The 144,179-nt window shown below is 45.1% G+C and overlaps 2 protein-coding genes across 4 annotated transcripts; one reads left to right on the plus strand and one right to left on the minus strand.

The window, feature by feature from the left end:
• Window positions 1-11,564: 11,564 nt before the first annotated feature.
• Window positions 11,565-13,728, plus strand: PSMG4 (proteasome assembly chaperone 4). Its single transcript, XM_054381973.1, has 4 exons — window positions 11,565-11,641; window positions 11,909-12,260; window positions 12,368-12,443; window positions 13,481-13,728. Exons 1-4 carry the CDS (start codon window positions 11,565-11,567, stop codon window positions 13,600-13,602), a joined length of 627 nt encoding a protein of 208 aa, XP_054237948.1. The 3' UTR covers window positions 13,603-13,728.
• Window positions 13,729-19,887: 6,159 nt separating this feature from the next.
• SLC22A23 (solute carrier family 22 member 23) lies at window positions 19,888-113,915 on the minus strand. Of its 3 annotated transcripts, none has more exons than XM_054381705.1 (11): window positions 113,376-113,915; window positions 94,962-95,065; window positions 88,265-88,419; window positions 46,229-46,397; window positions 45,594-45,721; window positions 31,101-31,203; window positions 29,143-29,375; window positions 27,031-27,063; window positions 25,608-25,614; window positions 24,991-25,131; window positions 19,888-20,246 (listed from the first exon to the last, which is right to left on the minus strand). In XM_054381705.1, exons 1-11 carry the CDS (start codon window positions 113,913-113,915, stop codon window positions 19,889-19,891), a joined length of 1,971 nt encoding a protein of 656 aa, XP_054237680.1. In that variant the 3' UTR covers window position 19,888. The 3 variants fall into 3 exon arrangements, with proteins under 3 accessions (XP_054237680.1, XP_054237678.1, XP_054237679.1); XM_054381703.1 differs by lacking the exon at window positions 25,608-25,614 and adding an exon at window positions 38,072-38,161 and having other exon boundaries at window positions 24,991-25,114; XM_054381704.1 differs by lacking the exon at window positions 25,608-25,614 and having other exon boundaries at window positions 24,991-25,114.
• Between the last annotated feature and the right edge of the window lie 30,264 nt (window positions 113,916-144,179).

Here is a 144,179-nt window from a genome sequence, read left to right on the forward strand (position 1 = left end):
CTCCAGAGTTGGGGTGTCTACCACACCCCTGGACAACCTGTTCCAGTGTCTCACCACCCTCATTGTGAAGAACTTCCTTCTGATGTCCAGCCCAAATCTCCCTTGCCCCAGTTTCAAACCATTGCCCCTTATCCTATCACCATAAGCCCTTGGAAACAGTCCCTCCCCAGCTCTCCTGTAGGTCCCCTTGAAACACTGAAATGTGGTTATAAGGAATTTGCACTTCCATGCAATTTAGCAAATCCAGCCCTAGCAGCAGGTGTAACACATGCACTCCTCCCATGGCTCACCAACACGTTGTATGGGACATGTCCTCATCTGTTCCTCCTCCCATAAGGATATGAACAACTTGAAGATCTTGAACTCATACCTGAACATCCAAAAGTGGTACCAAAGCTTCCCATATCTTAATGATTGGGATGCTGTATTATACCAAAATGAGAAGAAGTTTGGACTCTCGAAACCCCAGGGTGGTGGTTGAATCCCCACCCCTGGAGGTGTTGAAAAGACACAGAGATGTGATTCTAAGAGGTGTGGTTTAGCACCCAACTTGGTAAACTTAGATAATGGTTGGACTTGATGATCTTAAAGGCCTTTTCCAACTGAAGCAATTCTAGATTCTATTCTAACTTGCAGTCCTACACCACAGCCCAGTCTAGACAGCAGATGACCTGCATTTAGGGCATCATTAGGTCATGTAGGGCAAACCTCCTCTGCATATATAATTATAACGTGGAGGAGGGGCAGGCTGGGAGGACCCTGGGTACATTGGAGAGGCATTCAGCATGGTGCTTATGGAGAAGGAACATTTTGTATCACTTCAAATACATTTTTTGTTTGGGATCATGCATTTTTGTTTTTATTATAGGCTACACCAGTAGCTGGACCCACCAGTGGCTAGCTGGTGGGAAAGGACAAGAGACAGGACAAAGCTGGTAGCACCCACAGCTGTGTGCTGAGCATGACTTTTGCTACTCTTGCCCCTAACAAAAGCACAGGCTCTAAGATGGCCTGGCTGCACAACCTTGGTCCAGGCTCTCAAAAGAGTTGTGGAGCTATGGGCAAGTCAGTAGTGCAGCACCATGACTGAGGAGAAAATGTGTAGATGCAGGTAGAGGTAGGATGATAGGAATACAATCATCAGTAGGTCAAGGACTGAGGAGAATTGGCACCAGCAGGGAAAGCTGTGAGCTCCTCACTACAAGGAGGACATTGAGGTGCTGTAGCAGGTCCAGAGAAGGACAACAAAGCTGTTGGAAGGTTTAGAGCACAAGTTTTGTGAGGAGTGGCTGAGGGACCTGGGGTTGTTTCATCTGGAAATAAAGAAGGTAGAGGGGAGAAATTCTTGCTCTCTACAATTCCCTGAAAGGATGTTGTGGCCCCGTGGGGATCATCTCTCCTCCTGGATAACAAGTGATAGGATAAGAGCCCTCAAGTTGTGCCAGGAGAGGTTTAGGTTGGACGTGAGGGTTGTCAGGTCCTGCAACAGGCTGCCCAGGGCAGTGGTAGACTCACTGTTCCTGAAGGTATTTAAAAGCCATGTAGATGAGGGACTAAGGGACATGGTTCAGTGGTGACCTGGCACCTGTTCTCTTCCACCCAATTTAATTCTGTTAAATCCTAAAAGAAGAAAACAGGGGAGTGACAGAAAACTGCAACACAGAGGCCATGGGAGCAGCAAAGGCCAACTCTCCTCCCTTCATCCCTACCTGTCCATCCAGTACACCAGTAGCTGCCTCTGGTGCTGTGACATTTTGGGATGTCCCTGGCCTCGGGAAGGACGAAAATGGGGGCTGCTGGTGCAGCCATCTGGGGCTGCTACACACCCTGCTACACAACCAGATCATGGGATTGTTTTATTCTTTTTTACTGCTTTTCAAGCCACTGTTTCTCTCAAATAAGTAAAAACTCTTTTCAGGTGAGCACCTTCCTACTCAGCTGTAACTCCTCATTAGCCAAGACAAGGACTGATCCCACAAAACAAAAGCTGGAGGAAAGCTGTGGGCCAGAATCCTGCCCAGCATACTCTGAGAAGGAAACTCCCAGTCTCAGACTAAGGACTCAAGCTGTGGCACCTTGTCAGCAAAAGTTAAGCAGGAAGAAGCCCCAGAGCAGGCTCTAAGGGTCACGCCAGCACCTTTCATGTGCATAGTGCCATGTGCTGTGAACTCAGCCCCCACCTCAGCACATGCTGCTGGGTCTCCCAGAGCATCGTGTCTTGTTTAATCCCATTCATACTGAGGCTGATGGGTATGCCCTTGTGTAAGAAGCAAATAATAACTCAAGCATCTAATAACACCTCCAGCTGCATGTGCTAGACGAGAAGACAAACCACAGAAGTGTAAAAAGGCAGATGAAAGATGGTCCCCCTAATTAGAAAATCATTGAATGAGGAGAAGCAAAGAGCAGGCAGGAGGCAAAGGGCAGTTTTCCTGCAATGGGGTGAGAGTGCTGATGAGAAATTGATCCTCTCTCTAATCAATCTGCTTGCCTGGCCACCAAACATGGCAAGGTGCTGTATGGATGCCATCGTTCCTGAACCGACGTCGGGAAGGCATTTTGATTCCTCTGTGCTCAGCTTTCCAAGCATAAATATTAATAAGGTTCCAGCCCCAGTGCTGGTGCTGATGCAGCTGTTTCTACATTCATGTGGAACAAATTCAGTGAATGCAAAAGAGCGAGGCATGAAAGAAAAGAGCCACTTGCTTGTCCCAGTTATTGTTGAAATCTACTCTTGGCCCTTTCTTTCCTAAGCAGGATTTTTTATGTGTGTGAGAGCGTGTGTGTGTGTCTCTGTGTGCCTGGGCTGAACTGAGACCAGGCTAATTTGCATCGTTTGAGGATCTGGTTGCAAATGACAGTGTCAGAGGGTGAAACTACTGTTGGACCCTTGTTTCTAGCTATCACATCAGGATAGCAGCAACATAAAAGCCACATGCTCAGCAAACATTCATTTTTTCTTTCATCCTTGAACATTTTTTCTCTCCACCCTAAAGATTTATCCTTGAAATCCCAACAGCAACATGCTGTCCTGCATCCTTACCAAGCTCAGTTTCTATGAAACCCATTGCTGGGATTTGTTCTGTTAGGGAAGCAGGAGTCTTTGTAAACTGCTTGAACAAAACATTTTTTTTCCCAAGGTCTTCTACCACCATCCTTCTCACTCCTCCCTGCAGTAATATTGCGGCTGGCAGCATTGCTCGCCGTAGCGCAGAGCCTGCTGTCAACTTGTTAACACTTTCTGGTTTCCCCTTGCAAAAGGTGTGGTTGTGCAAAAGAATTTTAAGGATCATATTAAGCTGGTCTCAGATGCCTCTGAAATGCATCTTTCAGAAGCCTGGAAAGAGAATAAATCTAATTCTGAAGACTTAGAAATAAATAAATTGCACCAGATCACTCATATGTGTAATAAATCTCTGGCTTGGCGGAGAAGAAAATTACTGTTTGGAAAGATTTCTTTCTTCTCAGAATCAGTTGTCCTCCCTTGGTGGGCTGGAGGGAGATGGTCTGGGTACCATGAGCTTGCAAAAGAAAAAAAGCAGCATTTGGGGCAGGGGGAAATGAAGGGTTTGGGTGTGCTGTCTGTGCAGCAGCACAGCCTCTCTGCTGATGGCAGAAGACAAAGGCTTTGATCATCTGCTGTATTAAAGCTGTATTATTCCTTGCCAAGCTGGAATCTGTGGCAGAGATGAAAACAGTTTCCAGCCCTTCCTTCCCCTGGTCCTTGAAGGAATTTCTGCCACTGGGATTGCAGCAATGTGGAAAAGGGGACAAAATTGTGATGTGGTGGCACAGAGCTGCTGTGTCAGCACTGCTAGTCACCCAGGGTAAGCAGGGGAAGGAACTGACCCGTGCCTGTGGAGCTGCAGGGGTTTTACAGGCTGAAGGCTCATCTTTGCAGGGGTAGGGATGCAAGTATGTGACCATGCCATCCAGCAGCAAAGCCCAAACTTTTGCATTTTGGACAACTGCTGAGTGAAGTTCGTTGTTACAAGATTTCTCTCTCACCACAAGAAAGACACTGAGGCGCTTGAGCAGGTTCCAGAAAAGGGCAATGAAGCTGGTGAAGGGTCAGCAGAACAGGTCTTGCGAGGAGCAGATCAAGGAACTGGGGTTGTTCAGCCTGGAGAAAAGGAGGCTGAGGCAAGACCTTCTCCCTCTCTACAACTACCTGAAAGTAAGTTGGAGCAATGTGAGGGTTGGTCTCTTCTCCCAAGGAACAAGTGCTAGGACTAGATGAAATAGCCTCAAGTTGCAACAGGGAAGGTTTAGGTTAGATATTAGAAGAAACTTCTTCACTGAAAGGGTTGTCAAGCCCTGGAACAGGCTTCTTAAGGAGGTGGTTGAATCTCCCCTCCCCAGAGGGGTTTTTAAACCGTGTAGATGTGATGGTTTAGCAGCAGACTGAGTAGTATTGGGTTCATGGTTGGACTCTATGATCTTAAATTTTTTTTCCAGCTTAAACAATTCTATGACTTCTCATGTTTTCTGAAAGGAAAGGATATTTTTTAATAAGAAAATGCATTCTCCTCTGAAGAAAGACTGAGAGAACTGGAGCTGTTTATTCTTGAGAAGGCTGAGAGGGGATCTAATTGACATCTATAAATATCTGAGGGACAGATGTCAAGATGAAGGTGCCAGACTCTTTTAGGTGGTACACAGTGACAGAACAAGGAACAACAGGTACAAAGTAGAACACAGGAGGTTCCACCTCAACACAAAGAGACATTTCTTTATGGTAAGGGTGATGCAGCACTGGAACAGGCTGCCTGAAGAGGTTGTGGAGTCTCTTTCTCTGGAGGCTTTCAAAACTAGTCTGAATATATTCCTGTGCATCCTGGCCTGGGTGATCCTGCTTTGGCAGGGGCATTGGACTCAGTGATCTCTGGAAGTTCCTTCCAACCCCTAACATTCTGTGATTCTGTGATTTCTCATGCCTTCTCAGAAAAAGGGATATTTCTGAGCAGGGAAGAATATTTTTCAGTTGCTGTTCAAGGGCAGAACACAGACACTGAAGATGCAGCTGCAGCCTGTTGGGATCCTATCTGTCTTGAAAACACAGCAAAGGAACTCTGACAACATTTTCCTATGTTTTGACAACATAACTGTTCTCTCATGCAAACAGACAACACCCCCATCTTTGGATACTAGTGCAAAGTATAATGTAATTTTTTTAAAACTCCTGAGAATGGAAACAGGTCAATGAAGCCATTATTTGCGAAAGTTATATCCTATGTAACCATCAACAGCTTCAGATATACTGATTAAGAGACAGCTGTAGCTGTTTGACATATTCCTGCTAGGAAGTCCAATATATCCATGATCTAAACAATGCTGTTCAAGAGCTGTACTATAAACTTGGAGAGCCTGGTCTGAACAGCCCTATCCTTAATGGATCAGACAACATTAGCTGCTCTCTAACAATGTACAGGTATTAAGCTACTGCTTGGGATATTCACTCATCCTGCTAAACCACTGTATTTGACAGAGCAGAAAGGAAAAAACAAGAGAAAAGACTGGTTTGAGTGAAGCCACCTGTGAGGGAACACTTGAGGGCTGCTAAAGGACAATGCCAGGCCTTCTATGCTCTGCTTCTTTTTCTGGGAGGAGGAAGCAGAATAATGAAAGCTGATTTTGTCCAGTTAGTTTTGCTTGCAAAATGAAAAATTAAAAAGCCATGGCATTACTTTAAAAAGTAATGAAAGAACATGGCTGCTTGGAGAACCAGACTGAGAGGCAGGCACTTGCTGACATGCTTGAGGAAGGGAGCAGCTGTGTGCAGGCATGTTCTGTGGGCTAAGGGACTCAGTGACAGAGACTTAAGTCCAAGACCCAGTTTAAGAAGGGAGAAATTCATAGAAATTCTGGCATCAGCAAAGGGAATGTGCCCAGAGGGATGAGGAAGAGACCAGAAGTGCAAGTCCCACAACCATGACAACAGCAAATTACATTTAGAAAGAGTAAGTTTCATTCAGCTCCCAAAGCTGCCTGAACGTTGGTCAGTCCTGGATCAAACCTCTATGTGGCTGCCAGCACTGCATTTGGATCAGTGACTTACATGGCTAAGGACACAACTCTTTGGGACCTAAGCAGACAAGTCAGTAGCAGCTCAGCACTCCCTCTGTTTCAAGCACACTTTGTGTATCTCAGTCTTGCATCTGACAAGGTGGCTCAAGGACAGAAGAAAACCAGGAGCCATAAGGTGTGATGTGTTTCATGTGAGATTATAGGCAGTGAACTGAACAACGTAAGGGAAAATATTCAATATAATCACGTTTTTTTTCCCTTTCCATTCTATGTTTAGCCTATCCTGGGGCTGAATTACAGCAGTTACTCTATCACTCAGTGACTCCTACCCAGCTGTATTGGGTTCGGCCAAGCTGGAGTTAATTCTCCAGTGCTGTGTTTTGCAGCAGCAGTTGATAACATAGCAGTGTTTTGGCTACTGTTGAATAAGTACCCAGGCTATGTCTTTTCAATGTTTCCCTGCCCCAAGAGTACATTGAGGGATGGGCAGGATCTTGGGAGGGGACATGGCTGAGCTGGCATACCTGGACTGGCCAAAGAAGTATTCCATGCCATATGACGTCAGCTCAGATATAAGAATGAAGTAAAAGAAGGAAGTGGGGGGATTGGTCCATGGCATCTATCCTCCCAAGCAACTACCAAGCTTAGAGAGCCCTGCTTCCCGAGACCGACCATCGTCCTGCTGATGGGAAGTAGAGACTAACATCTCTCTCTTGCTTCCGCGCGGTCTATTGCTTTTGACTATTATTGTTATTAAATTCGCTTCTATCTTATTATTAGCTTTGGTCAATTTCTTTTTCTTCTTCCTCCCCTCTTCCCCTGTCCATTTAAGAGGGGGAGTGATAGAGCGGCTTTGGTGGCCATCTGGCCTCCAGGCCAGGGCCAAACCACCACACCAGCAGAGAAGGAGGATCAAGAAAAGGACAGAAGACCTATGAGGCATGTTGGTAACAGACTGCCATTATAAAGTGTAAAAAGTTGTACTCAGCCCAGAGAAGGTACCATGATTACAATAAACAGGAAAGCATCCTCAGGAGAAGGATGGTGAGCAAGACCCTCCAGGAACATGGAGACACAGGAAGAGCAAAAAGAAGAGGAACAAAGGCAAGAAAACCCCTCCACCCTCAGCAAACTTCCCCCTTTATACTCACTGCAAATTTACTGGTCTGGAACATACCTGCGGCCAGCTCAGGTCAGCTGCTCTGGCTGAATCCAAGCTGCTAACAGCCTGCAGCCTGTGGCTGACCCAGGATTCTATCACAGGACATCTTCTCAGCCTTTCAAAAGTTCAGTTCCTTCAGGCTTTCAAGCCTTCCACCTCTTCCCTGTCAGGTCACAGGTATGTAGCAGCCCAATTCACCTGAAAGTGTCATTACACCTGCTGGCTTCTACATACGGGAGCTGGTGTTTGAGAGATGCTTTGGGATTCTCCACTGCAAAGTGGTCTATCTGCATGTAAAATGTGATTCCCAGTCAACTCTGTAAACCTCTTCCTGTCCCTGAGGGGAACAATGAGTCACTCTACATTAGTGCCTCCCATTCAACAGCTATGGACCCACAAGTCTCAAATGCTCTGATGGATCTAAGACAAGTTCCTCCTATGACTCATATAATAGGAGAAGGCAAAGGTCACATTAGATAACAGCAGACATTTCGTCGGGGCTCAGAAAGGTCTTTACGAGTTGTGTGTTGTGCAGACTTACTCAGCTGCAAGGAGATAGGCAAGAGACATTGTACTCTCCCAGTCTGCAGAGGGGTGAAATGAAGAGAGTTGTACAAGGCCACTGTGCCGGTGGGGCACAGATCCTAAGAGTCCCAGTTTCTAGTATATCGGCTTTAGTTTTGGGGCCCTCACTACAAGAAGGACATTGAGGTGCTGGAGCAGGTCCAGGGAGGGGCACTGAAGCTGGTGAAGGGTCTGGAGAACAGATCTTGTGAGGAGCAGCTAAGGGAACTGAGGTTATTCAGCCTGGAGAAAATGAGGCTGAGGCAAGACCTTCTCACTCTACAACTACCTGAAAGGAAACTGGAACAATGAGGGGGCTAGTCTCTTCTCCTAAGGAACAAGTGATAGGATAGTGCCTGAGGACTGGAAGAGGCCCAGTGTGACTCTAGTCTTCAAAAAGGGCAAGAAGACCAGTCAGCCTCATCTCCATCCCTGGAAAGGTGATAGAGCAGCTTGTTTTGGAGGCCATCTCTAACCATGTGAAAGAAAAGGCTATCAGCAGTAGCCAGCATGGATTTATTAAGGGGAAATTGTGCTTGACTAATCTGATAGCCTTCTATGAAGGCATGACCAAATGGACAGATGAAGGGAGAGCAGCAGATATCACCTATCCTGACTTCAGCAAGGCTTTCGATACTGTCCCCCATAACATCCTCACAGGTAAACTCAAGAAAAGTAGGTTAGACCACTGGACCATGAGGTGGGTTGGTAACTGAGTTCAGAGAGTTGTGATCAGCAGTGCAGCATCCAGCTGGAGGCCTGTGGCCAGCGTGTTCCCCAGGGATTAGTACTGGGTCCAGTTCAATATCTTTATCAATGACCTGGATGAGGGGATTGAATGTACCACCAGCAAGTTCACTGATGATACAAAACTAGAAGGGGTGGCTGACAGACAGTCAGGCTGTACTGCCATCCAATGAGATCTGGTCAGGCTGGAGAGCTGGATGAAGGTGAACCTCATGGTGTTCAATAAGGATGAGTGCAGGAGGAGGTGTTCTGGGGAGAAATAACACCACCAGCAGCACAGACTAGCGGTTGTCCTGCTGGAAAGCAGCTCCATGGAGAAAGACCTTGGACCCCCAGTGAACAGCAAGTTATCCACGGAACAGCAATGTGCCCTTGTGGCCAAGAAGGCCAACAGCATCCTGGGGTACATCAAGAAATGTGTCCAGCAGGTCTAGAGAGGTTCTTGTCCCTCTCTACTCTGCCCTGGCAAGACCATGCCTGGAATACAGTGTCCAGTTTTGGGCTCCCCAGTTCAAGAGAGACAGAGACCTGCTGGAAAGATCCAACGGAGAGCTACAAGGATGACTGCAGGACTTGAACATCTCTTCTATTAAGAGAGACTGAGAGACCTGGGGCTGTTTAGTCTTGAGAAGGCTGAGAGGGGATCTTATCAGTGTCTATGAATAGCTGAGGGGTGGGAGTCAAGATGAAAGTAATGGTCTCTTTTGGGTGGTGCCTAGTGATAGGACAAAGAACAATGGGTACAAGCTGGAACACAGGAGGAGACACCTCAACATGAGGAGAAACGTCTTTGCAGTGAGGGTGATGGAGCATTGGAACAGGCTGCCTGGAGAGGTTCTCTGGAGGATTTCAAAACCAGTCTGGATGTATTCCTGTGCTGTCTGCCCCAGCTAATCCTGGTTTGGCAAGGATGTTGGACTAGTTGGTCTCTAGAGGTGCCTTCCAACCCCCAACATTCTGTGATTTTGTCCAGAGGATATAGCCTCAAGTTGCACTCTGAAGAGCAGCTCACATGAACTGGTCCCTGCTTCTCTCTGCTAATGAAGTGAGCCTGAGGCAAATCTTCTCCATTACCTCTCCTACACCATCCGCAGGAGTCACTAGGATCTCATCACTACCATCACCACCACCTGTGTGGCTCCCAGCAGATCTTTTATATCCCAAATAAAAAGCCAGGCTTTTTTATTTCTGTAATGCTTCTGCCCTGTGGTAGTTTTCCCTGTTTTAGCTGGTGGCCTTTGCTCCTTGCTGAGGTCTGAGTAGGCAAGCAGAGAGATGACCACATTGCAGAGAGAAGCATTTGGTGCATGCAGACAGCACTTGCTCCCTTCCAAGGGGATTTTTTTCACCTATTTATCTGTCTGATGTCTGTAGTTGTCACAGGCTAAATGTCATTTAGCAACAGGCTGTAGGGATAGAGAGAGACTGTTTTTCAAGCCCCAGCCTCTGCACATACCTTGCAGCAGGTGACGCAGGGACACGTGAGAGATCTGAAGACCAGCACAAGCCTGCTGCAGCCCCAGCAGCGAGGAGGGGAAAGGCATAGCTGGAGTCTGTCATCATCCATACCATAATGCTTTGTGTGAGCAGCAAGTGACAAATGTAGGGCAGAGGACGTGGCCTGCAAACCCCCGCCCCTTCTCTCCAAGCTGATCCTGCACCATGGGATGTTGGGCTATGGCAGCTGAGCTGGGCTGAGCTGCCTCCCAGGATTTAGTACAGACGCGGCAGCACAGGCAGAAATGAGCAGAGCTGAGGAGTGCCTCTTCTGGCAGATGTCAGAGAAACCAGAATGGCTTAGGGAGGAGCAGTGAGGGACAGAAGCTCCCTTTCATCCACCATTTCTTCAAGACAAAAGTGATATTTCAGGATTTGAAAGTGGAAATATTGATTTCCAGACATAGTTATGAAATGGGAGGTGGAGGAAATGCTGATAAAAAAGGCACACCTTGAGTGCTGGGTTCAGTTTTGGAGCCCTCAGTACAAGAAGGCTTTGAGGTGCTAGAGTGGGTGCAGAGAAGGGCAATGACACTGGTAAGACAGGTCTTGAGGGGGGAATTGAGGTTGTTCAGTTTGGAGAAAAGGAGGTTGATGCAAGACATTCATGCTCTCTCTACAACTACCTAAAAAGAAATTGGAGCAAACAGCCTCAAGTTGCATTAGGGAAAGTTTAGCTTGGATATTAGAAGAAATGTCTTCCTTGAAAGGGTTGTCAAACACTGGAACAGGCTCTCCAGGGAGGTGGTTGAATCCCCATCCCTTGAGGTGTTTAAGAGGCATAGACATGGTGCTACAGGAGGACATCGGTTAGCACCAGATTTGGTAGAGTTCAATAATGGTTGGACTTCATGATCCTGAAGGTCTTTTCCAACCAAAATGATTCTATGATTAACCTGTTTGTTCTTGGAGCTGAGACAATCACCCTACCTGCAGTGCGAAGATGGTTCCAACTGTGCAGGGCTCATAACCTCTACTGTGCCATCTGTATTTGCATCAGCAAGAGCCAGTGTAGTTAAGGGAAATCTTTTTCAATAATCTCAGTGTGGTGGGGGTTTGAAGGAACCTCTGGAGATTATTTAGCTTAAAGCAGGGTCACCGAGAGCAGGCTGCCCAGAATCACAATGTCCAGGCAGGTTTACAATCTCTCCGGAAGAGACACCACAACCTCTCTGGGCAGCCTGCTCCAGCTCTCTGACACCCTCACAGCAAAGAAAGTGTGATGGGCACATCCATACCCAATATCTCTCGTGGTCCCGTACTCTCCCGAGCTCAGCCAACCTGAGTCGGTGGCTTTGTAGAACCCCTAACCCCCTCAAGAGCTGAATAAAGCCCAAGCTGCTCTTTCTCTTCTTCCCCCGGAAGGCTTCTCAGCGTCACTCCAAACCCTGAAAACCCCGGGGCTCCCGCCGGGTTGCTCCCGGGAGCCGCTGAGCACCGTTTTTCCGGCGGTGCGTCCGCAGCCAGCGTTTCCCCTGCCATCTAGTGGGGTTTCTGCAGCCCTGCAGCCCTACTAATCTGTGCTGCTGTGGAGCCCACAGCCGGTGTACAGGGCGGGGGAGCGGACATGGACCGGGACGAGTATGCATCGCCCAGGGCTGGGGTGAGCCCCGTGGAGGCGGCGGTGTGCACCGGGAAGAGGCTGTAGGCGGGGAGACCACGGCGGGGGTGTGCACCGGGATTGTGCATGCACGGGGGTGTTGTGCCCCGCGTGGACGCTGTGCACACCGATCGGGGGTAGTGTACCCTTCGGTGGGTGGTGTTATGGACGGGGAGGTCTGTGCGCGGAGGAGGGGTGTCCCGGGAGCGAGCCGTGCGGGGTGCTGGCGGGCGGGGGGGCATTCAGCGGGGGAAGAACCGTTCACGCATAGGCTGAAGGGAACCCACCCTTGGCGACACGCACCCATCCAGCCACCCGAGAACTACCGGACGTGGCGTGACCGGGGCGGGCGCGGCGGGGCGGGGCGGAGCGGAGATCCGCCTCCCCGGGCAGCGGGGAGAGCGGACGGCCCGCTGCGGGCCTTGGTTGCTGCGGGCCTGGCCGCAGCGGGAAGAAAGGCCAATGGAAGAGGCGGCGGCGGGCGATGGGGCAGCGGCGGGGTCGGGGGCAGCGGCGGGCGGCATCGCCCTGCACGACTTCAGCGGGCGGCTGGGCGAGCAGCGGGTGCATTTCCACGCCATGAGGCTGCAGGATTCTCTCTTCCTCTGGGTGGGAGCCGCGCCCGCTCTCGCCAGCCTGGCCGTCGCCATGTGCAGTCCCCGGGTGAGTGTCCCCACAGCATCTCCCAGGATGGAGGGTGGCCGGCGGGGTCCCCCGCTCAGCTCCCCGCCGGGGACTGATCCATGCTTTCCTCTGTGCTCCCTTCGCAGGACAGCATTCCGGTGGCCGCCTCGTTGCTGGGGGACCCGTCCGACACCGCCTCCGCTTGCCTCGCCCGACGCTTGGGTAGGTGCCGGGGTGGTGGCTGTGCGCTCCTGTGGTGTGCGGGGAGCGGAGCCCGTCAGGGCCGTGAGGGGGACAGGTCAGAGAGCCAGAGAATCGTTTTTGTTGGGAGTCCTTTCAGATCGTCAGGTCCATCAAGACCACTAAACCATGTCCCTCAGCACCACAGCATCACAGTTTTTAAAATCTCTTCAGGCATGGGGACTCTCCCACTGCCTTCGGCAGCCTGTTCCAGGGGTTGATAGCCCTTTTGGTAAAGAAATTGTTCACGATGTCCAACCTAAATTATCCCTGGCACAACTTGAAGCCGTTTCCTGTCTTCGTATCTGTTCTATGGGAGAAGAGACTAACCTCTACCTTGCTCCAAGCTCCTGTCAGGTAGCTGTAGAGGGTGAGAAGGTCTCCCTTGAACCTCCTTTTCTCCAGACTAAACTCCATCTCCCTCAGCCACTCCTGACAAGACTTATTCTCCAGACCCTTCATCAACTTTGTTGCCCTTCTCTGGACCCACTGCAGCACCTCAGTGTCTTTCTTATAGTGAGGGACACAAAACTGAACCCAGTATTCAATGTGCAGCCTCATCAGCACCCAGTACAAGGGGACAATCTGTGCTCTGGTCCTGCCACCCACACTATTTCTTGTAGAACATGTAGGCTGGGCCTGGGTAAGACCATTTCTGGTGGTCTTTGGCCTATCCACCCTGCTGTGGGTTTGACTTTGAACTTATTTCAGAAGCATCCAAAATCCACCAAAAGCACTGCAACGCTTTCCAGTGGCTAGTGGGATTTTGCATCAGGCCAAAACTGAGTTGATAGTCACCAGGCTTGTACTGCTTGTTTTGGTGATGTAGAGTTTTGTTCAATATGCCAATGCTCAAGTCCTTGTTCTCCTGTTCCTTTATGGCTGCATCCAGCACAGCAGGAGTGGAGCATGATGTATTGGAAATATGCATGATACAGATTTTTAAAGGCTTGCTTGAACACTATCATCACCTTTATATGAAAGCAAACTAGAGCTGACAACTCTGTTCTGTGTTTTAGCCAGCAAGACCAAAAAACAGATCTTTGTCAGCTACAATCTTCAGAACACTGACAGCAGTTTCACCTTGCTCATAGAAAACAGGATCAAAGAAGAGATGATGGCTTTCCCAGAGAAGTTTTGACTTTGCACTGCTGTGAAACAACCTGAAGTTTTTGTTTTAGAAAAACTGGTTGCAAGTTTCACACTGATGTCAAGTTGGTGTATTTGGGTTGTAATATTTTGACTGAATTTACAATTATTAAATAGAGATGGATGTAAATAGAGCTGGACCTGGAATTGATTATTCCTCCCCTGGCTCCGCCTCTCCAGTTTGCTGCCCTGTGAGTGAGAAGAGCAGAAAATAGGCTGCAATGTGCGAATATTATCGTAAAAGTGCCTGCCTTCCATTCAGTATTGGGATCTGTGGGAAAATCATTCCAAATTCTACCTGTACAATTGATCTGCCATGGACTAGGATTGAATTTAGTATGACAGCTTTTAGTGGTCTGGTAAAAAATCCTCACACTTTGGTGCTGTAAAGCTGTGACATACAACAAATGTTACTTTGCTCTTTTCAGCCTTGCTGGTTGTAGCACTAGAGCTCAACTGGATTTCCTTCCGTCTTTGGGGCGCTGGGAACACCAAAAGGGTTTAACAAAGGGTTATCTGTACATCCCCATGAAGGAAACCCCACACCTTGAATTGTGGAGCAATAGGTAAATCTGCTAGGTCGGTGAAAGAGCATCATATGTGTAAATTCAAAGGATTCATTAGAAAATCAGAGACACCACCACCACAAAGTATCCTGCTGCTCTCTGGATCTGCTTTTAGGTAGAATGGGTTTCTGTTCAAAAGCAGATACACGGGCTCTTGTGTCCAATGAGAATTGTAGCTAAAAGGTAACTACTACAACCCCCAAATCAGCTGTAGAGGCAACAGCATGGTGAGCACTGGCAGATGTCAATATGTGCTGTGGCATACCATGGCAATTTGGAGGAACCTGAGGAGTTGCAGGTTCTCTCTTTTCAACTGCAAGTTGACCCCTGACTCAGCCATAAACTTCTGACACAAAACTCGTGCTCCTGCTCCAAAGAAAATACAGAAGAAACACAATGAACTTACCCTGCTGTGGTGCCAAAATGGGCAACTAAAAACTGTTAACTGAGAGGTTGCTGATGTAGAAGGTACAGCCCCTAGATGAGTCTCATCCAACGGGGTCTGAACACCCAGAAGGCTTCGATGCTGCAGGTCTGAATGTGGGTGTAGAGTGTCCTTCCTTACCTGGTGGGATCAGGTCCTTGGTTGCAGTTCTACCTCTCTACTCTGCCCTGGTGAGACCACACCTGGAATACTGTGTCCAGTTTTGGGCTCTGCAGTTCAGGAGAGACAGAGACTTGCTGGAGAGAATCCAATGGAGAGCCACGAGGATGATTAGGGGACTTGAGCATCTCCCCTATGAAGAGAGACTGAGATCCCTGGGGCTGTTTAGTCTGGAGAAGAGAAGACTGAGAGGGGATCTCATCAATGTCTATAAATATCTGAGGGGTGGGTATCAAGTGGAGGAGGCCAGACTCTTTTTAGTGGTTCACAGTGATAAGACAAGGAACAATAGGTTCAGACTTGAACATTAAAAGATTTCACCTCAACTTGAGAAGAAATTTCTTTACAGTGAGGGTGACAGAGCCCTGGAACAGGCTGCTGAGGGGGGTTGTGGAATTTCCTTCTCTGGAGACTTTCAAAACCCACCTGGATGCATTCCTGTGCAGACTACCCTAAGTGATCCTGCTCTGGCAGGACCCGATGATCTCTTGAGGTCCCTTCCAACCTCTGATATACTGTGATACTGTGATCAGAACAGCAAAAGCAACTGCTGGAGAGTATTTTTAATTTACACCACCCAGGAAACAGTCAACTATTCTGTGATTGACTGTAAAGGATAATTAGTTGCAAATCACTGTGCTGATATAATTTGCCTGATTTACAGTCAGCTCATGCTGTTTGGAAAGGAAGGTAGGACTGTTTGATGAGGCGCCACCAACCCATGACAATTAGTTAGCTGCTGCTGAGCTGTTCCAGAAGTCACTGTAAGGGAGCCAGACCATGGAGAGCAAACTGATGGGACAATGTCATTTTATTCTGTACATATACATACAAAGTTCTTCTCAGTAGGTACAACAGATGTAACATCATGCAGACATTTAGCTTGTAAGACTTGTTTTCAGTACTTGATTTAAGCTTGTGCTATGAGGAAGCACCACCAGACTAATTCATGGTCAGAAACATACAGTAACACGATTCTTTAGAACTTCATCAGAAACTGAAATGGGGAGGGAGGTCTCACCCGCTGGACAGAACACACCGCACTCCTTTCCCGAGACGCTTTACACAACACATTTAAAATGAGGTTTGTCATTTTTCTTAAAAAAAAAAGAAAAAAGGAAAGAAAAAAAGAGCAAAAACCCAACAAAACAGAAGAAAAAAAAAGAGTGAGGGGGAGATCATCCACCCCCCCCCACTTCATAGTGTTGTCTTATGTGCTGGCTATAGGTGCAACTTGACATTCACAGAGTTCAGTTAATGGCACTTGTGCTTCCAATTTGGTGACCTTTACTGTTTAGCTCCAGGAAGTGACAACAGTTGAGTAAAAAAATATTGCCATTAAAAATAAAAAAGAAAGAAAGAAACAAAAGTCTGCTGATGCAAACCTAAAAAGTAAATCACAGAACTGCCTTTTCGGAGTGGCCACACACCACCCGCAAACAGGCTGGCTGTTGTTAGCTATTTGCAGCATCTGGCCACAAAAGTATCACTGAAAAACCTTAAAAAGGGTACAACCCCCCCCCCCCAGATCAAGCATAGTGTCATGTTCACATTTTTGTTTAAACTCACAAAGATGGAAAAAAGCCCTTAAATGGTAAACCCAAACAAAAATGCACTGATGGGCTGAGAGATTACTGAAGGTTCACAAGGCCAAAATAGACAGGACAGTGGCGACTTTGTGGTGGCCAGAAAAAGCCACCCTAGAAAAGCCTTTTTCTGGTACTGGCTGTGGAGGAGATGCAGCAGAGGAGCTGATGTGGAACACACTGGGACTCCAGCAGAGCCCTGTCCTTCCATGGGACTGGGCAGAGCAGAGTAAGTATCTCCTTTGTGCCCTGCTGCATCCATCACCTGGTACCCAGCTCCTCCACACAAGATACACTTATGTCAAAGTTTTCCAACCCTGTGAATGCATGTGGAAAAAAGAATAATGATCACAGAAATGTTCATCTTTCCAGGAAAAGGAGCAAAACTGGAGCTGCCAAGGCAGGAAATTTGTTTGTGGTTTATTGTCATGACAGAGGCAGAGGGCCAGACCAAACTGAGAAGCTGGGGCTCCCCACACTGCAGAAGATCAGTACCGATGGCCTGCTTTCAGCCCCAAAAAGCAGCAAATCAAGTCAATTTCATAAGGATTTTACAAAAAAATAATTGCTGCATGTTCCTGTCACCTTGCTTGTTTACTGTATAAATGTTGGTATGTTTAAAGAGCCATTCTCTTCCCTGGGCCTGTCTGTCATCAGAGAGTAACTACTAGAACAGGAAATGATAAAGCACTGTGGGCAACAGCAGGCAGCACACCAGGACCACCGACCATGCCAGAAGCAGCTTTGTGGATGGTCTACACGAGCTGAACTGCAGCTTGAGCACCCAGATGCAGGGCCCATGAAGGAGGGAACTGCTAGCCCTGCAGCAGGATGGATGGTAGAATGCTGCTCTCTGCCTCTGCACTGCTACCTTTGCCATTTTGACGCCTTTTTTCTCTTTTCTTTGACTTGTTTTGCTTCTTCAGTTTTCTTCTTTTTTTTTTTTTTTTTTTTGTGGTGAGCCCCCTTTCCCCTCACCTCGCTCCCCATTCTCCAGTGTGTGGGGCTTGCAACAAGCATCTTGCATCGAAGGCAAAAGTATTGCACAAATTTGGCACGTGAATACTGCACAAAGGGGTAAGGACTGGGATTTCTCCTGTAGGTGAACACAAACTGCAGAAGTCTCAGCACAGAATGAAAAAAGAGAAGCAGCTGTGCCCACACTCAACAATAACACTGGAGGGTAAGGAAGGTCAGGCTCTCGGTGTCCCAGCAAGTCTAGCAGGGGTGAAAAAAATCCCAGTAGTGTAACTTTGGGGAAAACTACCATCAACTGGTCCAGTGTTTCTTACCAGGCTCCAGAAGAACCCAAATGTCCACATCGGTAGAAAAATTAGCAGCTATAGGACAACATTGTTACTCCGAAGGCAACAATCTCTGCCGCTTCTGCAGGTTTACCTGTCCCCTTGCCCTTGTCAGTGACTGAGGCTGCTACTCTCCAATTTACTGGGGACTTAAGAGAGCAGCCTAATGGAGGATGGAAACTTTTAGGTACAGTAGTTAATCAACAATATACACAGCAAAGGAGGAAAGGGGGAGGGGAGGGAGAGGAGGAAAGTGCAACCGGGTGCTTTCCATGCGTCGGAGCACGAGATGTACACCAAACCAAGTGGCAATCGTATGGACACTCAACACAACATCAACATCCTGCTGCTCTGCTTAGCTCAAGGTCTGTGCTAGTGAGCAATCACAAATGGATGGCCTGCGCAGGAGAAGAGGGGATGGAGAGCAAGGAGGATGACTACAATGCAAGAAGCTCTTTGTTTACAAAGTCCTTGCATTGAATGGGATCCTCACCATATTCACGCAGGGATGTAAGGGCTAGAGAAGTCAGGTGGCCACTATCAAAGTGCCACCTGCACAGTAGGAGACAAATCGGATGTGAACTTTGCTCATCCTAGAGTAGGATTGAGCAAATTTAAGTAAAGTGGTGTTGTGTGGGGTTTTTTGTTTGTTTGTTTTTTTGTTCTGAATGAAAATTCTACAAGAGCAGTTGGGGACTAGGGGGAAATCAGAGTAAGTTCATTGGATAGTGAGTCAGAACAAGAAAACATCTCCCAAGGCAGCCAATAGCAGGCTGTAAATCATTATTCACAGGCTATCAATTCATTCCTTACCAGTGGTCATTTTGTCCACCTACATTGTAGTCAAAGTCAGGCTTGATGGGGCTCTGAGCAACCTGCTCTAATTAAAGATGTCCCTGCTCACTGCAGGGGCATTGGACTAGATGACCTTTAAAGGTCCCTTCCAACCCAATGCATTCTGTTATTCTGTGGTTGAAAATTCAAACCTTGGTTCTAAATCCAGGTAAGGCAATGCCAGCATACTCGTTTCTCAGGAGCAGGAATCCCACCTGTGCTGCCTTTTGGGATAAAAGTACAGGTTGTAGCCCATGCTCCTTACTTTTTGTCCTTGCTGGTCCATGCTCTTCTCCTGGAGCAGTTAGTCTGAGGGTTTGGGCCTCCCAGTAATTAAAGCCATTCTGGGCAACCCAAATCTTTATTTCATTGGTCGGATCATTTACATAATCTACACTTACAAGCAAGAACTGTTTAAAACAGATTAATGGACTCTAAAAATGCAGAAGGCTGGTTCTGACTGAAAAACCAGTGTGTTTGGGCAGGATTTTCTTCACTGCATTCACTGGAAAAAAACCCAACTGATTTAGAAAGTAACTTTTAAGTGCACACGGGCTATAAAAACAAAGAGAAGCTGCCTAAAATGCAGTCAGAGTTTGAGTCACAACAGGTTTTGCTTATTAGTTGTTTGTGTGTTTTGGTTGGGTTTTTTTCTTCTTTTGGGTGTTTGGGTTTTTTTTTTTTGTATACAAACACAGCAGGCAACCTGGGTGCTTGGACTTTCTAGACAGGCAGAAGAATGTCACGTAAGTCTGAAATTCAGTCAATTCAACTTTGCAGTGGATCCCTCTTTTCCTTTAAAGAAACATAAAAACAAAACAGAAAACAACCCCCTCCCCCTCTGGTTTCTCTCTTGGAATGGCTGCACCAATTATAACAAGATGGATTCATTTTTGTTATCTATGACAGGAAAAGGAAATAAAGTGCTTCTTGAGAATAAATCAAAATAAATATACTTACTTAATTGCAGGGAAGAAAAACAAAAGAGTTCTGAAGGGCTACCTCCAGCCAAGTCTTTTCTCAGGTGAGTCTTTTTCCCCATCATTTTTTTTTCCAAGAGTAATCTGCACAACAGTTGAATATGCCAAATGTTGCTTTAGCAGCAGAGTTGAATTCCCCCAAGTCTGTGTCTGCTCTGTCACTGGTTTGTAAATTTTGTGCAAAACACCTTTGCCCAAAAGTGCTGCTCCTCCTGCACAACAGCATCAAACAAAATACGAAAGAAAGAGGAGATGGGGGGAAAAAAACCCCAAACAACACAACAAAACAAACTAAACCCAACCCAGCTGAAAACAAAGCAGAACAAACAAACAAACAAACAAAAAAAAAAAACAAAACCCAACCCCCAAAAATCCTAAGGAGGGAAAAGAAGATATCCACCCGGTTACATGGACTTCATCCCGTTGGCAGTGGTGTTCTCCGAGATGCCGTCACTGACGGCTACCGAGTCGTGGAGGCCGGAGTAGTCCTTGAGTTCAGAGTTTGTCAGGAGCAGGGGCTGCTCGCCCTTCTTGTGCGGCAGGAGGGGCTGCCGGGTGTAATGTTCCCCATCCGGGATGTTCTCGGGGAGGTTCTGGTTCTTGCTCTCCGGCAGCAGCAGGATGCAGATGATGCAGATCAGCGTACAGCAGGCAAAGATGACGTGGTGGAGGAAGTAGCCTTTCTGGTTGTGGAGCTCCATGATGGGGGCAGTCAGGCGTCCAAAGCCCGCACTGGCCAGGACCAGTCCCAGGCCACCTCCCCTGCAAGGACAACAAAGATGAGAGCCTGGCCCTGCAACCAGCTCCTTCCAACACAGCCCAAACAGTACTGCAGCCTTAATGGTTCCCTTGGGTTAACCAACTCCCTGTCTGCCATCACTCCAGCATCCCAGATCTCTCTCTGGATTACTCACACTGCAGTTACTCCAGTCAGGAGTTGCTTTGCTGTTGCAGATCACCATGTGCCTCAGTGTGGGAAAATAGAATCCCAGAATTCCAGCCTGGTAGAATTCTGAAGAATCTCTGGAGAGATTCCAGATCTGCCTGGACATTGTGATCCTGGACAACCTGCTCTAGGTGACCCTGCTTTAGCAGGACAATTGGACTAGGTGATCTCCAAAGGCCCCTTCCAACACCCATCATGCTGGGATTCTGTAATGCCATCTATTTGCAAACTCGCTGCTGATCAGATGGGCTCAGATGCATCACTCCCTGGCCCAAAAGCAGAGAAAAAATTATTAACAATAACCAGACCTTTCAGAAGACAAATGGCATTACATCAACTACTTGGAAAAAAAATACCTCACCAGCTATCGAGTGTACCAGAAATCACAGCACTATAAACTCACAAATATCAAATTCACTCAGCCAACAATAGTATTAAAGCTGATCCTCACCAAATCCTTTCCAAAACCTACTGCTGCTCACTTGACAACTACAGGGCAACAAGCACAGGACTCAGTGAGGGTGGTGAGACACTGGCACACGTTGCCTGGAGAGGTGGTAGAATTCCATCCCTGGAAACATTCCAGGTTGCATTGTTTGGGGTTCTGAGCAACCTGCTGTAGTTGAAGATGTCCCTGCTCACTGCAGGGGGTGAGGGGTTGGACTAGATAACTTTAAAGGGTCCCTTCCAATCCAAGCATGATTCTTGGGGCACTAATTGGATCAAAACTTCACGTATGGACCTTCTGATTCTCCGCCCTCAGCAGAGCATCTTTCACAGCCACCAGCCATTTTCCCAAAGGCTGCTAAAGCCCCTGTAAAACACTGGCCAGCTTCCTGATGGCAATTTGGAAGCCCAGCTGAATGCAGCCATTGTGCTGCTGGCTTCCCCACAGCTTCATTAGTACACTCACACGACTAATCGACACAACCAGCTCAGAACACATAGAAAATCACCCTTCAAGCTGGCTCTGGAGCAACAAAAGCCCAGCTCATTTACATTAGGGTTTGCCATGGCTAAATTGTATCTCAACCCCTGAGAAGGACCTGAGGTGAGTTTTAAAAGCTGCTGGAGAAGGACATCAAGCAAGCTGAAAGGAAATGGGAAAAGGCAGCAACAAAGACGGCTCTGTCAGTACGGGTCAAGTGGCTTCAGATTTGGAGGAGGGGAAAGAAAAAAACCAAAAAGAAGTTTTTCCATATGATGTCAGTAATTAGAGCAGGCATTAATTTATCCAGTGCCATCACCTGGAAGAAGGTGGCTTAAAAATATTTCTGCATCTGTGTCCTAGAAGAGTTTTTTTTAACGTTTGATTCTGCTGCAAACACAGAAATGGAAAAAAAATAATTTAAAAAAAAAGGAAAATTGGAAAGACTGCCAGGGAGCAGAGATGTTAATCCTGCCTTCAGATGGCTATTTGTCTGTCCTGAGCAAATGGGCTGACACAGCATGGCTGAGAGTACAGAAGAAGCAGAAAGCTGCTCAAGCTGGAAAAGACTTCATGAGCAACTACTGAAGCTGCCTGCACAAAGCAGGGCTGATGATGAATTCAGACCTGAACTGGGACATAGACCAAACCTGTCTTTCAAAGGTGGTGGCCAAAGGTGTTCTGGTGTTACCATGATCCTCTCTGATGAGGAAAGGCTGAGAGACCTGGGCCTGTTTAGCCGGGAGAAGAGCAGGCTGAGAGAGGACCTTCTCAATGCTGATCAATAGCTAAAGGGTCGAGGGCAAGAGGTTCCACCTGAACAGGAGGAAAAACTTTTCTGTGAGGGTTCTGGAGCCCTGAAGCAGGCTGCCCAGAGAGGTTGTAGAGTCTCTTTCTCTGCAGAGATTCCCAACCTGCCTGGACATTGCAATCCTGGGCAACCTGCTCTGGGTGACCCTGCTTTAACAGGGGGTTTGGACTAGATTACGTGATCACCAGAGGTTCTTCTAACCCTCACCAGTCTAGGATTCGGTGAAACTGTCCTGGTTTTATCTCAGCCAGCAGCTGAGCTCTAACAGTCCACTCACCATTTCCCAGACTGGGAATCAAACCCATGCCTCCTGTGTAGCAGGCAAGAATTCTACCATTTAACCACTACTGCAATGCTCCAGGTAGGCAAGGAGAAAAAGGACTTGGGAGGCAGAGTTGAGATAAGGGAGAGTTACTGGTACCAGACAATAGAAAGGAAAATACTGGTGTATGTAGCAGTAGAAGAACAAAGCACAAACTGCATGCACAAGCAATCCAAGCCAAAAAGGCAGCACCTCTGCATGGAAGCAAGGAAAAGGCAAGAAAAACCCAGTACAAGAAACCTTAGAAGCTATAGGATAGACTCCAAATCCCATAAATCCCTTTCACTCCCAGCCCACTAAAACCAATACAGAAACACAAGACACCTCTGCCTGAGAGGAACATATGATCCTGAGCTCCACCTCCTAATTACATCCCTGAGGGCATCCTATAGAGAGTTTCGTGGTGGTAGGAGTACAAAGCACTGCTGGGTGTCATCAATCCTACTAATTAACAGGAACTGTGCAGCACATTCAGCTATTGTCAGTCACTTGGTGTCACCCAGGGTCAAGGAATCAGAACTTCAGCTCCTGGTCAGGATTTTGTCCCTTTCCCTGGAGTGACATAAGTGATTCAGGAAAAAGAGCTTGGTGAGTTTATGCTGCGTGCATCTGACCCTGCTCAGAACAACAGAATCACAGAATTGTCAGGGTTGGAAGGGTCCTCAAGGATCACCCAGTTCCAATCCCCCTGCCATGGGCAGGGACACCTCACACTAGATCAGGTTGCTCAGAGCCCCATCCAGCCTGGCCTTAAGAACTTTAAGGGATGGGGGTTCCACCGCCTCCCTGGGCAACCTGCTCCAGTATCTCACCACCCTCACAGTGAAGAACTTCTCCTAACATCCAGTCTGAACCGACCCTCCTCTAGCGTGGATCCATTCTCCTTAATCCTATCACTACCAGACATCCTAAAAAGTCCCTCACCAGCTTTCTTGTAGGCCCCCTTAAGATACTTCTCTCTTCTGGGTGACGTGGCCAATCCCTTATCTATGTGGTTTTCAAACACAGACAAAAGAGAAAATTAAAGAGGCATAAAACCACCAGACTGACTGACATCATGTTGTGTGGGGGGCTGCTCTATAATCTTCTCACTACTGATGCTGCCTTTCCCTGCAGAAATAACATTATCTGTAAAATACATCCACAAAGCCACAGAGCTTGGGAGACAAGGCCATGGATCAAAGGGACTCTAGCTGCTCAGATGGTAGTTTTGCTATGATTCTTCTGCAAAGTTACTGAAAAAGACCTAATTTGGAGGAGGGAAAAAAAAAAAGAAATGAAGTATCCTCTTCCCTCATGCCTCTCTTTCTCTCACCCTTAACGACATCCTGGGAAATTTCAGTGGAGACTGGGTGGTCTCCCCAATTGCTGTGGCACTGTGGAGTGCATAACCCAGCATACAAAAGCACAACCTTTGTGCTGTGGAAGATAACAGAGAATACCTAAAATGGAGTAAATCCTCCTGATTTATACTAAGACATTTTATGAGAAGCTCTCCAATGAAGATCATCTGCCTGAATCCTACTACTGATCAGGATGAAAGTGCTGCTCTTCAGAAAAACACTGAGCCTCTGTTAAGATAGACCTGATGACTTGATCTGCAATAAAGGCAGACTTGCAGAGCACTTATGTGCACCAAAAGCATTTAACACTTGACATTGCAACATGTCCTTTCTACTGAAGCACGCCGGAGCTGGCCTGATTAACCTGCCTGATGATTGCATGCACCTACTTGTCCCCCTGTACTCAGCACTGGTGAAATCACACCTGGAATACTGGGCTCAGTTTTGGACTTCTCACTACAAGATGACCATTGAGGTGCTGATGAAGGGTCTGGAGAACAGTGTTTGTGAGGATTGGCTGAGGAAACTGGGGTTGTTCAGCTGGGAGAAAGGAGACTGAAGGGAGACCCTCTGGCTCTCTGCAATACCCTGAAAGGACGTTGGATTGAGGTGGGGGTCAGCCTCTTCTCCAAAGTAGCAAGTGATAGGACAAGAAGAAACGGCCTCAAGATGCACCAGAGGAGGTTCAGGTTGAACATGAGAAACAATTTCTTCCCCAAAGGGATGTCAAGCCCTGGAACACACTGCTCAGGGCAGAGGTGGAGTCCCCATCACTAGAGGAATTGAAAAGCTGTGTAGTTGTGGTGCTGAGGAACATGGTTTAGTGGTGATCTGGCTGCACTGGGTTAACAGCTGGACCTGATGATCTGTAAGGTCTCTTCCAACCAAAATGATTTTGTGATTTTGTGAATGTATGATTCTGTGATGTGACACAAGGTGGAGCCCTTGGAAACAAAGCCTCTCTATCTCTGGACAGGCATTTACTTAAGGAGACCAACTGCAGAGACATTACAGAGTGACCCAAAAATTGCTGTGAGGTCTCCAAACATGAGGGATTTCCCCTCCCGTGCAAGGCATTAAGTGACACAATCTGTTACCAATTAGATGAGGGTAATTTTGTCCCCATCCTTTGAAGGGGAGAGGTCCAACGTCTCACCTGATCACTGTGGGTGTGATTTCAGCACAGAAGAACACGCTGAGGCTTCCGACGGCATGCGATGAAAACATCCCCACGATGGAAAAGGCGGTAGAGAATTTGTCTTTGACGCTGTCACTCATACCTGCCAAGACAAGGGTGCTCATAAGAAGTGAAAATGAGGCCAAGCCTCCCAAGAAAGAAAACAAGAAAGTAGATTTAGTGTTACTTGCTCTCCCTAGACAAGTACCTGAGTCATTTGCACTACTAATTTAAAGCTGGCATTTATAAAACCTACTCCTCAAGCACCCAGGACAGAAGCATGCATGAACAAAATTATAATATGCCCAAAATGGTAGCTGTCTCAGAATGATTTATGCCCAGGCACCACAAAAAGGTAACCCCCCACCCAAAAAATACACCTTTGGGCAGTCTTCTAGGCACCAGCCACTTCCCTCCCATATCTGACAGACAAGTGAAGGCAGACAGCATTTATTAAGCTGCCCAGCATCTGGCACAGCTTGGTGGTGGTTTAGGCACTGGAGGGGTTCAAGAGCCAAGAGGGGAAAGGAATACAATCATTGCCAACTCCAGGGTGAGCCTCTGCACCAGATCTGTCTGCAAAGTCTGCTGTAAACCCCAGCTCTAGGTAATGTCAAGAACAGTGAAACACTCTCCTAAGTCACCTTGTTTGCTCAATCGTTCCATGACTGGATGGGAGCAAGGTTTCTGGGAGCAAACAGTGCAGGGAGACACCCCGGCAAAGCTAAACAAAATTGTCTTCTGGCCACGATGACAACACACCCCTCACTTGATACCCACTTGCCCATTCTGTGGGCAGGCCCAACAGTTAAACCCAGCACTGGTACCAGGGCACCACTAGACCATGTCCGTCAGCAGCACATCTACAGAGCTTTTAAACCCCTCCAGGGACAGGGACTCCACCACTGCACTGGGCAGCCTGTTTCAAGGCTTGACAACTCTTTAGAGAAGAAGGTGTTCCTCTTGTCCAGCCTAAACCTCTCCTGGCACAACTGTCTCCTCTGGGATGTCTGATCCAGGGTTGTGCAAACCCATGTAATCCATCCTTGCCAGCGAAGAGGCCACATCGTTCACACAAACTGTGAGGGGAACACATCATGACTAATGGGACCAACTGGGCAAAGGGAGTGGAGGTTTGCAACCAATACCTCCCACCTTCCTTCAGCCAAGTCCTAAGACCTGCCTGGAGAAAGGGCTGCTCATTCAGTCCCAAGCAGGTGCACTCTCTGGGTTGGATCCAATGCAAAGTAATGCTAGTTTTTGTTCTCACTGAAGATGAGAGCTCTCAGGAGAGCAAAAGGAATTCAGCAGCTCTTAGGTTACCGCTTCAAAAGTGTGCTACAGGCTGCTTAGGCCAGATGCTGCCAGCAGATAAGGACATGAGCCATGCTTGCAAACTATGGGCTCTGAGCCTCAGCTGCACCACTGACTCTACAGAGTGTTGTGATTGCTTGGCAGAAGAGACCTTGGAAGAGCTGGGCAAGGATAGGTCTGTTAAATCCAAGGCAGAAGGGCTCTCTGCCAGCTTTTGTTCCCCTGCAGCCTGTCACTGCATTGCTGCCACAGAACTTCAGGCTGGGATAAGGTACCCAGGGAAGTATTTGTTAAGGTGCCCAAGTTCCCTCATCAGAAAGGACTTCAACATCTCAGATCTTTCTGGAGAAGACCAAACTGGGAATGTTGCTTCTGAAACGGGGACTTTCTGAAAAATTCTTGTCTCATATCTAAAAATAAACCCTGGGGGACTTCTGTACCCTTCTCCTGATATGCAGGAGTGAGTCAAGACTATGTGGAGGGGATGCTACAGTGAGAGATAGCATCTAACCAAGCAGGTCTGGCTATAAGTGGGGTCCCAAGGCACTGTATAGGACTGAGACTTCACCATGCACCCCTATGCACCAGCAACCCTGCTCTGGGGAGCTTTGGCTCCCAGATCCCCTTGCTCCCAGGGAAGTGCTTCCTGCATGATGCAGACTTGTCCATAAACAGTCATACCTGAGTGTCCATAAACCACCATACCTGAGTCTGGAAGTTGACTGTATTTTCCGATCACTGGATCCCAGACCACAGAAGTTTGGGTAAGATAAAAATCAGAGAGGAAGGGAGAGAAAACAAGAGCATATTGTTACATACATATTTATTTAAAGGAAAAGAAAACAAAACCAGCAAATCCCATGTACCACCCTCACCCCCTCATACAGTTCTCCTTCCCCAGGCCATGACTAGCACATCTTCCCATGGCCACCAGATAGGACACACCATTATTTCCAAAGCCCCTTTCAGCTGGAGGACAGCATGCTAATGAGACAGTGATAACAAATGCAGCAGCACAGTGTTTTTAGGAGCCCCAGAGTTACCACTGGGACTAATACAAAGGCCTCTTTGTTGTTAACAAAGGGGGAGAAGAGAAACTGCCTTCATGCGGAAGCCCTGAGGAAAAGCCCAACAGAGGCTTTAGTTAGAGAGCAGAAGTTCAGCCACCAACAAAGTCTTCCCCAAAAGCCTGGGCTGGGGGTCCACGTGTCATGCCAACCACCAGCTATCATGTGTGCTAACTGTACAGGGATCTAGCAAGGGGAAGGGCAGCTGGGCACAGCTATGCTGGTCACCTCCCAGGTGACATCTCATGGTCCAGAGGAAAGGCCAGAAAGAGCAAGTCTCAAGGTCTGCTGTGGATTTGCTGCTGATGGAGAATCCTTTCACTTTCCTTCTCAAATCCTGGTTTTGTTTGCCAAATATATCCCAATGATGCTAAGCTAAAACACACAGGAGGCTGTAACAGATTTCATGTTGAGCATGATCACTGCTTCTCTCCAAATACTGTCCACCCCTTCTGAAGAAGAAAGGGAGCATGGTTTAAAGATGGAGAAGACAAACTGCTCCAAATTTCAAGACTCTCTTTTCCTCCTCTTCTCATAAAAGGAGTAGTGAAGGCAGAGTGGGAAAGGCTGAGGCGCACACAACGTTGAGAGAAGCCAAGGTGCCAACTCAGCAGCAAGCACCTAGAGCCCATGCCTTTAGGATTTTGGAGTGCCCTCCATATGATGAAAAAGGTTCCCTGTTTCTCTCCTACACTCCTACAAACTGTGTTCACTGGAGGTTAACTTGGTAAACACTTTCAGGAGACATGGTATGTAAATCTGGACAACTCTTGCTGGCTTAGGGCTACCTCCAGCATGTGGAAATGTGGAATCCTTCCAGCCTCAACACAAAAAACTCTCTCATTAAAGCCCTTAATTATTTCTAAACTTAGAAATGGAAAGCGGCAACAAGCAGTGTTCTGGTATACATCTCACAGCCAGTTTGTCCAAGACACATCTCAACCCTTTTCCTCCTTCCTTGGGGTTAGGTTTCTTGAGACAGAGGTCTAATGCTTTGCAACTGTAAGAGCAGCCAACCACACCTCACCGTCTGTCTGCTTCAACACATCTCTGAGGCATCATGCTCAGCTTCCTCAACTAATAGAAAATAAAGTCAGGGGAATAAAATTATTTTATAAATGAAAATTTATATATCAGTTTTAAATTTAAGCAGCTCAAAAGGGCCAGAGACAGGTAAGCACATGCAAAGGATGAGGTGGGACACTCTCTGCTTCTGGCAGAAACAATGCATTTAAAAAGTTGTATTACCTCATGAAGTTGTGTGTGCAAATTTACATGGACTACACACACCCCCCCACATTAAAAGCAGGGCCTCTCAGCTGCTATCTCTATATTACTCATATGCACAAGATGCTCTGAGCAGCTGGAGAACATCCACCTACTAACTTTTGCTTGTTTAGAGGCTACTCATGAAGCAGTCTCAAATGGGAAAGTGTTCCCTTCCCAACCCCTACCAGTGTTTTCCCAGAGGGTGTTTCACTGAAATAAATTAAAAGTGTTTTTTGTTTAAGTGACAGACCCAAAGCTCAACAAGCTTCACCACGGGGGCTCATCCAGAATACTATGCCTTTTGATAACGAACCCAAGACAACGAGTGTTTGAGGAATTCTTCAAATGAATACAGCTTCTTAAACTAAGCAGGTATAAGGCAAGCCACAAACCTGAGCAAGGCAAAGGAAATGCTCACATTTCTTGGCTCCTTATGTGCACACCACATTTGTGGCCCTGTAAAATCTCATCTCCAACTTACAGTTGAGAAGGCCGAGTTGCAGAAGCGATGCCAGGGCTGTGAGGATCATGAAAAGCAGGAGTCCTCCTCTCCTTCCTAGAAAGCCGACCACCGGGCACATGGCCAGGCAGGAGGCCAGCGCAATCCCAGCCATGGTGTAGTAGTCAGCATAGAAGTTGTGGGTAATCGCCATCTTCGCCTCGTGCCCCATCATGCTCTTGGCAAAGCAGTGGTGTATGCCGTAACCAGTCAGCCTGGGAGAAAGAGGAGAGGGCAAGAGGAGGCGATTGGTGAGAAGATGGTCACACACTGCAGTGCAATTCACAGTATCACAGTATATCAGAGGTTGGAAGGGACCTCAAGAGATCACCTGGTCCAACCCCCCTGCCAGAGCAGGATCACTTAGGGTAGTCTGCACAGGAATGCATCCAGGTGGATTTTGAAAGTCTCCAGAGAAGGAGGCTCTACAACCCCCTCCCGGCAGCCTGTTCCGGTGCTCTGTCACCCTCACTGTAAAGAAGTTTCTCCTCACCTTGAGGTGAAATCTTCTATGTTCTAGTTTGAATCCATTGTTCCTTGTCCTATCACTGTGTACCACCAAAAAGAGCCTGGCCCCCTCCTCCTGACACCCACCCCTCAGATATTTATAGACATTGATCAGATCCCCTCTCAGTCTTCTCTTCAATGTAGGAACACATCAATGCAGGAAGAATTCCTTCTGCTACAGGAATGCCAGCTGTGGAGTGTCCTTCTCTGAAAAGACTCTAAACCTGCCTGGACACAAAACTTGGCGACCCACTGTGGGTGACTGATTTAGCAGGGGGAGTTGGACTAGATAACCTCCAGAGGGCCCTTCCAACCCCCTCCATTCTGTGACTCTGTAAATACAAAACCTGGTGTAAAAAGACTCAGCTCAGACTTCTGGGTGCTGCTGTAAAAATAAGCAGTGATCAGAAGCCGCCTAGCAAGGTCAGCAAGGTCAGGAGAAGGTTTATCCTTATTGATGTCTTGGTTTAAGGAGCGAGACAGAGCTCTTTAACCCTTCTCAAAGGAATTAAAGAAAACACACAGAATGGGAAAGAATTGGAAGTTTAAAACAAAAATATTATTCATAACCACGTACTACAGTACAAAGATATAAAATACACAAAGCTTCACAGTCTACCTTGACCACAGTTTTCCAAAAAACCTCCCTAGGCCAAGGCTTCCCACCACCTTCCTCCAAACCAGGACAAACACCCAGGCCTCAGACGCCCCCTGCCCACCATGTCTCCCTGCCCCCCCAGTCCGAGTGATGCAGCTACAGATTCAGCTTTCCAGCTGCAGGACAAGCTGGGCCACTCCAGACCCCAACTGGCAGCATTGCCAAGGCCGAACCAGGCCCCACTCCCTCACGCCAAACCCAAGGTAAAGCTCTGCACATCCTCCCGGGAGCAGAGTGGGAGGAAAAAGGGGAGAAACTCACTCTGCAGCCAGTCGGTATAGAGATCGCAGAATTATGGGACGTGATAACAAGCTACAAGTTCCTGGACCCATCTAGTCCCTCTGGAGGACCTTGAAGGAACTCTAGGGTTCTTAAAAGGCATCCACTCTCAACCCATAACAACTGACAGGTGGCCCCTTCTTCTGCCACACATCCAAATTAGATGTAAATGCCTCCAACTTGTGCTCCTGTGGCATTAATTATTCCAAAAATCCCACCCAGGGTGCCAGCAGCAGATGTCTGCATGCACATGGCCCCGTGAGAGCACTGGTGATGTCCAACAAGACACATGGTGCTGCTACCTGAAATGGCCAAGTTCCTTCATGTTTGCTAGCACAAAAATCATTGCCTGCAGCAACAGCTGGTGTTTCTCCTGGGTAATCAGCAACACTAGTGAAGGGTCCCAGACAGAGAAACAGAGGAGCTCCACCACTACTTCCTACAACTGCTTCCAGTTAACCATTCAAGTATTCCAGCAGAAAGCGATGGGACTTACGAGTTCACACACAACACGACAATGTTTTTCCATAGGTTCCTGGTTCCCACCACCTTGACAATGCAAACTTTCTTCGGTCTTCTTGCGATCTCCTTTTCCAGCTCTGAAAAAAACCCAACAACAAACAAACAACCCCAAACCAAAATTATTCTTCCACTGGGGAGAATGAGGTGGAGAAGCTTTGCTTGTGAACTACTGAAGGAATATTCTGAAGGATGTTCTAGAGAGCACAGCACCACTGCTTTCAATAGCAGCAGTAGTAAAACCACTAAACAACCTGCCTAAAGTCCACCTGGTTAGCCTGGAGAAGAGCAGACTGAGAGGACATCTTCTCAATGCTGATCAATAGCTAAAGGGCAGAGGCCAAGAGGATGAGACCAGACCATTTTCAGTGTTGCCCAGCAACAGGACAAGGATCAACAGGTACAAACTGGAACCCAGGAGGCTCCATCTGAACAGAAGGAAGCAGATTTTTGCTGTGAGGGTGCTGGTGCCCTGGAGCAGGCTGCCCAGAGAGGTTGCAGAATCTCCTTCTCTGGAGAGATTCCAAACCCACCTGGACACTGAGATCCTGGGCAACCTGCTCTGGGTGACCCTGCTTTAGCAGTGGGGTTGGACTAGATGATCTCCAGAGAGTTCTTCCAACCTCCACTATTCTGAGATTATGTGAAAGAAAAGCCCTTGGGCATCATCAGATGTGATGTCTTTATGCTTCAGAGCTCATCTCACCATATCCTTAAAGCACTGGGCAGCTACAAGGTCACTTTTCTTTCATTTCTCTAGCAAAACCTTACAGATATCGCATTCTACATTATTGTTCCGTGTGAACAAAACCAAATGGAACTTCTTGTTGGCGTTGGGTTAGGAACTGGGCGGAGGGCCGAGCCCAGAGAGTGGTGGTGAATGGTGCCACATCCAGCTGGCAGCCTGTCACTAGTGGTGTCCCCCAGGGATCAGTGCTGGGCCCCGTCCTGTTCAATATCTTTATCGATGATCTGGATGAGGGGATTGAGTCCATCATCAGTAAATTTGCAGATGACACCAAGCTGGGAGCAGCTGTTGATCTGTTAGAAGGTAGAAGGGCTCTGCAGAGGGACCTTGACAGGCTGGACAGATGGGCAGAGTCCAACATGTTGGCATTCAACAAATCCAAGTGCCAGGTGCTGCACTTTGGCCACAACAACCCCATGCAGAGCTACAGGCTGGGGTCAGAGTGGCTGGAGAGCAGCCAGGCAGAAAGGGACCTGGGGGTACTGGTTGACAGGCGCCTGAACATGAGCCAGCAGTGTGCCCAGGTGGCCAAGACAGCCAATGGCATCCTGGCCTGCATCAGGAATAGTGTGGCCAGCAGGAGCAGGGAGGTCATTGTACCCCTGTACACAGCACTGGTTAGGCCACACCTTGAGTACTGTGTCCAGTTCTGGGCCCCTCAGTTTAGGAAAGATGTTGAATTGCTGGAGCATGTCCAGAGAAGGGCAACGAGGCTGGGGAGAGGCCTTGAGCACAAGCCCTATGAGGAGAGGCTGAGGGAGCTGGGACTGTTTAGCCTGGAGAAGAGGAGGCTCAGGGGTGACCTCATTGCTGTCTACAACTGCCTGAAGGGAGGTTGTAGCCAGGTGGGGGTTGGTCTCTTCTCCCAGGCAACCAGCAGCAGAACAAGAGGACACAGTCTCAAGCTGCGCCAGGGGAGGTTTAGGCTGGAGGTGAGGAGAAAGTTCTTCACAGAGAGAGTGGTTGGCCATTGGAATGGGCTGCCCAGGGAGGTGGTGGAGTCACCGTCCCTGGAGGTGTTCAAGAGGGGACTGGACGTGGCACTTGGTGCCATGGTTTAGATAGGCATGAGGTGTAGGGTGACAGGTTGGACTCGATGATCTTTGAGGTCTCTTCCAGCCTTCTTGATTCTATGATTCTATGATTCTTACTTCCCAAAGACTATCAGGTTAGGGCTTGAAGAACGCCAAGAAAACCAGTTTCCAAAATGCTGGACCAGTGAGAAAGCTGAAAGGACATAGTCTGGTAAAAATGGCAGAAGCTATAGCTCTAAAGAGGTATCACAGTGATGATGCACTCCAGGAGTACAGACTGGACAGGTTTTTAAAAATTTGTGTCACTGCTTTTGAGGCTGGCTGGGCTGGAAAGCAGCAGCATGGTCCCATTGCAAGCCATGCCTGAGCTCTCTTCCTGCATACAGAATCAGCCTGGGTGTCCTCAGCTGTCCATGCTGGCCTGCCCTGACCCCTGCTTCCCTCCACTGAATAACAAGCTCTTTAAGACATGCAAGATGGGAAAATAAAAGCATGTCCCAACAGGCTGGGGAGGAGGGGGGTGGTGGTGGTGGTGGTGTTGTGTGAGGGAGGAATGAAATAAATCACCTGCATTTACAAACAAAGCAAAAGACATTTGTCTGCTGTTGTTTGACAATTGTATCATAAAAATAATAAATCAAAGGAACACTATTTATATGCAAATAGTTGAGCTATTCGCTGATCACAGGTTACTCCTGGTCCTCTACCTAGAGTAACAGCAGGGATCGCTTCTGAGAAAAGCAGCAAAGCATATTTTACATCAATGATCACACTGGAGCAGAATATTGCTGTGCATTTTTTCTTACTCCCTGATAATGCCAATTTCTGGATGGCATGAAGCTCCTGGAAGCATAAAACCAGAGGTGAAGCAAAAGAGGAAATTTGTCATATTACGATTTGTGCTCCAGGAGCACTCAGCAAGCTCAGCAACAGATTGGGGCTCTATCAAAAAAAAAAAAAAAAAAAAGTCATAAAAAGAGATGGTCCCTGATCTCAAAGAGCAAGGTCAAAAAGATTTTGGAAAGGAGGAAATGGGGATAAAATAATTCAGGAACAATCTAAGCAGTTTGATAATACTGTAATTCCAGGGTTGTTCAAGTCTGGAGGAGACTCAAGGGAGACCTTCTTGCTCTCTACAACTCCCTGAAGGGAGGTTGGAGCCAGGTAGGGGTCAGTCTCTTCTGCCTAGTAACAAGCATTAGGATGAGAGGAAATGGCACTCTGGGACATGGTTTAGTAGGCATGGCAGTGTTGGGTTGATGGTTATACTTTATGATCTTAAAGGTGTTTTCCAACCTTAATGATTCTATGATAATTGAGCCCATGCCAAACCTTCTACAGTGAAAAATTCAAAGTGAGCACTAGAAGCAGCACAAGGGTTTGAAAAGCTGTTGATGACTCTTCACTACTTCATCTGAAGGGCAACACTGAAAATCACCACCCAACCAACACATGCTGCACAGATTTCGTGTGGACACCAGGGTTCATACCAAAAGGCAATCTTCTCAGTGCTGATCAATATCTAAAGGGTGGAGGGCAAGAGGACAGCCAAGACAGTGGTGCCCAGTGACAAGACAAGGGGCGACAGGGACAAAGTGTAAGCCAAGAGGTTCCAACTGAACAGGAGGAATAATTTCTTTGCTATGAGGGTGCAGAAGCCCTGAAGCAGGCTGCTCAAAGAGGTCATGCAGTCTTTTCTGGAGAGATTCCAAACCTGGACATTGTGATCCTGGGCAGCCTGCTGTGTGTGACCCTGCTTTAGCCAGGGGATTGGACTAGATGATCCTCAGAGGCACCCTCCAACACCCACCTGGCATTCTGTGATTTGTTCTTAGACTATTCAATAATGATTAGGTCAATCCTTGCAAAATAATTCTGCTTAGCGCTTTTCACTGTTCTGTCTTCAAGTCCTTACATGGTCAGTGGGTTATATGGATGATGTCCTCTCTGCCTCAGCTGCAGTAAAGAGCACATACAAGGGGGATCTCACTCCTCCTCTGCCCTGCCTCATGCAGCAGTGTCCATTCAGTGGGCTCTTGTTTCTGCCCTGATGGGAATATGCTCCATGCACGCAGAGCATTGTTATAGGAAAACTGCCCCAAAAGGATTCCAGAATTAGCTGCATTACAAGTAAGAAAAGAAGAGAGAGTGGGACAGGAGGAGAGAGAGTGGGAAAGAAAAGAGAGGGGAAAGAAAACAAATCAATCAATCAATCAAACAAACAAAAAACTCCAAGTCAAACAACCACCAAAAAAAAAACAAAAATAAAAAAAAGAGAGAAAAGGAAAGGAAAAAGAGAGGGGAAAAAGAAAAGAATCTGGCCTCAAACCTTTCACCACGGAATACAAACAGCACCTAAGTCTTTACTGAAAGCCTTTTGGCTCTACCAGCTCTTTACTTCTCTATCTTCTTATGATGTGCTCCCAACCTAAGCCACCTCTACCAGACAATGACTCCTCCAAGTTCCCGACACCATCAATCTTTCTGACACCTTTCTCCCTGCTTTGTTTCTATATATAACACTAAGATATTTCCCCAAAATCCCATCCTACAGCTAAATCAATCACTTACAATACTGAAAATCTTATTCAGATAGCAAGAAATAAGATGTGACTTGCAAACCATCACCAGCCTGTCTCTCATGCAAGTGGCCTGCTCTCTTTAGAGGTAGCCTGCTCTGACTGTGACAGGCATCAGGAAAGTGGCAGCTCTTGGGCTCTCTGGACTTCATATGTCAACCTTAAGCTCTTCAAAGAGAAGTCAAACCAATGCCTATTAAAACCCCATGGAAGCAAACTGCTGCTCTCTCAATTACTGGAACACTGCCAGGAAAACTCCCCTTCCCCCAACTTACTCTTTGATTTTGCACTGAAGTCATCAGTGCAGAAGGAATTAGCATGAAACATTTCAGTTCTGACTGATTTACCAGAAGGGTGAATGTGGAAAATAAAACCCCACATTTTTATCCATTTACTCAGAGACCCATTGTGAGTTTTCCCATACTCTGGAGCCCACACACGCTCCAGGGATTTGGTAGGAAGTCAATAAGCGAACCCTTTATATCTCAGTGGAAATTAAAACTATTCATTGGGAGACTTTCACAGCCTCATGGGGAGGGGAACCCCACCAGCTTCCAGCTCCCAACACTGCTGAATTCTCATGGGATCCTCTGCATTCCAGGAGCAGAGTTTTCAAAACCAGAACGTGCCTTTCAAGCCTTCACATGAAGCCACCCCTCTCTGCACTGCTTGGCAAAGACTTAATAGACAAAACTCAAATCCAGCCGCCAAGACAGGACGTCCAAAATGACAAGCATCCCTGTGGTGATGGGCTTGTGCTGGATTTTTCTGGCTGCAAAATGACACTGTCAGTTGCTCCTGGAACAGGAAAAGAGCAACGGAAGCCCAACACAAAGGGTCAATCAATCCCCAGAGCACGACAGCTCTGTGGCAGGAGGTAGATCAGTCCAAAACAAAGAGCTGCATCAACCTGATCCAGCCATATTGAGTTCCTGATACATGGGGTTTTTTCTACCTTCCAGAATCTGTCCCATGAACAACCTTTGTGCTTATTTATTTAAATCATGAATGCCCAGCAACCTGACCTATGGCATTTTTGAAAAGCCTTGTGGTAAAAGGAAGTTGAAGGCTATCAAGTCACATACAGAAACTATGAGGTGGGTAAAGCAGACAGCAGTCAGGGACAGAAAAGTAGAAATCCTAAGGGGATGTCAAGAGGTTAGTGGTGGATATCTCACCATACTATTAAAAAAAAATTAAGAATCTTGTTTAATAATTTCACCAGGGAGCTAGCACAAACCTTAGGAAAGTGCCAACAAAGTCTGCTAGTGACAAAGTGAGGCACTGTCATTGAAATGGGGCATCAGAGGGAATTGGCTGAGCTTGAGATCCACTTTGTCTGGCAAAAGCAAGTAAAAAATGCAGACTATAAGCTTGGATACTAAGGACTAACAGGAAATGTTTCTGCTGGAAGACAAGCTTTAAGCAAATAACTTGGTTGCACGCTACTTGAACAGAAGTGACTACAAAGCATCAGCTTACTGTGTCTATGAGATATTTGCAATCCAGACAATGAAATAATGGTGCTCCTTTACAGTTGTGATCATCAATATTGAAGAAATTAAAGCTCTGACAAGCTGATTGATAAAAGGAGAGGAGATAAAGGAAAGCTTCACCTCAGCAAAGGAATGGGGCTGCTGCCTGCTCACATAACATGAGGAAAGTGAAAGATACTTAATACATAGTCACAGGCTCAAAAGGGAAGGAAAAAAGATGAAGACCTATATTTGGATTGAATGCTAAAGCAGATTCCAGTACAACAGCAATTTGGAGCCTGGAACGGCCTCCAAGCAAAGCAGGGGACAAAAATACTACCATAATTTAAAGTGAAGTTCAATCCATTAGAGCAATTGCATAACTCACTGACTCTAATGGCAAAGGACTGATTGCAATAATTTGGCTCAATCCTGTATTTCTAAGTACATTCAAAAAAAGAGAGGAAAAGCCAGACATAAAGTTGCCATCCCAATCTTCAATTGCTCATAGGCATTACGATACAGCTCTTCATTAGATGATCACACAGGTGATTCCTCTGCCGCTGCAACTCTCACTGCAGCCAGCAAATGGGCAGCTATTAACTATGCCTCTACCTTTCTGATTCAGTATCTGCCCCTCAACCTTATCACCCAACCTTCCAGTGAGTACCCAATCACAGGTTTCCTCAAAGACATGCCTACAGTGGTGCCATTATATTCATGTGCTTCATTGGTACCAATGAAATTATCTTCACCACCTTCTTAATAATGACAAAGATTTTTCCTGTTTTGTAGGCACAGTGATAAAATACAGAGGAACTGTGCCCAGAATGAGGAATATCCTGCAGCAACACTCCTTGTAGGTGCTAAAATAAATGGTCTCAGGTTTCTACAAATCAAGCCCCAAAATTACATGCTAGAGGCAGACTCTGAAGAAACCATGATTAGTGACAGCACTGAAAGAGCCTGATTCCAGGGGAATTTCCATCATTGTACAAGAGCATCCCTGGCAGACACAGGCAATGAGTACAGCTTTTCAGGAGGCGTTCAGCTTCATTTCCACAGGACTGTCCTCTTTCCTTTTCCAACCCTCTGCCTCATTCACTACACACCTTCCAAATTCTGCAACAAATGAGGAACAGACAACAGCTTCATTCCCACAGCATCGTCCATCCTATGCACTGATTCGTCCATTCTATGCCCTGTGGAAAAAATAGGTCACAATCATGTTATTAAAGGCTGTATCATCATGCCTTCATGCCAGGAGGCCAAGCAAGGGTTGCCCAGGCAACCTGACTTCTTTCAATTCCAGAGCATGACTTGTCAATGTTTGCATTCCTCTAACATTAAAAAACCCCAACCCAACACAAAGAACACCTCAAACGTCATTGTATGAAGCTGTATCTGGGCCATGAGAAGGTCTCAGATACTTAACATGTGCATTGCTGCTATTTACTGCTAGAGCTTTGGAGGAAACCTTGCAGGCAGAGCTGGTGAGTTGGGCAGCAATAGAGAGGTGAAGGACACATTGGAGGAGGGGATTTCACAACAGAAAGAGTTCTAAGACAGACTGTCCTTGGAAGCAAATAATCTGAGAGTGGAACACCTCTGTTGTAAGGACAGACTGAGAGAGTTGGGATTGTTCAGTCTGCAGAGAGAAGGCTCCAGGAAGACCTTCTTGTTGCCTTTCAGTACTTAAAGGGGCCGGTAAGAAAGATAGGGGCAGACTTTTTAGCAGGGCTTGTTGTGACAGGACAAGAGGTGACGGTTTTAAACTAAAAGAGGGAGATTTAGACTAGATGGAATAAATGTTTTACTCTGAGGGTGGTGAGACCTTGGCCTTGGTTGCCCAGAGAGGTGGTGGATGCCCCATCACCAGAGCCATTTCAGGTGAGGTTGTTCGGGGTCCTGAGCAACCTGCTCTAGTTGAAGATGTCCCTGTTCACTGTGGGAGGGTTGGACTAGATGATCTTTAAAGGTCCCTTCTAACCTAAACCATTCTATGATTCTATGAAATAACAGCAGCCCCTTTAGTCTCCATGCTCCAGCTGGGCTTTTTCTCTACAGCTGTTAATTCTCTCCAGTCCCTTGACACGTTTCCCCTCCTCTATGTCCTCTCCAACCATCTTCATTCTTTGTTCCAATAACTCTTTTCACTCTCTTGATTCCTCTCTTCTCTGTCCACTGGTTCCCTCTTACTGCTCTCCACTTCCAGTTGGCTCCCAAAGTCTCTTATTCCACCCCTCATGTCCACACCCAGACTAACCCATTCTCTTCTCTCTCAGTGCCCATGGACTAGGGGACCATGGCAGTACCAGGGCATGCTGCCAGCCCTTCTCTTGCCATTCCTGCTGGGCAAATCTGGCTGAGAGGAAATGTCACACCGTGGACAAATGGCCACTGTGTGAGCTGGGCACAAAGCAACTGCAACAGCTGAGGTATGGCCAGCCAGAGTCTGTGGAAGACTCAACAACCGAGAAAGAGTCACTCAAGCTTAAGTAGAGGATGATACCCTCTTCCCTTTCCAATGTTCTAAGATATTTAGCTTTTTCCAGTGGCATCAAAAGGCACATCCTTAGTAGTGCTCCACTTCTCTCCCCTCCAAACTCTGCTGCTGTCAGAGGTTGTTACCACCCTCCCCAGGGATAAATTCGGGGCATGTGTGGGCTCTCTTCTTCCATTCTGGTAGACCCAGCCAGCAGAAGAGGACTTATACTGATCAGTTTTATTCTTGTGACTTGCTATATATCATATACTGCATGTCACGGAATCACAGACTGGTTTAGGGTGGAAGGGACCTAAAACGCCATCTAGTCCAACCCACCTGCAGTCAGCAGGGACATCTTCAACTTATATCAGGTTGCTCAGAGCCCCAGGCAACCTGACCTGGAATGCTTCCAGGGATGGGGCATCTACTACCTCTCTGGGCAATCTGGGCCAGTGTCTCACCACCCTCAAAGTAAAACATTTCTTCCTCGTATCCAAGTCTAAATCTCCCTATTTTAGTTTAAAACCATCACCCCTTGCCCTGTCACAACAGGCCCTGCTAGAGAGTCCCTATCTTTCTTACCAGCCCCTTTAAGTACTGAAAGGCCACAATAAGGTCTCCCCGGACCCTTTCCTTCTCTGGGCTGAACAACCCCAACTCTCTCAGCCCTGAAAGAATTGCATCGGTTCCTGCTCCTGGAGAACAGGAAACCATCAGGAGAAATGCAGCCCCTCACAAAAGCTGATTTAGCATACAGGAGGGCAACAGAAACCACTTGCTAGTTTTGTGTAAGATGGAAATCTCTGTGACAAATAGTTTCAAAGGACTATTCCTTTGTAAGACTTGGAGGCTGCCTTCAAGTAGCACCTTGAACTGTTCTAATTTCTCACCTTTACCTGACTTCCCCCTGGGACTTCCATGGGATATTTAAGTCAAGTACCATAAAACAACCAAGAAACAGGACCTAGTAAAGGGACACACTTGGTTTGTATGTGGTAGCTATTTACCCAGTGAAAAATAATTAAAACAAAACAAACAAACAAAAAAACCCCAAAAACACAACAAAAAAGCAAGCACATAGACCCAAGCCTCAGGCTTAGGAAAAAAATAATACAGCAATGTGAAACTAGCTTATGGGGAAAAGAAAAGTCATGGCAACATGTTGCTTGGCAGCAAGAAAGGTGAATGGTAGTGGTTTGTGGGGGGTTTGTTTATTTGTTTTAGGGTTTTTTTTGTTGTTTTTTTTTTTTTCATTAAAAGGGAAGCCCCTGAACTCCACAGCTTCCCTAAATGCAATCCACACACATCTGCACACACACTATTTGTCATCACTGGAGGCCTTCTTCTTCTCCACAACACGTCCTTCACATTCAAGATTGTAAATCTATTTGGATGCTTGATCTTTGCTGGCCACTTCTGTAATTAACATCAATGTTGTTTCTCTGAGCTTAGAAAGGAAGGACTATCACAGAATCATGGAATAGTTCTGGGTTGAAGAGACCTTTAATATAACTGAGTTAAAATGTTAACCCAGCACTGCCAGGCCATCACTAAACAATGTCCCTCAGCACCACATCTACATGGCTTTTCAATCCCTCTAGGGATGGGGAATCCATCACTGCCCTGGGCAGCCTGTTCCAGGGCTTGACCACCTTTTTGGAGAAGAAACTGTTCTTGAGGCTGTTTCCTCTTGTCCTATCTTTTGTTACTTGGGAGAAGAGATTGACCCCTGCTTGGCTCCAAACTCCTTTCAGGGAGTTGTAGAGAGCAAGGTCTCCCCTGAGCCTCCTTTTCTCCAAGTTAACCAATCCCAGTTCCCTCAGCTGCTCTTCAGAAGATATGTTACCAAAATAATGTAAACTATCTAAACAACACACCTGTAAATGTGCTTAAACACTCTTTACTCTCGTTCTTCAAACAGATCTCCATGCTCCCTTGGCATTTGTTTCACTGAAGCCAAGATAATTGTCCTACAGCTGTGCTGAAATGTGTTTGGTTTTTGTTCCACAGAAGAGATGGAAAAGTTCTTGGAGGAACTAGCAGTGCAAAACCTGTACTGAATTAATATTATGAAAATATTTCATTTGCTTCTGATTGAAGTGGACTTTTTTCAGATAATGTTTGGAAATGTTTGTCAACAAAATTCATCGAGCCTGCTTTACAAATGACATTTCAAGATTCAGTTGAATAAAAATCATTCCCTTGATGCAAAGATGAATCGGAGCTTTTATTTCTAGAAGAGGGCAAAGTGTTGAGCCAAGTGGTACCATTTTGAGACTCAAAGCATTAAGATGATTTAACCAGGTCTAATTAGCACACTTAGATTTCTTAGGCATTAAAGAAGAAAATATGACTGCATACACCCAAAAAAATCTCTTGATGGAGGCTTATTATTCCTGCCAAAAATCACAAGGAGCACCAATCACTCAAAAATAAAGCCACTTAGAGCTGTCGAGGGGCAGCTGTCTTTGCAACCAACAGCAGACACTGTGTGACACTTCTGGGACAGGCTGCTTGAGGAGATCAGGCCAATGTTAATTTACAGCACTCTGGACTCCCACCAACATCCCTTGTCTCACTTTAATTTGTTTGCCATGCCTCATCTTTCCAGCTGAGCATTGCCAGTCAAACACCTGTTCCAGCCTTTTCCAGACGTGGGTTATCACCACGCTACTGGACCTCTCAGCTGCAGCTGAACTACTGGACCAGTCATTTTGTTGTCCTCTTTAGAGACATCTTCCAGAAAGAGCACTAGCAAAACGCTCCCACCCTATGGATTGATTCAAAACCAGCAGACAATTCTTGCTTATTTCAACTTCCCTGTGGAGCAAACAGGCCCTACAAAAGGTTAGTAGCACTTTCCACTATGGGCAGCATAGCCAAAATAACCAGTGAAAGCTTTCAGCTTTTCAGGAATGGTGTGGTGCTTCAGGAAGGAAAAGAAGCCTGTTAGCTGCTTTGGAAAGCATTTTCTTCCATCCCAGAAATACTTCACCCCCTGAAAGCTACTTCTTTTATTAGGGAAGTGGTATGAGCTGCCAAAATGGGTACCTACGAAACTGCTGTTGCTCCTGTAACAATCTGTTATGTAGGCTACACTAATTTGACTGGTACCTATGAGTAAAATTACAGTGGGGTTTACAGCTGGAAAGGACAGCAAGTGAGCAGTTTATCATTTAAATGTACTGGGAGTAATCAAATCACAGGAGGCTGCTACAACAATCCAGTGAGGAATAATAAACAGCAACACAAAGGCCCCTAACTAGAGCAAAGCAGTTTCCAGCCCTTTCAGGTGGAAAACAAAGAATAAAACACAGCACAAACAAAAACCTCCACACAGGTAGGAGGCTCAACAATGAGTTAGAGGGAAATAGGGGATCTCTCTATCAGGCTCTATGGCTGGCAGGCTTTCTCCCAGCTTTTTATTCATCCTCTGCTCCAGCAGCTTTGGAGGCATGAGTAGAACACCGAAAAACAGAGAAATGCTTTCTCCTGCTCACTGACCCATATGGCCTGTGGTTTGATAACACTCTTTATCTGGGATTTCTACTCTTCTCCTGTCCACACTCAGACCATCAACCCAGAATGAGTAAGAAGGTCCTTCCAATGTTTTGAGTTCAGTTCACTTTGTCCTTTTGATAGTGCTCCTCTTTTACCCTCCCTACAGAAATGCAGTATCCCTCCAGAGCTGGATCAGGACAGCCTTAATGTGTGGGGCTACAGAGAGAGTTAGAGAAAAAGTGAGGGGAGAAATAATAAAACCCCAAACAACATCCCCAAGAAATCCAGCACTGGCAAGAAGGCAGTGCTGTACCTAAATGCATTGGCATCAGAGAATCTGTGGCATGAGAACAGGTAGTAACTCTCTGTTTTCCAGATAAAAGGGAGTCCCTCCTTAAACAGGACTATCCCTCTACCAAGAAACTGATGGAAAAAGTAATCAGTCATGAATAATAGACATAACACCATTTTGGTACTCAGCATCCCTCCATGGACAATATCATTATACATGGTTAAATAAATCCCTCCAGCACACAGCTGCAGCATCTTTATCATGGTCCTTAAGGGAAACTCAGGTAATTGATTTTTTTTTCTTTCTCCTGAAACAGATATTACTTAATCTTGAAATTTAGAAACCTGAGAAAAGCCAAATTTAGAGGTGGTTCAGAAACTCCAAGTTCAATTATGAAATATTTTGTTGCCACAGAAATAACTTTTCTCCAAGATCCGTCATTTAGTCTGGGGAAGAAGTGAGAAACAGAATTGAGGAGGGTGGACATCACCACACACTCCTGAGCTTTTCAGAACCTTACTAGAAAAAATGGTGTTTACAAAGCAAAGCCACATTGTGTGCAATGCAGAGACAGGAACTGTAACCCCAGACAAGCAATTCGTGTGGAAACAAGCTAATCATCACCAATCTGCACTAGAAATCACAGCAGTGACCTGGGTGTAAACACCACAGACCCAAATCTTTCCACCCCTTGCTGATGAAGACTTGCTTCTTTCCTCAGGCACTGATGTTAACAGGGATTTTCTTCTGTCTGGGATATCTATTCCAGTGCTGCCTGATGCCTTCAGCACTGACTGTGCTAGCATTACCCCAGAGACCTTCAGCCAAGCAGAGGATGCATCACCCCAACCCATAGGCAGAGCTCCTAGGGTCGGAGCAGAGTATGAAAAAGTGTGGAAACCTCTCCCCACCCCCAAGCCCATTTCCTGTTTTCTGACTAGTAGGTGGTCTGATACAGATTGTGAGTGACAGCATAAAATGGGTGGTTACGGGCATGGTCAGGTCTGTGAGAAGGAGAATGGGAGCCTGAACCTGATCTAACAGGTACATTGTTTAGATAGAGACCCAGAAACTCTTCACCATTGTAATCAGAGCCACACACAAACACATTCCCTTCTGCAAAATGCCCTGTGAGATGGGAGTATGGCTATTTCAGTGACCATGCTGGTGACAAGGAGTCAGCTCTATCTAAAAGCATGAACAGATTAAGGAACTGATAATTTAGATCCTCAACCAAAAACTGCACCTTACAACTTGCAGGACCCCCCCATCCCGAGAGCAATGTCACTCAGATGATGCAGGAAAGGAAAGCAAAATGGCTCTTGGAGCAAAGCTTTCAAGAGAAACCATGATGTGGTTTGTGTCTGCCATGGGGCTAGCACTTTAGAAGCTGGTGTTCAAGTACTTCATGCTTCCTCAAACCAACAAAATAAACCTTGTGCGCTGGGCTGGATCTTGGCCAGCAGCTTCCCTTAAACACAGTTTCAAGAGGCATACAGGGCAGAAGGTGCACTCTGTATCCATGGTAAAATCACAAAGAATCACAGCATGTCATGAGTTGGAAGATCCTCTCTGGAAATTACCTAGTCAAACCTCCCTGCTAAAGCAGAGTCACTGAGAGCAGGCTGCCCAGGATCAAAATGTCCAGGCAGTTTTGGAATCTCTCCAGAGAAGGAAACTCTACAACCTTTCTGAGCAGCATGCTTCAGGGCTCCAGCACCCTCACAGCAAAGAAGTTTTTTCTCCTGTTCAGATGGAACCTCCAGGGTTCCAGTTTGTTTCTGTTGCTCCTTGTCCTATTGCTGGGCATGCTGGAAAGAGATTGGTCCACCTTCTTGACTCTCATCCTCTAGATATTGCTAATCATTAAAAAGACTCTGTGTCAGTCTTCTCCAGGCTAAACAGCCCCAGGCCTTTCCTCCTCAGAAAGATGCTCCAGTCCCCTCAGCATCTTTGTCGTCTACACTGGGCTCTCTCCAGTAGTTTCCTGTCTCTCTTGAACTGGGGAGTCCAGAACTGGACCCAGTACTCCAGATGTGACCTCACTAGGGCAGAGTACGGGGGAAGAAGGACCTTCAGAAGATGTCTTTAAAGACACACAGCATGGCAAGATGAGACTATAATTACCATGACAGTTCATCAGGCCAAGCAATTCGAAACACAGCACCGGAGTTTGGAATGGCTCTTCAAGAAAAGCAAAATGAAATGAAAGAATGAATGAATGGATGGATGGGTGGCTGGGATGCTTTTACAGGCAGTAAATAGCTTATTTAATTCTGGGCAGCAATGCCATGTGCAACCTTCAGAGAAGAGCAGAGAGGTATGGGGTTGTCAGTCTGTCTGTCCTACTCACCGGGCACCACTCCTTTAATGTCGCTTTCTGTGCTCATCCTGTTCTTGTGTGTAAACTGAAGGATCAGCTCCTTGGATGCCTCAAACTGTTGCGTAGCCATCAGCCACCGGAGGGACTCTGGGAAAACACTTTGAAGATGGAAAAGAAGTTAGGGTCACTTCCAAGTTTCCATCAGAGGAAGAACTGATGGCGTTTAGCTGCTCGTTTAACTATCCATGAGCCACGTGATTAGCTTCAGCAAGCAGAGGAATCACTTACGAAACAAGTAAGAAGGAAAACAGATTCAGAACCTGCACATGAATGACTGGTTTGGGTTTTTTGTTTTTACACCGAATCCCAAACAATACAGAACCTATCCCACCATGTAGAAGCAGGACATATTAAAAGTTTATAACCTATTAGAGCCATCCTATTCATTCATTCAACTCTGATAGAGCTGCTAGACATTTGCAGCCAGAAGGGAACAAATGAGATGTGCAGTTAACATGGGGTAACTGAGAACAAAGAAGGAAAACAGCTGACAGAAGTGGTTTGGATTCCCTTGTAAAGAGAGAGAGAGGAAAGAGAATAATTACCTTTTAGGACTATAATGGAACAGAGAATTTTTTGACCCAACAGAAGAGAGAGATACTTACACCCAGTAAAACAGCATCAGCAGGAAAGGACAGATGATGACTGCCTGGAGGACCTGCCAGTCCCTGCAGAGTGCTGCCAGCCCTGGCATGAGGAACTGCCCTGCCATCTCGATGAAGCTTGCCACCATGGTGATCATGAACCGGTGGCTAGGAGGACAGAGCTCTATCCCTGCAACACAGAGCAAATGTGAAGGTGTTAGCCCCCCCACCAGGAAAGTCATCCACAAAGCAGGACATCTTCTCAGTGCTGATCAGCATCTAAAGGGTGGGGGTCAAGAGGATGGGGCCAGATGGTTTCCAATGGTGCCCAGAGACACAACAAGGGGCAACTGGAACCCAGGAGGTTGCACCTCAACATGAGGAACAACCTCTTTGCTGTGAAGGTGCCAGAGCACAAGACCAGCCTGTCCAGAAAGGTTGTAGAGTCTCCTTCTCTGGAGAGATTCCAAACCCGCCTGGATATTGTGATCCTGGGCAACCTGTTGCAGGTGACCCTGCTTTAGCAGGGGGGTCCAACTAGGTGATCTCCAGAGGTCCCTTCCAAACTCCACCATGCTGGAAGATTCTGTGATTTCGTTATGAAACTTTCAGGGACTCAGTGTCCATTGGGGAGTTAATGTCCTTCAAGACCTTTGGACAAAGTCACCCTCAATCACATTTATCTTTGTTTCCTCCTCTATTTCAGGTTTGCACACCCTCACATCTAGAGAGAAACCCATTAACAGCTGGCTGTAGTGCAAACGTCACCCACCTCCTGCAGACCTGCTGCATCCTAATCACCAGCTTTTCTGCAATCTCTGCCTAGAGAAGCATTTTACCTCATTCTAAGGTATTTGGTTTTTAAAGGGAATGTAGGGTACACAATCCCAAGATTTTGGGTCGAGATTTTTCACACCCCTCTGAGACACCACGTGCCTTTCCCATTGGTTTGCTGGGAGGCAGTAAAACACAGCTTCCAGCAAGGATGCAGCTGCCACCTTCTTTGGGATGCCACCTGCACACAGTTTAATATGCCATGACTCAGACAATTTCAAGCTGCATTTTGCTGAGTGGTTTGTTTCTGGGTTTGCTCTTTGTTTTCGCAATAGCTGGTCTCGATCAACTTTCAAATGAGCCAGCTTTCCATCTGTCCTTTCCTGTCCTCCAGCCTTCCTTTTACTGCCATCTCTGGTTGTCTCAGCTGTCTTGTGACAAGAGAGTCCAGCAAATAAAAAGTCTCTTCAAACCCTGAATTCTGGCATTTTTGATTCAGTCTTCAGAAATCAGGGCCACGAAGATGATCTGAGGGCTGAAGCACCACTGCTACAGCAACAGGCTGAGAGAGTCTGAAGAAGAGAAGGTATGTAGACATGGCACTTTAGGACATGGTTTAATGGCCATGGTGGTGTTAGATCAATGCTTGGACTCAATGATCTTAGAGGTCTTTTCCAACTGAAACAACTCTGATTCTATGGTAAGGCTCCAAAGGGACCTTAGAGCAGCCTTCCAGTATTTGAAAGGGGGCTACAGGACAGCTGGAGAGAGACTTTTTATAAGGTATGTAGTGACAGGACAAGGGGTAAAGGCTTCATAGTGTAAGAAGATCAGTTTAGATCAGACATGATCTTTCCCATGAGGGTGGTAAAGCACTGGAACAGGTTTCCCCGAGAAGTTGTGGAGGCTCAAGCCCTGGAAATGTTCAAAGCCAGGCTGGATAAGGCCTTGAGTGACCTGGTCTAGTAGGAAGTGTCCTTGCCTACAGCAGTGGGGGTTGGAACTAGGTGATAAGGTCCCTACCAACCCAAAACATTCCCTAATTCTGTGAGATGAAAATGCATTTATCAGAACCACCACTTAAAAATAAAACAGAAGAAATAGCAGAGAAATTGGTCTGCCTCATGGAAGTATATTCAGACTATTTCTTTTCCAGCAAGATTATAACAGGAGCCCCTGTTTCGTATTTCCCATCACTCATGTTCTCTTCTACAGATTAAAAATTAAGCTCAATAAACCTGCCACAAATGTTGTGTAGTAATTATCAGAAGGCTGATACAGAAAGAGAGGCTTGTAAACATTCATTGTATGCTGCTGTTGGAATCATTGCTTTTCCTGGGGATGTTTCCTACAGTTGTTTTAAATTAAACAGTTGCAAAAATTGTAGTTGAAAAGATGTAATATAATACGAGGAGATGGCAGCTGCTCCTTCCTTTGCTCTCATCTGTAGCTTGCACAGCACCTATCACTTTATCATAGATTTAAACTAGTTGACCAGGAACTGGTTTCAGATCAAATAAAGAATTAAATGCTACCCATTTTTTCACCAAATGACTATTGACTGATTTTGCCAATACAGAAGGAAACTGTATTTGCTGCGTGGCAGCCCATATTGACCTAACTGCAAACAGAATCGCACAAAATCCCAGAATCCCAGCATGGTGAGGGTTGGAAGGGATCTCTGGAGATCACATAGTTGGAACCCCCTGCTAAAGAAGGGTCACCCACAACAGGTTGCCCATATTTGCAATGTCCAGACAGGTTTGGAATCTTTCTAGAGAAGGAGATTCCACAACCTCTTGGGACAGGCTGGTCCAGTGCTCTGGCACCCTCCCAGCAAAAAAGTTTTTCCTTCTGTTCACATGGAACCTTCTGGCTTCCACTTTATGTCTGTTGCCCTTTGTTCTGTTATTGGGCACCACTGAAAAGAGTCTGGCCCCGTCCTCTTGAACCCCACCCTTTAGATGTTGATCTGCATTGAGAAGATCCTTTCTGTTTTTCTCTGGAGTAAACATCCCCAGGTCCCTCAGCCTTTCCTCCTCAGAGAGATGCTCCAGTCTCCTCAGCATCTTGACAGCCTCCATTGGCCTCTCTCCAGTAGCTGCCTGTCTGTCTTGAACTGGGGAACACAGAAGCTTTGAAAAAGAAAGCGAAGGAAGTAAATGCCTCAAAGACTCGCTTGCTATAAAAGGCTTTTACATTTTAATTAGGAAAACAAGATTAAACTGCAGAGCTCCTTATGACATTAATATGGTTTCATTCTTACTAATGAAGTACCCCAAGCCTGGGAGATTTTCCTTGTTCTCTGCAAAGAGGTCACTTCCGATTTATTTCTCTAATCTTCACATATAAAGCAGTTCTGTTCAATTTTCTAAACCTTAATGAAGAGTGTATCTGTGACTTTAAGTACCAGGATGGAGTTTTGTTGCTATAGGAACAAGGAGGCTGCATTGGATAGGTGATGCTTTGGCATACCAATTGCATTGCTTAGGATAGTATACAATAAAAGCAACCAAACAAATAACCAAAGAACAACTTTTATATGAAGTCAGAAAGAGGTGTCCAAATAAGGAAATTATATTAAGTCACTGGTACACAGTCCATAACTCCATATAAAATCATTGAATTGTTTTGGTTGTAAAAGACCTTCAAGATCATTGAGTCCAACCGTCATCTAATTCTACCAAGTCTGGTGCTAGACCATGTCCCTCAGCACCACATTTATGCCTCTTTTAAACACTTCCAGGGATGGGGACTCAACCACCTCCCTGAGAAGCCTATTCCAGTGCTTGAGAACCCTTTCAATGAAGCAATTTCTTCTAATGTCCAACCTAAACGTCCCCTGTTGCAACTTGAAGCCATTTCCTCTTGTCCTATTGCTTGTACCAGGACGAAAGATGCAGCCATTATTCATAGCATGGAAAGGAAATAACTTCAGAGATTGATTAGCATCTGTTTTCTGGTTTATCACATGCTTATGACCAATTTTTGCCCTTTCCTCTAAAAAAGATCAAGACGACCAAAAAATAATCCCTGCTGCAGCTGCATGAGATTGACTTCCAAGTGACATCCACACATATGAAATATCACATCTCTGCTGAAACATTCAGCGTGTGACAACAGCCTCCAGACTTTCCAACAGCTCCAGCATCAATTTTAGAAGACAGAAGATTCAGCATTTAGCAGTCAGCCTTTCCTCACATCTGCCCAACCACCAGAAGCTGCACCATGCTGATGCTCACACTGTTGCCATGATCCACCCAGGCATGAGGACTCTACAATGGCTACAATCTCCACCCAGTTTGCACCATAAATAACCAACTCATGTGAAATTGCTACAAGGCAGAGAAAAGCTTTATTGACCTTTTGTAAATCCAGCAAGATAGCTCCAGCTCCTCCACTCAGTGAAAAGGTTTCCACCTCAACTTGCCATGAGTCAGGAAGAGTCAAACTCTGATCATATACACAAATCCCGCCTTGATTCAGTAGCACCAGGGCAAAGATCATCCCCCTGTATGCAAGCACTGATGAGGCTGTACCTTGAATACTGGGTTCAGTTTTGGACCTATCACTACAAGAGCACTTAGTGCTGGAGTGGGGTCCAGAAACAGGTAATGCAGCTGGTGAAGGGTCTGGAGAACAAGTTGTCTGAGGGGTGGCTGAGGGAACTGCAGTTCTTTAGTCTAGAGAAAAGGAGGCTGAGGGAAGACCTTGATCTCTACAACTCCCTGAAAGGAGTTTGGAGCCAGATGGTTGGTCTCTTCTCCCAAGTAACAAGTGACAGGACAAGAGAAAACAGCCTTGAGTTGCAACAATTTATTTCCTGAAAGTGTTGTCATGCCCTAGAACAGGCTGCCCAGGGCTGTGGTGGAGTGCTGAGGGACATGGTTTAGTGGTGACCTGGCAGTGCTGCGTTAATAGTTGGACTCGATTACCTTAAAGGTCTCTTCCAACCTAAGCAATTCTATGATTCTGACATGGGGTTAACATCAGCTCACAATGCCACAGAGCATGGCCCTGAACAGCCCACCTCCTCCAAAGCCCATCATGTGAGCTGGCATTGCCATAAAGGGATTGAGGGTCATATCCCATCCTTTCTCACTTGGCCTTACACTTGTGTGTTAATGACAAAGAACTTGCTTCAGATTTCAGAATCCCGCTTGTTTGTCTTCAGAGGCTGACATTTATCCTCTCAGGGTATTTGCACAAAGATAATAGGAAATACCTCCATTTAAAAGATTAAAAAGGGGGAAAAAAAGGAAAAAAAGAAGATGTAAGTGATTTGCTAATAATATATCAGGAAGAAAAAGAGGTTAAATCACACTGCCTGAACAACTCTCCCTTCTCTTACTTGCCTATCTCCACTCCCAAATCACAACACAGATCCTGCCCTGCAGCCAGCTCCATCACAAACAAGGCAACTGCTTTTTCTGCTTGAACTTTTCTCTCCATGCCCAGTTTCAGTCTGTGAGCTACCAAGACTGTAATTAGACAGGAGAAAATCCCTTGGAGAAAATATCCAGGACAATCACCTGATGTCTGGGCAACAGCATTCCCACTGAAAAAAAAAAATCTGAGGAGACAGTCTGATTCTAGACTCACCGTTGTAGTTTCACATTATATTACCAAAAGGCCTCAAATCATATTTTTTTTATGGTTTTCTCCAAATTACTATACACCCAGCACTGCCTCCCTCCAAAGATACCTCAAGATGTTCCCCTACCCCAAAAGGGAGGAAAACAATCAGATTTGGATGAACAGGGCCCATGCTATCAGCTAAACAGAACAAAAATCCCAGGCAACACATTTTTAGGTACAAAAAGTGGGGCACCAGAACTTCCCAGTGGTGGTAGCAGCATCCTAAAGCATGAGGGCTGTGTGCACTCCTCAGCCCAAGCAGCTGTTCACCTCAAGCAAGAGCTGGGCTGTGGCCAGAAAACAGGATTTTGTATTTGGACTCTGCTTTTCAAGAGAGCACAAAAGGAAAGAAAAACACCTCAGGGCACTTAGTTTTCCAAGCTGATCAGCACTTTCAGCATATCCCACCATTGCTGTGCTCCCCAAGACGACCCATTCGCACAACAAGCTCCAACACAGCAATATTGAGGATTGTTGAGAGGTGACCCCATCCTTGCTGCTGTCATAGTTCCCAATTCCCACCAAGGAATCAAACCTCAGGGACTTCTTCTTCCTCCAACACTCTCTGTGGGATTTGCTCTCTGCTGTAAACAGATTCCTAGGATAACACAGCCCCCAGGCTTGCTTGTATCTATCCAACCAGATAAAATTGCAGCAAAAACCTATTAATAACTTCTAGATAAGCCTTTAAGTTTGCAGCTGGCTGCTAGAGGGAAAAGTAAATAAATAAAATCCAACACATCTGCTTAGATACCCAAATTTCCAGGTGGTTACTAGACACAAACTTTTAAGAGCTGCAAGTCCTACCCACGGACTACCTACGCTTCTCATGTCTATTATCATAGAATCACAGTCTTCTTTGGGTTGGAAGAGACCTTAAAAGTCATCTAGTACAACCCACCTGCACTAAGCAAGGACATCTTCAACTAGACTAGACTGTTAAGAGCCCCAAACAACTTAACCTGGAATGACTCCAAGGATAAGGCATCTACCTCCTCTCTGGGCAACGTGGATCAGTGTCTCATTACCCTCAGTGTAAAACATTTCTTCCCTCTATCTAGTCTGAATCTCCCTCTTTCAGTTTAAAACCATCACCTCTTGTTCTACCACAACAGGCTCTGATAAAAAGCCCACCTCCAGTTTTCCTTTACTGAAAGGCCACAAGCAGGTCTCCCTGGAGCCTTCTTCAGACTGAAGAACCCCAACCCTCTCAGCCTGTCCTCACAGCAGAGGGGTTCCAACTCAGATCACTGTTGTGGCCTCCTCTGGAACCATTCCAACAGGTCCATGTCTCTCCTCTGCTGAGGGCTCCAGAGCTGGACCCAGCTCTGCAGGTAGAGTCTCAGCAGAGGGGCAGAATCCCCTCCCTCAACTTGCTGCCCACTGTTCTGGGGATGCAGCCCAGGATGCTGCTCACTTCTGGACTGTGACTGCACATTGCTGGCTCAAGGCCTCCTTTTAACCCCCTAGTGCCCTCAAGTCCTTCTCTGCAGGGCTGCTCTCCACACCATCATCCTGCAGCTTGGACTGATACCCATGATAGTCCCAACCCATGTGCAGGAGTATGCACTTGGCCTTGTTGAACCTCATGAGGTTCAAATGTGCTCATTCCTCCAGCCTGTCCAGGTGCTTCTGGGACGGACCCTACCCCTACCCTCAGGCACATCAACCATACCACTCAGCTTGGTGTCGTCTGCAAACTTACTGAGGAAGCTCTCGATCCCATTGCCTGTGTCGCTGATGAAGATATTAAACAGTACTTCAGTGCCAGCTGAAATGGCCCAGGATAAGCCTGCACTTGCCCCTGGCTGAGTTTAGAGTCAGAGCACATTTTCTTGGTTGTCTTTGTGGTCACCAGAAGGAGGGAGGAAGCACCAGGTGTAAATACAGTTTATTAGAGAAGACCAAATGAAGCTGCATGGGGAAGGAAAGGTTATCACACACACCAGTGCACAGCCAACAGATGCAAACACAAGGCAGAAGCAGAATAAAAAGAAAACAGAACCGTTCCTTCAATGTTACTTACATCACAGGTTTGTTGAGGGGTTCTTTTAAACACACACTAGCCCACCATTTACAGCTAATGAACACTCCTAGTATGTGTCAAATCACCCATCCATGCACTGAGAGAACTCGAGCTGATGGACTAGTTAGGCAGCCAGCAGGACACCACACCAGATGTGCCATGGCACTCTGAAGTTCTGACCTGGATAGAGATCCAATGTCTGCTGGTTAGAGCTGGACAGTGCCAGAACTGACGCTAGGCAAAATATGCTGTGAGCACCACAATGTGACAGAGAAGTACAGATGTAAAGACCAAGCACAGCTACCCCTCTCATCCAAAATTCAACCAAAACACAAGGTGCAAAGGCATGCAGTGACAGGACAAGGGGTAATGGCTTCAAAGTGCAAGAAACTTGGTTTAGATTAGACATTAGGAAGAAATTCTTCCCCATGAGGATGGTGAAGCACTGGAACAGGTTTCCCAGAGAAGTTGTGGAAGCTCCAACCATGGAAATGTTCAAAGCCAGGTTGGATGAGGCCTTGAGCAACCTGGTCTAGTAGGAAGTGTCCTTGCCTACAGCAGTGGGGGTTAGAACTAGATGATCTTTAAGGTCCCTTCCAAGCCAAAGTATGCCATAATTCTATGATTCTCTCATTTTATTTTTCACACGTTCTCCTGAAAGGCACAAATGAGTAATATGTCAACCCAATTTCAAGCCTGGTATTGCTCAACCAACAATAGACAGGTATAGCCATAGACTAGATGTAAGGAAGAAATTCTTCACATTGAGGGTGAAGACACTGGCCCAGGTTGCCCAGAGAGGTGATAGATATCCCATCCCTGGAACCATTCCAGGTCAGACTGGACAAGGCTCTGAGCAACAGATTGGACCAGCTGGCCTTTAAAGGTCCCTTCCACCTCAAAGCCTGATTCTATCATTCTGTGTTAGGCTATTTCAGGAGGAGCTCTCCTCCCAGCTGCAGCCAGTCTGTAGCTACTCAGCTTTGGTTTAATGCAGTTGCAGGAGCTTTAGACCAGTTGGGCATGACGCTCATGCAGCTGAGCCCCTTTCCAGGGCCAGGCTTGTCCACAGCTTGGAGCTGGGCAGGACAAGGGCCAGCTCATCTCCTCCAGGAGACCCTGGGCAGAGGCTGTCCAGCTACTGTGTGGGATGCAGTGATGCTCGTGATAATGGCTCTGAAACCAAGTTGACTCCTAAGGAGGATCAGCAGAGAAAGGAGGATGCTCGTTCCTCTGTTCATCCCACATTACCTGTGTTTGCTGAGTTTTACATCACACCAGGCAAACAACATCTCACACAACAGATGTCTGAAACCATTACCACACCCTGCTGCCTGCCTCTCACAAAGCAATAAACCCAAAGAGATGTTAAATTGCGTTTGTGGCACTGCAGTTGCCATCTCTCCTGCTTCCAGAGGAAAGCAGCAGCATCTCTGTGCAGCAGCTCCCAGCCAACAATGATTTTTGTTGACAGCTCCTGTCTGTGAATAACGGCATTATGAACCAAAAGCAGGACAGTGCCCCCAGAAACCTAAAGAGTAGTGACAAAGTGTGAGAAACTGGTAGATACAGGACATAATCATTTCAGAGTAAAATGACTGAGTCTGAATGACTTAGTCTAAATTAAAAAGTTATTAAAAAGCTTTGCCATGACATACATCCTCATACACGTTAACTGTTATCCATGAAACAACTTCTCTTCCACCGCCAGTCTATTAACTTCTTCACCCCCAGTAAAAGATTCTCCAAGTCCAATATTTGCACAAAACCAAGATTGCACTGAAATATAACACTCTGCCTTGCTCCTTGTGGCTTGCTCTAAAGGAGATACACAGCCAATCCCAGGAATATTTTGCACATCCTGTCACAACAGCTGGCTCTGTGTCTCTTGGCAGGATCTAAACCATAGCTGGCATCTTTCTGACAGGAATGAATGAGAGCACCTGAAACAATCCTGGCATGAGAGGTGTCAGAGGAGCTTGTTGCCTTTGATGCTTTGGATGAAAGGATTCTGCATCTGTATTTGTGAGCAAATTTTTTACAATGTTGTAGCCACTCAAAATAAGAACAGAGAAGAAATTCAGCCACTGCAGATCTCCACCACAGTATCTTAATTAAGCAGGCGGCAAACAGTATTCCAACAGCAGCTGTTTCTAAACCTCTGGATAGATGATAGTCCTTAAAAAGGCTAGGACAAAGAAATAACAGCCTAACATCTTGTCTAAGGTTTAGGAAATATTTCTCTCAGTTCACAGAGGCAGTGAGGGGCAGTCCCACTGATGCAACATGAGATGTTCCTCCAAGCAGGAGCTTTTCACCAGTGCCACCATGTTGCTGGATGAGTGAATTTGACCATATTCCCAGCAGAACTGCATATTGCTAACAGGAATTTGCCACAGGAATCTTGAGCTGCGTGCAGCCCAGCTTAGCCACCAAAGACAAGCATGGAGGAAACCTTTAAAAAGAGAATCAAGAAAAGTAATGAAAAGTACTTCTCAGGTCCTAATAAATCATTTCCTGCCCTGGGCCCCTCACTACAAGGATATTGAGGTGCTGGAGTGGGTTCAGAGATGGGTGAAAGGTTTAGAGCACAAGTCTCATGAGGAGCAGCAGAGGGAACTGCAGTTGTTTAGCTTGGAGAAGAGGAGGCTGAGGAGAGACTTTCTTGCTCTCTGCAACTACCAGGGAGGAGGTTGAGTGAAGAGAGGGTTGGTCTCTTCTCCCAAGTAACAAGTAGTAGAACAAGAGAAAATGGCCTCAAGTCACACCACAGAAGGTTTAGGTTGGATATTAGCAACAATTTATGGCACAACAGGGTTGTGAAGCCCTGAAACAGGCTGCCCAGGGCAGTGGTGGAGTCCTCATTTCTGGAGGTTTAAAAAGATCTGTAGATGGGGTGCTGAGGGACATGGTTTAGGGATGGATTTGGCAGCAGGGAAAGAGCATTCATTCCCTTTCCAACCTTCTTCAAGAGCATCTCCACCTCAAGCCAAGGATAACTCAGAGAGCAGCAGCTGCAATTTCACACAGAAGTGAGTGCAGCGTAACACCCCTCACATGCTGTTGTGACATAGGTAATTAAAATGATCCCATAATTGCCAAACTTTAAACATTCCTTAAACTTATTCCTTGCTATCTTTACCAATGCCACCTGTGAGAAGTTTTTCCCCTGAAGAACCATAATTCCTTGAACTGGTAAAACCTGTCCTGAGGATGAAGAACAATAAAAGGGCAACTGGAACTATAATCTCTCCAGAACCTCCTATTTCCATGCAAATTGCAAAGGATGCTCATGAAATACCAAACCAGACCAGACAAAAATATCCACTGGGATTCAAAGTTTTTCCAGCCCTGACAAATGGGTGAGTTTGCTCAGGACTGTCTCACAGCCAAGAAGAACATGCAGCTTTACAAGGGTAAAATACTAATATATCATGATAAAATGGTGGTAAGAGTTAAAAACTCTGTTGAATGGATAGAAAACTTCCTAGTTCATTGCAACAACTTTGAAAAATGGTTTTAGTACTCTCCCTTCCATGGAGGCTGTGAATTCACCAACCTCCTCAAGCAGAAGCTGTCCTCCTGCAGAGGACACTCACTTTTCTCCCATGAAAGACCTCTTTCAAGACAACTCTTGCTACTTACAGAAGAGTTCAAAGATGGCAATACTTGCAGATTTGCTCCAAATAAAAACTGTAACAAATTGCTGAGCTAATTAATAACACAGCATTAAAAGGAAACCCAGCTCCTTGGATGGAATCCAGCTGCAGTCTGTGGTAGCAGATTTGACTTGTTCTGATTCCAACACTTGATAAAGTTGGTACACATCACAGCTAAAATCATGAAGATACATGCTCATGCCCACTCTGTGGCAAGTGACTGTTAACCTCTTCTTACTTAATCGAAAGTGTTTCTCTGTGTTTCAAATGGCAGCTCCTACTGAGTGGTCCCTGTGATGGTGCAAAGTCAAAGTCAAGATCTGTGGGTAGAGGAGCCCAGCTCACCTTGCCTAGGCATGGCCATGCCATTCTCTTAAGATCAGAGAAATTTTGAGAGGTTCTCTCTCCCTGCAGTAAGTTCTGGTAGTTACTTCAAAGGCAAATGCAGACAACAAACAGTTTCTCCATCATGAGAATCTTGTGTTTGTGCAACAACACTTGCATTGCTTCTAGGACATCAATAACAGCATGACCTCTATGTGCTGCTTCCTACACATGCAATGTCAGAGGTGCACAGCATGTGCTGTTACATTTCCCTTGCTCAGGGAGCAATTTCAGGTGCCTCAGAAAAAAACTCCTGTATTTTCCACCCCTTTTATAGCAAGAGATAAATCTTCAGGAGGTGGAAGAGAGAGGAGAAGTGGCAGAAAGGAGATGGTATCCACGAGGTGGGGAATAAACTACAGACTGATTGTCCCAAGCTCATCATATAAGACTGCAAGTATGTTCCTGAGAATTACTGAGCTAGTTAGTGTCAGGCTGCACTGGTAGCACAGTGAGAGAGCATGCTTTGGGCTGGAAGGGGCCTTAAAGATCATCTAGTCCAACCCTTTGCCATGGGCACCAGAAACATTTCTGCATAATCACATTAAAAAAAAAAAAACACTTGTTTTTTTTTTTAAGGTAGGGGTTGAGAACAACATAGAAATTTAATAATAATAATAAAATATGAAATAGACACCCAAGACAAGCCTAACCTCATTAACACATCCACCTCCAAGTGATAGAAAGCGTTATGCAAGCTCCTAAAAGGACAAGACCAACACAGGTAGCACAGAAAGGGAACAAGGCAAACCACCAGCCCCTGGGGCAGACTAGCAAAGAGAAGGCCAAGCCTTATAGTCTTCTTTGCTTTCAGGGAACTCAATTTACAGCAAATTTCTGAACTGTGGGTGACCCTGCTTTAGCAGGGGGTTGGACTAGATGATCTGCAAAGGTTTCCTTCCAGTTCCCACTACACTGGGATTCTCTGTGTTGCTTCTCACCTGAGGACAGTTCAGGTAGAACAATTTCCCTGTGTTTATTTTAAGAGAGAATAAACAGCAAAAGCAAGAGCTGCTGGAGTAGGTGGTGGTTTGCAGAGCAAGGAGGAACCCTTCAATTCCCAAACAGAATTCTCTGCACTTCTACAGCTGGAATCAAATCAAACCTATTTGAATCTCTTAATACAATCTTTTTAATTCTACATTTGAAATCACCGTATATTTACTGTAAATTAAATTAATTGAAAAACAAAACAAAGCTAAATTAATTCAAGACATCATTCAAGCAAACAATGATTTGCTGTCAAACCTTTAAAGAAAGTCAGGCACTGAGTGTGCAGAAACCATTAATCAAGAGTTTGCAGAAGGTCTAATGCAGCTTTTGACAATGACACTTTTCCCCAAATAGGGGGAAAAATCCTGTATATTTAAGTTTGCTTAAGTTAACCTGTTACTGTGGTAACAGAGAAGTTTCTGAAGGAGAGACTATCAAATCCATACCCAAATCCCTGATGTTCTCCACATCAAATATCTTGTCTACTTAAAGATATGATCCAAAATTGGCATTCAGAATTAGCAGCAGGACCCACCTCATGCAGGCCTACCACAATTCTGTGTACTACCTGAAGCAGTACCATTCAGTTCCCTTTTTTCCCCACCAATTGCTTCTTGTCCTTCTGGCTGATGGGCAAAGTGTTCCAGGCTTTTTCGTGAGGGTGCCAGGGCCCTGGACCAGGCTGCCCAGAGAGGTTGTGGAGTCCCTTTCTCTGGAGAGGCTCCAAATCCATCTGGACATTGCTATCATGGGCAACCTGCCCTGGGTGGCTCTGCTTTAGCTGGGGGGGGGGGGTGGCACTAGGCAATTGTCAGAGGTGATCTTCCAACCCCACCCTGGTGGGATTCTATCCTACTGTCCAAGGCAGGACGTCAATACCGGACTTGCATGGTTACTGTGCCAGATGGACAAAAATGCACAGAATTGTGGAACACCAGATTGGAAGAGACTTCAAGAAATCATATGGTCCAACCTTTCTTGGCTGAAGTCCATTCTACACAAGATGGCCCAGCTCCTGCCTAGCTGAATCTTAAATGTGTTCAACGCTGGGCACTCCACCACTTCCCTGAGGAGATCACTGCTGATCGTTCTTGTTGTGAAGCATTTTCCTTTTCTGTGCAATCCCAATCTTCCCAAGAGTAACCTGTACCCATCACCCCTTGTCATTTCCATGGGACTCCTTCTGAAAATGGAGTCCTCAAAAACTGATTAAGACCTGCTGAGAAGAGCATGAAAACACTACTAAAATAAAATAATAAAAAAAGTTTTCCTATGTCCTTGTGCATGCAAAGAGGAATTGTCAGAGCGAGACTCCACCAAATAAACCTATCAACAACCCACATAGCTGCAGAGTGCCTCTGATCCCACAAAAGCCAGCTGAAATCCAGATTTACTGATTCATAAAACCACAACCTTAATAATCTGGCACACTGTAACTGTATTTTGCTGAGGTCATATTTGCCTCAACAAAAGAGGGATCAGACTACTGCTATGACTTTCCAAATTTTTTAACATGAGGAAACCTCTTCCTCAGTTAATTCGGGGGATGTGGGAGGCTGGTTATTTTGCTGATTTGATGTTTAATGCTTGGAGGTATAAGGAAGACAACATGCAGAAACAACAACTCTGCACACAGCTCTTAGACTGGATTAAAGAAAGAAAAAGGCACTTGCATCTCAGAAGCAAAATTGGACACCACACAGAACCAAGCCAAAGGGCAAAATGGCAAAATGCCTTTATTAAGCCAATGCTACTTTTTCCAGGGAGATTAGAAAAGTGTATTTAAATTCACTACATTTAAATTCACTTGTGTGTGGGTTCACTACAGGTCCTCTCTTTAAATATATCTGTAAGCAGATTCATCCTATTGCCTAACACAGAGTCTTATTACCAGGCATGTGAATTCAGCTCTGACTGATGATCACAATACATTCTTCTCCTCAAGTTTTAGGGGGAAGTCCAAAGATAAGCAAGAAATTGCACATCCTCACAAACAGTCTCTTTCCACCCTATTCCAGAGAACACATAAAAGGGAACCAATGTGTTTGCAATCATCTGGGTTTAGTTTTGACTTTCTGACATGTGACAGTTTCAGACACATGAACAAGCCAAACGCACACTGATAAAAATTTGAAATTCAGAGATTTCTATAAAAAATCCAGTTTCCTTTCCAGAAGCAGAACTAGAGTTGTCAGAAGTCTTAAGAACACCAATGGAAGGCGCAAGGATCTCCTTGTTCTGCTAGTTTGTGTGTTGCACTTTACTAAAAACTCTTCCATCTTGGCTTGAATCAGCACGGCAGAAAAGCCCAAAGCTCCCTGGGGTCCGCTGGTCTGGATTTCTCCAGTACAATCCAACATAACATCTTTGTGCACACATGAAGTCCATCGCTCTTTCCCATTTTTTTTTTTTTTGTTCCAGAGAACCTCAGAGAACTGAAACAAGTCCAAGAAATCCTGGTCCTCCCACACTCTATGACCAATAATGATCTGTATGGAAAATACGATGTTTTTCTCTGTGTCCCCATCCCTCCTTTCTGCTTGTCTCTCACCTTACCCCTGGAAGCACGTTCTTCTCAGTGTCATCTATTTCCAACACATACATAAAACACATCCATTTGAATACACTACAGAGACCTTGGCTACAAAATGCAGAGATTTTTGGTCACTTCTGCAGCTGGATGTAATCTGCTGGCCAGGGTGTTTGTGTCTGTGGATACACCAACCACACCGGACCTCAAATGAGCCGAGCACCTCAAGCGCTGCCCAATAAGGTTTCAGTAAAGCCTCTACTGAACCAAACCGTGAGGCTTCACCCCTACTTATTCAGCCTAAAAGAAGAGGTCATTTCCTTTCATCTCCAGGATGTGCTACTACTCCTTTTATTCACCTGCCTTTAGCAGACTCCTCCACTGTGGGGATGGGAAATATTTCACATCACAGCAGTTTGCCCAGGAAGCTTAGAGACACGCAAGCATTTCCTAGCCCTGTCAGCCGTATAATGAGGCTTGAAAGCTAGAGCTCAGTTTGCAGAGTCATTAGATCAGTCACTACCATGGCTGCATGCAGGCGTGCACAGGGTTTTAAGCAAAACCTCTCTGGACACCTACACAGGAGGAAGGTTTGGGCTGAGATCTTCTTTATGGGAGCACTCAACGTTGTAAACACATGGAAACTCGGTGATGGCTGGCAAATCTTGGATGCCAGCCAAGCTTCTACCTGTTTCACTACCTCCTCTTCAAAGTCCGCAAACCTCTCCTCCTGCCCTTCAGCTGAAGCCGAACACCCTCTGAAGCCAAGCACTTTGGAGCTGTTGGGATGGTCCTGCTTGGAAACAACACACAAAGCCACTCAAACATGCCCTGCCCTGCCGGCCTGCTGACCTGTCCAATTCCAGACACACCTCCTCTTTGATTACTCCTTCTGACTTCCCAAATGTCAGGAACTAGCTTCTGAGAGAAGGTCAAGGCAATAATGAGGAGCCACATGCCAGGTTTGTAGTCTATTGCTGGCAGAGAGCCTTGAATCACAGAATTGCCTAGACTGGAAAACACCTTCAAGATCATCAGGTCCAATCATTAGCCTAACATTGACAAGTCCTTGACTAAATCATATCCCTAAGCACTAAGTCTACACAGCTCTTAAAATACCTCCAAGGATGGGGACTCCACCACTGTGGAGCTGTTCCAATGTCTGATAACCTTTTCAGTGAAGAACTTTTTCCTAATTTCTTCCTAATTTCCTGCAAACAAAGGAGGCTGAGTCAAATCTCCTGAAGGGATCCACGATTCATCACAGTGCAAATGGGCCACCCCACGTTGCCTTGTCTGCAAGCTCAGTCATCACTCCAAGTTATAAGCCAGAGGGAGGCAGGGATCTTCTCAAGCCCAGCTGTGCTGGTCCTCAAGTCTGACTCTTCTCAGGATGGCTCCTGGCAGAATGAACAAAGTCACTACCAAAGCCTGAACCGTGCCAGGTCCTTCCTCTACCTTGAGGATTTTGGCTTGCCTTTGTGTGACTGAAACTGGTCAATAGGCTCAAAAGTGACAGGGGCAGAGGGAAAAGGAGAAAGCAGTGGGGCAAGGAGAACTGAATGAGCAACGGTAGTTGATTTTCTTAGGAAAGCAAGGTTACAAAACAATCATTTTCATGGAATGGTGAGCATCTTGGCCTGAAGAAAAAATTTAAGGCAAAGTTGGGAAATTCAGAGTGCTGTTTGACTGCGGCCCCTGCTAGAAACACGCAGCAAGACTTTATTTGTGGTATTTTCTCCACAAGGCAGGTCTCCACCTGACTCAACTGCAGGAGACAAGCTCCAGAGCTGTACTTAAACTACAAAGCCAGAGAAAGGATAATTCTAAAGGAAATGGTTGTTGCTCTTGTGGGGGCTATCACACCTACCCAGACTAAGTGCTTTGGCCTTCTTGGCACATCAGCCAGGCCTGCCATCATGACTTGATTCTGACTAATGCTAATTAACATCAGCACCAATTTAAGTAAGCCACAAAGCTTGCCTGAAAAACCATATCCAAAAAGTTCAGTTTAGCTCTGCATCCCCCAACTAGCTACCAAGCCATTAAAAATAGCCAGAATTTAGCCTTGGTGCAGCAAGAATGCACCTTCTCAGATGTCCACCCACTCCTAACAATTACTGCAAGCTGCTCGTGACTCTTCCCTCGTATCAACAAGAGAACTATTTGTTTTCTAGTATCAGATTTGGTTCTAGGAACACAGAATGAGATACTATAGGAAATTTATAGAAAGCTTTGTCCACTAAAAAAGAAAACTATTTTACCTTCAGATCAAGTTGGCTTGGTAATTCCAGAAGAAAAAAAAAAAAAAAAAAAAGAATCTCCAGTTGGTATGTAAGATATGAGATAAAAAGTACTACTAAGAGGGCAGAATGTGTTGGCAGCACAGAGCCTGAACTGACTGAACAATTTGGCTGCCAGGGAAAAGATTGCTTGGATTTAAAAAAAAAAAAACAAACAACAACTCAGAAGTGTTAAATGTTTGCTTGTGCCAAGAAAGCTTGACCTCTGCTTTTGAGAAGGATATATAAATTGATTCAACAATTTAACCAAGTTCCAATGATGCAGTACTTTGTGCTTGGGAAAAAAAAGAGACTTTATACTCACTACTTATCAACTTGGCTCAGTCCCTGTGAGTGTATTTGCTCAGCACTCTTAGCACTGCAAACACAACACTAAGGAGAATTCTTTCCCCTCCACTTCTGCAGGGTTTGCTCAGTACTGTCACAGATCATTGTTCAGGCCAGCACAGGGCCAAATGAAAGCTCATCAACATATTCTCCCAGTTTTTTCTACACATTTAGTGGTACAGATATATTGAATTTAACTTCAGCACCTGAGAACAAGCTTAAACCCTTTAAGGTTACCCCCCAAGGCAGCACTGCTCTTATGCAACATTATTTCTGTGTGAGGATGTGAAGGGTCTGGAGAACAAGTCTTATCAGGAGCAGCTGAGACAACTGGGATTGTTTAGTCTGGAGAAAAGGAGGCTGAGGTGAGATGACCTTGCTCTCTTCAACTCCCTGAAAGGAGGTTTGAGGGAAGTGGGTATTAGTCTCTCCTTCCAAGTAACAAGTGATAGGAAGAGAGGAAATGGCCTCAAGTTGCACCAGAGGTTTAGGATGGAGATTAGAATCTAGAATCATAGAAAATTCTTTACTGAAAAAGTGGTCAGGCACTGGAAGAAGCCCAGGGAGGTGGTGGTGTCACCATCATTGGAGGAGTTAAAAAAAAACCAAACATGTGTACATGGCAGTTCTGGACACAGTTTAGTGGGCATGTTGGTGTTGGGTCAATGGTTGGACTTGAAGATCTTAAAAGACTTTTACAACCAAAATGATTCTATCTTTCTACATCCAGAAGAGCATAGAGAACATGTGGCACAAAGCAAACCCCATCTGATACCTCTATTTCTGCAGCTGTTCTGTAAGACCCAACCCTTCTGTTTATATGTTTCAGATGATACTCTTCCCTCAGCAGCCCTTCTCAGCTTTAACTAAGGGGGAGTGGATCAATCCCAAAGAGCAGGTGAAAAATTAAGTGAAACTACAACAGTGGTCAACATCCCACTGATTCTCACCTTTGCAGCATCACTCAGATTTATTTTTTTTTAATCAGGAACATTACCCTCTTACAACACAAGGAGGACATGAACAATTTCGATCCTCTTCAGAACCATTGTACTACAGCCCTATATGCATGGAGGGCTCTGGCCCCTCTGGATTCAGCTCCTGGTGCTGAAGATTCAGACACTTCTTTCATCTGTTCCTTTGGGCCACATAAACAATGAGGGACCTCTGGGAAGAGCTAAAAGTGACATAAAACCTGAACACTAACTGAGAGCAAGAAGCCTGATATGATAGTCTTCCTCTTTGCAGAAAACCATTCACATTTGGTTTGCATATCTGTCTCCATGCCCCTGTTCTTCCTCCACTGGTACTGCTCAGGCTGATAAACTCTGAAGATACTGCCCAGGAAGCATGACTGAATATAAATGAATTCATCAGACATGAAGAAAGTCTAAAATACTACCACAAACTGAATGTTCCAAATAAATTTTCCTTATCCCTGAATCAGCACATTTTGTAGCTTTCCATACAGTTTTCTCTTCCTGTTAATGCTTCAGATGAGCTCTGCACCATGTGAGAAATCAGCACCATGAGCACACAGAACAGCTCGGGAAGAAACTCCCGAGTCTATCTAATAAAAATGCCTGCTCAAATCTTTCATCTTTTCACTTCAGATTGGAACTGATTTTGATTCCTCAATGGAAAGTTCTCTCCCTTTGTTTTAAGTTGTTGTTAAAGACTTTTTGAACATTAAAAACAGATCAAGCAACTTCTAAATTTAGAGGTTTTGCTCAGATGATCTCCCAAAAATAGTCCCACACATTTTTCTATTCACACCTCCATCAAAGCTACTTGGAAAATAATTAGCAGTGTTGTCTTTGTTATGGCTGTCTAGGAGCTATATATACATGCAGAACAGCAGAAGTTTCCCAGGTCATTTCTAGTTCATCCCATATCTGGCTCTACAAATCCCCACCCACACAATCGTAATTACTAATTAATGTATGAGGGGGAGAGAAGCAGGGAGGGGAAGAGAGAGAAATGCACAGAAAAACACCTTCATCCCAGGAAACATTCCAGTCCCCTCACAACTTCGAGCACATTAACAACTGTCCTGAACACAAACTTCTATTCAAGCCCCAGCACTACTCAAAGTGTACTGCTCTAACATTTGAGTTTGTCATCAAAGCTAAGGCAAGACCTTCAAGTTCATGAAGAGAAAGATATTGTCTGAAGCACTATCAGTGACAGAGAACACAGACTTAACAGCGTTAAAAAACCCCTGCAAGACCTGGTTCTCCAAACCAGACTTTCACTGCAGTGTTGAGAGACCGATAGAAAGAGGAGGGAAACCTCTTCATCACTCACCTATTCTAAAGCTCTCAGGACATTGTTCACCTTTGCTCTGAAATGCAGAGGATGCAAGAGGAGACCATGCTCTAGCAAGAGAAGCAGGACTCCCACCTTCTTTAAAACCCAGTCAGAGGCAGACTGTTAAACCTGAGGCAGTTGAATAAAAAAAATAATCTGTGAGCTAAAGGAGGAAGCCATAAATTTTAACGTGCTGACTGAGACAGATTCAAGCATATATGTACACAACAGCAGAAAACAGAGCTGCTACAAGGAGTGGACACAGAGAAAGCTGACATCTCAAAGCAAGCTGCGAGCATTTACAGGACAAACAGCAAGGACAAAGGCCAATGAGAAAGCCCAGGAGAGTTACAACAGGAGCAAGGAAGTTCCAGTTACTGTTACTCATTCACCAGATTTACAGCACTCTATTAACAGGCACTGATGTTACCTGTGGCTAATACAGACTAAACCCTGTTCTATTTAAGCTACTGAAAAATGGGTACAAAGCCTGGCACAGTCCTTGTGCTGAAGGTGCCAACACAAACTCGGGCAGCTGATGACACTGAGCTAATGGAGACTCTAGAGTCTTTCCCCAAGACCCTGCCTGGACTTCAAACTTGTTACAGCCTGCAGGAGGCTGCACTGGGCTTACATCTTTCCACATTCTTTCTTTTAATATTTTTGTGAATAATTTAGTTCAGACGATAAAATCTTTTTTGTACTTCAGGCATTTTCTTCTCAAGACAGTCGTTACGGTCCCAAAGTATTGAATTGGAAAGCACTTAAGTGGGGCTCTAAACCACTCCTCCCTCCTCTGCACATATTTTGCCTGTTTCATAAGAGTGCAGAACATAGGTCAGCCCATGACCTTCAGTGAGATGAATTATCCAAAAGAAAACTGGAACATTGCACCACATTGATTTAATTCAGGGTCAAGCTGAAGAACAAAGTGCTTTTGCCTCACTAAAAAGCATGCTTGTGTTATTCAGTCCAGAAGCCAACTGCCTCCTTTCCCAGATTGGGCTGCATCCCCACCAGTGTGGGCAGTGGGTTGAGGGAGAAGGTTCTGCCCCTCCTCTACGCTGAGAACCACCCTGCAGTGCTGGGTCCAGCTCTAGACACCTCAGCACAGGAGAGACATGAACCTGTTGGAGCAGAGCCAGAGGAGACTGCAAAAACGATTGGAGGGCTAGAGCATCACTGCTGTGAGAACAGGATAAGAGAGTTAGGCTTGTTCAGCCTGGAGAGTATAAGGCTCCAGGGGGATCTTATTGTGGCCTTTCAGTAATTAAAGAGGCTGATAAGAAAGATGGGGACAGACTTTGGGGTGGACAAGATGACCTTTGAAGAATCCTTCCAATCCAAACCATTCTGTGATTCTATGGTATAATAAACAACCTTCTTTCTCCAGTTCTGATGGAAACAGTTTTCTCCCCAAAATGCATGGAAAATAAGCTCAGGAATATCCACTTTGCAATCTCTGGTACTCAAAAATATTCCTTCCCTGCTTTATCCATCATCCTGACCACCAGAAAGTTCTGCACCATGGCTGCTGAAGTCCTTCGTACGCGCTCCCTGCAACATGAAAACTACACCGTGCTTCCAAATAGCATCACAGGTTGTTTACGGAGACAAGCTGACTAAAGATATTTTTATCCTCATCTCCCCACTTATAATTAGCACAGCCTCTGAACAAGATGCACTGGCAGCACAGCATCAACACAATGACTCAAAATAGGGCTTCGTGTAGCGCCAGCAGCCTCCCCAGGACAGCTCTTCTAAATGACTCCTGGTGTAACAGTCCCAGCAACTGCTGGGCCAGAGCCATGGGCAGGCTGTAGGGTACCACATGGGCCAGGGGCTGTGCAGTGAAGGAAAGCACCTTGTAGGTGGAGCTGTGAAGTCCCCTGAGAAGGGGTATTCCTTCTCCAAGTGGACAATGTAGCCACCTCTGCGGCTCTCTGGCTTCTGTACCACTAACCTGATGTCAAAAAGGATTGTTCTCTTTCACAGATCATAAAATAATTTTGGATGGAAAAGATGTTTAAGATCATCGAATCCAGCTGAGAACCCAGCACTGCAAGGTCATTACTAAACCATGTCCTTCAGCACCACATCTACACAGCTTTTAAATTAAGGTGAACTCTTCAAGTCTTATTTGTGGAATGATGCAATTATAACCCTCCGTTTGCCCAGAACCATTGATTGTCAAGGCAGCAATTTACCAAACCTCACAGAACTCACAGAAGCAGAGAGTCGAGACTGCAGTAACATCCACCCTGAATTCTTTTCTTCTAAAAAAAGAAAGTCTGTGGGCTCAAATGTGAGCAGAAATATTTATGACAATCTAAGCAGCCCTCCTAAACATAATTAGCAGTCTCGTTTTATTCCATTCTGAGGTCACCAAGCCTCTTTTCCACACTCTGCCAGCCATCACTATGGAAATAAAAAGCACTAGAAACCTCAGAGATGAATCCCACACTAAATGAATTGGCTTCCTGGCTCCTTTGGCCTCAAAAAAAGGTAAAACAAGTAAAACCATTACCTCAGGAGAAACAACGTTCACCACCTGCACACGTGGCACTTTAGGGCAGGTTTAATCCAAAAGAGAAAGTTAACTGAAGCAGCCACTGGAGTGAGGGGAGAAACACTGTCCATCAAGACTTGCTTAATTAGATTTGGCTGTGTTGTTACCAACAGAATGTTGTCCCATGTCCATAAATTTGTCATTTTCTGATTCTTGAGGGTCCTCCTCCTCCTCTGCTAGTAGTTTTGTCCTTCCACCTGACAAAGACTCACTCTATTCTGCTGGTTGTTAACCAAAAAGCAGTAAGATCATTTGTCTGTTATCACAACACAGTGCTGCTCTCCACAAGCAAAAAATCCTCTTATGTTGGGGCTTTATAAAGCACTAAACCAAGCTGCCCAGAGAGGTTGTGGAGTCTCCTTCTCTGGAGAGATTCTAAACTGGCCTGGACACAGTGATCTGGGGCAAGCCGCTGTGGGTAGCCCTGCTTTAGCAGGAAGATTGGACTAGATGATCTCCAGAGGTCCCTTCCAACCCCTGCCATTCTGGGATTCTGAGATTAAGTGCATATAAATCAAAGAGAACACTTACTATCTCCTGTGCACATTTCTGGGCTGCAAATCAAGGTCTCAGAGTTGTCATTTACCTTTGGTGTCCCAAAAACAACAGTTGCATCATTTTGCCTAAACTGCCATGACTGTAACAAAGATTATTTAACAAAGATAAATAATCCCATGGAACACACTGGCTTGTGTATATAAGCTGAGAGCAGCTCAAACAGTAATTACAGACAATAGTTTTTGGTGGTACATGTGGCATAGCCAGGGAGAACGGATAAACTGGATCTCTCTAATGGGAAGCAAGAGAGGCAGTTTATTAGCCTTACCATGCAGACAGGCAGTAGGCTTCAGAGAGCAAACCATTTACTACATTAAGAGACCAGCTCCTACATAGTTAACGTGGAAGAAATCAGCAGAGCAGAACTGGGGATGTTATCCCTGAACCTGTCAGAGAGGGATTCAAAAAGCTTTCCATGAAGACATACTATCAAAGATGGAACATGTTCCCTGTAGCAGATTCTTGAGATACCATTGCACTTTCAGGGAAAGGTGGCAGACACAAGGATGTTAAGAGTACATTAACACTTGACAAAGAGCCCACAGCTTCCAAAGGGTGGATTAATTATTAAAGCAGCAGCAATAAAAATATTTAGTTGTTCAGAATCATATATTGCTACTATAGGCAGATAAGTGCTCCAATAACCTTGCACTTCAATTTGGAGACCCATCCTCCTTCCCTGCAGGCAGCAACACATTTAAACTCTATCCTTTCATTAATTTCCCTTTGCAAGAATTGAACTAGAAAATCAAGCTAACAGGCACCATGTATACAGAAGTAGCAGTTTCCTCTACCTTTCTTTCCATTTCCTCTCTTCTTAGTCCCTATAAGACTAGAGACATGTTTGCTTCACCAACCAACAAACCAAAAGAGGGATCATGGCAATGATTAAGAGCTTCCCAATACGTCTACTGTTCCTTTAAGCTAATCAGATTACTTCAAATAAAATTTTATCTCCCATTATTTTAAACAGAAAATGCTGGGAGATTAAAGATAAGACCTGTCTGAGTTTGAACAGACACTCCTTAACGCCTCTCAGTCACTAAAACACCACAACTTTGGATATTCACAACAGTGATAGGCACGTGCCATCAGGACATCATGACTTTGGGCAGGAAGGGGACTCCACACAGGCAAAGATCAGCCAGTTCTGTGAGCAAAAGCTGAGCACATTCTGCATCTGAAGGAGGAATGGTTGTTATCAGCTGACAGGAATTAAGTTTCACCTCGCCCACCTGAACGCCAGATCACCCACTGCTACACACAAAACCCAACAAAGCAAGCTGAGTGGTGGTGTTGATACACTAGAGGGATGGGATGTCATCCAGAGGGATCTGGACAAGCTGAAGAGGAGGTCCCAGGTGAACCTCATGAGGTTCAACAAGAGCAAGTGCAGGGTTCTGCACCTGGGCCAGAACAATCCTTGCTATCAATACAGACTGGGGGATGAGGTGGCCCTATGGAAAAGGACTTGGGGGTGCTGATGGACAAGAAGCTGGACATGAGCAGGCAGTGTGCACTTTCAGCCCAGAAGGCCAATCACATCCTGGGTTGCATCAAAAGACACATTGCCAGCAGATCCAGAAAGGTGATGCTGCCGCTTTGCTCTGTTCTGGTGAGATCTCACCTGGACTACTGCATCCAGGTCTGGAGCCCTCAATATAGAAAGGACACAGAACTGATGGAGAGGGTCCAGAGGAGGGCCACAAGAACGATCAGGGGGTTGGAGCACCTCTGCTACGAGGACAGGCTGATGGAGCTGGGGTTGTTCAGCCTGGAGAAGAGGAGGTTCCAGAGAGACCTAATAGCAGCCTTCCAGTACCTGAAGGGGGCCTACAGGAAGGATGAAGAGAGATTGCTTACAAATGCCTGTAGTGATAAGGTGAGGGGCAATGGCTTCAAACTGGAGAAGAGCAGATTTAGACTGGATGTCAGGAGCAGGTTCTTTACTATGAGGGTGGTGGAACACTGGAACAGGTTGCCCAGGGAGGTGGTTGGGGTCCCATCCCTGGAGGTATTCAAAGTGAGGCTGGACAGGGCTCTGGGCAGCCTGATCGAGTTGAGGCTGCCCCTGCTTACTGCAGAGGGGTTGGACTAGATGACCTTCAGAGGTCCCTTCCCATTCTATGAAAGCTGAAGTCTTCCAGTGCTGGCAGGGAGTCATTGAACTGAGCAATTCCAGCTAACAGTATTTAACTTGGTTAGATGAAAAAGTTGGTGGGGAATCTCAGCAGTTTCTCATCAGATTAGTTCACTGCATTGTCTCTGGAGGGGAGAAGTTTGAAGTCTCTGATGTTTGTATCACTGTGAGTATTAAACAGGGGATGACAAACAATTGCCAGGCTGGCTGTCCTCCAGTTAATCAGCCTGCTTTGACTCCAATTCCTCTGTGAACTGCTGTTGAAAACCAATTGCTTAGTTAATGGGGCAGAAAGATGAAATCAATTTCAATATGCATCTCGAAAGTGTCCCTCTTACGTAAAAGTGCTGCCTGAGGGAGTGTGGGGGACACATTTCCTCCTGCTTGTGCCAGTTCACTTCCAATTTGCTGTCCCTACAGGTACCAAATTATTAAATGAGGCAGAGGAAGAAGCCAGACCTGCATGTCAACAAGATCTCTTTGTCCCAGCATTCTCAAGCCAGGCACAGAGCTTCTCCTTCATCTCCAGGGAGGTGACAGCCTCACACCCAAGCAAGATTAGTTAACGCTGACTCATCGGGTGTTTCATTAAGAAGCTCTGACAACAAAGAACCCAAAGGGTGAGCAATGGGAATGCCAGCTGCTGCCGCCGGCTCCCTGCATCTTCTGGGGAGACATGGTGGCTGCTGAGGTGGAGGATGTTTCACAAAAAGATTACTCTGGTGGGGGTGGGGAACTCAGCCCAGGCCTGTCTCCAAACAAGCAAAAACCATTCAGTGACACCATCAGGAAATCAGGGTCAGCTAAAAGGTTTGAGAGACTTGGGCTGGTTATTCTGGAGAAGAGACTGAGAGGGGATCTTCTCAATGCTGATCAATAGCTAAAGGGCTGTGGCCGGACTCTTTTCAGTGATACCCAGCAACAGGACATAGGGCAATGGGCTAGACCCAAACTAGAACCCAGAAAGTTCTATCAGAAGAGGAGGAAAAAATTCTTTGCTGTGACAGTGCCTGAGCCCTGGAACAGGCTGCCCAGAGGGTTTGCGAAGAGAGTTCTCTGGAGAGATTCCAAGCTCACCTGGACATTGTGATCCTGGGCAACCTGCTGTGGGTGGCCCTGCATCAGCAGAGGGGTTGGACTATATGATATCCAGAGTTTCCTTTCAAGCCCCACCATGCTGGCATTCTGTAAGGCTCACACACACAGATTATACTTGAGGAATTCAGTTTTCCTCACAGGAATTTCTTTCCCTTTGACCTTACTCCATCTGAAGTGCACTCTACAAGAGAAACTCACCTACATCCCAAATGCATGCAGCCAAAGTGGTGTGAGAAGGAAAAAGCACGCTACAGGTTTCCTCACAGAATGATAGGTGTTGGAAGAGACCTTCCAAATCCCCTGCCAGGCCAGGTTCACCTAGAGCAAGCTGCGCAGGACAGTGTCCAGGCAGGATTTGAATGACTCTAGAGACAAAGACTCCACCACCTCCCTGGGCAGTCTGGTCCAGTGCTCCACCACCTTCAACAAAGTTCCTCCTCATGTTTACATAGAACTTCCTATGTTCAAGTTAGTTCCTGTTACCTCTTGTCACTGGGCACCACTGAAACAAGACTGGTCCCATCTTCCTGACACACATCGTTTAAATAATTTTCAGCATTGATAAGACCCCCTCTCAGCCTTCTCTTCTCTAAACTAAAAAGCCCCAAGTCCCTCAACCTTTCTTCATAAGAGAGATGTTCTAGTCCCCTAATCACCTTCACAGCTTTATCTGCACCAATTCTACTGTTGATGCAATCACACAACAATCCTAACATAGATCAGTTAAAAACAGAGCAGAGCAGCTGGCAGTGGTGGGTGGGAGTAGTATATCAAGAGGTACTTCTGATTTTTTCTGTTTAGCCACCATCACCTTGCACAGTTGGTCTGGAATGAGGTTACAAAACTAGCTCAATCAGCAAAATTGAGGTGTCAGAACATGTGGCAGAAACTTCTGGAAGTGGCTGGGGGGCTGCAATGCAGAGGCACACTTTGCTCTGTTCTCAGATTTAAGTTTCACACAACAGGGATGGTCAGGATGCAGTTTGCCACCCCATGAGCAAAGTCCACCCACCTGCATTCTCCCCTGACATTTACCTCTGACATTTGCATGTTTGCTCCCTAATTGGGTATTTTGACAGAAAAGCAGAAAAATCTGCTAATTAAAGGGAATTTCTGTTTGCTTTTTGGCTGGATTAAGTGGCTGAAGAGGGCAAGACAAATGCCAAAGCCAGCAGAGAGAGAGTAGCTGCTGAGAGGGATGCAGGTGAGCTGGGAATCCTCCAGCCATATCCTATTCCTGTCCTTATCCATCAGAACAAAGAGAAAATGAAAATGTTGCCAGTTTGAATGTCTAAGTTTCTCAAATGTGTATTAATTTTACACCTGGCTTTTAAGTGAAATCGAAACTAATGAATTTTATACTGAGCGCCTGTCGTGAAATTGTCTCCAGGTTTACACCCCAACAGCACCATTGCACACCAATGCACAAGTATAGCTGCAATGCAGTATGAAAAAATAAATTAGATACTGTTTGGTTTGGCATTTAACCATGTTACAGGAATGTCTTAAATCTATATCACTAAAATTATACTATTATACTATTATTATACTATTTAACACCAGAATTGTGCTAGTATTTTGCGGACTAATATTCCCAGTTCAGAATCATCAGGACAAATTTGTTTTCATGCAAATCTTACAAATCTCAGTGAATTTTCTTAATATATTACAGCAAGCGTTGCAACATATCTTCCTCACAGATGTCTTAACCAAAGAGTAAGCACTATTCCCTTCCAGTGCTAAGAAAGTGGAACTCACTCTTTTCAGTACTATTCTTTGTAAGAAAATAAATGGGAGAAAGCTGAAGCCAAAATCCGTAAATCCACATAAATCCAGAAAATTTCCTTTGTATTTTCCTATTTTACACAGTATGACATTTTAAAATAGAAATGGATGTGCTGTAATCAGCCATTCTCAGGCAGCCCCCTAAGTAGCAATCAAAAACTAATTAAGTGAGCAGAAATAACAAAAGAAAGAAAAAACCAAAAATAAACCAAAACCCAAACCCCAAACCAACCAACAAACAAAAAAATTAAAAGAGCATTCTGACAATCCCAAAGACTTGGCAAATGCTCTGAGTCAAAGACCAAGGTCATACGAGCTGCTCAGGATATTCAGTGCAGAAAGTATCTTTCAGCATCATTATCTGACACAAAAACATCATCATCCCTGCCCTTCAGTTCAAGCTCTAACCTTTCTAATCCTAAAGCCAAAATTAAAATCCTGTCTTCTTAAAGGGTAAAATTTACTGCTGGAGAGAATCCAACAGAGAGCCATGAGGATGATTAGGGGACTTGAGCATCTCCCCTATGAAGACAGACTGAGATCCCTGGGGCTGTTTAGTCTGGAGAAGAGAAGACTGAGAGGGGATCTGATCAATGTCTATAAATATCTGAGGGGTGGGTATCAAGTGGAGGGGGCCAGGCTCTTTTCAGTGGTTCACACTGATAGGACAAGGAACAACAGGTTCAAACTAGAACATAGATTTCACCTCAACATGAGGAGAAACTTCTTTACAGTGAGGGTGACAGAGCACTGGAACAGGCTGCTGAGGGGGGTTGTGGAGTCTCCTTCTCTGGAGACTTTCAAAACCCACCTGGATGCGTTCCTGTGTGGACTACCCTAAGTGATCCTGCTCTGGCAGGGGGATTGGATCTGATGATTTTTTGAGGTCCCTTCCAACCTCTGATATACTGTGATACTGAAGCAAAACTGACAGTACAGCAATAAAATGTGCTTTTCCAAGACATGGGTCTTTCTCATACTGCAATATCAGACTGACGGGTCTGCATTTCTGCTCCTGACTGCCAAGTCCACAATCAAGATGTTTTACTCTGACTCTCAGATTTTTCTGTTACCATCAGGCTGGAGGCTTCTCTTTATTCACTAATTTGGATGTTACTGAGAAAAGCCAGCCAGACACTAATTTGGATGTTACTGAGAAAAGCCAGCCAGAAAAGTAGAAACCTCATAACCAAGACCTGATCATATTTGGTTCTCCAACTGAGCTTCAGAAGGTTTAAATGAATCCAAAGCTGGCATCCACACTCCAAAAGCTGAAGTAAATAAAGTCAAAGCCACGCAGGTCTCTATAAATCATTTTTATGACTCCTTTTCTCTACTGCCAGTTCATCCACTCTTCTCCCAGACAAGTCAGACAGTGCCTAGAAGCGGTGGAAGAACTTCCATCTGCTACTACTTCAAAGACAGCTATCCTGGGAGGAAATATCAATCTACAACATACATTTCTAGCCATATTAGACATACTGTCTCTGACAAGATGCAGCAGTTAAACACTGACTAATCTTCAAAAAGCCTGCAAGAAAGTTTTTAATCCCACGTTCAAGATGACCCAGAGTGACTTGTCTCTGTTTTCACCAAGAGAATCTTCTGACCTACGACTGCTGCAATAGGCTTGCAAGAACTGATTTATCTGCACTACAGGCAAGCTTGTAGAGCTCTTAACTACATCTACTGCAAGCTGAATGTGTATCATGGGTCCTGCTGTCCTTCCTCTCTCCTTGATTATCCAGTCACTTCCTTCATCTGCTCATGTTCACCCAACCCTGTAGTGAGCTTTTGGAGGAAGAAAGATCAGGATAAAATTTACTTAAAATGAAACCAAACAACAACAATCAACAGTTTTCTGCTAGTTTACACCCCTGAATCAGTTCATGGTAGGGTCAGCAGTAGGTGGGAGCACCAGTCAGGGAAGGAGAGGCACAGCTGGGTCATCTTAGGCTCCAGCCAGTTCCTGCACTGTCATTTTGGGATGTTAACTACTCCCAACAGCCTGGGCAGGAAGGCTCTTTTTTTTCCATATACACGGATTTTTTAAAAGGCCCGTTGCCTCTTGGACAAGCAGGTGGGTTCTTTCTGCTTCTCTGGAGAGATTCCAAACCTGCCAGGACACTGTGATCCTGGGCAACTTGCTCTGGGTGACCCTGCTTTAGCAAGGGCATTGGACTAGATGATCCCCAGAGATCCCCCTTCCAACCCCCACCATGCTGGGATTCTGAGTAAGGGTTTCCTAATCAGATGTCACATGCAAAACTGCCCTGGCAGGGGAAAGCACCAGTATCTCCAGTACAAATCCCACCAGGCACTGAAAACTCCCAGCCAAGACACCAGCAAAGTACAGCATGGAGATGGTGTGAAGCTGTGTAGAAGGACACACTGCTGACTTTGTTTGGCTGTGGATTTGTTTCCAAAATAACCAGGATATAAAATCTTTAATTACTGCTAATATTCTTTATTGGATAGCAGCAGATTTCTTATTTCAGAACAAGATCTGTCACCTTCTCTTCAGCAGCAGCAAGAGAGAAGAGGCAGCTGCAGTACATGTGGTATATTCTTATTTCTCCGTATTTTCCCTCTTTGGGCCATTCATCAGTTATTGTTTTTCTCTGCTTTGCCACAAACCCACATAAATTGCCTACCCTCAGACAAAGACCACCATTAAAAGTCAGGAAGAAAGGCAAGGCACCTGCATGAATATTTATGCAGCATTCAGTCCAAAAAAGGGTGAAGTTTTTCTCCTGGAAAAGCCAGATCTGCGAGGTTTAAAAATTGACAAGACACAGATACTGAATTAAAAATAAGATGCAGACACTATAGGAATAAAACAAGCAGGATGGGACAACACTTCAGGCTGATTCATAACTCTAAACTCACACATGACACTCAAGAAGACTCATATGGATAGAGTCAAAGTTGGTATAAATTAAACCTTTTCCTGCCCAAATTCCAAAGAACCAGAGAGCTGTAATTAAGTTTCTATACTGTACAGATAAAAGAGAAGCCATTTTTCCAACAGCTAACGCTAGCAGCTTAATTTATTTATTTTACTTCCAAAGCTGAGTCATTTTTAATGGCTGTATAATTCAAAAAGCTCTTTAATTAATTTTCCTCAAGCTTCCTTGAAACACAAATTTTGTTTCCTGCCTTAATAAGTTAGCCCATTTCTAGGCAAAAGCTATAAATAAATGCAACAAAATGGGGCTTTATTAGGAATGTTGGTTGTAGTTTCACCACATAAGGTAATTCTACCCTTATACAAGCTTTCTGCATTGCTCCTGGTTTTCCTCCATGCTTTCAATCCATTTTTATTTGCTGCAATTAAAAAAAAAAAAAGGTATTTCTTTATATTGGTTTTTGCCTCACCACATTATTGATTCTGCTTCCAGCATACATTTTGTTACTTTCCTTGCTTCTGACATCTCTTATGAAGCTGTAAGCTGAGTGCTCTATATCCAGGAGACAGCTCTACTGGCTACCAGTACAGGACTGCAACCAGGACTGCAAGCAGCATTGGAACTGGGGAAGACCCTTAGAGGGCTGACATAGGGGCACTTTGTTCTTCTGATCCACTGTTCCACACCAAGCAGAAAAATCCAGGGATTCCTTTTTAGGCAACAATCCCTGGTCCATTTGCTTAAATCCATACCGAACTGAATACTTCATGGAGAAAACATCTTCCTCATCTCTTCATGGAATTAGTCTCAGTTGTTTGGATAACAGATGGTACATAAAATAACCTCAGTACTGGGGCACACTGGTCTTCCATCCACCCTGTGTTTTTAACAGAATTACAGCATACAGAGCTCCAGCAGAGCTTGTCCTATTCCACTGCACTGAGGTACTCAGAATTTTGGTTGAAAGAGACCTTTAAGATCAACAAGTCCAACTGCCAGGTGCCAGGTCACCACTAAATCATGCCTCTCAGCACCACATCTACATGGGTTTTCAGTCCCTCTAGGACTGGTGACTCTACCACTTCCCTGACCAGCCTGTTCCAAGGCTTGACAAACTTTTGGGGGAAGACATTGTTCCTAATGTCCAACCTAAACCTCCCTTGGCACAACATAAGGCCATTTCCTTTTGTGCTGTCACCTGTTTCTGGGAAGAAGAGACCAACCCCCATCTTGCTCCAACCTCCTTTGAGGGAGTTGTAGAAAGCAATAAGGTCTCCCCTGAACCTCCTCCAGTCCAGGCTGAACAACTTCAGTTCCCTCAGCTGCTCCTTGTGAGACCTGGTGCTCTCTGTACCTGCTCCAGCACCTCAATATTCTTCTCATAATGAGGGCACCAAAACTGAACCCAATATTCAAAGTGCAGCCTCACCAGTGCTGAGGACCTCTCATGTCCTGGGCTGGCCAAGGCATGCACAGACATCACACACTGTTGCTGCCAAAGATTATTCTCCTCAGAGCATAAAAAGCATCAGATTGAGATGCGTGTCCTTAACATGCATAGAGTGAAAATGTGAGGTAAGCCACTGATGGAGATGTATTTGCACTCAAATGCCTGACTGTGTGGGAGAGGAGTGAGGCATCAGTGTATGAGCTGCTAGTTTGCTCTGCAAGAAGCTGATCTCTGCCATGGGAATAGGACAGATCTGGAAGGAGACACCACAAGAATGGTTATTCTGCCTTGAATTCCTCTAAACACAAGCCAGTGAGAGAGAAATCCTGGGGCATCTTGGAGCGGGGAAATCACCCAGAGAGTTAGAGGAACGTGGATCCAGAATTGCTGAGGCACATCCTGAGCCATGCTCCCTCCCACTGTTCAGACACTGCTCATCAGAGGACAGCTGCATTTCACAGAATCACAGAATGGTTTGGGTTGCAAACGACCTTTAAAGGTCATCTAGTCCAACCCTCCTGCAGTTAGCAGGGACATCTACAACTAGTGCAGGTTGCTCAGAGTCACATCCAACCTGATCTGGAATGTTTCCAGGGAAGGGCATCTACCACCTCTCCAGGAAACTTGGGCCAGTGTTTCACCACTCTCAGTCTAAGATACATCTTTCTTCTATCTACTCTGAACCTCTCTCTTTTGGTTTAAAAACCATCACCCCTTCTCCTGTCAAAAGAGGACAAGACACAAAGCCTTCTTCCAACATCCTTTTTATCTAAGATACTACCAGGTTTATTTCCAAGCCTAAATTCAGTATTAGCTGTAGCTGAAAGACTCATTACTGAATGTATGGGTAAAAAAAACAGACATACAGCTCATAGACACAAAACCAGCCTAGTGCTTGCAGAGATTTTCACAGCATCCACAAGACTTTAGTAAACTGATTTCTTTTCCCCTAATTCACACCACAACTTGAATTCAAAGAATGTGAGCAAACAAGTTTTCAAGAGACTATAACGAACACTTATGCCTCAACCTCCCTCTAAAAACTACATAATGCGTATGTGAGGCTCATTCAAGAAGGGACCAGATGTTCTCCAAAGACAAGAACACGCCTTTAGGTCCACTAGTAATTGCAGCTTGTGACTATAAACAAATTCTCCCTCAGTGCAACATCCAGCAGCTCTCTTTCAAAAAGAAAAGCGAGTGATAGGAGTACTGGGACAGCACGTACGACTCAATTCTGCACACTGGCAACAAATAAAATGAGCAATTACGCCAGAAGTTAACTTTTTATTGCATCTGACTAAATAACGTGCATTTGCAGAAACCCTGCTATGACTGCTGCCTGCAAGTTTCGTGCTTTGAATGAAATTTAATTAACTTGAACTAGTGAAAATCCCACAGGGTTTTGTTATTTGTGAGTCAGAAAACAGGAGTCACGCCTGTGTGACTAGGGATGGAAATGTGGCTAGCCTTGTTCAATTAGGGTTCCTCTTCAAAGGCACATAAATATTTATGTGAAACTGTGTGCTAACATTTGTTGCTGAACTTGAATATTCCAGTGACTACAGATAAACTTCTAAATCTACCTCCCTCACACACGTGGTTTTTCCTCTGTGCACATCCTGTTGCCAGGATCATTTGGGTTGTGCTTTCCTGACAAGCCAACCTGCAGCCACAGCAGGAAAGAGAAGCAAAGCACTATTCATCCATCAGTGATTTATGAACCTACATGTGTTTCCTTCCACAGCATACCAGAGATAGGAACGCAGCTCTGCCTCACTGGAAGAACCAGCTGAGGAAAAAAAAGATATCCATCCCTGTTTGTTGACTACCTTAGAGTCACAGAATCATTTCAGTTGGAAGAGACCTTTAAGATCAACAAGTCCGGTCATTAACCCAGCACTGCCAGGTCACCACTAAACCATGGCCCTCAGCCACAAATCTACACAGCTTTTCAATCCCTCTAGAACTGGTGACTTCATCATTGCCCTGGGCAGCCTGTTCCAGGGCTTGACAACCCTTTTGGGGAAGAAATTGCTCCTAATGTCCAACCTAAACCTCCTCTGGTGCAACTTAAGGCCATTTCCTCTTGTCCTGTCACTTGTGACTTGGGCGAAAAGACTGATCTCGAGAAGGTCTCCTCTCACACTCCTTTTCCCTGGGCTGAACAACCCCAGTTCTCCCTCATATGACTTGGGCTCTAATTCATTTTGCTGCTAGGGAAAAAAATAAAATGTAAAAGTAACATCTTTCCTGTGGGCCCCCTTTAAGCACGGAAAGGCCACAAGATCTCCCTGGAACCTTCTCTTCTCCAGGCTGAACAATCCCAGATCTCTCAGCCTATCCTGACAGCAGAGGGATTTCAGCCCTCACGTTTTTGTGGCCTCTGGACCTGCTCCAAAAGGCCCGTGTCTCTCATGTGCTGAGGACTCCACAGATGGACCCAGCACTGCAGGTGGGGTCTCACCAGAGCAGAGGAGAGGAGCAGAATCTCCCTCCTCAACCTGCTGCCCACATTGCTGGGGATGCAGCCCAGGAGACAGTTGGCTTCTGGGCTGTGAGTACATGTTACCAGCTCATGTCCAGCTTCTCACCCACCAGCCTCCCAAGACCTTCTCCTCAGGACTGCTACCCATCACTTCATTCTCCAGCCTGTAAATGGTAAATTCAAACTGCATTTTGGACTGGGGAAATTTCAGGTGTCCTCTAATTTGTTCTGATTGTCATCATCACAAGGATAACAACTGCAGTGCTGCATCTTAATTGCTATCCCAATTGACCAATCATACAAAAAAGTACCTCAAATGAAATGAATTCCTTAGGCTTTTTGTTATGTTGACAGCACACGAGATTTTCAGCCACTGACAATACAAAACCTGATTAAAATTAGATTTTGCTGCACTTTCTGCATTAACCAAGTTCCTTCGAACCTCACACGGAGCTTTAGAAAGATGCTCCTTTTATTGCCCTTTAGCAAACTTCAAGACTTTCTATAAACTCATTTCAAACTGCACAGTTTTTCCAGGACTTGAGACACTGTTAGCAATGCTTCAAGGGCACCCTGCCTCAGAATACTTTCTGTAGGGGTTTAAATAAGGAGGACAGCCCATGCCCTAAAGGTGTGCCCCTAGAAGAGCCCATACCCCCTTTCACCATCAGGAAAGGGAAGGAAATTCTGAGGAAGTACTGAAGAGAAAGAAGCAAGTGATTATATGAGGAGTCATAATTTGATTGCACTTGGAGCAAGGAAGATTTATACCTAGAAGGAGTGTACTGCAATTCCAATAACCTTTTCCACTCTGGCATAAATTGAGCCCCCAGGCATGTGATATAAGGCAGGCACTGGCCTTTTTTTGTAGCAGCTGGAGTGTTCCTACTGCATAATACTTTAACAGTTCTTACACAAAGCTATTAAAAAACACCAGGATGCCAGTTCCAGAAACTCACATCCCAGCTCAATATTAGAACAGCCTGTGGCTGCTCATTAAAAAAAGTCCTTCCATTTAACAATTAATAGTCAGTTGAGGGTGATCAAGTCAGATTTCCTTTGTGCTTCAGATCCCTCTGTGATCACTCAATTAGATCTGCATCAAGTGGCTCAGAGCAAACCAAGACTGGTTATAAACACTGGGTAAATTAAAACAGTGTGACCAGTAGGTTGAAGGAGGTTCTCACCCCTCTGCTCTACCATACTGAGGCCACATGCAGAGTACTGAGTCCAGTTCTGGGCTCCCCAGTTCGAGAGAGATTGAAAACTACTGGAGAGAGGCCAGCCAAGGCTATACAAAGATGCTGAAGGGACTGGATCATCTCTCTGAGGAGGAAATGCTGAGGGACCTGGGACTGTTTAGCCTAGAGAAGAGCAGACTGAGAGGGGATTTTCTCAATGTTGATCAATAGCTAAAGGGAAGGAGGCAAGAGGGTGGGGCCAGTCACTATTCGGCACTGCTTTGTGACAGGACAAGGGTCAACAGGCACAAACTGGAAGCCAGGAGGTTCCATCAGAACAAAAGGAAAAAATCCTTTGCTGTGAGGGTGCACAATAGCACTGGAGCAGGCTGCCAAGAGAGGCTGTGGAGTCTCCTTCTCTGAAGATGATTGCAAACCTGCCTGGACACTGTGATCCTGAGCAACCTGCTCTGGGTGACCCTACTTTAGCAGAGGGGTTGGACTAGATGGTACCCTGAGACCCCTTCCAACTCTCACCATGCTGGGATTCTGTGATAAACAGAAGGTAGGAGGCCTAACAACTTTGATCTTATCACAGACTTGTCAGGGGAAAGAACTGCACGTTACCTCAGAGCTAACACACGTGTCATCGCACTGGAAAAGAGTCAGGTGTTTCCCACATCCTCTGATTTGGGAATGCTCTGCAGTTATTTATTGAGCTGGATCAGATTACCCAGAGTAACTTTAGAGCCTCCAGTTTGCAGTGCTTCACCTGCTTTGCCTAGCCAAGGCCATGCTGCTACTGAGAAGTCAGTAGAGGAAACCAGAGAATAAAATCAAGCACCTATATTATTTAGATCACTCCAACTCTAAAAAGAGGTAGGAATTAGAAAAGTGAGATGTCTCCAGGATCTCAGAGCCTATATGCTTCTGGGACAAAGGGGAAGAGTGGAGGGTAAGAGAAAAGGGGGGAAAACAGACAAACAAAAACCAACAGAGATATATATCTCAAACCTCATTCTTTGATTGGAAGCAAAATTGTTTTACTGATCTGATATAGCTACAGCCCAAGACCTGGAGACTTCCCATGCTCTGTTTTGGCACTTGCTCATTCTCCAGCCTGCAGTATGCTTTCTAGCACGTTGCTTTCCAGGATATACGTTAAAAAGAAAAAGAAAAAAAAAATCTCTTAAGCGTCCACATTTAGCCTCTCTCAGGTCTGTGCCTGTGTAATTTAAGGGAGTAATAGGTTAGATTGACCTAGTTGTAAATGAAAAAGATACATCACAGCTGGACATCTTAACCAGCCCGCAAGCCTTTGCCAAGCTTCTGCAGGCTTTCGAAACACAACCTATGATTTTCAACAGTGTTTCTACCTTTGTTCCCCTGCCACTTAAAGGGAAATGTGCCTACTCATCCTGCTACTATGCATCAGAGGGAGAGCCCTGCTACCTCATTCCAACCCCAGATGTTGTCTCCCTTTCACAAAACTATTTCCAGCCTCTATTTACCAGTTCATTCAAGTCTAGACTTCCTAATTTTGCTACCTAATCTGTAGTTCAGTCACCCATGAAACAGCTCAACGGGCAGCAATTGTGTGCACCTACATGCCACAAATCTGAGCTCAGGTACAGTCCTTAGCAATGGCACACAACACTTGAACAAGAGGGTCCTTGTTAAGCCTGCCAGGAGCTTTTGCAGGGAAAACAAACAAACAAAATCTCTCTCTTCCTCTCCTGCCCCTTAAATAGTTTAATTAACACCATCATCGTAGCTTGTACTCCAGAAAGTGACAAAACAAGGACCAGGTATAGCATAGGATGGGATCAGATGGAAGCTGGGCTCCTCACTAGAAGGACACTGAGATGCTGGAGCAGGTCCAGAGAAGGACAACGATGCTGGTGAAGAGTCTAGAGTACAAATATTATAAGCCATGTCTGGAGTGCAGCCCTGCTCCTGCTCTATTGCTCAGGCAGTTGCCCAGTAGAAGAGCTCCCAAAGGAAGAGGAGACAAGATCAGAGGGCATATCTCACTGACAAAAGCACATTTGGTCTTCCCCAGATGGAAAGCAGGTGGCTGCTTTTGCAGAGGGCTCAGGCACAGCTTGGGCAGCAGCATGTGAGAGGAGATGGGTAGAAGAGGGTGAGGAAACTCCTCTCAACCATGAGAGCTCTTGCATCAGCCCAAGAAAGCAAGTCCTAAGGAAGGGACCCATGCTGAGTCAGCCACAGCATCTGACCTTCTGCATAAGCACACAGGAAAAGGCTGCCCCGTGGTCATAGCCAAGAATGCCCCAGTGAAACTGAAGTGACCTGAAGCAACACCCTCCACACCCATGAGATAACCAGATCTGCTTTCTCCCATGACTTCCACATTTGCCTAGTGTACTTTGTCCCACGAGTCGCAGCCAGCTAACAAAACTATTTGCAGTATGAGTGACATACCTTGCCTGCTGTATGACTCCACAGACACGTGTCCCTGCTCGGGGCTCCCCCACTTCTTCCCCTCCCTCTCAACCTGTTTAAAGAAAACTCCTTGCGGGACCAGCTTAGGACTTTCCAACCCAGTAGGCACACTCAAACCTCCTCTTCTTCATCTGGGCAGTAGGTTTTGGGTGCTGTGCATGCAACCATGCCAAGATAGCAGGTGCAAGATGCCCATCCTTCCTCCCTGGATGTGCACACAGCAACAAATACTAGAATAAAAGGCACCTTCAGAAAAAAATACCTTTCCCACTGCTTTCTCTTAAACTACCTGTCATATTGCAGCCCCCCAAGTCTACACTCCTTCCTACATTTAACTGCTGGCCATACAGAATCACAGATTCCCAGCATGGGAGGGACCTCGGGAGATCATCTAGTCCTACCCCCCCGCTAATGCAGGTTTGCCTAGGTCAGGTTGCACAGGAACACAATGTATGGGCAGGCTTTGAAAGTCTCCGGAGTAGGAGACTCCACAACCTCCCTGGGCATACATCTCCTCCCAACCACTCCAGCCAGAATGTTCCTTAGCACCCCTCCACCATTTCCCTCTCCAGGGCAGAGAGATAGCAAAACAGCTTCAGGCTGTGCGGTTTGAGTGGTGAGGCCACCTAAACCTGAGTTTTTAAAGTAGCACTTTGCTGTTCTTCCCACTCCCAAAGCATCTGGGATTTATTTACTATTTCCTTTCGGGGTGCCCTCAACCCAGGCACAACTAAGCAAGATCACCACGGCATAAAAGGGTCCCTGTGGCAGGCTCATTGCCTCCGCAGGCTCTGCAAGCCTGTACAGTTTCATAGAAACACAGACTGGTTTGAGTCGAAAAGGAACTTCAGAGGATGTGTATTCCCAACCTCTGCAGTCAGCAGGGACACATGCAACTAGATCAGGTTGCTCAGAGCCCCAAACAACCTAACCTGGAATGTTTCCAGGGATGAGGTATCTACCACCTCTCTGAACAACGTGGGCCAGCACCGTAAAAAAAATCATCCTTCTATCTAGCCTAACTCTGCCTTCCTTTAGTTTGCAACCATCACCCCTTGTCCCATCACAACAGGCCCTGCTAAAAAGTCTGTCCCCAGCCTTCCAACTGGCCCCTTCAAGGCCACAAGATGGGCTCCCTGGAACTTTCTCTGCTGCAGGCTGAATAACCCCAACTCTCTCAGACTGCCCTCACAAGCAGAGCAGTTCTAGCCCTCATTGTTGTGGCCTCGTCTGGACTCACTCCACAGGTCTGTGTCTCTCCTGTGCTGAGGACTCCAGAGCTGGACACAGAACACACAGTACTCCAGTCTGCTTCTGCAAAGTAGCTTGGAAACTGGATAATGACCCTGCCCAGCAGATCAAACTTTCCACTCTCTATTGTTCTGCTCAGGGCAGGCAGACGGGAAATCAGGTGGAACAAACCTCCGGAGGAAGAAATCAAAGCCATTAAGAGAAAGGCAAGAGGGACCATGAAACAGATGACTCCACAGAGGAGTGCAACAGCATGCTACAAGCTCCAGCAGAATGGGAGAGACAGTAAATTAAATGGAAAGGAAGCCTAACATTAGGACCACTAAAATCAAACCCAAGAACAATAACAAAACAAAACTTTCATTCTCGTTAAGACTTTAGGGATTAATCCTCTCCCACTCCACCAAAACGACAACTTTTTCTTGTTGTTTAAATGAAAAATTTAATACAGTAATCCCCAATCCACTCTCCTCCCCAGCCAGGAAGTCAGATGCTGCCTCTTTCCTTTTTTTTCCCACTTCTGCAGGAGCACTCTGGTATTCAGGCTGCAGCTAATTTCAAGCAGACACCTACCAGCTCTCTTGATACATTGTTTATCTAGACACCAGTGGTTACTGCAAACACTTGAATTAGGGCAGCTTCAGAAAATCAGATTCAAATCATTTTGCTCTGGATCAAGCAAAGCATGAACTGACCAGTTTCTTCCATTCACTGAATGAAGCACTGATGGGCAAACTATTGTGACACATCTGATCTCTTGCTCTGATCTCAAAAGGTCCATAATAGCCCTGTAGCAAGCAGCCCAGAGAGGTGGTGGAATCTCCTTCTCGGGAGAGATTCCAAACCCACCTGGACATTGTAATCGTGGGCCACCTGCTCTAAGTGACCCTGCTTAAGTATGGGGGTGGACTAGATGATCTCCAGGAGTCCCTTCTAACACTTACCAGTCTGTGACTTCCCTGTGAAAATCTTCAGTTGCAACGACTCTCTTAAAAGATAAAACAACCCATCACAAACCAAGAGAAACTAACATGCTGCACTGGGCTGTGAAAAATCCCAACAAGCCTCATTTCCAGATGAAGGTCACACTGGTAAGGGCTGAAGCCTCCTCCTATGGGAACTACACAGGTTAAAACATTTCCCATTACAAAAACATCTTCAGTGGTAGTTTTGGGAGATTTTTTGGTGAAAAATCCTCACTAGAGATTACATGAACAAAAATAAGAGAAAAAAACCCAAAACCTCTCTTGTACACCCTATCAGCTATAACAAAGTACCATACAAAACAACCTCTTGCAGATTCTACTTGAGCTTATTTTCCCTTGGTGCTGACTCAGAACAAAAATACAACTGTTTCCATTAAATGTTCCATGCAAAGTGCACTGTGCTCAATCTCCATGGGTTAGAAACAGACTAGAATAGGAAGGAAATAAAAATGTATGAAAACCTGTACACCAGTTCCCAGGATATAGCTAGATTAAACTTCTCAAGAGCCATAATAAAGAGGGGAAAATGTGTTTTCCTCAGCTGATGCAGTGGTGTTAATCACAAAGAGCCAAGGAAGCAGCAGCGAACTGAGCCCTCTGGGGCATATCCAAGCGACAGAGATTAGGATGGTGGCATCACACATGTGCTATCTGAAGGCAAGGATTGCAAAATCAGTTTTCCAGTGTTTTGGCGACAAGTCATTCCAGATATGAGCACATTGCTTACAAGCTTCCCTCAAGTTTCTTTGTTATTTTTTTCCTTTAACAGACAAACCCAACAACTCTTGACAAAAGGACTTTGCGTTCTTCTTCTCACATATTTTTCCTGTAGTTTACAGTCCTGAGTCAGGGATATAGGATCTCTTGCAGCAAGTAACAGAGGAATTTCTAAAGAAGTGCCAAAACACATACTGCTATAGACAGCAAAAGTATCTCCGCCTGAGCTCGACATCTGAAGTCAAATCTACTCCTATCACACATCAGAGCTATGGCACAGAGGAGCTTCTGTGCAAGCAAACCCGAAACACCTTATCTCTTTTGAAAGGAGCTCTCAAAACAGCTTCAATGAGTGGCTCTGTAGCAACCTGAAACCTCACCAAGAGTCAGGCTAGAGCTGAGTCAGCCCGTAGAATTCTGGTTTGACCTGTTTGGAGGAAAGCGGGAAGGCAGAGAAAGGGTGAACCGTGTACTCAATAAACACATGTTTGGAGGGATGATGAAGGCATACTCACGCAGTGCATACAGGGAGAGGACAATTCCAGCCAGGCAAAACCCCTCAAAAAACCTGAGTGTGCTGAACATTGTCACATTGACTGAGAGTGCCACAGTCAGTCCAAATATCAAAATGAATATGACAGAGAAGAGCAGGACAGGCCGTCGACCAACCCTAAAAACAAGGAAGGATGGAGAAACAGTGTTAAAAGCCAGGGTGGACACGATGCTAGATCATCACAACAGGCAAAGGGGGAAACACATCATGCAATCCCTTCCAAACATTGCCACTCACTTTTATTGCCTGTTCCATTCCTCTCATGATTTCTTCTGCTTATGAAATCTTAGATCCCTCAGCTTTGGGATTAAGCAGGCACCGTGCATTGTACTACTGCTCCATTTGACCATCATTTTCAAAACACCCAAGATGAATAAGGAAACATCTGATCGCTACTACATGGCCACAAACAAGTCCCTTGAAAATTCAGATCAACTTCTTGGAGCTTTCCATAGTAGCATAGCAGAGTCTGTGATATTATGGCATGGTATATTATTATTTCTCTATAGTCTACAGAGTAGAGTTCTCCTCTTCCCAGCAGATATTTGCTTTTCAGCCTTACCTGACAGAGAACCTGGCTCAAAAACCTACTTTTCTCAGACTCCTAGTTGAAGAAAAGCCTAATAAACAGCCCAAACACAAAACAAGGCTCATGTTGCTTCACAGGAAAGCTGTGAGCTCCGAGGCCCTCCACCCTACAGCCCCACAGCAGCTGCAAACTGTAGTTGCATATGTTGGTGCAGAGCTGATGAGGAGGAAGAGAGATGCTGCCGCTGGCTGAAGACCTTGGCTCTTATGTCAAAGGAACATGAGATTTTTGCATCTTGCTCATATGCTTTGTGTTTACAATTCCTTTTTTCCTCCCTCCCTCTGTGCAAGGAGAATGAATCAAAGCAGTAGAGCATACAGCTATTTTTAAGCAAGAACTGCATCATTATGTGGAGATATCCAAAATTTTTCGACTTGTCAACTCCCACAAATTTTCCAGTGGAGCTGAGGATCCCTTTTAGTCAACTCCATATGCCATTGCCACAAAGAATATAGGAACCTGCTTGTCGTAGGCAGCTTTTAGAGCCATTCAAAGCAGTCTGTCTGCTGTGAGCCAGCCATCAGGTTGAATGCCAGCACAATAAAGAGCCTTTAAAACTCACAACTTAGTTCGGGTTCACATGAAGGGTTTCTGTTCAGTTCTTTCAGCAGATTGTTACCAGCAGCTCTAAAGTACATGATATACATGCATTCACAATGAGAACTTTGGACTTGACTTTACTGAAAATTAAATGAGAACAATAAATTACAGGGTGAAGGGCTCAAAAGGAGACATCACGATAATATTTTACATTTTTGGAAACTGGAAGAGTGTACCAGTATATGTGTCATTGTTGTAGGGACTCTACTACTCATCATATACAGATAGTTTCTAGTTTGATAAACAGACTGTTGCAGGAAATGGAATGGAATAAAGGGGTGAAATGTTGTAGGTTAAGGTATAACTGCTAAACCCTGAAGTGGAACTCTACCCAGAGGGAGGCACCAGATAATGTACTGTACTATTCTCTTCCTTTTCCTGCATATTCACTATTTAAGAGGCAAAATTTCTGGTCAGTTTTCTCTTGGCTCCTGCTTTCACTTGTGTTGGCTGGGAGGAAGGCTTCTTGCTGGCTGTGGGCTGCATGGTGGAGCCTAGTCCTTCGGGCCTAATCCATTGCCAGTTCTGGTTTTGTATACGTTCCTTTTTCCTCAGTACCTTTTGTAAATATTACTGTCATTAACTTCCAATTCTGTCCAAGTGGTTTTTTACTCCTTTGGGGTAAATCTACATTCTGGCCAGAGCTGGAAGCTCAAACCTGGACAGTCATCACTCATACTTTTTCAGTCATCACACCCATGAAGGTGATATCATGGCTTCTTGTGTGAGGAAATGTTATTTTATCAGCTGCAGCATCACTTGTGGGACACCCCTAAGACGTAACTTGTGGGTATTAACCACTCCACGTTTTTAAAACAGAACGTGCGAACTGAAGAGAGCAAGGTCAGAGCAGAATGCTCTCAAGTAGTGCACAAATCACCAGAAGGTGAGCTGCTCTGGAGCTGCAGGTGGGAACCCAACATCACTGCTTGGGTGACGTGCAATGTGCTGGGAACATGATGGACACTGGGGCAGCAACTGCTCTCTGTGTGCTCCAGATTTAGTGTTATTTATAGAACACAGAGCACTTAGGCAAGGAGGGGAAGTACCTCATATGAAACCTTGAATACAGTAGAAAAACTCTCAATGGACTTTGTTATCAGTGATCCTCACAGGCTTTTGCAGCCCTGTTTTCCTAATCGCCAAGCTGCAATTCACACTAATTAGTATTTGTGGAAATGTTTTGCAGATGAAAGGCATTATACAAACACTCAGAATTAGGAACTTAATTCTCATCACAAGCTTGACCATGATGTTGATTAGGAAAAGACCTCAATGCTTAGCATATTTCCCTTCTTCCCCTCCTCCCACCCTCTGTACTTGGGGTTATCTATCATTATGATGTGGAATTTCCTCCACCGTTATACAAGTTATGCAAAGAAATGGTTGCTGCTAATGAAGAATCAGGAACCCCAAGACCCTCCTGGGCCTGTGAAAGCCAACTGGGGCTAGGTGAGCCCTCCAGTAAAAGGCATCATCATGAGCACCTCCTCTCAAACAAAAGTAGTTTCCTTCCTCAACAAGGCATGCAGCTCATTCTTCAAAAAGCAAGGCTCCAGGGCAGCCTTCAGCCACGTATTTGGTGATCCTGCAGTGTTTTGACAGGAAGGTGTCTCTGAGCGTTAAAAAAGCCTTTACATGTAGACAGAATTATCTAACAGTACATGGAACTGCTTGTGAAAAATTAAGCCATACAAAATCTCCCTGGTGTAACAACCCTGGGATGCTATCTGCTGCCATCCAGAATACTCCAGAGAGAGATTTCTGTGCACAAAAGTCTCAGCTTACACTGCGTGTTATTATCTAGATCAAATGCTAAATGCAGCCTGCACAGGTAAAAAAGGAGGGACACGAGCAACCCTAGGCTTCTGAAGAATCTGCAATCCACACAGCATGAACCACAGATGCATCAAAATTACTCCTGATGTCCTCAGAACTGCATCATAGGGAAAGTGAATGGTTTGAGGACAAGATCTGCTCTTGCTGTGCTCCTACACATGTACCTTGCCACCCTGAGAAGACTAAGCTTATCAAATTGCTCTTCCCACATCATTCTTTGCAGATTTTCTCTCAGATTTGGGACTTGCATCAGGACAAAGGTGTCAAAGAGCACCAAATTAGACACCGGAATGCCCAGGGAGGTGGAGTCATCACCGTCCCTAGAGGTGTTTAAGGGAGGGTTGGCTGACACCTGTCAGGCTGTGCAGCCATCCAACGTGACCTGGACAGGCTGGAGAGCTGGGTGCAGGCAAACCTCATGAAGTTTAATAAGGACAAGTGCAGGGTCCTACACCTGGGGAGAAATAACAATGTGCATCAATAGAGGTTAGGGGCTGTCCTGCTGGAAAGCAGCTCCACAGAGAAAGACCTTGGAGTGCTGGTGGACAGCAAGTTCTCCATGGAACAACAATGTGCTCTTGTGGCCAAGAGAGCCAATGGGATCCTGGGATGTATCAGGAAAGGTGTGTCCAGCAGGTCGAGGGAAGTTCTTCTACCTCTCTACTCTGCCCTGGTGGATCACACCTGGAATACTGTGTCCAGTTTTGGGCTCCGCAGTTCAAGAGAGACAGGGACTTCCTGGAGAGAATCCAACAGAGAGCCACAAGAATGATTAGGGGACTTGAGCATCTCCCCTGTGAAGAGAGACTGAGATCCCTGGGGCTGTTTAGTCTGGAGAAAAAAAGACTGAGAGGGGATCTGATCAATGTCTATAAATATGTGAGGGATGGGTGTCAAGTGGAGGGGGCCAGGCTCTTTTTGGTGGTGCACAGTGATAAGACAAGGAACAATGGGTTCAAACTAGGACATAGAGGATTTCACCTCAACTTGAGGAGAAACTTCTTTACAGTGAGAGTGACGGAGCACTGGAACAGGCTGCCCAGGGGGGTTGTGGAGTCTCCTTCTCTGGAGACTTTCAAAACCCACCTGGATGCATTCCTGTGTGGCCTACCCTAAGTGATCCTGCTCTGGCAGGGGGGTTGGACCTGATGATCTCCTGAGGTCCCTTCCAACCTCTGATATACTGTGAGACTGTGAAAGATTTGATGTGGCACTTAGAGACATGGTCTAGCTGATGTGGCAATGTTAGGTCATAGGCTGGACTTGATGATCTAAGAGGTTTATCCTAGCCACAGTAATTCTGTGTGATTCTAAGCAGGGGCGGTACTGGGCAATGAGAGGCAGAGGCCTTCTGACTTGATGCTACATGAACACCAAGCCTACCTGCTCCAGCAGAAAACCTTCCACAGAGACCTCAACAGCCTCTGTCCAGAGCAGGAAAATTCAACAGCAGCACTCTGCCTGCTGAACAACAAATTCATGCACTGGACACAGGCAGTCTTCTTACACAGCCCAACATGATTATGAAGCTTCTTCCTACAGATTTTCCACACAGAGCTATCCCAGCATTCACACCTACTATGTTTTGAAAATAGACCACTCCATTTACCGAGCAAATGGCCTTAATACCCTTTACACCTTTGCCAGCTACAGCTTTAAAAGCCTTCTTTCAAAAAGGAAAAGCAAAGCCCCAACTGTTAATGGTGCAAAACCCCCAAAAGTCTTCAAATTATATGAACTGGAGAGTGGCAAATAGGTTATATGAAAACAGATTTTCCAAGTTTGCAACACTTTTATACATGCCTCTATTTAATCTCCCCTGCTCTTTATCAAGGATGATATCCTTTAAAAACTATTTTTCCTCTTTTTACAGGTACAATGCCCTTTGTATCCATCTCTCAGCACAGCCCTCCGCCTTAGTGGAAACTCCAGTTGTGAATAAACAGCAAAATAAATACCATTTTGGTCTCCTTTTACCAGCCCCAAATGGTAAATGACCAGAAAATGATCCAGTGCAGGACCAGTTACATCAGATGGCAAGGATGGGAATGGAAGATGAGCACAATGACCAGCTTTGGTGGCAGCAAACCATGTTCTTTCTGTTCACCCACAAAAGGGCAAGGGGTCACCACTCCCTCCAGCCATCAAACTCTTCTTTTTCCACAACTGGAAACCAGATTTTCATTGAGCTCTCTTAAACTCACTAGACAAAAAGGAGATTAATGCCTCATTTTTCTAACAGGGTAATTTTATGCTGCATTAGCTCAGCTAAGCAACTTGCAGAAGGGGCCAACAAGCACCTGGGGCGGCAAAAAGCACACCAGGGACCAAAGTGCGTGATGGAAGAGCAATATGCTCCTTTCAGTGGCAGAGAGCTATTAAATCTGCTTGCTGTGTTCCTCTCTTGAAGTCAGCACCTTAGGCAACAAGTTGTTCACTTATTTGTTAATTATAGCAGCATTTTCCTAACTTGGGAATAAATCTGCTTTCTCCATGCCAATTCCTTTTTTAGGAGAGCTGAGCAAGATCCCTCATTCAGTTCCCCACTGTACTTCCAACATGTTGTTAGAGCCCTTTTTTACTTTGGCATTCTAATCAAACTGAACTGGTTTTCAGCAGGTTGCTTATTTCACTGAACAGCCATGATGCTTCACTTGCCTCAAAACTTAGTATCCAATAATTAAGACACAATTTTGCTATGAAGGCTTGAAACAAATTTCTGCCTGGTTCAGGGAGCCTCTTCTCTCCCAACTAAGTGTCGGGTCACTGAGGCTTTTTTCCTTAATAGGCAGCTCTTCTTTTTCCTTTCCTCTTTTAATGAGAGACAAAAGAGTTAACTTGGGACCATTTAAAGCACCAACTTTGGCAACTGTGCTGAAGACACTGGGACAGCATCGCAGAGCTATTGTTTGCAATGCTGCAAGTTTCCACTGGAATCAGTTGAGTCATGCCTTGAATTATTTCTCCCCCCCTCCTTTGCACTACAAGATCCTTTAAGTAAAAACTGAACTCTCAGCACAACCAGGTTATCCACTAATATTTTCACTACTGCAAAGAATTTCACTCTTAAGCTTTTAAATTGAACACCCCAATATTAACAGCACATGTCAGTGACTCCTTAACATTACAAAACGTTTGCTTAACAAGGGCTTTAAAAATAGAACAGTAGAAAGGTCTGCAAAAAACAGCCTTCTACCCACCAAAACACACTGTGTAAGCACAAGGCTGCTGTTGCGCTGGTCTTATATCCAGTAAAATCAATGATGCCTCCAATTACCTTTGGCATTATCTCTTGGTTAAAAAAAAAAAACAAAAACCCACCCCAAACTAAAGGCTTCACTTAGATAATTAGAAAACACTCAACTCTGTACTAGTGTTACAGCTGTAATAAATTGTGTCAGCAAGAACTAAGCCAGCTATCAAATAGTTTATTTATGTTATTTACCTTGATATAAATTACCCAGTTCAAGCAATTAGCACAGAGTTTTAAACTGTTTATTCATCATGCTTCTTTCAGAACCTGTGAAATCATTATGCGAAGGTTCTTCATGAATATAAAGTAGAAGAAAGTCAAAACTATATTTAATATTTTTATTTATAGCTACATTGCATTAAAAGGTCTTTCACTTACCAGTCAGCTATACATCCTGTTATTAAGTGGCCGAAGATTAATCCTACCAGCAGGGAGAATTTAGCAATGTGGACTTTCCAGGCAGAATCACAAACAAGATCCCACTAGAAGTAAAACAAACAAACAACTGAAATAAATTAGTTTCTCAGATGTGTTTAAACATATTAATGTTAGTGTAGAGCTTCATCCAAATTTCAGTCCTAGCATGAGTGCGTCAAAATGGCAGAGGAAAGCTTGACCCCTCCAGTCAAACCCCAGATCTCAAGAAGCAAATTAAAGGCTCATTTACTTCAGTGACTCTTTATATAATGAAAATATCCAGCATTTAAGTCTCACCCTCTCCAGGCCATGAGTTTAGATCAAGGGACATATCTCCATCAGACACTGGCAGTGGAATCCTAGAATTGTTCTGGTTGGAAGAGACATTTTGGATCATAAAGTCTAACCATTAACCCAGCACTGCCAGCTCACTACTAAACCATGTCCCTCAGCACCACATCTACAGAGCTTTTAAATCCCTCCAGGGATGGCAACTCCATCACTGCTCTGGGCAGCTTGTTCCAGGAGTTGGCAACCCTTTCAGGAAAGAAATTGTTCCTTGTGTCCAGCCTAAACCTCCCTTAGTGCAAACTGAGGCCACTTCCCCTTGTCATACCACTTTTTACTTAGGAGATCAACCCTGACCTGCATTTGTATAGCTACAGCATCTCACCATCAACAAGCTCGACAATTTAAGAGCAAGTTCACTAGCATCCCAGTTCCCAGGTGGTGGCTAATGGCACAACTCATCAGGACAAATCATAGAATTATAGAATGGTAGGGGTTGGAAGGGACCACTGGAGATTGAATCCAAGCCCCCTACCCAAGCAAGATCACCTAAGGCAGGCCACACACAGGATTGCAAAGTCCAGGCAGGTTTTGAGAGTCTCTAGAGAAGGAGACTTCACCACCAAACTGGGCATCCTTTTCCAGTACTCTGTCACACTCACAGTAACGAAGTTTTTCCTCATGCTGAGGTGGAATTTCCTGTGTTCCAGTTCTTGTCTGTTGCCCTTTGTCCTATCACAGAGCACCACTGAAAAGAGAAGGCACCTTCTTCTTGCCAGCCACCCTTCAGATATTTGTAAACATTCATGAGATCCCTGTTTTCTCCAGACTTAACAGCACCAGGTCTTTCAGCCTTTCCTGACAAGACAGATGTTACAATACCTTAATCGACCCCATAGCCCTCCAGACACTCACTGGTATTTCCCTGTTCCACTTCCCAGAATCAGAAAATGTTAGGGGCTGGAAGAGACCTCAAAAGATCATCTAGTCCAACCCCCCTGAGCAGGATTACCTATACCAGGTCACACAGGAAAGCATCCAGGTGGGTTTTGAATATCTGCAGAGAGGGAGACTCCACAACCCCTCTGGGCAGCCTGTTCCAGTATTCATCACCCCCACAGCAAAAAAATTTTTCCTCATGTTTCCATGGAACTTCCTATGCCTTGACTTCCACCCATCGCCCCTTGTCCTGTCATTGGGCATTGAACTGGGGAGCCCAGAACTGGATACAATGCTACAGATGTGGTCTCACTAGGGGAGAGGACAGAGGAAGGAGAACCTCCCTCAACCTTCTAGACGCTGAAATCACCCTTTCTGTCCCAAGAGACAAAACATCGACTGTTTCAGGCCCTGTCATTAGGACACGACCTCATTCTCATGAGAAAGAGGAGCAACAAAGTTTCTAGTGAGCCTTCCCTAAACTCTAGGACATTTTCCCTCCGAAAGGGATTTGAGCCTCAGGAGAACCAGGCTGCCTTCCTGGCTTTAGCACAACATCCTCATTTCCCTCAGACAAGTACCTCAATCTCTTCCATGTAGAGAATGCAGAATACCTTTATACCCTTGAATAAACATAGGAAGAAACATTTGCTCATGGTTTGTGAAGTGCTCAAATATTGATGGTAATGGGAGCCAGACTCATGTCAGAAAAAAGAAAGGTAACTTTGGAGAGTCAGATCCTCCACAACTGAAATTCTGCAGAAGAAATGGCTGCTTGGGGGTAACAGAGTAGCAGCAGCTCTTCTGTCACCAGTTACTGAAGTTTCATGGCCAAAACCCATGAAGGTGCACAATTTTTAATTCAGATGCAACTTCCAAAGAAAGCTTCTGCCCAAAGAGCTCAATGAGATGAGTCCTTCCACAAACAAGGCTAGTTCTGATTCAGCCTACTGGTTCAATATCACAGGAGACATCCTCCCTACAAGACACCATCCCATCAGCAAGTACAGCACTTCTGTGGCCAAAAAACCCTCACCAGTTCTCAGGCTCAGGCTTTCTTGCTTCAGCTACATGTATTTTTGAGCCCCTCGCTGCACTGACTTGCATAAGGTAGGACATGTATATATATGAACCTCCAACCTACGCACTGAAAACACTAAGGAACCAAAAGCAAGTACTTTTTTTTCCACCAAATGGCTTGAAGTTCTTTGTGGCAAACAGCTCAGCAAGGCAGCAAGAACTGCTCTCCAAAGACAGTGACTTTTTAATAGTATTTAGCAAGTGGGAGAAATGCAATTCCAAATATTTATAATTATAGAACCAACCTCCAGTTAGCAAAGAGCAACATCTGCCCAGAGAAGCCATGAACCAAACAAAGTTTGGGAGATATGTCTGAGCTCCAGGCAGACTTTGAAATGCCCTAGGTTAATTTTCACAGCCCAGAAGGGCTATATGCTGCTTAAAGCCGAGAAACCATTTTTGTTTGTAGAGAACAAATTAAGTTGTTTAACAATAGTTGCATTTATACCAGAACTTTTTTTTTTAAAGCTAGCTCTACAAGTTGTTAATTTCTAATTGTATTGTTGTCAGAGGAATGGCACTATCATCCAATTGCAAAAAGAAACAGCAGATATCCTGCTGCAGGTGGTCTCCTGGGATGTCTGAAGAAGAGCGTGACCAGGTCAGTGGAGGTTCTCCTCCTCCTCTACTCTGCCCTAGTGAGGCCACATTTAGAGCACTGGGTCCAGTTCTGGTTTCCCCAGTTCAGCAAAGACAGGTAACTACTGGAGAGAGTAGATGCTACAAAGAATACTAGGGAACTGGAGCATCTCTCTGAGGAAAAGCTGAGAGACATAGGGCTGTTCAGCCTGGAGAAGAGCAGACTAAGAGGGGATCTTCTCAGTGCTTATCAACAGCTAAAGGGTGGAAAGGAAAAGGATGGGGCCAGACTCTTCACAGTGGTGACAGGACAGGGGGAAATAGAGAGAAACTGGAACCCAGGAGGTTCCACCTTAACAGGAAGAAAAAATTCATTCCTGTGAGGTTGCCAGGCTGTTGCCTGGTTGGACCAGGCTGCCCAGAGATGTTGTGGAGTCTCATCTGGAAAGTTTCCAAACCCACCTGGACACTGTGATCCTGGGAAACCTGCTCTGGTCACACTGTTTTAGCATGGGGAGTGGACTAGATGATCTCCAGAGGTCCCTTCCAACCTCTACCATGATGAGTTTCTGTGGTACCTTTTCATTTTCACAGCTTACTACTGTTAGTCAAAGAGAGCTGGCCCTGACCCAAGCCCTAGGTGGGGTATGTGCTGTCCTAGATTACAGGTAAAGGTTCATGGTTGGAAAGAGCCAAAATCTCATGAAGGGCTGTTGTGAAACTTCAGACTAGAACAACAGATGTTGAACCATGCTGGGCACACTAGCACCAGAGCAACAGTTTAAATGCTTGAGAAACGTCAATCCAGCAGCACGCCCTTCAGTAGTGCCTAAAATGCTCCCACTCTGCTTGACAACTTATCTGCAAGTCTTTGTTTGTTTGTTTATTTTTAAGGCTGTTGCCCAACTCCCCAGTTGCTCTGAAAATAAAAACATGTTTTTCCTTCCAAACCTTGTGCCTGGCCCCTTCCTGCCCTAGGCTGAGCCCTCACTCTGCAGCCAACATAAATCAAAGCTGAGCCCCAAGGCCCTAGACAGACACAGGCAGCCCTTGACCTTCTCCAAACCTCTCGTTCTCCAAACCCCTCAGCACTTGTAAATAGGGAAACGGTGAAATATTTCAACAGTTGTTTCAGTGCAAACTTCCAGAGAATCTGCCACATCCCTAAATAACTTGCCAACATTGAGGCTGCCACAAACCAGAGAGAAGTCACCTACCACCAAGCGGTTATCCAAAATAAATCTGGCAGGACAGCAGTGGGTACCACAGCAGCATTTGACTCACAAAGAGACAGAAGAAGAAGAAGAGGGCATAAAAGAAAAATGGATGCTGCAGTCAAAAGCAGCCTCAGGTGAAGATGACATTTATAGGACAGAATTCATATTTAATAGGTAGTGTATCATCCCACCCATCTTCACACAGCAGCAGAGCAAACCAGCAAAGTTTCCTCATGCTGGAAGTGCAGGAATTCTGCCAGAAACCTGTGCTTTCCCTTCCATTCACCATGGAACAGGAAGAGCCAGTCGGAAAAGGAAGAGTCCTCATGGAAGAGGACTGCAGCCTCAGCTTTGAAGACCTAGAAATAAAGCAGGAACCATCATACAGCATCAGTGATGCCTCCCTCTGCATGCGCACCCAGGCTAGGCAGAGCAGAGGGTATTTGACAGTGCCCACACAAAGCAAACATAGCAGAAGCTATAGCAGGTCCTGCTGACAGTGCCAGGAGTTCTGTCCCTCAAACACAACACTCAGATTTGCTCCACAAAGAAAGGAGTGACAAGTTTCCATGTCCCTGCAGAACAAAATGCTGGGCTGGGCAGCACTGATGACAGCTCAAATGGAACTCCATGTAAATCTGCACTTGGAGATTGTTTTGGCTTGAGACTAGACACTAATCCTCTACCACCTCTTACAAAAGGTAGATTAACCTGTTACAAGCAGGGGGGAGACCATTAAATCCTCTAACTGCTCTGGCTAAATCCCCTGAGGTCCCACTTCCACTGAAAGAAGGATGCTGCTAAATTTACAGTGCTCCCTGGGACTTACTTCTCTGTGTCCCTCGGTTTTGTCTGTCTTTCTGTCCTCCATCTGTCTTCCTTCTGACTTGCTAAACCAACAGGACTGCATTGTTATGTTAAAACACAAATAATTGTTTACAAAATACACTGGTGGAAAGGGAGCATGTAAAAATTAGGTGTTTTTATTTCCTGGCAGTGCAGCAATGGAGAGAATTTGCCACCTATGCAGGGGTGCAATACACTGCACAGGTTTCTTTCATGTTGTGACAGCAGGTTTTTTCCCCTAAAGCTTAAGGAGTCACACCTTCAGGATCCTAATGTTTAATTGATACTGGTGAGTCACCACCTGTGCTGTGAGTCACCGTACTCTTCACATCAGGATGGAGGAGTACTGGAAATGGGAGATGCTTGGGAAGACATCTGGCAGAAGGTAACACACCAATCAAGTAACCTTCCTCTAAGTCCTTTACAAGGGGTGGAAACCTGGACAGGGCTCATGCAGTGAGTCAGTATTTGCACTGAAGTTAAGCTGTAAAAGTCACAAGTGTGACTGGGTGTTTGTTACTACAAATGTGAACTGTCTCAATTAAGGGCTCCTGCCTCAAAGCACTTGTTCTCCAGGGGCCATGCTGCTGCCTGTGGCATCTAAGCACACTGAATACCCACAAGGTCATAATAAGATGCCCACCAAGGATTTGGTTTATTCTACCTTCACCTTGATCACATGGAAACGTACAAGGCAGATCTTTCTGTCCCCCAAAAGAGCAAAGGTGAGGGTTGCAAGGGACCTCCAGAGATCATCTAGTCCAACCTCCCCCTGCTAACTCAAGCATGCCTAGATCAGGCTGCAGAGGAACACAAATCCCAGATGGGTTTTGAAATGTCTCCAGAGACTCCACAACCTCTTTGGGCAGCCTGCTCCAGGGCTCCATCATCCTCAAAGTAAAGATCTTTCTCCTTCAGCTCCCTGTGTTCTAGTTTGTACCTGTTGCCCTTTGTCCTGTCGTTGGGCACCACTGGAAAGATCCCAGCCCCATCCTCATGACTTCCACCCTTTAGATATGTATAAGCATTGAGAAGAACCCTTCTCAGTCTTCTCTTTTCCAGCCTAAACAGCCCCAGGTCTGTCAGACTCTCCTTATAAGAAAGATGCTCCTGTCCCCTCATCATCCTCACAGCCTTCTGTTGGACACTCTCTCCAGTAGTTCCCTGTCCCTCTTGACCTGGGAGCCCAGAAGATAATACTCCAGACATAATACTCCAGATGTGGCCTCGCTAGGGCAGAGAAGAGGGAGATAAAACTTGGCCTGTTGGCCGTAATCTTCTTAATGCCATTGGCTTTCTTGGTCATGAGAGCACATTGCTTGCTGATGGTGAACTTTTTTCCACCAGCACTCCCAAGGCCTTCTCTGCAGAGCTGCTTTCTAGCAGAAAGATCCAAAAAAGGCAGGAAGAGAGATGCTCTGGTCTGACACTTGCCCAGAGCCTGGCATAAAGAGCCCATGAGGGGAGAGCTGGACATGCACACTCTCTCTACACTGTGGCTTCTCAAGCCGCTTCCAAAGACCAATGCCCAGATCATTGCTGAAATAAATTTAGCAGATCCTTCCCCAGACAGCCTGCTGGTGGATCACAGCCCTGCTCTGACTGCTCTCTGGACTGCTTTCAGCACAAGGAGACCAGAGAGTAACCCAAGCAGCTGCCTCAAGAACCTAAGGCAAAAACGAAGCTACACGCTTCATCCTTCCCTAGCAAGGCAGCACCCAGCTGCTCTGACAGCCCTGACAGACTCTGCTCTGAGGCACATGATATGCCCCACACACTGCATGAAGCCTCTTGACCCCAGCCCTGGAGAGAAGGTCTCACCTTGGGAGCCCTATCACATGTGCCACAGCTCATCACAGAAGCTCCAGGTCCCTCTTGGCAAAAAGCCACAAGCTCATCTGCAGGAGGTGACAATTTGAAGACCAGTAAATTAAAATAAGAATCTGTCATTTCTCATTATGTTCCATACACGTCAGATATTGTCTTCCTTTGTTCCTCCTTCCTGCTTCAGCTTTTCCTAATCAAGCCCTGTCAATTTTCCCTGCACAGCACTAGAATCCATTCTTTATATAAACACCTCATCCACTGAGAGTTTAAATTTATGATGTCTTCATCTACTCTTAGAGCATTTTTCCCCCAAAAGTACAAACCATGAAGTTTGGGTTGTTTGGTTTGGTTTTGGTTTTTCGGGGGTTTGTTTGTTTGTTTTTGTGGTTGTTTCGGCTTTGGGTTTTTTTGTTGTTGCTTTTTGTTGTTGTTTGGTTGTTTTGTCTTTTTTTTGTTTGGTTGTTTGGTTTTGTTTGGGGTTTGTGTGTGTTTTGGTTTGGGGTTTTTTTAATATAAAATAATAAGCCCCCCCTAAAATTATGCTTTTCATGCAATGCATGCAACAAAACAAAGCATACAAAAAAAAAAAAAAACCAAGAAACAACCAAAGCAGCCTCCAGGTACTTATTTCTGGGGGAAAAAGCTCTGAGTCAGCAGATAAAGTACTGAAAAATAACAAAATAGAAAAGCAAAAAGTGTCAGTACTTCTACCATGATATACCTGCCACTAAGGCCTTTTCCCAGTATTAAACTAATACTCCAAGTTACAGCCACTGGAGACCACTGCACCAAAACCTCCTTCCAGACTGCTACAAGGACAACACTTCTCTGCTTCCCTTCTCATCCCCTGAACAAACGTGAAGCATTGGCTCCATTGTTAAGGTTAAAGAAAGTGTACAAGTTCTAGAACATGCATGTGATGCTCAACTTGTATTTATATTCAGTAAAACATAACTGTGCACTTAAAACTACACTAAAGAGGTCGCAGGAGGAACCTCCCAGAGGAATGTGCCAGCCCACCTCCACACTTAAAGCTGGGGTGGTCCTACTGCCAACAGGTATCTCTGCATCTGCCTCTCAGCCTTGGTAACAACAGGCCATTTAAACTATTTAACCTTCAAGGTTCAGAGTGAGGATGTCTCCCCTCTGAGATCCCAACAGCCAGACAAAGCACTCTCCAATCTGTAGCTTAAAAGTCAGTAAAGTGTTCTTGAGAACATACAAGCAGCTGAGTGAAAGTATCGAGAAGGTCACATTCCAAAGTGATAACATTAAGAAGAGTGAAGGAAAAAAAAAAAAAGAAAGAAAAAATCCCAGACGACTTGAGAAGAAGGTATAAAAATGAATGATGACTTCTTTCTTTCATCAGCCACATTCAGAACCGAACACTCCTAATCTAGATTTTTCCTTGTGTTTGTATTGGACACTTCTGTTACCCAGGTAAGACCAGCAGAGTCAAAAAAAACAAAACAAAACAAAACAAAACACAAGAACAACAACAAACCAGGTCTCTTTCTTTGTTTTCTTTGAACAGCCACTCCAAGTAGACTACACCACCCACGCTGGAATGCCTCAAATCATGACACAGTCAACACCTGACTTTTAAGCTGCTTCCTCTCTGCACAATGCTAGACCTCCAAGCGCTGAGTACATGATAATGCTGAAGAAAGTTAGATAAGCAGATGCTTTGGCTGAAAATCTTCCACTAGTGCCTAAGTGCTTAGGGCCTCCTAAAGATAAATCCTTCCAAAGCACGTTTCTACTGAATAAGTATATCATGGTATTTGGAGATGGTATTTATAATCATCCAAGCTTGCTTTTTACTGAGGTAAAAGGAGATACTGTGAGTACCAGAGTATCACCCTGTGCTCAATTTCTGCCTCCTTCCCATTCCTGACACATCTGGAGTCCTTATTTCCACACACTGGAGCCTGCTGACTCAGATATGAGGGTTTGTTTTGCTCGGCTTCTTATCCAATTTATTTTTCCTATGGTAGTAACAACATTTTATGCACTTTTCATTCTAGGAAACCAGTAAATCCCTCTTGAGCATGGCAGGCACCTGTCAGGGAAAGCTGCAGCCCAGCAAATTCACTGGAGAACAGCAAGCACGAGGTCACCTACACAGAAAGCATCAGGTTGCTTTAATCACAGACATGAGAAACAGCCTGGACAACATAAAAAAATAAAACAAAGAAACTACTTTTGGCTACTACCACAAAGCCAAAGGTTTGGGGGACATGGGGATGGAGGAGAACAGGGGAAGAGAGAAAGAGGAGAGGGCACGTGAGCCAGAGGACACATGCTTTGCAGTCTTCCAAGAAAGATATAATTAGATCGTGCAGCATTGTATGAAAGCAGCTTCGCGTACCTAGGAAAACAGTTTCCAGCCCTGCAAAACAGCCCAAGACTGCAGAACCATGGGCTTCACAAATTTCCCTAATGGTTAACATGGTTAAAGTTGCTGAAAGACATCCTTCAAAAGACTACTTTTTTTTTTCTAAAAAAACACACACTTTTTTAAAATGTGCATGCCTTAGCTGTGAAACCTCCACATTAGTTTTTGAAGTGTATATTTTAAAAGCCTGGTATTTCAGCCTTGAATAAAGCACAGACGCTTGGGGCCATGCTGCCACACACCACTGTTTTAAACACTGGTACATAAACTGGCATTTTCTGGTTTACAAACTCCTCCCAAGGATGGGGCACTTAAAGCACAAGTCATGTTATCCTGCCTGTGATCAGAGAAGCAGAGATACTTTACTTCCAATATTAATTACCTCAGGGCAATCTTGTGTCATATCTAACACCTTTCAATCACAGCTCACCTCTGAGAGCCTTCTCCCCAGCATGGCAAGATGGCTCAGCCCACACTGCGATCACAAAACAAGCCCAAAACAAGCCCCAAACTTGCCACAAGTTCGTTGTGCCAAAAGGCCACAAACTGACTTTGTTTCAGTAAAGCTAGAAAAGACTGAATCAAGTGCTGTGCACAAAATCATTCTTTAGTCTGTGCCATAAGCAAGAAAGACCCTCTGAGCTTATCCACCGAGCAGAGTCCCAAGATAACAAGAGGCCACCTGAACCACCGCAGAACTGGAGAAGTTTCATCTACCCTTCAACTTCACACTTCAATCAGGAGCAATTAGGTCTTCTGTTTCACAACCTTGCTCTCATCACAGGTCTGTTTCTTTTCCCCAACGGGAGAGGGAAGAAGGAAGTTTGCTAAGTAAATAACCATCACTAATACGCTAACAATTAAATCCTGATTTGTTAATCATATGACAGTCTTATGAATACTCAACATGATTAAATCAATTTTAGTAGCATCCATACACCACCCACTTGTGTCACTACTCTCAATTTCAGTAGCAAGAGTTCCGTTTATTCTGATACATTCTGATCTTCTCCAGCTTTCACCCTCCCCAGATTAGTCAACTAACTGGTTTCTCAGCTGATGCAATCTGCTTTGCTTTTTCCAACTCAGTAATGACATCTAACATCAAAAGAGTTGAGAGATACAAGATCTTGCTTGTAGTTTTCATTAATATTATATTCATAATTTTCCAGAGAGCTAGGTGAGGATTATTTCCATCTCTCTTCCGCATCTCTGTGCTGCAGTTAAGTATCTTCTCGACACATATTCTGACATCATTAGGAACCACTGTCACAAAACTGATTTTAATTTTACATCTATTCTTTGATACAAGACCTGTAGCTGTTTGCCTCCCTCCAGCTACATGAAAAGACCACAAGCAACAGCACCCATCACTAGGACTCAGGTACACACAGAACAATGATTTTCAAGTGCCATCCTCAGTTTTCAGCTGAAAACCTTCATTCTGAACAAAGTATATGCTGCTGGGACTGATTTCATCAACCAAAGAAAGAGTTAAACTGCTTTTCAGGTTTGTATTTAGAGCAGGTCTGAGCACTTTAAATAGAAGCCATATATAAAAAGAAAAAAAAAAAAACCACCAACCAGCAATGTTTTAGTTAAATATTAACAGTTTCTATCATCTGGTTATCAAAAACAAGTTAACACTTTGAGGACTGATATTTTTCAGGCTGCCAAAACTGCACACACATAAAACACAGATCTTGGTGAGATGGCAAAACCTAATTTACTGTCTTATAGGGGCCTCTGAAAAATCAGTGAGAGAAGTTGAAGATGTCAAGCACAGCATAAAACTCTGAAATGGAAAAAGGGGGAAGGAGGAGACAAGAGAAGGAAGCCATTCCTCATGAGAAACACTTGCTCAAAGTCACCATAGAGAAAAGGATCAGCCACCCTCATTCTGCCATGCAATTACGGCTGCTGTGACCCTGCCCTCTGATCATTCAAGGTCTACAGTTATTATCATTCAGGCAAGAAGAAGAGGGAAAGGGGAAAAAAACAGGATCTAGTATTGATTCAGACATAAATATTAAGGGGAAGGAAGAAAGGAGGAAAAAATATTCCATTTGTTTTACAAATCAAAATATGGAACTAGTCTGTCAGGCTTGTCTTCTGACAATGTTTTACACAACCCTGGGAGACAGAGCAGGGGGAAAAGTGTTATGATTTAATTTATACTTCTTGTCCACAATAATATTTGTTGGGTGGACATTGCAACTCTGTATGCACAGCCATGGACTTTGCTCTGGAGGCCAGGAGGCAAGCAGGCAGCTCCAGAGCGCTGCAGAGAAACCGGGAGACACTACTTGAGCCAAAATTAATTCCTCCACAACTGTCTGGAGTTGAAAAAAAAACCTCTTCCAGGGAACCAGACCACCCTGCTGAAAACAGCATAGAAGGGTAACCATAAATCACATTCTGCTGGACTAGGTGAATGTAGGGAAGCCCCTACATCTCAAAAGCATTCCCCATCCTCCTAGCTTTGCTACCTGTGGATCTCAATGGGCATCCCAGAAATTAGCATCAGGATATATTCACTTCTTTAGTCTGTTGTTCTTGTATTTTGGTAGAACAACCAGCATTTCAGAGCATCATGGAATGTTCTCTCCCAACTGACTCCAAATTAGTTGCTATCTGAAGTGCTCATTCCTCCTCTTTGACAAACTCCTTCAGAAAAACATGAGGTCAGCTTTCATAGTCTCACCCTTGTAGCCCAAGTAAGAAGAGCTAAAACTGTTAGTACACTTTGGAAATTTGGGATTAGACTGCCTAAGCAGCCAGTAAACACACACCACAGCCTGCGACTTCTGCCACAGGACGGGCAGGGTACGTCTGTTTAAACGAATGACTGAGATACAGGATGTGTCAGGGAGTGGAAACAAAACCAAACAAACAGTTGTTTGACATACATACAGAAAGCAAGGAATAGGAAGAGCTCAACAGCAAGCCTTGGAAAGTTGGGAATTACTTCAAGATATTTCAATATGAAATTACCTTTTTTGGAAGATTGTAACTTCTACCAGTGCTACACATTATTTATGTGGGGCTGAAGTTAGGTTCCTGTATCTGAGATGCTTTGTCTTAAGGATGATAGTAAGAATTAGCTCTATGTACATTCCCTCTAATGAAATAAAAATCCATACTAGATATAAAACGTAAGACTACCTGGGTTCTGATGTCAGAACTGATCTTAACCAAGTCTCTGTTCTCTAGGTCAATTGCTTCAACAGTTTTTGGGCTTGTATATAACAAATAAGAACTATGACCAGGCTCACTAAATAAGTATTTATAGTCTGGTGACATCATACCTTTTATCTCAAAGAGGAGGTAAATTTGCTGTTTCTAGGCAGGCAGGCAGAGGACAGTCCTTTACACCCAGAAACTGCAGGTACTGTTCCCAAACAGCCATCCCCCTCCTTCCCATCAATCAGACAGAAACTTGCCCCATTGGTTTGGAGTATTGCTCATGACTACCCTGATGACCAGAAGACTACACCACCACAGTCAGGGTGTCCAAGCAGGTCATCAGCTCTCCTCAGTCCCTGCCTAACAAGCACATTTCTTGCCCCTGCAAGAACCACTAACTCTTTACCAGGTAACTTGCTGAGGGAAGGGTTAAAAATAACCTCTATGATCTCTCCCATACCTGAGGAAGCCATAAAACATAAAAACAAACAAACAAAAAAAAAGCAGAAGTTTGCTCTGGTCTGGCAGTGCTCCTAGATACCTCTGACCATAGGGACTTGTTGACCCCTTCAGCACCTGTTAGAATCACTGCCTAGAAGGAACGTTTAAAAGTCATTTAGTCCAACCACCCTGCAGTAAGAGCAGGGACATCTAGAACTACAGCAGGTTGCTCAGAGCCCCAACCAACCTTAACTGGAATGTTTCATGGGATGGGGCATCTACCACTTCTCTGGGCAAACCAGGCCAATGTCTCACCACTGTCAGCATAAAACATTCCTTCCTTGTACCTAGTCTAAAACACCCCTCTTTTACTCTAAAACCATCACCCCATTCCTGCTAAAAATGTCTCTGCCCAACATTTTATCAGCCCCTTTAAGTACTGAAAGATCACCATAAGGTATTCCCAGAGCCTTTTCTTCCCCAGGGTGAACAACCCCAACTGTCTCAGCCTGTCCTCACATTGGAGGGTTTAGGAGAAGAGAGACATTTCAAAGCCTTGTCTGAAAGACATTTAGAACAATTCTTCTGTCTGTTGCTTGTCTCTGCTTGCAGGTCCCTACACCCCTTCAATCCATACAAGTGAAGCAAGGGCATGGATGACTTTAGTCTTGCCACTTCTGACCCAGCTACTGCACTGGGTATCATAACTTGAGGTTTTCATTGATCTGGGACTATGCAGAAGCCACTCAGCCAGGTACTAGCACTGACAAGACACATCCCAGCAGTTGTTGGGGAAAAAGAAGAATCAGCATTTCTGAAGTCACTTTGCAGAGACCAGTCAATTGGAGGATATACAGAAACAAGGGAGATTTCAAGCACAAATTGGAGGAGGCAAGGGTAGCACAGCTCTTATTTTGGGAAGGATGTCACCACAGTGGTTCCTTAAAATTAATTAACAACTATATGCTGGAAGTCCACTTGAAATGGACACCTATTCCCTACTCCAAAAGTATCACGCCACAGGCAGTGCCATATTCATCATCACTGTAATTACACACACTCTTTGTTGTGCCATGTCTGGCTACTTGCAGATACCTAGAATAATCCCATGAGACACAACTACAGTCTAGGGCATATCTCACTGCACAGAGCCATTTCACTTCATTAATCCTGCAGAAAACCCAGGAAAAAAAAAAAAAGATAATCAGGAAACAAATGTAATTACAGAGAGGCTTTTTATCAGGTTTGCAAACTGAATCAGTTGAAGGTGTGTCCAGAAAAAGTGTCAAAATTGCCACAACAGCGAGAGAAATTAAGGCTGGTAGGAAACAGGCATCTTCCCTTGTAGGAACAAAGAGAATCACATCACAGCCTGAAGCAGTCCAAGTTCACACCAAGACAGCATTGCCCCTGGACCGTTTGGTTGTCCTGAATTAAGATCTGCTTTTTTGGAGGGGACAGTCTGCTAGAGGCTCAGCCAGACTGGCATGAGAGCAATCGAACCAGCGGCAAATAGGTAAAACGATGGCACGTTACTTGGGAAAGAAGATGACTCAACCCAAATGAAGTGGGAAGCAGGGAGCCAAGAGAACGGCATTGCAGCAAAACAAGGCATCTGGAGCTGAAAAGCAGCCACAACAGGAATTCCCTTGTGACTAGACATGAAATATTATTACATAATTGCTCTGGGTGATTAAAATGCAGCCTTCAACTAACCACTTCCCTCTACGCCATCCCCAAGAGGTGGAAAGATCTGGAGGGCTGCGGGCACGCGCAGTGGGATGCTGTGCCATCAACCACTGCAATTTAATCAAGCCTCACCTCCTGCCCTTCGTCAGCTTTTGGTGCCCATTATACAAATGAACATTCACAATAACAACCAACCCCACCACATAATGCAATTGGACATGGGGGAGAGGTCATCCTAGTAACCGGGGGCAGGGGGGGAGGAATCAACAACCATCAATCCTGTAACTAAGAGTCTCTGTGAAAACTGTGCCTCGAGACTACAGATGGTCAGAAGACCCAGGCAACAGAGAATCACAGAATTATTTGGGTTGGAAAAGACCTTAAAGGTCATCTAGTTCTCACTCCCCTAGAGAGGGCAGGGGCACCTCCTCCTACGCCAGGTTGTTCAAGGCCCCATTCAACCTGGCTTTGAACACTTCCAGGGTTGGAGCCTCCACAACTGTTTTGGGCAAACTGTTCCAGAGCCTCACCATCCTCTTAATGAAGAAATTTCTCCTAATATCTAATCTAAAACAAGCTTCTTCCAGTTTGAAGCCATCACCCCTCATCCTATCACTACACGTCTTTGTAAAAAGTTAATGAGAAGGTAGATAATGAGAAGTTAGAAGTTAGCGAGAGTAGAAAGTACCTGATAAGAACACACTCCCAATTTTCTTTTAGGCTTCATGGCTGCACGTGTTTAATTGTCATATTGCTAACAAATTACCTGAAGCATCACTTCAGATGGGTGAAACAAGACCTCAGGTTTCTCCATGGTAAGAAAGGAGAGCGTAACTCAGCATCCTCCCTTTGGACAGTGGTGAGAGAAATTTTTATTTTGTTTAACTAGCCAGGACACATTGCTCACAAACAATATGCATGCCTTCCTTTCACAGCAGTATGGTAACACTGATGTTGTGATAAAAAGCAGATGAAAATCCTCAAAGAAGCATTTAGTGCTGAAAAAGCCTCCAAGCAAACTATCCTAAAAGGAGGATATTTAGATACAAACCTACCTAAAGTCCAAGATTTACGTCCCAAGTCAAGACATTAGCTCAGATGGGTGATTTAATATGACCACTGGAATCCCTGTGGTTAAATTATGCATCTGACCTCTTCCCTACACATATTTCAACAGTGTTAAATAATAAGCAGCACATCCTTTCTTACCATTTCCAGTTTCAATGACTGGCAGCCCTATAAAAAGAACTGTTCCTAGTGACTTAGTCAAGGAGGTCAGGACAATGGCAGGGCCCACCGTGGCAATGCCACTCTCCAAGGAAGGTGCAAGACTCCAGCAAAGACTCAGAGAGAAGTGGGGCTCAGCAATGCAGGTCAGAAACAGCGAGATCTCCATTCCATCAGTCCCAAGCAGAACACGTGTTGGAAGAAAATGGGCACTGGGGAAGGGAGTGCTGAGAAAGCCTAGACAGAAAGACAACATCTGATGAGTGTCCCATTAGAAGACTGTGAAACTTAACACAGTGTAAGGACAGCAATCTGCTCCCAAGGAACGGAGGATAGTTATGTCTCACCTGCACATAGATCAACAAAACACAGGGCTTTGTGCTACATCACCACAATTGTTTCATCATTTCTGAAGATAAAACAATGATGGAGCACCCAGCCACCAAGGATGAGAACCAAGGGGATTTACTGGCCAAACAAAAGTGCATTTTTTTTTATTAATACACTTTTGGCTCGCTCTATGATATTTCAATATAACCCTTGGCTACCATAGACTAAGATTTAATAAAACTCTATTTAGAAAGATGAGAACATTGCATAATACATTACAGAAATAAATGTATTTTTGAAGGAAGTTAAGGGAGATCTGAACATACAGTCTTCTAAATGCACCCAGGGCAGCTCTTTCCCACAAAGGACAGTGGGATGCACTTAAGAGGAACTAGCAGCAATGAAAATTACCCCCACAGTATCAGAGCTCCTGGGGGGTTAAAAGAAAGGAAGTCTGAATGAAGCTACGCTGATACTCAGCCTGGGTTTCTCCTTTTTTTCTTCACTAGTATAAAAACAGACAGCACACCCACCCAGAAAACCCCCAAAACAAACCCAAAGCACAAACGAAGGAGGAATCCTGACCCCAAGAAAACAGCCTAATTATAATTACAGGGGATTACAAATGAAAGCAAGAAAGCTGCCAAGTTTTTGGATGCCAGCACACAACAAAATTAAAACTCCTCGCTGGAAAAACCCATTGACTCAGAACATGATTATTATTCTTTCTAATAGAAAATAAGACAGCAGGGACCACAGATGTTTATTTACCCCTTAAAATTGATCTGCCCTTTACCACAAGTTCTTCCAAGGAATATTTTTTATGTTATTTTTAAAGAAGCATGCACCATAGCCAACTAACTCTCCCTTGACCTTCTGTGGTCAACGTGATGATGACCTTCAAAAGACTCAAACATCTCAAAAACATTTTGGTTTTTTTACACTTCACACTAGAAATAAATATTTCAGGATCATTTTTATCACACTTAAGCTTCAGCGTTAAAACCCAAAACATACAAATATCTCAGTCCCTGGTTCTAAAAAGATGAAAATCTGCCTCTTAAACATCCAAATTTCATTATGCACTTCTACATCACAAACTGATCAAGTCCACCATGTGTTATTCTCATGAAAGGGCCATAGCTGGATCACTTTCGGGTTGTTTGGGTTTTTCTTTTTATTCATTCTGGGTTCAAGGTTTTGAGGGATTAGCTTTACCTGCTTATTCCCCCCTGCTGCACACGCCTTCAAGGCACACAAAGAAAAACCAAAGTAATTTTCAATGATTAAACAGGACCCGTGCTAACCAAAGCACGATCAAGTTGCTCATCTGATTGTTGCTGCATTTCTTTCTCCCCAACTAGATAAACATAGTTAATCCAAAACACTGCTCCCAGGCAGGAAGTAATTTTTGCTGATCTTAGGCAGGGGGTCTGGAGATTAACAGAACAACTTGCCAGGTCTAACAGTTTCATTTTACATTTCCAAGGACTACAGTTGCCTGTTAACACCAGTGAGGCCCATCCACAGCTGGCAGGGCTTTCGCAGGGCTAGGACTGGAAAACAGCTTTTTTTTTTTTTTTTTTTTTTTCTGCATGTCTTAGCAAATATGAAGTGAGCAGAGAAATCAGCACAACCCCCACTAGAGATTCTCCACTTTAGCCGTTGTGTTAGCAAACACAACACAGAGCAGCATGCGCTTTCTGCCTTTGGAGTACAACTTGTGTGAGCCATTGCTTCTTTTAGTGCTCTACCAAAACAGCTATCAAGGGAATAAGCACAAACCAGAAAAATTCAGCAGGACTTTTTCTCTCATTTTCCTCACAGTCGCCATCTCACCAGCTCCTCCAAAAATCAACCTGGTTTTGGGGTTGCATGGCTGCTTTAGTATAGATGAGTGATATCATGACTAGAGCTTTCTCCGCAACTCCTTGCTTTTCACCTCTTGGTGACACTAATCTGCAGCATTTTTCCCACTGACACTTGCATCCCGAGAAGGCAGGAGGTCATCACTGGGGTCCCAAAAAGCTACTGAAGATCCCGTTCCAGTACACAACTTTGCAGTTTGGTGCTGCAAGCTAGCATCAAGATACAAACGCACAGCGTGGATACCCAGTGTGACAAGGAGGGAAAAAGCAATGGGGATGAGGGATTTACTTTTGGTTGAAGGGTAACCCACAGGGCAATTTACTGACCCAGTGGCACCTGCCAACAGATGCACATCGCGTCCAGCTTCTCCCTTTGTTCTGGGAAGCATGGGTTATGAGTGCGGTTGGGATCCATGAGGGCTGACTGGGGAGGGGGGCCAAAGGAAGCCACCTATCTCACCTTGCTGACGACGTTCTGGACGAGGCCGGCTCGGATGCGGTAGTGCCATTCATGGCAGTCACACTCGCTGGCGTTGCCCCCCGCAGGGGTGGGTAACCCGGGTGGGGGGAAGACGCTGCCATTGTCGCTGCGGTTGGCGTGGCCCAGAGACAGTGACCCGCTCCAGTTACCGCTACCCTGTCCGTCAGCCTCCAGGCACCAGAAATCGGGCTGGTCCAAGAGGAAGGAGTCCGAGAACTTGCTGAAGCCGATGAAAAGGGCCGGCATCCAGGTGAGCAGCACTAGGGTCCGCTGGTACCCACCGCCCAGCCCCCCAAGGAAGGGCAGCACCGAGCCGTCATAGTCGAGGAGCAGAGGGCTGCAGGCGGCGGGCGGCGGCACCGGCACTGGCTGGATCTCGGCTCCGGCGGCGTTGGCGGGGGGCGGCCCTGGGGGGGGCGCGGCGGCGGTGTTGCTCCCCCCGGCTCCCGGCACCGAGCCATTCTCCTCCGGCAGCGGCCGGCCCCCACTGCCCGCCTCACGGCGCCGCTCTATCGCCATCCAGCCTCCCAGAGAGAGAGGGGTGGTGGGGTGAGGGGGGGTCACATAGATAGGGGGGGCCGGGGGCAGCCCCGACTCCTTTACGAGTCTTTCCCTTCCTCTCCTCCACGAACACACACCTCGTAACGCCAATATATTGCACACAGGCTCCGGGCCCGAGACGGATGGGGATGGGAAGGAGGGGAGGAAGGAAAGGGGGAGGCACCAAGCAAGCCCCTCGCTCTCTCCCTTCCTCACCCGCACCCTGCGGCCACGAACCGCTGCAGCTGCCGGCGGTGCCCCCCCTCCCCTCAGCTGTGCGTCAAGCTGCACTCATCCCCGCTTTCCCTTCCCCCCTCCCAGAGGCACCGCCGAAAAGAAAAAAGGAAAGATAAAGCCAGATCCAAGCGTTCAATGGGCCAAAAGGGAGGGAGAAAGGGAAGGGGATAGTGGGGGGTGGGGGAGGAAGAAAAGAAAATGAAAAAAGAAAAAACCAACAACACAATAAAAGCACTCAGAAAATAAAAAGGCAATCAAAAGCCACCCCGCGAACGAAAGCCTGCAACAACAAACCAAGAAAAACCGGTGCAGCAAGGCTCTACGAACACGCCTCCTTCTCCTGGTTTTGGTGAGGAGGAGGAGGGAGAAGAGAGAAGGCAAAGGAAGGAGGAGTAGAAAATAACAGCTCCCGACGCGGCTTCCCCACTTCCCGCACACCTAAGGGTCCGGCCGCGGCAGCAGCAGCGGCAGCAGCAGTCCCAAGCACCCCCCCATCGGCCTCTCGCAAGCCCCAGTCCCGAACATCTGCCCCTGCAACGCGGGGCCCCGCCACCGGCCCCTCCACGGCCCGAGCTGTGGGGACCGCCGTTCCTCAGCGATCCGAGCCGTACCGCCGGCCGCAATCTCCAAGGGCGGACAACCCCCCGCCCCAGCTCCTCACCCTCCGCCTCCCGGCAGCCCCCACCTGCCAGCCCAGTCCCGCCGCTCAGCTCCGCCTCCCGCCGTACCGGCGACCGGACCTGCTCCCGCCGAGCCGGCACGGCCCAACCCGGCACAGCCACCCCTGCAGCCACCCAGCCGCCGCCGGGGGCGGGCCGGTGCCGCGGGGCGGGGAGAGGGAAGACGCAGGGCGGGCTTCGTGCGGGGCTCCGGAGGGCCGGGGCAGGTAGAGCGCCAGGGCAGGCAGGGCTGTGGCCAGGGTCGGGGTTGGCCCGGCTATACAGCGCACAGTTGTTTCCGTATCAATTATTGACACGGTATGTGTTTAATAATGCAGTGAAGCTGCGGCTAGAGGAGCTCCGCACCGGGAGCCAAGGGGCCATCGGTGGCTGGAGGTGGGAGGGTGGAGAGGAGACAGAGCTGGAAAGAGGAACTCAAAATCGAAGAGGCTGTGAGACCTAGAGGGGTGTCAGGAGACTTAGCTGTGTTGCTTTAGTCAGCCTATCAAATTAGTACAGCTTTTAAAAAAACAATAATCACTGAATCATACACTAGAACCACAGAATCATTTTAGTTGGAACAGACCTTTAAAATCACCGGGTCCAGCCGTTAACCCAGCACTGCTAGGCCACAAGTAAACCATGTCCCTCAGCACCACAGCTATGTGGCTGTTAAATCCCTCCAGGGATGGTGACTCCACCACTGCCCTGAGCAGCCTGTACCAGGGCTTGACAACCCTTTTTGGGAAAGAAATCGTCCCTCATGTCCAACCTAAACCTCCTCTGGTGGAAATTGAGGCATTTCCCTCTTGTTCTATAATTTCTTACTTGGGAGAAGAGATAAACCCTCACCTCACTCTAATGTCCTTTCAAGGAGTTGTAGAAATCGAGATCTCCCCTCAGCCTCCTTTTCTCCGTGCTGAACAACCCCAGTTCCCACCACCACTCAGAAGACCTGTTCTCCAGACAGTTCACCAACGTTTTTACCCTTCTTTGCACCCACTCTGGCATCTCAATTCTTTCTTGCAGTGAGGGGCCCAAAACTGAACCCAGTGTTTCAGATATAGCCCAACGAGTGCCCATTACAGAGGGACAATCACTTCCCTAGTCCTAATCACATTAACAACTGATATTAATTGTAACATTAATTGTAAAATGGGCAGTTCAAATTTGTGAAGGTTATTTTCCTGCTAAGCTTAATTCACTGCATCACGTAAGTGCCTCAGACTATTTTCATCTGGAGCACAGGCCATGCATTACTGAGCTGTGCGGTTATTTTTTCCTTTGGAAGAAGGGAGAGACAACAGATCAATAGATGCTTGTACACATGAACTTGGCTAGTGAGCAGAAAATACTTGTCTGCATTAGAAGAGAACTGTCATCGTCCCCAAATGGAAATAGAAGAGCAAGTTGTTGGTGGAATTTCTTTTATTTCGTCTGGTGTCTGCAAGAAAGTTAAGGGATGTAAAAGCTACATAGATGTGGTGCTGAGGGCTGTGATTTAGTGGTGACTGGCAGTGCTGGATTAACAGCTGTACATGATGAGCCAAGGTCTCTTCCAACCAAAATGATTCTATGATCTTTGGGGTGCCTCTTTGCTAGAAAACAAAAAGATACCATTTAAATGATAGGTCACATTCAAGAAGAGAATGAATCAATATCTTTTGGCTTATTATTTTCCACTGAGTTATATTAAGGTAATTGAATATCATTGTATCTGGGTCCTCAGTAGCCTAAGGAGGAGGAGTAGTAAAGATGGTCTCTGAGAGGAGATGTTTGCTCCCTACAGTAATGCAAACAGGCAGCCTCAGAGTTGGGAGAACATGAAAATGGTGAATCTGTTGCAGAACAAGGCAGACAACATCCTTTCAGAGGATTTGAAGCCAGAACCCGGAGAAATATCACCATATTTACAGAGGAGAAAAAAGACATCAAGCTTCTTTTGTGTTAATATTTCCAGATCCTTGGAAGACTGGCCATAGTACTTTGAAGAGCTCTTGGCCTAAATTCCTGCGGAGTCTGCAACAACCTCACTCCACAGCACAACAACCTTGGCTGTATTTTATTGTTTTATGGGCTGTATGCTTGGTTGCCTTTTTCTGTGTAAGGGAATCCTGTATTTTAGAGGTGAAATTCTGATAGAGCAATAAAAGCAAAGCTACTCGGTACAAAGATTAATTAAATCCCCTTTTGGACTGCAGACTGTTTATGTCATGGAGAAAAGCATGATGTATTCATAGGATCACATGAGAATTTTAATTGAAAGGGATCAGGGGGGTCTTTCATCCCACCTTCTCTTGAAGCAGGATCAGTGATGAGGTCAGATCAGTGATGAGGTGCAGAGAATCATTCAGATGCTGTAAGGGATTTTTCATCTTAGAAGGACCTGGTGAGTGCAGCAAGAGCTGGATGCAAAGCAAGATATAAAGAAAGAGGAATTAGGTGAAAATGGTAAAAGGGGAACAGGGAGAAAAGCCTGCGCTTATTTCCATGTGCTCTCCTCCGATCTAGACTGAACCAAAGTCACTTGACTTTCACCATTCTTGCAATGTCAGCAAACATTAGTGAAACTCATTGCCAAAGTGTTCACTCCCTGATGCTGATTCAAACAGAAGATGACAACCTATTACTTGCATTGTTTACTCTGCTGGCAGAAGCCTGTGCCCCATATGAGGAGGGATGGAGCAGGGGAAGGATTCCCATTCCCTATCTGTCAGAACTACAGGAGAGAGTCCAGCAGAGGCTACAAAAACGTTGAAAGAGTCTGGAGCAACTCTCTGAGAAGGAAAGGTTGAGAGATCTGGGGCTGTTTAGCCTGGAGAAGAGCAGATTGAAAGGAGATCTTGTCAATGGTGATCAGTAGCTAAAGGGCATGGGGCAGTAAGATTCACCCTCTCCAGTTTGTCCAGCAACTGGACAAGGGTCAACAGACACAAACTAGCACCCAGAAGGTTTCATCTGAATAGGAGGAAAAAATTCTTTCCTGTGAGGGTGCTGGAACACTGGAGCAGGCTGCCCAGGGAGGTTGTGGTCTCCTCTCGGGAGATTCCAAACCCATCTAGATATTGTGATCCTGGACAATCTGCTCTGGGTGGCCCTGTTTGAGCAGGGGGTTGGACGAGACAGTCTCCAGAGATCCTTTATAAACCTTGTCATGCTGAAATTCTGGGATTCTGTGATGGGGAACATGGGTGGCTTCATTTATTGCCCTAAAACCAGAGAAAATTATTTGTATACTAATTACTGAAGAAGATCATAGATGTTACCAAGTCAATCTGATGCTGGTCAATGCTGTAACTAAGATTGCTTGAGCAATTTGTGCCCCAAATCCTGTGCACATGCATTCTGATGCAACCTTTAATTAGCAGTGCATTGTGGTGCAGCCTATAATTACATCGTTACATACAACTTTTATTTCAAATGTACTGTTTTATTCAAGTTAAAAGATGACCATTTAAGAAGCCCTGCCTCTCAGCAGGGTTTGGGCACTTAAAATACCTTTGAGAATCTGGGTATTAATGAGGAGCAACCCAATGGTTTGGTTTCTCTGTGTTCAGTGTGAAGCCCTGTGACTTATTTAATGCACTATCTTCAAAATCTGCACTTCAGCACTAATGATTAATGTCCTCATGGGATTGTTTGTAATTCTCCCCTATAAAGCATCTGAGTGTTTCACAAATATTAATGCATTTGTTTTCATGATGTCTCCATACAGGGAAGGTTTATTCCCTTCTTTTCATACTTGGGAAGCTCAGAGGCAGATAGGCTAAGTTGAAAACCGTCAAGTTTGGTGTACTTGCAGCTTCTAGAAGAAAGGAAGGAAGAGGAGAAGACATGGTACAGCATTTTGGATTTCCAAAGCCCAGCTCCTGAGTCTCAAGGCACACACTCACAACATGAGACAAATGCAACTGGAATAACATCACACCCTGTTACGAGGAAGAGACAGAAGCCTGACATCATGCCTGGGCAAAATGATGGAGCAGCTAATGCTGTATGACTTTAAAAAAGGATTAAAACCAGGTAAAATTATTACAGTCAGATAAGATGGGTTGAAAGACAATAAACTTTGTCACAGTATTTGTTTTTTACTTAATTGCAGTTATGAATTTTGTTAATGAAGAAAATAGTGCTGATGTGACTGTACAGTAAGAGATAAACTCAAGCCAGTTCTAACCCATCTTAGTCCAGATTGTGAAGAAAAGTTATCTTCTGGACACAGCTCTGCCACCAGAAGAATTTACCTCCACCTGCTACTTGTGAATTTTTCCTGGCTAGAAATTCATTCACCTTCCAATCTACCTGTGGAGCAGCTCCTCTGTGCGCCCCTTACTTAGAATCATAGAATGGTTTGGGTTGGAAGGGACCTTCAAAAGTCATCTAGTCCAACACCCCTGCAGTCAGCAGGGACATCTTCAACTACATCAGGTTCCTCAGAGTCCCATCCAACCTGATCTGGAATGTTTCCAGGGATGAGACAACTACCACCTTTCTGGGCCACTTGGGCCAGGGTCTCACCACCCTCACTATAAACAATTTATTCCTTCTATCTACTCTAAATCTCTGTCTTTTAGTTTCAAACCACCACCCTTTGTGCTGTCACAGCAGGCCCTGCTAGAAAGTCTGTCCCCATCTTTCTTATTAGCCCTTTTAAGTACTGAAAGGCCATAACAAGGTCTTTCTGGAGTTTTCTCTTCTCCAGACTGCATGCCCACAACTTTCTCAGCCTCTCATCACAAGCAGAGGGGTTCCAGCCTTCATATCATTGTTGTGGTCTCTTGTGGCCATGCTCCAAAACGTCCATGCCAGACCTGTGCTGAAGACTGAAAGAATTCAAGAAGAGAAGAGCATGCCTTAGGAGAGACCTTATAGCTGCGTTCCAGGATCTGAAGGGAATCTACAAGATGGCTGGGGAATGACTGTTCAGAAGGGCTTGCAGTGATAGGACAAGGAACAATGGTTTTATACTGAAGCAGGGTGGATTTAGGTTAGACATCAGGAGAAAGTTCTTCAATATGAGAGTGGTCAAATACTGGAACAGGCTGCCCAGGGATGTGGTTGTGCCCCTGGAGACATTCAAGATCAGATTTGATGTGGCCTTGGGCAGCCTGATCTAGTTAGAGGTGTCCCTGCTCACTGAAAGGTGGATGGATAAGATGACCTTTGAGGGTCCCTTCCAACCCGTTGCAATCTGTGAATCTGTGACTCCAGGACTGGACACAGCACTGCAGGTGGGGTCTCCACAGAGCAGGGCATAATCCCCTACCTCACTTAACAGTGGGGTAAATCAGTGTCCACAAGATAAAAATTCTTCACAACCCGGACTAAGCTGATGTAGATCTGGCTTGAGTTTATCTGTCTTACTGTACAGTCACTAACAGTCCACCTCAGTGCAATTGTCTTCATTAACCAAATTCATAACCTCAATTAAGTAATAAAAGTTAGTGTGACAAAATTTATTCAGCAACTGAAACAGCATAACCTTCTCCTCAGATACCTTTACACCTGTCAGCAGCCAGCCAGTTGACTTTTCAAGTCCTGAATTTCATCCTGTGGAAGAGCAGAGATGCCCTCTCATCCTCCTTCCAGTCTCCCACTTTATTTGTGAGTCATATACCTCTACAATTACTGAGGCAGCATGGTGTAGGGAGCAAGCTCCTTCTTAGTGAGGTGACCCATATGTGAAGCAGGTCTAGCCTGTTCACTGAACAATGCAACCACTTGGTGGAAAAAACCAGTAGGTAGTCACATAATTAAAGGCTTTTCTCCTTGCACATACACAGATATTATACATTTTACATATATATATATATATATATAACACATAAACATTGTGTGGACACACACAAGAGGCCAAATTAGATTTACACAGACTACTTTACTCAGTGCAATTTCTGCCTTTCAAGTGCTGAATTTTGCATTCTTCGTGGTGTTTTAATGAAGGGCTTTTTTTTTTGTCTGCTTGTATACATTAAAACAATGCACAGAACTAAGGAGTGCTTATCCAGGACAAGTTCTACAGTGTGCGTAAGTTTTAGACACAGTTTGTTTCAATGCCTTAATGGAATGTAGTGAAATCAAGCAGGAATTAAGCCAGTCCAGGTTTTGGGGTGGTTTTGTTTTGTTTTGGTTTTATTTTAAACAGACCTTCAAGTACTAGCTTACATAAATTAATTCATCAGTTAAATTAAATTAACCCAGCTTTGAGCTAGATTCCTGCTTCAAAAGACCAATGTCTTTAACAGCATGCATTCATTTTACATGCCCTTGGTCTTAAGATGGTAGCCAAACATTTGCTGCTGAGCAATCTCTCAGTGCAAACATGTGTATGCATTTTCTGCATTCTCCTCTGAGGCTGCTGACAGATCTTTAACAGAGATGCTGAGATTGGAATACAAATGCTTAGTTCAGGAGCAAGATGGGTGTATTTTCACCTGTAATGGGAATCCCAGCCTGGTCCAAGCAGATGCTTACTGTCACAGTTACTCTGTAACTCTGTTTCCAAAGAGAAAGCAGGAACCAAACAGCACCCAGCATATTCCTTAAGGATTATCAGCGTAGAGGAATCAGGATACCCTGAGGGAACTCAGAGATCAATTACGCCTTGCACACAGACTAAGTGCAAGTATGTGTATAAGCTACAGAAAGTAACCAAACAAATGTAAGGATGGCAACTCAAAGCCTAATTACCTCAAATAAATGAATCACCAAGTTCCAGTCTTTCAGAACCTATCTGGAATGTTTAATACAAATGGAACCTATGATCAAAACCCTTATTTGCACAGAAAATACTTCTCTTTGATTTTCCTTTACTATGGGCTAAGAGATGTACTCAGTGGGGCATGTTTCTTTCCACTCTTCCTCCCAGATGCATATGGAAGCTCAGACTCACCTAGTATCTAAATGGTCCTTGCCATATGTCTGTGCTTACATGGGCTGGGAGCAAGCTCCAAGCTAAAGCAACAAGACATGAACCTCTTCTATCCTTCAACACAGGCCCTAACTGGATATTACCTGAGGAGAGTCTGAGAATAGCCAAAGATTTAACTGTGTTGTGTATCTGCATGATGTTGACATATATACATCTGTCTGTTTGCATCTTACCTGACACATGCTGCTGCTTGCACCCTGCAAGTCCTGCTTGAAGGTGGACTAGATGATCATTGTAGATCTCTTCCAGCTAAATGATTTCCCTTCCCTCTTCTCTCCTCTCTTCTCCTCTCTTTTCTTCTCTTCTCCTCTCTTTTCTTCTCTTCTCTCATATCACAGACAGGAATTACTGTCTAAATTTGATCTGCACAAGTGCAACCCTGGATGCTCTCCTACTGCCCATCCAAATCAGAGGCTCACAGCTCAAGTCAAGGATCTCCTGAATAAATCCTTTCAAAAACTGCAAGGAGAATAGGGTATTCTCTCTCTTCTCTGGATACAAAATAAGCATGATTGTGCAAATATAGTTTAAGAGAGAAATAAGAGCATTAATTACTTCAGGTTGATTTTGCTCCAGGAAATTGTTATGAAACAAAACAATGACCTTAAGAACAAAAGGGAAAGGAAGCTTGGGGGGGGGGGGAAACGTAACACAATGTTTCATATTTTTGTGGTATTTTCTATCAACATTTGAACACTGGAGAGCTAAGAGGCTTGCTCTGCTAAATACTTTGTAGCTACCTGGAACCCAGGCCAGCTTGTACACATACACATACTGCTCTGCAGTGCAGTCAGCTCGGCAGGCTTTGTCTTTCCAGGCATAACCACTGATTTATGCCTTAGCCCACAAAGGTCAAAACTTCCTTTCCAGCACACTGGTAATGTTGTCTTATGGAATCATAGAATTGTTTTGACTGGAAGAAACCTTTAAGATCATCGAGTCCAACCATTAACCCAGTGCTGCCTGCTCACCACTAAACCACATCTGTCAGCACCACATCTACACATCTTTTAAATCCCTTCAGGCATGGGGACTCCTTTGCCTTGGGCAGCCTGTTCCAGGATTTGACAACACTTTTGGGGAAGAAATTATTCCTCATGCCCAACTAAACCTCTCCTGGTGCAACTTGAGGCCATTCCCTCTTGTTCTGTCCCCAGTTCTCTCAGCCTCTCCTCAAAAGACTTGTTCTCTAGACTCTTCACCAGCTTCATTGCCTGTCTTTGGGCATGCCCTAGCACCTCCTCCTCAAAGGTGTTAGCCTCTCTGCTGGAAGCAGTAAGCACTTCTTTCACAATGATTTTTTGGCCTGTTTATGCAGCCTAAAGTTGAGTCCACTGACTTTTGAAATTAAAGAAAAGGAGACAAAAGGGGAGAGAGGTGGGTCCCTTCATTCATCCAAAGGGTTCTTTATTTCATACCACTAGAACCCTGCATCTGAAGTGAAGGGTAAAATTCCAGGTAATGTTACACTGGACTAGTAAATTCTGGCCAGCACATGGTGCTGGTCATGATGTTTCCTCAGCTCACATCCACTGTGTCCAAAGAAAGATAAGACCCATCGCAGCTTTTTACCCCTTCTGCTGCCCAGCAAGGAAATTGTATCTTAGGAATCAAAAAATACAGAAAACAGTCAGCAGCTAGAGACATCTACTTATACAAATTTTAGTAGGAGGGAAAATCTGCCAGCAACAGACAGAGAATGAGATGTTACACCTGAAGGGAGGAGGAATGCTACAAGGGAGGAGTCAGCTGGGAATAAACATCTGGCTTGGAAAGGTTTGTCTTGAAAAAAGAATAAATTAAAAAGCTTAAAAAAAAAAAAAACGGAAATCAGCAAATTATCATAGGATCACAGGATGTTAGGGGTTGGAAGGGACCTTTGAAGATCATCAAGTCCAACCCCCTCTACCAGAGCAGGACCATATAATATATGGTAATATATATTATAAACAATATTATGAAGAAACAAACCTGGTATAGGATGATGGGAGAAAGGGAAATTAGACTTTCATCTGTACAAGGCTTCTGTTTATGACTGAGATGAAAGAACAGAGAAGCATTTATCAGAAGCTTTTGCTATGGCCTTCCCCTGCTTCTACCTAACCCACTCATTTGATCCATGGACGGCCAGCTAGGAGAACAGGTAATATTCATCAGAAAGAATGAGGGTTTTGCTGTCAAACCTGCACTTCTTATCCAGGAATTATTCTTTTCAGACATGCCAGAGGTTCACCATCTTCCTCTGGAAGACAGCAACTGGGCAACAAGTTTAAAGCAGCTAGTGTATAAAAATAGTCTGTCCTGATGACTGCAGATGTTGTAAATTGTTCACACTTGTGACTGTGACATGGGAGAACATCAAAGGCTACCACCAGTTTTGTGGCTGTTTGGAATCAGATAAGCAGCAAGCCAAAACCTACTTTGGTGACAGCCTCCTGTGTTGTGCAGCTTAGCTGTCCTGCCAACTATCTTGGGGCGTTTCTTATCTGCAGTCCTCCTCTACAGAGATCAAATGTTCCTGGACATTTGGATTTGGACAAAAGTCTCTGTATCATTGTTAGCCTTAATACTATTCCTGGGCTTTAGGTGAGACTCTTGGGCTGGTTATACAGTGTTACAGTTTGAAGGGGAAATTTTAGCCTAGATCCTGACTGCAAAGTCTAAAAGTAAAATAAATTACCATTGGGTGGAAGAAGAAAAATAAGGGTAAGGTCTATATAAGCCATTGGATTGCTAATGGGAATATAGAGCTGAGGCATAAACAGTTCTTTCTCTCTTTTCTTCTTCTGTCGCTTCTGTTTGCAACTTTTCTCTCTCCTGTGGCCTTGCCAAGGTATCTTTGTTTTGACTACTGTGTGAGGTAATGGGAAAGAGAGAGGGAGTGGGGGAGGAAGTGAACAGGTCCCCTGGATCTGTCCAGCGGGGTTCTGAGGAGTTTCTGTGTTGTTTATAAATTATAAATATACATATATTGTATATTTTGTACATATTCATTGCATTTCATATTTCTGGAGTTTAGTTTGCTTGTAAATACAGCTTCATTTGCTTCCAAGATCTACTGAGCTAGTCTGGAAATTTTATTTTTGGGGATAATTTCTCCAAATTAGTTGGGGGGTAATTTCAACCCACCACACACAGTGGCGTTGAATCACAGAATCCCAGCATGGTGGGGGTTGGAAGGAGCCCCTGGAGATCATCTAGTCCAAGCCCCTGCTAAAGCAAGGTCACCCACATCAGGTTGCCCAGGATGAAATGTCCAGGCAGGTTTTGAAATTCTCCAGAGAAGAAGATTCCACAACCTCTCTGGGCAGCCTGCTCCAGTGCTCTGGCACCCTCACAGTAAAGATTTTTTCCTCCTGTTTAGACAAAATCTCCTGGCTTCCAGTTTGTGCCTGTTGATCCTTGACCTGTCACTGGGTACCACTGAAAAGAATCTTGCCCCCACCCCTTAGGTTCTGATCAGCACTGAGAAGATTCCTCTCTCAGTCTGCTCTTTTCCAGGCCAAACATCCCCAAGTCTCTGAGTTTCTCCTCCTTGGAGGGATGCACCAGTCTGTTCAGCATCTGCCTGGACTGTCTCCAGTAGTTCCTTACCTCTCTTGAGCTAGAGCGCCCAGAACTGCACACAATACTCCAGATGTGGCCTCACTAGGGCAAAGCAGAGGAGGAGAACCTTCCTCAACCTGCTGGTCACACTCCTCTTCATGATCTCCTCAATCAAACTGTTGTTCTAACTGGCTCCTGCTTATTTTCATCCACTTATCTGGAGCAGATGGCTAAGTGGTGGCTAGTTCAGCCTATCCTCTGTGACACACACCTCTGTGATTAAGGGCCCAGTGGTAAGAGGTGAAGACATTTCTACAGCAATTCTCTGTTAACCTCTCAATTTTTTCAAAGGCTTGTTGCTATGGGAAAACACTCCTGGAGTCAATTGTTTTAAAGTTTTCTTCTCTGATACCTAAACCTAAACCCATCCATCTGGTATTTTCAAATCTGAGGATGCTGAGGGGACTGGACCATCTCTGTTACGAGGAGAGGTTGAGAGACCTGGCGCTGCTTAGCCTGGAGAGAAGCAGATTGAGAGGAGATCTTCTCAATGTTGATCAATATCTAAAGGATGGAGGTTATGAAGATGGGACTGGGCTGTTCTCAGTGACACCCAGTGATAGGACAAGGGGCAACAGCTACAAACTAGAACACAGGAGATTTCACTTGAACTTCAGGTGAAAAGTATTTCCTGTGAAGGTGCTGGAGCACTGGACCAGGCTGCCCAGAGGAGTTGTGGAGTCTTCTTCTCTGGAGACTTTCAAAACCCACCTGGACATCGTGTTCCTGTGCATACCTGAGTTAGCAGGGGGGCTGGACTAGATGATCTCCAGAGGTCCCTTCCAACCCATACTTTTATCCAGATGGTGAACATAGATAGGAATGTTGTTCATCCTGCTGGGAATGAAGCATCCCACACACTGTTCCAAAACCTCAAAGCAAATCAGTACAGTGCTTCATGAGCTTATATTTGTAAAGTTAGAAGACTATAGATAGTAAGTTTTAAAGTTCAGGACAAAGATTATTTTCCTCACTTTATTAGAAGTGGTCGAATGGTACAAAGCTAATAATTACTTCTTTTGAAAACACAAACAGAAGAACAGAGTCCAAGTTGGACAAAGTTCAGAGGCTGCTGTTTTCTTTACAGGAATTCACCTAAAACTCTTGTAGGTTTAAATCAGCCTCCTCTCTTTCATTTCACAAGGTGTGGGGTCCTGAGCTGTGACTGTAACTCAGCAACTATATTCCTCCCATTTTCAGGGCTGGCTGCTACTGTCATGGAAAACATTAGTGTCAGCTTCACCTTCTTGTAAAACAGCCAGCGTTTGGTTTGGCTGAACAAAAAATATTTTGGAATAGACCTCAGTGACCTTCTGCATGTTGATAGCTGGCTTGCAACTGGCAAAGCTGAGTCACCAATTGCGTGGGGTTGAAATCCAACCCTTACAGCTGTAGCATGTCTTGCATTGCCAGTGCAATCGATGTGGTGGTGTTCTTAAGGTTTAAAATAGCTTTGAGGAGATGTTTTGGATGTTGTGCATACCAAACAATACCTAGGAGGAGGTTAATGTAGACATCTATGCTATAAAATTTGGATATTTGGGGTTTTCTGTTCCATATGCCTTTTACTGGGAAATTTCCAGTTCCTCAGGGAGAATGAAATTGAGTTTCTCCAGACTGATACTCTTCTGGTAGATTCAGTCCTGCAGATTACTGAGGCAAATAAGGCATTCTCTTTCTTTCATTAACAAATCTATTCCTTGCAGGACTTCTGACACAGAATCACAGAATGCATCATGGTGGGGGTTGGAAGGGACCTCTGGAGATCATCTAGTCCAAACCGCCTGCTGGGCACCGCTGAAAAGAGACTATGGCCTTCATCCTGACAACCACCCCTCAGATATTTACAGACATTGATCAGATTCCCTCTCAGCTTTCTCTCCTCCAGGCTGAACAGCCCCTGTTCTCTCAGCTTTCTTCATAGGAGAGATGCTCAAAGTCCCCCAGTCATCCTTCTAGCTTTCTGTATTTTGGAGTTTAGTTTGAATGTGTTATCAAAATTTTGATACACTGTGTAGCTGTGCATTGTAATTGTATGTCTCTGTTAAACATCCTGATTTATCAGGTGCCTTTGCAACCTGCAGAGGAAACCAGCACATCCCTTTTGATCCTTTCAGACAACTTACACTAAGCCTTTAGCAAGAGCAGAAATGGACTTTTAAGTAGCTGGTTATCATCACCCGACTGCAATATGGTGAAGATACCAATGAAACACATGAGCTGAAAACAATAGGAGTAGACACAGCAGGAGTGTCCCCAAAGATCAGGTGATATTTCATGCAATTGTATGAGTGAGCTTGTATTGTTTGCCTGAAACTTAAGAAGTTAAACAATAAGCAAAGCTTATCAGCTCAGCACAAGCTAACTAATAACTTTGAGGATCAAGTTGCACCAGTGGAGGTTTAGGTTGGACATTAGGAACAACTTCTTCCTCATATGGGCTGTCAAGCCCTGCAACAGGCTGCTCAGGGCAGAGGTAGAGTCCACACCCCTGGAGGTATTTTAAAAAATGTGCAGATGTGGTGCTGGTAGACAAGATTTAGTGGTGATCCAGCAGTGCTGGGTTAACAGTTGGATTTGATGATCTGAAGGTCTCTTCCAAGCAAAATGATTCTATGATTCTGTAAGGTAGCAAAGGACTCAGCCCATTAAGCAGCCTTTAGGTTTAGGTTTAAGCCTCGCCAGTGATTTTAATGACATTATTCACAGAATAGTATGGGGCAGGTATGTCGACCTACCAAAGGTCTCTTAGCCCAAAGGGCAAACACCCCAAGGCCAGCATGCCTGTTCTTAAATTAACCACAACAGTGTGACATTTCACTTCAGCCAGGTGTATCCTCTGAGGTCACCATTCCTTTTTTCTCCCACCATCACACACCCTCAGGACCTGCCATTTGCACAGTGGCAGATGTTGCCCTGCCTCTTGCTTCTTAGGGGGAGTCTTGCTCTGAGCTTGGAAGGAGCTTAATCCTAACTTATTTACAGGCGGCTGGTAGATTAAGAATACTTCTTATTTTAAAGGAAAATTATTTTTCTTAAAATTCCACCTATCTAAGCTAAACTGCTCCAAATCAGAGCACACAATGGCTTGCTCTCCTACCAAAACAACGCTGTAACATCTGATTACAAGTTCATGATAGACCAACACATGGGAGCTTCTTTGCTCTCATGCCCAGAAAGTAAAAAAAAAAAAAAGTCCTAGAGCAGCTGCACCACAAAGCAAGTACCTGCCTGGTATTTAAAGGCTCATCAATAGAATTGAATTTGAAGAGATGGAGTTTCTAACATCCCTTGACAGCATGCAACCTAAGTGCAGTTAAAAATACAGCCAGCGGGTTTTCAAGCGGAGGGTAATGTACTGCCAGCAATTTAAGGTTTGCAGAAGATGCACAGTGGGCAGTTTTAAAGTTTTAGTCCTGGAGATAGAACTGTGAGATTTATAGGAGATGACAAAAGTGATTTTGACCCACTGTCCTTTCCTGCAACTAGTACTTTTACCCTTCATGCTGCTGCTTTTGATTAACGTTAGCAACACGAGGAGTATGGGAACAGCAAAGACACTGCACTGGTCCTGCCCTCACCAGAGCTCAGAGCAGCTTTTGCTAAGATGAAATGGTAATCATTCCTCAAATTCCTCAGCAGGCTGCAAGTAGGGTTGCAAAGCATGGTGTGTTCTCTCTTCTCCATTGATGTGGACCTCATTGAAGATCTCACCCACAGTGCTGGATCCAGCTTCAGAGTTCTCAGCATGAGGAAGTGAACCTGTTGGAGCAGGTCAAGGGGAGACCACAAAAATGGTCTGAGGGTGGAACTCCTCTGCTGTGAGTACAGGCTGAGAGAGTTGGGGTTGCTCATCCTGGAGGGAAAAAAAAAAAAAAAAGGCTCCAGGGTGACCTCATTTTGTCCTTAAAGGGCCCTATCAGAAAGCTGGGCAGCAGAGTTAAAGACACCTATTTTTCCCACATGAATTCTATGATGCAAAGGATCGGTTAAATTTGCTTGCCCCTCAGTAAGGATGTTAAGACAAGCTTTCCTTATTAGCTATTTCCTCAAAACTCACAGAAATTTAGTGTCATGTCTCTAGAGCCTCTCTCAAACTCAAATAAAATTTGCCAATAAATTCAAGAATAATTGTGTAGGAAGACTGGCAGATGACATGGCCGCACAAGTTTTGCTTATCTTAAGAAGCCAGGCTACAAAACCCACAATCAAATACAACAAGGACAGCCAAGGCTGTCTTCCCCAGGTCAGTGAGCAACGACATCCTTCCTGTTGATAAAGAAAAGCAGTTTGTCCCAAAGAAGAGGAAGAAAACACAATGTGAAAAGCAGCCTGCAGAGGAAGTACTCCTAGCAGGCTTTGAAAAAAAGTAGAGTAATTCCATGTTCTTTCCTTCATCACTCAAGCCCCCTTTTTCCTCCCAAGAATAACAATACTGAATGAAATTCACAATAGTGAACAAAAGCCCTCAGTAAGCTGTTCCCCTGCTGTGCTGGATGCCATCAGTCAACACCAAGAGGCAGCCTTGTCCTCAAACCTTCTGGTCCAAAGGGGTTTGCTGGTTCAAGGGCTTTGAAGATTAAAGCCCTTTCGCCATGCAAGGATAAGCATCATCCATCCAGGTGTACAGATTTCAATATGGAGCAGTTTTGGCCATTCAGTGCCTGTGACTTGCTCCTGAGGGGCAGGAGTAGCAGCCAACAGGAAGTATAAAGCAGGAACACAAAAGTGTTTGGAGCAGGAAGCTTCTGGGAGAGTCTACGGCCAGGCTGGGCTGCTAGACATAACAGGATGAAGATGACACTGCAGCAAGAGAGGCTGCTCTTTGAGAGTAGACAGCTCAGTTAAACCACCACAGCCATAACTGTGATCCTTAACAGATCAAGACAGAACAACAGGCTGTGCAAGGAGTTTGGTGAGAAACAAGGGAAGCTGCTCATGTCCTTGCAAGAGCTGGAGGCAAGAACAGCACAAATGCTTCTCCTGCTGATGCCAAACAGGCTGACCACATCTCTTACTTCAGGAGACCAGGACTTTGGGATAGGAGACCACATATTTCATTACAGCAATGATTCTTGGATGCATATTTCTCTACAGTTAGGAGGCTGCTCCGCAGCTTCTCCACTTTCAGCAAGCTCATAAAAGCAGTCTTGGGGTGAGGCAGCAGCTGACACTTACAAACCCCCAGTACTAGAAAAGTTCTGAAATCTCTTAAAACCACCTGAAATCAAGTTTCCACTCCTTTTACAGGCTGAGCTTTGCTTTTCCTCTCCTGCTTCTGACATGTTCTATTTGCAGTTGGAAGAAAACAGAAAAAAAGCAACAACAGGAAGAAAATTATTGTGCAGGGATGAACCTCAGTGGTGTAATCTTTCTATGTTAGTGAAAACTTACCCTCCTCTTTTGTTATTTGGATAATAAACCCTTCACAAGGCTTATGCTACCTGGCAACCGCCAACAAAACAAGAGTTTCTGCTGGCTCTGGTCAATGCTCTGCTTTGTGCCAGCCTGCAGACCAGTATGAGCTCAGCATCCTAATCTGTTTGAGGTGAGGTTCTCCATCGCCCCTTCCTTTCGTTTCCCTGATTAAATCCCACATCAGGAAGGGCTCTTGCAGACCAAAACTTGAGCAGGCTACCAACTTTGCCATGCATATAATTTCTCACCTCTACTGGGTCCTGATGCTGTGTGAGTCTTCCTCTTATTTCAGGTGGATTATAGCCCATGAGTGCTGCATAGTAAACTGAGAAGCTCCTGAGAAGCTTTCAAATTCTTGCTTCATCCTGCCGTTAGTAAACTCATTGACACTATAAAACAGCATCCAGGGGATGTTTGATAAGCTGTAAGTATTTATATCAGCACAAAGCTCTAATCATAGGCCTCACTAACCAAATCCACCAGTTTATATACAAAAGCCTGGAACTATAATTATCCACTAAATCTTAATGAGACTAAAGGTTAATTATGTTGTGATGTGAAATGTTTCCAAGGTTTTGAATCTTCTGTCATATGTTTGGCCATAGTTTGCCTAAAACTCTGCGACTGCCTTATTGCAGTATTGCCAAGTTACAGAAATAAAAGTCTGCAAAGAAACACTATAAGAAGAGAAAACAAGCTTGGTATTTGTGAGATTATCTGAGCCTCTTATGTTGGAACGTATTTTATTTCCAAGAAAAAAACCCTTTAGATCTTCTAATGATTTACTTCTACTCCTTGCGACCCCTAGCATACACCACAGCTAGATCAAGACTGAACATTTATAAGTAAGTCAAGTCCCTAAAACTTTGCATGGAGCAGCAAAGATTACCCAGCAGGAAGAGAAAAGTAAATCTGTGTTTATCCCCTCCCTAGATTTTTTTTTTTTAGTCCTTAGCTTACAGGTAAATTAGGGGAAAGGACACATTTTTCAAACTGAGAAAGCACAGTGAAGATTTATGCTCGATCTCCAACTTCAGTCAAAAGCAAACAAGAAGGATTTATAAGGAATAAGATGATTATAAACACCAAAAAAAGGTAATGCTATGAATTGACTGAATGAATGGGCTGCTCTCTTGGGACAGTGTGCTCAGGGCTTCTTAGCTTGAAAAAAAACCCCAAAAAATCCAAAAGGGTAATGAAAGACCCAGAAAGCCTCAGGTCAAAGAGATTAACCACCTCCAGACTCATTCTCCAATGAAGAGCTAGAAATGGGAGACGAAAATGATAATTATTCAAGGTGTAGAAATTCTGTTCTCACTAAGTAACAAGACAGCAGCAAAGGGACAATTGGTGGCTCTAAAAGGTGATGGCTACAAAACCATGAGAGAAGGCAAGCACTTTATGAAGAGCAAGGAGCTCTGTGCCCCAGGGTGCTGGTGAGCACAGCAGGACTCAAATAGAAACAGGGTGAGGGTTATGGAACAGGGTCTCACACATGCATCTACATGGTCACCTTTGGGACCTACAAGAGAGATGGGGAGAGTTTTTAGCAGGGCCTGTTGTGACAGAAAAAGGGGCAATGGCTTTAAACTAAAAGAAGGAAGATCTAAATAAGGTATCAGGATGAAATTATTTACACTGAGGGTGGCGAGACACTGGCCCAGGTTGCCCACAGAGGTGGAACCATTCCAGGTCAGGTTGTTTGGGGCTGTGAGCAATCCAATGTAGTTGAAAATGTCCCTGCTCACTGCAGGGGGGTTGGACTAGATGACCTTTAAAAGGCCTCTTCTACCCCAAACCAGTCTGTGATTCTGTAGGATACTAGAGCATGTGGGTGTGCCATCTGTTTCAGGTGAGTTTTTGTGATGACAAAGTAGAGTCCTTGCAGCTCACATATGCATGAGCTGGACTCTAAGGGCTTCTTTTGGACTTCTGGCTGTTCATTAAGGTATATGGTCAAGAAATTCATGGCTTCTACTAATATCTGGGTGAAAATATCCTGGAATCAATTCAATAGCTTTGCCATTTCCTCTCTCCTTTTGTGGGCATTTATTTATGGGATTTTGCTTTTGAATATAACTTAGTGCTTTAGGATTCACTTCTTGATCACTGGCAGTGCCATGATACAGCAGTCACAGACGGATGGTTGTACTTCAAGTCAAACACTTTGCCTTGCCCTGCTGCCAGCATTGGAGTTTTCTACCTAGGGAAGCAGTAACCTGCTCCCAAAGGTGTTCTGCAAGGGGCTTGACAGCACACTGCAAAGCTGCTCTGCATGGGACATTTCTCAGATGATCATGCTCAACTCATCTCCTACCTCACCTCTAAAAACAGGAGTTTGTGTTATCAACTACCTCCATTAGTCAACAATCAGGCCCTGATTTTTTTTTTTTTTAAATCATTATGATCTCTGATAGGGGGAAATCATTCACTCATTTAGCTGCTGCTGCTGCACCAGCAGCTTTTTACTTGAAATTTCAGCCAGACAAGTCAGGCCAGATTTTATTATTGTTAATCAGTAAGTCTCAGCATACAATGTCAAAGAAAACTGTGTTCTTTTAAAAGCACCATTAATAGCACTGGTTGAGCTAAAACAATAGCTCCAACAGATTTAACAAGACACCTTTAAATTAATTGCATTGTATTCCAAATATTATTATTTCAAGCTTCAAAATGGAAGTGGGACCATTAACTGAGTACCCACTGCGGATGGTGGTTATAATCAGGAAAAAGATGATTAAGGCCACCATGTTTTGAAGGATTGTAAGATGTTTGTTTTACAAAGCAGGCATACTGTGGACAGTGATAAATCATTGTAATTACAGTGCCTCAACTACTGGATGTACTGTGTTCCGTTAAAAAACCAACAAAACAACTTAAAATATGAATTTTTCTATCCATAACTGGTGCAAGCATCAGCAGCATCAGTAAAGATGCTCCAGGAGTGATCTAGTGTCCTCAGCTGCAGCTGAGCCCTGCAGCCAGGCAGGGACCTGTGTCTGCAGCAGTGGAAGTGAGGGCAGGAATTCACTAAGAGCTCTCACTTTGCCACTGCACTATCACTGGGTTCTGTGACTGAAGCAAGGAATCCTCAAGTGCCCAAGGAAAGAAAATCCTATTCATTTTAAGTCTCTCTCCTGTGACTAACTTGCTTTTTAATCTAAAATTAGAGCGTCCCAGAGGAATGTAATCTCTTTCAGTTGCCTTTTCTGCTAATGTAATAATATTTGGTCGTATTACAAAGGCATCGAGCCCATTGTGTCCATAACTTGGTTCAGTCGCATTGTTTTTTTGTCTGCATCTGCATTTCAGCTTAAGCTTTTAGTGTTCAGTGTTTCAGATGAGATGGGCCCACTCAGAATGCCAACTGGAAACAACAAATAGGTGCAAACTATCAACAACACTTTTCAGGAGCTCTGTGGCATGGGTTGGGAAGAGATGCCTTTCTCTAGGAACACACAGCTGCCAACACCTGCCTCATTCACCTTCTCCTTTCTGCTGTTGGTGAAAAGGAGATAGAAAACAAGTATCCTCTGTAAAAGAAACCTGAAAGCATCTAGTCTGTTCAGAATCCCAGCATGGTGGGGTTGGAAGGGTCCTCTAGTCCATCCAACTGCTAAAGCAGGGTCACACAGAGAAGGTTGCCCAGGATCACAATATCCAGGCAGATTTAGAATCTTTCCAGAGAAGGAGACTCCACAGCTTCTCTGGGCAGCCACCTTTGGAGGAACTGGCTTCTTCTGCACCTCCAGCTTCTCTCCACACCAGAGCCACTCTGTGCACTCATGATCCTGATAGAAACGCAGTGTGAGAATTGGGTCTGTAATACACGGAGGTGGGATGAAAGGAGTAAATTCAGATTTAGCATGCATCACCTGTTCAGGTCTTTCCTGCCCACCACGAGGATGTTTTCAACATCAAGTTGAGACATGACATACCCTTCTTTATAACTCTACTTATGCATACACATTTTAGTAAGCACCACACAAGTTCAGAAAGTGCTGCAATAGGTAGCGCTGCAGCAGCCAAGCACCACACACCTGGTGACAATCCAGAATGCTGTCTGAAGTTCTAAACCTCACTCTTCAATGCTTCAGGCACATGCTGCCTCCAATGCTCTTAAATACCCAATGAAATTTATCAGCCACTGAGGTTTGTGTGCTTGATGTTGATGAATTAATTAATTAATTAATTAAAATTTATGTCCAGGCATTTGATGACATGGCTGGCCATAGACTGATTTGGCTCTTTTAATGCTACCTCATCTTGTCCAAGCAAAGCTGGAGCTGGTGTGAGGCTTTCTCTGGGGAAAGCCTTTTCTGCTTGCATTAGCAAAGTTTCCAGCAAAGAGGTAGAGCAGATTCTTATAACTGGCTGGGAAATAAATAAATACATCACTAGTTATTGGATTTCAGCACGGTTGGTGTCCTCTGGTGTAGGTCAAGAACTGGTCTGAATACATCCAGCCACTGGAATGTTCTTCTAGCAAGAGTTTCAGAGGTCAGTAGGAAAACCAACCAGACATCCAAAGTGAATTTTATGAATGCCAGATAGTAAGGAACAGCTTGCAAAAGCCATCTTTAATTCAGCTATCCCAAGCCTCCCTGCCACTAGTGTTATGTTTCTTCAGCTGCAGAATGAAAGAGCAACAAGCTCCCCTCTGCGAGGCTCTGCTCAGAGCATAGCTTGATGTTGATTGCTTCATCCTGCCTGGGATGAGGCTTGCTGCAAGGGCTGGACTGTTGCCTGGAGAACCATCCTTATTTGTGAGAGGGTGTAAGTTCAGCTTATTGAAAGTACTTATCAGGCAGGAATGTGTATATGTTAAAGATGCAAGGGAATAATTATTTACAATTTTTTAATTGTATTAAACATTTTTCTTACTAAACAGGAAGATTCTCCTCCTCCTCTACTCTTCCCCAATAAGGCCACATCTGGAGTACTGAGCCCAGTTCTGGGCTCCCCCAGGTTCAAGACAGACAGGGAACTACTGCAGAGAGTCCATTGGAGACTACAAAGCATCACTCCAAGGAAGAAAGGCTGAGAGATCTGGCGCTCTTTAACCTGGAGAAGAGCATATGGAGGGTAATTTCTCAATGCTCATAAAATAGCTAAAGGGCAGGAGGCAAGAGGTTGGAGCCAGACTCTTTCCAAGTGGTGCCCAGGGACAGGACAATGGTCAGTGGGCACAAACTGGAAGGCAGGAGGTTTCATCCAAACAGGAGGGAAAAATTCTTTTCTGTGAGGGTGCCAGAGCCCTGGAGCAGGCTGCCCAGAGGGGCTGTGGAGTCTCCTTTTCTGGATAGATTCCAAACCTGCCTGGACATTGTGATCCTGGGCAGCTTGCTCTGGATGACCCTGCTTTAGCAGGGGCTTGTACTAGATGATCTCTAGATGTCTCTTTCAGTCCCCACCAGTCTGATTTCTGTACAGAAAGATAAATAAGTTACATAGTTCACTATGCTCAAATGAAGTTGAATTTGGCTTAGAAAACAAAACAAAGGAGACTCAAGGGGTTTTGTGTACAGCCTGAGTTCAGTCTTTCTAGGTGTTTATGTTCTGTGATACAGTTTCAAGAGCTTGCACTAGGAATTGGATGGCCCCAGAGTCATACTTAACCCATCAGCACATCCCTCAGAAAGAACCTTCCTACTTCTGTATCATCATCCCACACATGCAAATAGCTGATATCCTAGATTGCTTCAGTTAGAAGAATGGTTATTCAGATTTTATCAGTACAGGTGAATTTTGCTAATACTAAAGAACCTGAGGGTACAAGGAAAAGAAGGAGGGGGAAAGCCTTTTAACATTGTAATTTGGAAACTTTTCAAATTACTTTAAATACCCCATTTCATTGCTAGTGATAGAAAATTCTAACAATTCACACTTAGAAGTGCATACAATAAAGCTAGACAAGTAGTTTTGACAGTTCAATGCTGAGAAGCTCACTTTAAAAATAGAAAGGAAATCAAAACCCCCATGAAACTAGTACGTGTCCATCCCTGCTCCTTGCCTTGCTACAAGTACCCATCAAGTATCTTACTGGGAGGGGTGTGGGGCTCTGGGAAGGAGTGTGGGGAATTAAGACAGGAAAATTTAAGCTCAATATTGAAACAATTCACATCCCTGAGCAGTTGGGAGGACTGCTTATGAGTGGACTGGCCAAAACACCAGAGCATGCAACTCCTCCTGCCCCAGTCTTCATCTTTTACAGGAAAGACAAAATGGAACTACCTGAAAAAGACATGTTCTCTCTTCATTCATTGTTCTCAGGACCCTGGGCACAGAAATCTGGCTGGTTGTACAGGTGTGGGGACTTCTGTTGATGTAACCCAGGACTGTATTTAGTCCATCATTGTTTCAGGGGCTTGGCATGACGCTCCATTAGGAATAATGTCAATTTTTTCTCCCCCATTTGTCCTGTGATCTTGTCATCCAGCTGTCAGGGCCAGCCAGCAAGCACATGTAAGCCCAAACTAACCCAACAATAATTAAATTTCTTTAGTCACCGACCAGAAACCACAGTTAATGTTATGTGGGTCCAGAGAATTGCTCAGGGTGACAGTAGAAGTTCAGCCTTTCAAACCTAATGGCCATTTCTCTGCTCCCATGTGGTGTGTGATGCTCAGTTCTCCTTGCTGGTGAAAACTCCCTCCATTGCTGCAGCTTGGCAACACTGCCAATGCCATGTCTCTCTGCTCTCTAAGTCCAGCATGCCATGGAAATCCCATGTCTCTAACAGAAACATGGTTATTGAGTGGTTTCCCTTGCTCACAACTAAATTCTAGAGCAGTTACACCAACATAAGGGAAGGCTCCAAGGTCATAGGATATATCAGATGCAAATGAGAAACCAAGACTTTCCTTTGGTCTCACCATGCAAAGTTGAGAGGATCCCATTTCCCAGCTGTTCCCATTATTTCTCCTTCAGCAACTCTTGATTTAAATCTTAGCTCACAGCAATGCAGTGAGCAAAGACACACAAAACCCAACTGTATTTAAAGACCTCACTTCAAATACTCTTTCTCAGAATTCTTTCCCTTTGATGTTGACATTTCTGCAGTTGCCACTGTTACCTACAGAATCCAGCAGCAGCAGAGGGCTGGAAGTCAGCTTAAATGTTGCAGGTGCCACCTCTACCACTGAGCTCATCTGAGGGATTGGTTCATGTACATTTGGCTCTCATGAAATGCTTGGAAATCGAGAGCACAGCAGAAGGAAATGATGCTTCATTCTGAAATGAGCATAGCAAGGCATACTGTTCATCCAAGCTTTCTCCAAGTTATGATTAACCTACACAGACAAAGCTCACTCTAGTCAACCTCTCCACAAGGATATATTGAAGTCTAAAGTTCTGATTCCCACAAACAAAAGCCTTTCCACTGCCCTCTTAGTAGAGAGGAGAACAAGCACCTTTATGCTTTCTTCTCAGGTTGTGTCCCTGCCATACAGCCAACGTGTATCCATCTCGTTACCTCCCTCTCTCTCTGTTGCCATGTGGCCTATACAGCACTCTGACAACTGTGGAGCAGCTTGTGACCCTCAATGTCTGATCTCCCAGGGCTCAGACATTGAGATACATAAGAGCCCTTGTGCCTTTTTCTGTTATCTCACTGAGTCTTTTGCCCTGCTTCACTTGAAAGATTTTTGGGCCATGGCCCATTTCTTCAGTGGCTGTACAGCTTTTTCTGCTGGTTCCTGCACTAGGAATCATAAGCAACATTGACACCCATGATAGCAACATAATGCTGGTGGTGGCTGCCTTGGATTCTGACCAAATTAAAATACCCGTCCCAACACCATGACTTTAGATTTTGCTCCAGGCTCTTGTTTTTCTTTTTGCATTTACAGAGTTCTGAGCAACCATCAGAAAGACCAGGCTTGTGAACTGGAAATGGAAAGGTTCCATCATCTGTCTGACCTCTGTTTAAATAATATTTTAATCCACTGCTAGGAAATACTCCTGAAGTTCACGGTAATACATATTTCTACACCTTCTTAGCACATAGAAATGACCAAATAAAGCACTAAGCATTAATTTTAGAAAAAAAAAATAGTTAGAAATGCCACTTTGGTTCAAAACATTTGCTCTTCAAGGTGGTACCACTTAATCTCAACTATGTAACTATAAATGCTAAAGGGTTTTTCCAATAGGTAATTTTCTCCATCATCAAAAAATACCACTGCAAGCAACCCCTCCTGGGAAACAGAGTAAAGACCGCAAACTTGCTCCATTACAGCTGCAGGCTCTTAGATAAGCACCACTGAGCAAAATTATAGGTCATCCATGATCCCACAGCATTAACCCTCTGCCTGTGATTAATGCATGCACACACTGGTTTTGAAAGACCACCATTTCCACAGCTCCAGCACATCATGCTGAAAGGATCTGGTACCTCCAAACCAGAACTGTATGCAAGGAATGATCACACCAAAGGAGACGCCTAGAAATTGTGTTAAATACTCAGCGTGCTGGGGGTTGGAAGAAACCTCAGGAGATCTAGTCCAACTCCCTGCTAAAGCCCAGTCACCCAGAGCAGGCTGCCCAGGATCAGTGTCCAGGCAGGTTTGGAGTCTCCCCAGAAAGGGAAACTCCACAACCTCTCTGGGCAACCTGTTCCTGCATCCTCACAGCAAAGACATTTTTTCTCATGTTTGGATGGAACCTCCTGGGTCCCAGTTTGTCCCTGCTGACCCTTGTCCTGTCACTGGGCACCACTGAGAAGGGTTTAACCCCATCCTCATGACATCCACCCTTGAAGTATTTATAAGCACTGAGAATATGGCCAGCTCAGTCTCCTCTTTAGGCTAAAAAGCCCAAGTTCTAGTCCCCTCAGCATCTTCATAGCCCTTTGATGTACCCTCTCAAGCAGTTCCCTGACCTTCTTGAATCAGGGAGCCCAGAACTGGACTCAATACTCTGGAGGAGATTTCACCAGGGCAGAATAGAGGAGGACAACCTCCCTTGGCCTGCTGGCCACACACTTCTTGATGCACACCAGGATGCCATTGTCCAAGGAAGAATTATTATATTCAGAACTTCCCAGGCAAAATACAAGGGATCAAACCAAGAGGTTGCAAACAGGGAAATTTTTTATCTGACAATAAGAGTATGGATCTGATTTCATTCTTGCTTTGTTTCTTTTTAAATTGCTAATGCACAGAACTGAAAAGATAGACTTTCTGTTTCAGGATGTTAAGTATATTTGCCTCCAAGTGCAATTAAGAGGTGACTATCACATTTTTGTTGCTTTTCATTTGCTATGGTTTGTTTTTCAAACTTTCTTATTTTTCAAGGTGTTTCTTTAATCCCTCCTTGCCATGGGTTGAGTCGAATCTGCTGCAGTTATTCATACCATGCTGCAGACATGCCAGTTCCAAAATGAAAGTGCTAACTGGGGTAAAGTATTATAGGGCTTGAAGTTCAGATTGTAACATGGCAGGCTTCCTGTTCCAGTTGCTGCTTCTGGGTTCTGGGTTCTTGGGTGTTTTCTTTTCTGCTGGGATGGCAGCAAGACAAGGAGGAATGGGGAAGCAGTGTTCTGGCTGGGGCTTTTGGCTCACTTGCTTCTGCTTGCTGCTGCTTTGCACCCTTTTCCTGCAAATAGGCTAAGGTAATTGTGCATTTTATACCATGTATTTTTGATTTTGTCTACTAAACTCTATTCTTATCTCACTTCTTTTATGGTGTCTGAATCCTGAGTTTTTGTGTGTTACTTTTTCCCTCACTTCTGTGTTGGGAAAACAGAGAGGTTAACCCACTCTTTCGGTTTGACCTGCTTTGTTCTGATTTAAACCCTTACACCTGGGAAGCATGTTTGGTTTTGTTGCCATATTTCCTGGAGCACATGGGTAAGGAGCCTGTCTCTGCATGTTGAGGTCTACAGATTAAATGAAGTAGGAGAGGAAGGAGGCCAGTGTTTCTGTTGTACCTGCCAATAGCTCATCCAGGTTGGGGAAAGCAGAGGGAGAAAGGTTTACAGTTTCTTCTTGGACCACAGAGTTTCCTTTAGCAAGCTTCACTACTTGGCTCTAGAGTAATTTTCCATACTGGGCCTGTGAGCATCTAAACCTAAATAAACAGGAAGCAATGACAGTCTTGGACAACTTGGGAACTATCATCTGCTAAGAACTTAGAGGACAGTGAAAAATTGTGAACTTTGTTCATTTTGCTTTATGCCAGACTGCTGGAGTGGGTGGGGAAATTCCCAACATCTTGCTTTTCACCAGCTGACTCTCACATAAGTTGGATATTCCTGCCTAGGTGCAGGAATATCCACATGCATGGCCACAGGAGGACTGGAAAATAAGCCCCTCAATTGTATGATCAGCTATACTTTTGTTCAGGTTGGAGCTTTTATCAGGGATTCCACAAAGTGTGACTCTAGCCTGACTTAAGAGATCTCATGCAGGTCATTTAAATGTTCTGCTCCGAGACTGCTGACGTTCTGTGTGATCCCATCTCCTGCTGAGCCTCTCTTCCTGCACCCCCTTGTATTCTGTGTGTATTCAACAGTATTTGTTTTGGGAATAGCAATTGGAAGACATCCAGATATTTCAAGCTTGCAGGCTCTTTGCATCATGTCCTCTGCAAAACAGGCTTCCTTTATGAGGGCAGAATAAACAGCCTATTGATGCCCACATTAACAGGGCAGACCACCACCACTCAGCAAGCTTCACAATGAGAGCCATTCCTGAAAGGTACAGCAGTTTATGAGAGATCCCACAGACATCTCTGCAGCATTATCCCCGCTGAGACCATGGACACCCATCCTTGTTTCTTCATTGCTCAGCCTTGATCATGCATGGTCTCTGTCTTGGCACAGTCAAGGGTTCAGCATGTGAATCTGCACTCTTCCACTACTTCCAGCTCACACACCTGGGGCTGATTATCCTGGAGAAGAGCAGGTTGAGAAGCGATCTTCTCAATGTGGACCAATAGCTAAAGGTCAAGGGGCAAGAAGAGGGGGCCAGACTTTTTTCAGTGGTGCCCAGCAGAAAAGCAGCAGTGGGCAAAATTAGAACTCAGGGATTCCATCTGAACACAAGGAAAATCTTCTTTGCTGTGAGGATGCCAGGGCACTGGAGCAGGCTGCTCAGAGAGGTTGTGGAGTTTGCTTCACTGGAGAGATTCCAAATCTGCCTGGATACTGCAATCCCAGGCAATCTGGTCTGGATAATCCTGCTTTAGCAGGGGGGCTGGACTAGATCTCTAGAGGCCCCTTCCATCCCCACTACGCTAAGATTCCATAAAGGAGGTAGAGTTGCCAAAAAATGGTGCAGCTAGACAAGCAATTGCCCATGATAATTTTTTAAAAAGGCAAAACAAAATAAATAAATAAACCCCCCCAAGAAACAATGCCAAAACTCCAAACCAAACAAAACTATCAGCGGCAGAACAACAACAAAAAGACACCAAAGCAAAACCCCCAAAACCAGACAAGCTCGCAATACATGCTGTTAGAAAAACATTCTGTATGCAACTGTAGAAGGCTGAAGCAGTTACAACAGGCCCTGGGGAGTTGCACATAGGCTACATTTAACCCTATGTCTCCTAAACAGCCCCAGAGTCCCAAAGACCAGCATATCTTCAGCACCAGGGCTTGACACTGAGAAATTCAACTCCTGATAGCAGTCCATGATGAAGATATCATAACCTAGCTGAAAATATTCCTTAAACTCCCTGCCAAGGAAAATGGTCGAGCACAAGCTATTAAGCTGCAATAGCTACCTATCCACTTTTATTAGCGTGCACGGGGTTTGTTTTGTTTAAATGACTCCCAAGGGAACAAAGAGCGGAAACCAGCATTACACTTGTTGCATATTTACCAATGGATTCTTTCAGCTCCATTACAAGCAAGGGAAGATTTCAAAACCTTTGCTCAGAGGTTGGAATTCTTACCCAGAAGACTTTATTCATAGACACAAGCTAGGTTGGCACTTCCTCACTTTCTTATTTTCTTTGTTAAATGGGAGAATTATTTAAAGCTTTGGAAAAAAAAATAATAATAAAAAGATCTTACCCAGCAAGATCACAGAGTTTTCAGCAACAATCATATGAAAAAGTCAGGTTAACCTTAATGCTCATTTTATTGCTTTTGCTTCCTCTAATCCTTCAAATTTGTTTGCTCCTATGCTTAATGACACCTGTGAGAGCCTGGTCTTTGTTTTCCCCTCCTATTCACTTGGATAGTCATCTGCTAATACCTTGCAGACCATGGATGGAGGAGGACTGTATTAAAAGCCATTCTCCCTGCCAACCAGATAAGCACAGTTCCACAGAGCAAAACAAACCTTAGCAGCTGCAACGTTCAGCACGCACTTCCCCAGTCAGCCTCATTCAAGAGGTCTCAATGTTCGCATTCTGCCATTAACTCTTGATCACTATTGAAGATCCTGGAGCTGGCCAATGCAAGTCTGGCACCTCTTCACCCCACCTTCTGGACCTCAGACTTGTGCAGTCTGCAACAAGACTTGGTCATGGACCCATCATATATGTTCAAATGCAGCAATGCTTTTAAAACCTTACAATATGGAGAGGTTCAGAGCTGCTCTGTAGGAAAATCAATGGCAAAGCCTCTGCAGTATCAGCCTAGAGCCAGCTTATGATCAAAACAGACATAACTAAAAGGCTGATACTCGGAAAGCTCTATTTTAAAGGCAACTCAATCCTCTCAGCACCTTCTTCCTGGATCTGACACTCAAGTTTCAAGGTCACCCTCTTGGCTTCTGTTCAGAGAGGTTTTGCTGTACTCTAGTAACCCTCAGCATGGGACTAGCCACAGGAGGCATCAGTATGCCTGGGGTTAGTCTTTGTCACACTGGAGAGAGTATCACACCAAACTCCTGTGAGGTTCAGGTGATTAGAAAAGGACATTATAAGACCATATTTAAATTGTAGTTAAAGAAGGGCAAAGCCCTTGAGTAAGCTGATTTCAATGAAGAGAACTGCAGACTTCTGTGCTGCTTTTATGGCCTAAGCCTGTTTTCAATGTGAAGAGTCAGACCTGATAAAAAACAACCTTAGTCTCTTATAAACGCAAGGAAGGCTATGTACAAATGGGGCCAGGACGCCCAAAACTAGACCTTTTTTAAAGATCTTAACTTTCAGTGAACTCCCTACCTTATCAGTACATAGAGCTCTCTGTCTGAATTTTTATGTCATCACTAAAGCCAAACCCAGGAATAAAACCCCAAGCAAATATAAAGGTATTTGTCTCAGGTTCCAGATGGACTGTTGGACTTTCCCCTTTCTTACCAAGAGCAAACAGAGCCTCTAAAAGTCTGTGAGCACGTGGGGTGACTAATATCAGTAAAATGAGTCTCTCAGGGCCACCTGAACCTCTCCTAGAAAGTAAAGGAAGAGCTCCATAGGAATCTTGCCAAACTATCC

Source organism: Indicator indicator, chromosome 6, assembly GCF_027791375.1.
Source record: "Indicator indicator isolate 239-I01 chromosome 6, UM_Iind_1.1, whole genome shotgun sequence".
NCBI lineage: Eukaryota > Metazoa > Chordata > Aves > Piciformes > Indicatoridae > Indicator > Indicator indicator.

Bases quoted from the DNA above. Each gene is read 5' to 3' on its own strand.
- PSMG4 (XM_054381973.1), top strand. From the start codon at position 11,565: ATGGACCGGGACGAGTATGCATCGCCCAGGGCTGGGGTGAGCCCCGTG. The intron at 11,642-11,908 runs GTAGGCGGGGAG...GCACCCATCCAG, and splicing joins GTGTGCACCGGGAAGAGGCT to CCACCCGAGAACTACCGGAC. The intron at 12,261-12,367 runs GTGAGTGTCCCC...CTCCCTTCGCAG, and splicing joins TCGCCATGTGCAGTCCCCGG to GACAGCATTCCGGTGGCCGC.
- SLC22A23 (XM_054381703.1), bottom strand. From the start codon at position 113,915: ATGGCGATAGAGCGGCGCCGTGAGGCGGGCAGTGGGGGCCGGCCGCTG. The intron at 95,066-113,375 runs GTGAGATAGGTG...TTTTACTTCTAG, and splicing joins TCCAGAACGTCGTCAGCAAG to TGGGATCTTGTTTGTGATTC. The intron at 27,064-29,142 runs GTAAGTTGGAGA...TCTGGGATCCAG, and splicing joins GCAACTCGGCCTTCTCAACT to TGATCGGAAAATACAGTCAA.